Source organism: Triturus cristatus, chromosome 3_2 (genome assembly GCF_964204655.1).
Source record: "Triturus cristatus chromosome 3_2, aTriCri1.1, whole genome shotgun sequence".
NCBI classification, from domain to species: domain Eukaryota; kingdom Metazoa; phylum Chordata; class Amphibia; order Caudata; family Salamandridae; genus Triturus; species Triturus cristatus.
In genome coordinates this window covers 861,821,617-861,965,795 of record NC_140584.1, presented here as the reverse complement: position 1 = coordinate 861,965,795, position 144,179 = coordinate 861,821,617, and positions in this window count along the sequence as shown.

Here is a 144,179-nt window from a genome sequence, read left to right as displayed (position 1 = left end):
CTAAGGGCAGGTATGTGCGCCACATGGCACTTTAAAAAACTGCAAAAAAGTTAATTTTTCAAAGAAATCGCAAATTACCACCAACTTGAAGTTGGTGGTAATTTGCGATTCCTTAAGGCCAAATTGCACTTTTTCTGTGCTTCTTACATTGCATTTAAGGAATCGCAATTTACGATTCCTTAAATGCAGTCGCAAAATAGGAAATCCTTATTTTGCAAGGCTGTTTTTCATTCATACATACCACTAAGCCCAATTGCGATCGCAAACGCCAAAATTCTGCGAATCTCGGGGTTTGCAATCGCAATTTGGAATGATACATATGGCCCATAGACTTTGTCTGCCCGCCATACCCCCGGGAAACGGGACTGCCCGCAATGCTTGCGGCGGTCCCGCACCTACAATTAGGATGCGTCCGCCACACTGGCGGACACATCCTGCATTTGTAACATTGCGAAGGGTGGTGCTGAAAGCACCGCCCGCCGCAATGCCACAGAAGCAAGTTGTGCCTTACAATGCACAACGTGACAGGCACCGCTAGGTGCCTGCCACGTTGTACACTGAAATGCAGTGGTACCCCCCATGTGCACCTCCACCCCCCAAATCCCTAGGGGCCCGCTACGGGCCCCTAATATCGAAGACCGCATGCCTTTCCGTGGCAGCAACAGGCATGTCCCCGCCTGCATACTAATATGGATGGTGGTGTCTAGCAGACACCGCCACCATATTAACAGCTTTTCCACCCGGTAGGCAATCGGGCGGATTGCCTACCGGCGGAAAACCGGCAGACGGTCTTTCTGTCCACCGGTGTTCCCCTCGCCATAGTAATATGGCAGGGGGGGAATTGGCATGTGGGCGGGCACAAATGTCGGGCGGATCGCCACTGCCATGCGTGCGGTGGGGATCCCTCCGACATGCTAATGGTCCCCTTAATTTTGTTTCCTCTTCATCAGGATTGTGTTTATGTGTAACTTGGGGCTCTAAATGCTAGGCAGACCTATTGGCTTTGCAAATACTTGTTCTACTGTGCAGCAGATTTGGTTCTCCCGTATCCCAGCAAACTCTCCTCCTCGTCCAGCTGTGCCGCGCTCCATCCTCGTACATGGGCACACTGGTGGTCAGATTCTGCAGAAAGGATGAATGCGTAAAGCCTTCTGAGTCCTTGACTGGAGACTCTGCAGGTTGTAAATCGCGAAGTTGCAGTTACTAGGGAGGGACGAGCATCAGAAGGCTTCTCGGTGGCCTGGATCGCCCCCGGTGCTGGTTTGTTTGGGATAGAATCGACCCAGTTCAGGGATAATTACGGAGGCAGGATCTGAAGAAGCAGAAATGGTCATCGTGTTTTTTACCAGTGGGAAATCGAAATGTAAATCATGGGGGGAATAAGGGAGATCGTAGCTATGAAGTGCCATGGGTGTGTCATTTCTCGGATCAAGGTACAAGTGACCCTGCTCTTCGGATGAGAGGTGTCTAAACAAAGTCGTTAATTCGCATAATTCACAACTTTATACTTTTGGGGGAAATTCCTCGAACTTTGCAAAACGCGAAGCTCACACAGTTTTACTAAATAAAAATAAAAACTAAAGGAGAATTATCTGGGGCCATTGGCAGATGTGGGGCGTACCTGCTGCAGCAAGGGCCACCCAGGGCAGCTGGTGCACTTGGTCCTCTTGGCAATCGCCCCCAGGCTCTGCTCTGAGCCTCCCCCAGCCCTCAAGTCCAAGTCCTGGCCATTTCCCTTGCTTCCACCTCCGCAAACATTGGTGGGTTCTCTGATGATGCAGACGGGCCACTCTAGGGCAGGAGGCTATAGGCTGTGTGGGCGTCTTACTATTCATCGCGCCGAAGCTGAAACACATCAGTGCCCATTGCGAGGCGGTAGTTCCTGGCCCTGCTCAAATATGCAGGAGCAGCAGAGGTTTAGTCCGAAAGATACATTTTTTATACAACATATGGATTTCCCTAATTTACTAGTGGGACAGTAAGACAGCTGTGTCGAACTTTACTTTGACCAAGTTGCCTGGGAAGACGCAGAAAGAAATGTGGCAGGAAGAGAACATGTATGAAGTATGCAATGTAATGCTCTCCATGACTTTTTAATGAGCATCCACCCTCATCAGATCGGCGCAACACCCCCGACTACGCTAACGTCGCGTAAGATAGTCAAGAAAGGGGTCCAGGGCAGTAGCCGCAGATGATGCGAAGTTTAGAGAAATAGCACATGCTAACTTTTGTGCCTAAAAACACATTTGATTAACTCTCTTCTGCTTTCCTGGGCAGCTAGATGGATTGATTCAATTGTACCCTAGCAAGATGTATATGACACAAAAATGCCTAAGCTATTGTGGAAAAGATGGAAGCATTAAATAAACCCTCCAAGCTCACTAAGAAAACAGTTTTCAATGGAACATTTAACAAACGTATTAGTTTAAATGCGCTCAACTTGACAGAAACAAAGTGATGCTGCAGGTAGCGGAAGCGAGGCTGTCTGAAGCAAGGTCTATCCGAGCTGTAAGGCTGAGCGCACCACTGCGGCGTTCTCCCATTAGAGGGGCTAATACAGATTCAAGGTCCCCCGTGGGAGCCTTGAGGGTCTCCCCGTTAGCCTGCACCCCTCTACTCTTTCCTTTAGCTCTGTGTGCCCTTGTCACAGCCCTTTGACGCCTATGTCTTTTGCTGAGGGTAGGCAGAAACCTAGAAACTGCATCGCCAATCTTACTAGTTGTGAAAGATTAAGTGAACATTGTTTGACCGTTGAGCTATTCGTCTCTCGTAGTGAATAAGAGTGACTATGAAACAGAAGAGAATAATAAAGGGGCCCTTGACCCTGTCACCAGGTAGGTCGCCCCCCCTAGCCACCGTGTGGTCCTCCCAGAGCTGTGCGCTGTAGCTGCGGTGTGACCGCTGTTGTTCCTGCATACTTGGTAACTTGTGCCCTGTCAGTCGTTCCCCCTCCTCGTTCCCCTTTGCATTCTGTATCCCGTGACTGCTTTCCCCCCGTTCCCCTTTGCATTCTGTATCCCGTGTCTGCCTTCCCCCGTTTCCCTTTGCATTCTGTATACCGTGACGGACCTACGACGCCGCAACCCTCAACGCACTCAAACCCGGCCGGAACCCCGTCTGCTACCAAGCCACCCCGAAACGCACGCACGGACTCTTCACCTGCCAAGCCTGCAACTTCACCTGTCTCCGGACCTGCGCCGCACCCACCAAGCCGAACACCAGCTGCAACCACCTCAAGTGCATCCTGCTCAACACCCGCTCCATCCACAGACACGCCGTCGAACTCTGGAGCCTCCTCGACACAACATCGCCAGACGTCGCCTTCCTCACAGAGACCTGGTTGAACGCCTCCTCAGCGCCCGACATCGCCACAGCCATCCCGGACGGATACAAGATCTCCCGGCGGGACCGCGTCAACCAGACTGGAGGAGGCATCGCCATCGTACACAAGAACACCATCCGCATCACGACCAACTCCGACGACACCTTCACGGCCACCGAACACCTTCACTTCCAGATACACTCCGACCCCAAGACGACCCTCAGAGGCACCCTCATCTACAGACCCCCGGGACTGCGCACACAATTCAGCGAAGACATCGCAGACTTCATCAACCCGCACGCCCTCCCCTCCGCTGACTACATCCTCCTAGGGGACCTCAACTTCCACCTGGAGAACAACAAGGACTGCAACACCACCACCCTGCTGGACAACCTCGCCAACCTCGGACTCAAGCAACTGGTGAACACCCCCACCCACTACGCTGGCCACACGCTCGACCCCGTCTTCTCATCCAGCGAACACATCTCCTTCAGCGACTCCACCGGACTTCATTGGACTGACCACAGCTGCGTCCACTTCAGCTTCAGAAAAACCACGACCCACCACCGCCCGCAACAGGTTCCTCGCCGGAGCTGGAGCAAGATCACCGCCGAGCAGCTCACCACCTCCCACAGCCGGAACCCTCCCGCCAGCACAACGGACTCTAACGAAGCAGCCAGCAACCTCACACAGTGGCTGACCACCTGCGCCGACGACCTCGCACCACTGAAGAACCCGCCCAGCAGACCCAAAAGCAAGAAAGCCCCCTGGTTCACCGACAAACTCAAGGACTCCAAGAAGAACTGCCGCACCCTCGAGAAAGCCTGGCGCCACGACCAGACAACAGACAACATGACCGCCCTCAAGCACGCCACCCGCAGGCACCACCAGCTGATCCGCACCACCAAGAAGACAGCATACAAAGAAAGACTGGACAACAACGCCCACAACAGCAAGGAACTATTCAGCATCGTCAAAGAGCTCTCCAACCCCAGTGCCGGAAACAACGACATCACCCCTTCACAAGACCTCTGCAACTCACTCGCCTCGTTCTTCCACCGCAAGATCGCCGACATACACAACAGCTTCAGCGCACAAACCACGCACCCAACCGCCGAAACAACGCCCCCCACCACAACCCTCTGCGCCTGGACCCCGGTCAGCACCGAAGACACCACCCGCACGATGAACACCATCCACTCCGGATCACCTGCCGACCCCTGCCCCACCACGTCTTCAACAAGGCCGACTCCATCATCGCACCCCTACTACGGGACATCATCAACACCTCCTTCCACACCGCCACCTTCCCGGAGAGCAGGAAGCACGCCGAGCTCAGCGCCCTCCTGAAGAAACCAACAGCGGACCCCACCGACCTCAAGAACTTCCGCCCCATCTCGCTCCTCCCTTTTCCTGCCAAAGTCATCGAGAAGACCGTCAACAGACAGCTCGCCGCCTTCCTCGAGACGAACGGTTCCCTCGTCCCCTCGCAATCCGGTTTTAGAGCCATCCACAGCACCGAGACCGCACTAATCGCAGCCACCAATGACATCAGATCCCTGCTTGACAACGGGGAAACAGCGGCCCTCATCCTCCTGGACCTCTCTGCAGCGTTCGACACTGTCTGCCACCGCACCCTAGTACAGTGCCTCAGCAACATCGGGATCCAAGAGAAGGCACTGGAGTGAATCATCTCGTTCCTCGCCGGAAGAACTCAGAGAGTCCGCCTCTCCCCATTCAGATCCGAGGCCTCCGAAGTCATCTGCGTCGTACCACAAGGATCATCCCTCAGCCCAACCCTCTTCAACGTCTACATGAGCCCCCTCGCAGCCATCGCACGCGAACACAAACCTCAACATCATCTCCTACGCCGACGACACCCAGCTGATCCTCTCCCTCACCAATGACCCCGCCACCGCCAGAACCAGCCTCCAGGAAGGGATGAAAGACGTCGCCGAATGGATGAAGAACAGCCGCCTGAAACTGAACTCAGACAAGACGGAAGTCCTCATCCTGTGATCGTCGCCCTCCGCCTGGGACGACTCCCGGTGGCCCCCAGCCCTGGGCGCCACTCCCAAGCCAACGGACCATGCACGCAACCTGGGCTTCATCCTGGAATCCTCCCTCTCGATGACCAGACAAGTCAACGCCATCTCATCATCATGCTTCAACACCCTACGCATGCTCCGTAAGATCTTCCAATGGATCCCCACCGAGACCAGGAAGACGGTCACCCAGGCACTCGTCACCAGCCGACTGGACTACGGGAACACCCTCTACGCCGGAACCACAGCCAAACTTCAGAAAAGACTCCAACGCATCCAGAAAGCCTCCGCACGACTCGTCCTGGACATCCCCCGACACAGCCACATCTCCAGCCACCTGAGAGACCTGCACTGGCTACCCGTCAGCAAGAGGATCACGTTCAGTCCTCACCGACGCACACAAGGCTCTCCACGACCTGGGCCCCAAGTACCTCAACAACCGCCTGACCTTCTACACGCCCACCCGCCAGCTACGATCGACCAGCCTCGCCCTCGCCGCCGTACCACGCATCCGCAGAGCCACCACCGGAGGAAGATCCTTCTCCTACCTGGCAGCCAAGACCTGGAACTCCCTCCCCATCCACCTTCGGCTGACCAAGAACAATCTCTCCTTCAGGAGGCAATTCAAGACCTGGCTCTTCGAGCAGTAACGGACCCCTCTCCCCCAGCGCCTTGAGACCCTCCGGGTGAGTAGCGCGCTATATAAATGCTATGATTGATTGATTGATTGAATAATAAAGGGGCACATGCATCAAGGTAGGCAATTGCGCTTCCATAATTGTGATTATTAAGGAATTGCAATTATGGAATCGCAATTGCCTATGCATGTAGGTTTCGCTAAAATATTAGCGATTCCTACATATTCCTTAATTACGAATAGCAAATTGTGATTTGCAACTAAGGAATAGCTTCCCATTCATTCCTATGGGCCTAGAGACCCATAGGAATGAATGGGAATTGCATGCGCAATTTGCGAGTACCAAATAGGTACTCGCAAATTGCGCATGTAATTTCAAGGGTGCAGGCGGGCCAAGAGGCCACCCTGATGTACCTCCGAAATTGGCATGTGTGCACATGTGGTGCACACACATGCCCTAAGGGCATGTGTGTTCGCCACATGGCACTTTGAAGAATGCACTTTTGTGCATTTTTCAAAGTTTCCTCAAATTACCATCAACTTGCAGTTGATGGTAATTAGCGTTTATTAAATGCGAAGTCGCATTTAGGAAAGGCTTGTTGCATTCCAAATAGGGAATCGCAATTTACGATTCCCTAAATGCATTCGCAATTTAGGTAATCGCAAATTTAGCGATTACCTATTTTACCAGTATTTTGGTTGATGCATATGTCCCAAAATTCCCTATCTCAACATCTTCATCCATCTTCCTGAATCAACCCTGCTATTTGCTCACGTGATATCTACAGAGATCCTCTAAATGAAGAGGAACAGCAATGTCAGATTTCCATAGATACTTTATGGGGTCAGGGTTCCATAGATACTTTATGGGGTCGGGATTCCATAGATACTTTATGTGGGGGGGGGGCGATTTTCAGTACCTCCAGTGGTTCAAATAGGCTATTGACATAGGAAAGTGGAGAGTTTGGAGGAACATCTGAGCATGCACTAATAAAGAGAAGTGATATATTTAAAGAGAACCTATTAATGAATATCTAAATTGATATGCAGGAAGCAACACAACTTGATATCAACTCCAAACCTGAAAAGTCTGAGCATGACTTTCCACAAACACGCTCTTTCATTTCCAGACTGGAAAGCAGCATGTCATAAGTGCATCTGAAAAGCTGTAAGAGTAACAGAATGTATGGCATGGCAGGCTCAAGGAAGCAAATCCGAGACTTCCTAAACGGCAAGTATCAATCTAACCTTGAGTAACTGAGAGTGGGATCAGAGGAAGAATCATGATTTCGGGTGACCTCCAAGTGAACAGAGACCTGAAGAAACAAAGTATCGGCTTGCTCATTGAGAAGTGTGGCTCAATTATTAGAGTGGCAGACCCTGATGCAGAGGTCTAGCCCGGGACCAGGGTTCAATTCCCCGCCTAGGTGGGTCTTGTGCTCAAAAATTCCACGGACCTGATAATTCTTGCCTCGGTGCCATTCCAATCATGGAGTCCCACTCTGCAACTCTGAGCAATAGCTTGCTTAATCTCCACAACGGCCCCCACAACGCTAAGGATGCCTGGCCTCCACCTTGGGGGTGCCCAGGAGTGGATGCCTCACAGGGAAAGCCAGGACGGGTTCCACAGCGGTATTCGTACAAGCGCCTTGAGACCCTTGCGGGTGAGTAGTGTGCTATACAAGTATCAATTTACATATATTGACAAATAGAGCCTCAGAGGGCACACTGAGTCACCCCATCTGGAAACCCGCCTGATTTAAGTGCAGGACAATTTTTAGCACCAACGGCTAAGTTATCGGTAGTAGTGAGAAAATATTGTCGTTGACATTCAAATCTACAGAAGTAGCTTCTATATTGCAGCTAACTCTGAAATCTGCAAGGACACCATGGAGAAGCACTAAAGGCGAACCAAAGTTGCTACATTACCGAGGCCGTAAGGCCATTGAAAACCACATTTTTCCAGCTATACAGGAAGTAATATTTTAGAACAAAATGACAACATTTAGAGCTGTGGATTTAGTTTCTAAAGAGTTAAAACAGATTTAGATGTCGGCTGAAGAAGGAGCCGATGTACATTTGTTCTCTTTCAGTTAATAACTCAGGTTTGTATGTGATATGGGAGACTTGGAATGCAACGCCTCAGACACAATAGTCAGTGGTTATAGTCAAAGGTGCTATGGAACTGGAGACGTGGAAATCTCTTGGGCACATCATTGTTAGTTTGTTGGTCAAGGAGATGGTGGACAGTCAAAATGCAAACCTTAGGCCAAAGTAAGCGAGGATGTGGCAATAACAGCGACTTTGGAGAATGGCCTATATTAAGAATAAACACATGAGCTTCAGGATATACATAATGGAATATAGATAATAGTGACTTTAGTATTTGCATTTCTGCACTCAAATATAAGATTGCAAATGTTCGCTCCTGACCTTTAAGATTGGTACTTGATCTGAGAGGGAAAGTTGAAATTGAAAGCCTCTTTGAGTCTCTCTGATATCCTGGGCAAACAGTCATGGCTTAGTTCAAAGGTGGTGGCATGTAGATTGAGTCAGGATTCAGTGTAACAAACACAGAGATTGCAAAACCTATGCGTATGGAATATCCAGCCAGAGCTGTCTCGTTGTTGAAAGAACAACAATTTAATATCATTTTGTATATATAAGTAAAACGTAAAACAAACAGCACAAATGACACAATGCTATGAAAGAACATCAACAGTAAATACAAAGGCTCAACACTGGGTATTCTGACTGCAATCACAATTCCCATCTTGTTCGTAAAGCATACCGAATGACTCGGTTCCGGAATGCTTTCCAAACGACTCAGATTGGGAGAGTACGACCGAACGAGTATGATGCATTTGTATGCATCCGGATACGATTCAGTCGGGCTCCCATTGGTTTCAAGGGGAGCCTGTGTTCCGAACGAGAACACAGGCTCCCATTGACAAAAGGCGTGGTTGGGGATAATCGTGCACCCTGTGGCAGGCACCTCTTGGTGCCTGTCACTCAATCAATCAATCAATCATGTCAGTATTTAAAGCGCACTACATACCCGTGAGGGTCTCAAGGCGCTGGGGGGGGAGCTGCTACTGGTCGAAGAGCCAGGTCTTGAGGAGTCTCCTGAAGGTTAGAAGGTCTTCCGTATGCTGTAGGCAGATGGGGAGGGTGTTTCATGTCTTGGCGGCGAGGTGGGAGAATGATCTGCCGCCGGTGGTTACTCTTCGGATGCGGGGGACTGTGGCTAGGGCGTGGTCTGCGGAGCAGAGCTGGCGGGTGGGGGTGTAGAGGCTGAGTCAGCTGTTGAGGTACGCTGGTCCAGTGTTGTAGAGAGCCTTGTGTGCGTGGGTGAGGAGTTTGAAGGTTATCCTCTTGTTGATGGGGAGCCAGTGCAGGTCTCTCAGATGGGGAGTGATGTGGCTGCGGCGAGGGACGTCGAGGATCAGACGTGTGGATGCATTCTGGATGCGTTGGAGTCGTTTCAGGAGTTTGGCCGGGGCTCCTGCGCAGAGTGCGTTTCCGTAGTCCAATCTACTGCTGACGAGGGCCTGGGTGACCATCCTTGTTTTGGTTGGGATCCACTTGAAGATCCTGCGGAGCATGCAGAGGGTGTTGAAGCAGGAGGAGGAGACGACGTTGACCTGCTTCTTTATGGAGAGGGTGGAGTCAAGGATGACTTCTAGGTTGCGAGTGTGGTCGGTGGGTGTGGGGGTGCTCCTAGTGCAGTCGGCCACCAGGAGTCGTACCAGGTCGAGGGGGTGGATCCGAGGATGAGGACCTCCGTCTTGTCCGAGTTCAGCTTCAGTTGGCTGTTTCTCATCCAGTCGGCAACGGCCTTTATTCCTTCGTGGAGGTTGGTTTTGGCGGTGCGGGGGTCTTTGGTGAGGGAGAGGATAGGCTGGGTGTCATTGGTGTAGGAGATGATGTTGAGGTCGTGGTGTCGTGCGACGTGGGCTAGAGGTGCCATGTAGACGTTGAACAGCGTTGGGCTGAGGGATGAGCCTTGGGGTACGCCGCAGATGATCTTGGTGGCTTTGGAGCGGAAGGGGGGGGAGGCGGACACTATGTGTTCTGCCGAAGAGGAAGGAGGTGGTCCAGTCCAGGGACTTCTCTTGGATTCCGGTGCCGTAGAGGCGTGTTCATAGTGTGTGGTGGCAGACCGTGTCGAAGGCGGCTGACAGGTCCAGGAGGATGAGGGCCGCGGTTTCTCCTTTGTCGAGCAGGATCCTGATGTTGTCGGTGGCGGCGATGAGGGCAGTTTCCATGCTGAGGTTGCTGCCGAACCCGGACTGGGACGAGTCCAGGATGCTGTTCTCCTCGAGGAAGCTGGTTAGTTGTTTGTTGACGGCTTTTTCGATGACCTTCGCCGGGAACAGGAGCAGGGAGATGGGTCGGAAGTTCTCGAGCTCCTTGGGGTCCACCTTGGGTTTCTTGAGTAGGGCGTTGATCTCTGCATGCTTCGAGCTCTCCGGGAAGGTCACTGTCTCAAAGGAGATGTTGATGGTTTTCCGGAGATAGGGTGCGATGGTGCTGCTTGCTTTGTTGAAGATGTGGTGGGGGCAAGGAACTTCAGGGATCTGGAGTGGATGGTGTTCATGATCTTGATGGTGTCGTCATCGGTGATGTCGGTCCAGACGAGCAGGGGGTTGGTGCGGGTGGTGGTCGTGGGAGTGGGGGTTCCAGCTGTTGCCAGGGTGGTGACGGCGTCAAAGCTATCGTGGATGTCTGCGATCTTGCGATGGAAGAAGGTGGCCAGCGAGATGCACAGATCTTGTGAAGGTGGGATGTCATTGGAGTTGGAGCTGGGGTTGGAGAGTTCCTTCACAGTGTTGAAGAGCTCCTTGCAGTTGTGTGCATTGTTGTCTAGGCGGTCTTTGAAGGAGGTCCTGTTGGCGGATCTGATGAGGTGGTGGTGGTGTCTGCGGGTGGCGTTCTTGTGTGCGGTGTAGCTTTCCGGTGTTCGTTCACGGATCCAGGTTTTCTCGAGTTTTCGGCAGGTTCGCTTGGAGGCCTGGAGGTCTTCAGTGAACCAGCTGGCTCTCTTGCTGGTGTGGGTGTTGGAGGGCTTCTTGAGCGGGCGAGGGTGTTGGCGCAGTCGTCGATCCACTGGCGAAGGCTACGGGCTGCGGCGTCGGGGTTGGTCGGGTCTGGGCGAGGGCGGTGGTTAGCTGGTCCTCAGTGACTTTGCTCCAGTGGCGGCGAGGCATCTGCTGGGTGTGGTGGTGTGTGGTAGGTTTCCGGAAGGTGAAGTGGATGCAGCGGTGGTCAGTCCAGTGGAGTTCGGTGGTGTGGTTGAAGAAGACGTGGGAGCTTGCTGAGAAGATGGGGTCAAGCATGTGGCCAGCGATGTGGGTGGGTGTTGTGACGAGTTGTCTGAGTCCGAGGTTGGCGAGGTTGGCGAGGTTGTCGCAGCGGCGGGAAAAAGAGCGGGAGGAGTGCGGCGGTGAGGCAGGGGAAAAAATAACAATCACAACAAGGGCACAGAATAAAGAAAGGCAGCGGGAAAAAACTGTTAGAATGTCAGGAGGGAGAGGAACAACAATAAAGGCAGTGCGCAGGCAGGAACAACACAGCAGTAATCACAGCGACAGTACAATAGCAACAGCAGTGAGTGCAAGGACAGTCAGACCTGGCCGTGAGGCAGCGTGGGGAGCGGCCTGCCTGCGAGCAGAGTTAGAGGTCGCTCCTTTCACTGCTGCACAGCCTCCATATGAGGGGATGTGGGAGGGAGGAGCAGCTGGGAGGCGGAAGCGGGGCGGCGAATTGGAATGCGGGGGGGGGGCGGGGCTGCAGGGACGTAGCGGCGGGAAAAAGAGTGGGAGGAGTGCGGCTGCGAGGCGGGGGGAAAAAATAACAATCACAGCAAGGGAACAGAATAAAGAAAGGCAGCGGGAAAAAACTGTTCGAATGTCAGGAGGGAAAGGAACAACAATAAAGGCAGTGTGCAGGCAGGAACAACACAGCAGTAATCACAGCGACAGTACAATAGCAACAGCAGTGAGTGCAAGGACAGTCAGACCTGGCCGTGCGGCAGCGTGGGGAGCGGCCTGTCTGCGAGCAGAGTCAGAGGTCGCTCCTTTCACTACTGCGCAGCCTCCATATGAGGGGATGTGGGAGGGAGGAGCAGCTGGGAGGCGGAAGCGGGGCGGTGAATGGGAATGCGGGGGGGCGGGGCCGCAGGGACGCAGCGGCGGGAAAAAGAGCGGGAGGAGTGCGGTGGTGAGGCGGGGAAAAAATAACGATCACAACAAGGGCACAGAATAAAGAAAGGCAGCGGGAAAAAACTGTTTGAATGTCAGGAGGGAGAGGAACAACAATAAAGGCAGTGCGCAGGCAGGAACAACACAGCAGTAATCACAGCGACAGTACAATAGCAACAGCAGTGAGTGCAAGGCCAATCAGACCTGGCCGTGCAGCAGCGTGGGGAGCGACCTGCCTGCGAGCAGGGTCAGAGGTCGCTCCTTTCACTGCTGCGTGGCCTCCATATGAGGGGATGTGGGAGGGAGGAGCAGCTGGGAGGCGGGAGCGGGGCGGCAATTGGGAATGCAGGGGGGCAGGGACGCAGCGGCGGTAAAAAGAGCGGGAGAAGTGCGGCGGTGAGGCGGGGGAAAAAATAACAATCACAACAAGGGCACAGAATAAAGAAAGGCAGCGGGAAAAAACTGTTAGAGTGTCAGGAGGGAGAGGAACAACAATAAAGGCAGTGCGCAGGCAGGAACAACACAGCAGTAATCACAGTGACAGTATAATAGCAACAGCAGTGAGTGCAAGGACAGTCAGACCTGAACGTGCAGCGGCGTGGGGAGCGACCTGCCTGCGAGCAGGGTCAGAGGTCGCTCCTTTCACTGCTGCGCGGCCTCCATATGAGGGGATGTGGGAGGGAGGAGCAGCTGGGAGGCGGGAGCGGGGCAGCAAATGAGAATGCAGGGGGGCGGGGCCGCAGGGACGCAGCGGTGGGACAAAGAGCGGAAGGAGTGCGGCGGTGAGGCAGGGGAAAAAATAACAATCACAACAAGGGCACAGAATAAAGAAAGGCAGCGGGAAAAAACTGTTAGAATGTCAGGAGGGAGAGGAACAACAATAAAGGCAGTGCGCAGGCAGGAACAACACAGCAGTAATCACAGCGACAGTACAATAGCAACAGCAGTGAATGCAAGAACAGTCAGACCTGGCCGTGCGGCAGCGTGGGGAGCGACCTGCCTGCGAGCAGAGTGAGAGGTCGCTCCTTTCACTGCTGCACAGCCTCCATATGAGGGGATGTGGGAGGGAGGAGCAGCTGGGAGGCGGAAGCGGGGCGGCAAATTGGAATGCGGGGGGGTGGGGCCGCAGGGACGCAGCGGCGGGAAAAAGAGTGGGAGGAGTGCGGCAGCGAGGCGGGGGGAAAAATAACAATCACAACAAGGGAACAGAATAAAGAAAGGCAGCGGGAAAAAACTGTTCGAATGTCAGGAGGGAAAGGAACAACAATAAAGGCAGTGCACAGGCAGGAACAACACAGCAGTAATCACAGCGACAGTACAATAGCAACAGCAGTGAGTGCAAGGATAGTCAGACCTGGCCGTGCGGCAGCGTGGGGAGCGACCTGCCTGCGAGCAGAGTCAGAGGTCGCTCCTTTCACTGCTGCGCAGCCTCCATATGAGGGGATGTGGGAGGGAGAAGCAGCTGGGAGGCGGAAGCGGGGCAGCGAATGGGAATGCGGGGGGGTGGGGCCGCAGGGACGCAGCGGCGGGAAAAAGAGTGGGAGGAGTGCGGCAGCGAGGCGGGGGGAAAAAATAACAATCACAACAAGGGAACAGAATAAAGAAAGGCAGCGGGAAAAAACTGTTCGAATGTCAGGAGGGAAAGGAACAACAATAAAGGCAGTGCGCAGGCAGGAACAACACAGCAGTAATCACAGCGACAGTACAATAGCAACAGCAGTGAGTGCAAGGACAATCAGACCTGGCCGTGCAGCAGCGTGGGGAGCGACCTGCCTGCGAGCAGGGTCAGAGGTCGCTCCTTTCACTGCTGCGTGGCCTCCATATGAGGGGATGTGGGAGGGAGGAGCAGCTGGGAGGCGGGAGCGGGGCGGCAATTGGGAATGCAGGGGGGCAGGGACGCAGCGGCGGTAAAAAGAGCGGGAGAAGTGCGGCGGTGAGGCGGGGAAAAAAATAACAATCACAACAAGGGCACAGAATAAAGAAAGGCAGCGGGAAAAAACTGTTAGAGTGTCAGGAGGGAGAGGAACAACAATAAAGGCAGTGCGCAGGCAGGAACAACACAGCAGTAATCACAGTGACAGTACAATAGCAACAGCAGTGAGTGCAAGGACAGTCAGACCTGAACGTGCAGCGGCGTGGGGAGCGACCTGCCTGCGAGCAGGGTCAGAGGTCGCTCCTTTCACTGCTGCGCGGCCTCCATATGAGGGGATGTGGGAGGGAGGAGCAGCTGGGAGGCGGGAGCGGGGCAGCAAATGAGAATGCAGGGGGGCGGGGCCGCAGGGACGCAGCGGTGGGACAAAGAGCGGAAGGAGTGCGGCGGTGAGGCAGGGGAAACAATAACAATCACAACAAGGGCACAGAATAAAGAAAGGCAGCGGGAAAAAACTGTTAGAATGTCAGGAGGGAGAGGAACAACAATAAAGGCAGTGCGCAGGCAGGAACAACACAGCAGTAATCACAGCGACAGTACAATAGCAACAGCAGTGAATGCAAGAACAGTCAGACCTGGCCGTGCGGCAGCGTGGGGAGCGACCTGCCTGCGAGCAGAGTGAGAGGTCGCTCCTTTCACTGCTGCACAGCCTCCATATGAGGGGATGTGGGAGGGAGGAGCAGCTGGGAGGCGGAAGCGGGCGGCAAATTGGAATGCGGGGGGCAGGGCCGCAGGGACGCAGCGGCGGGAAAAAGAGTGGGAGGAGTGCGGCAGCGAGGCGGGGGGAAAAAATAACAATCACAACAAGGGAACAGAATAAAGAAAGGCAGCGGGAAAAAACTGTTCGAATGTCAGGAGGGAAAGGAACAACAATAAAGGCAGTGCACAGGCAGGAACAACACAGCAGTAATCACAGCGACAGTACAATAGCAACAGCAGTGAGTGCAAGGACAGTCAGACCTGGCCGTGCGGCAGCGTGGGGAGCGACCTGCCTGCGAGCAGAGTCAGAGGTCGCTCCTTTCACTGCTGCGCAGCCTCCATATGAGGGGATGTGGGAGGGAGGAGCAGCTGGGAGGCGGAAGCGGGGCAGCGAATGGGAATGCGGGGGGGTGGGGCCGCAGGGACGCAGTGGCGGGAAAAAGAGTGGGAGGAGTGCGGCAGCGAGGCGGGGGGAAAAAATAACAATCACAACAAGGGAACAGAATAAAGAAAGGCAGCGGGAAAAAACTGTTCGAATGTCAGGAGGGAAAGGAACAACAATAAAGGCAGTGCTCAGGCAGGAACAACACAGCAGTAATCACAGCGACAGTACAATAGCAATAGCAGTGAGTGCAAGGACAGTCAGACCTGGCCGTGCGGCAGCGTGGGGAGCGACCTGCCTGCGAGCAGGGTCAGAGGTCGCTCCTATGACTGCTGCATGGCCTCCATATGAGGGGATGTGGGAGGGAGGAGCAGCTGGGAGGTGGAGCGGGGCGGCAAATGGGAATGCAGGGGGGCGGGCCGTAGGGACGCTGCAGCGGGAAAAAGAGCGGGAGGAGTGCGGCAGTGAGGCGGGGAGGAAAATAACAATCACAACAAGGGCACAGAATAAAGAAAGGCAGCGGGAAAAAACTGTTCGAATGTCAGGAGGGAAAGGAACAACAATAAAGGCAGTGCTCAGGCAGGAACAACACAGCAGTAATCACAGCGACAGTACAATAGCAATAGCAGTGAGTGCAAGGACAGTCAGACCTGGCCGTGCGGCAGTGTGGGGAGCAACCTGCCTGCGAGCAGGGTCAGAGGTCGCTCCTTTCACTGCTGCGTGGCCTCCATATGAGGGGATGTGGGAGGGAGGAGTAGCTGGGAGGCGGCAGCGGGGCAGCGAATGGGAATGCGGGGGGGCGGGGCCGCAGGGATGCAGCGGCAGGAAATAGAGCGGAAGGAGTGCGGCGGTGAGGCGGGGGGGAAAATAACAATCACAACAAGGGCACAGAATAAAGAAAGGCAGCGGGAAAAAACTGAGGGAGAGGAACAACTATAAAGGCAGTGCGCAGGCAGGAACAACACAGCAGTAATCACAGCGACAGTACAATAGCAACAGCAGTGAGTGCAAGGACAGTCAGACATGGCCGTGCGGCAGCGCGGGGAGCGACCTGCCTGTCACAATGCATGGTTGGGAAGAGGGGACCATGGGTATCCCCACAGGCCTGATTGGGAGGGCCCCGGATGAAGGGGGGCCTGCTTCGGGCCCCCAAAGACCAATTCTAGTAGCCTTTTTGTTCCGGGCAACCGAATCGAAAGGCTCTCCGAACCATTCATCGTACTTGTTCACTCGGAGTCCAAGTCCATAGAGCTGTACGAATCGGCTCCGGAAAGGCTCTAGCTCTCCAGATGCCTTTTGGAACCGACTCGGTCAGCGCTAAGGGTTTCCAGGCATCGTACTTGGTTGTTCGGAATTGGGAACAAGTCAGTCGGAAACAAGGGCTCTGGATCGGTTTAGGCAAAGCCGAATCTGATTCGGAGCCCTTCCGACCGAGATCGGAATTGACCCCTTAGTGTTTGGATTTGTTACAATGACTATGCTGACTATGCTGTTTGTAATCAGATGATGACATATAATAAGAATCCTGGGGGCATATTATCAAGGACGGCGTTAAAATTATCGCCGCTTTAGCGGCAGAAAACTGCCGCTAAAGCAGCGATAATTGGCTTGATAATATGCCCTTGAGAATTCCAATAGAAGCCCATGTTGACACCAGAACATGGACTTCTATTGGAATTCTCAAGGGCATATTATCAAGCCCATTATCGTCGCTTTAGCTGCAGTTTTCTACCGCTAAACCGGCGATAATTTTTAACGCCGTCCTTGATAATATGCCCCCTGATTCTTTCTCTCACTAAACAAAGGCCACTGTTATCCTGTGAGAGAAGTTTTCACTACTGATTACTGTGGTAATTGTAAAATACTATTCGCAATGCCCAGCCACAATCCTGTTTCACAGGAAGCAAAGAGCTAATGATATTCTTTGGGAAGGGTGGCTGAATACCCTGTTTACTGACCAAAATCTCATTATTCTCTATTTTTTGGCAAAGACTTTATTGAATCATTAGCAATCTTCATCAAAAATACAAAGGGAGTGCATCGTATTGTAAATCAAGAGGACCTAAATCCACCCCATATTAGATCACCAGTAGTCCAGTATCACTCCCTCAATAAAGACAACATCCATTCACACGAGTTGCATACTCAGTCCCAGGCAAATAAGCGTGTAAGCTTAGGACACATCTTTTCAATTAGTGGAAGGCCTCTTGGTCATGCAGGAAAATAAAAAAAAAATCCCCAAACCCTGCAGTACCCACCTCCCTCCTACTTTCCATACGCTGCACTGGACTGAGGCGACCAACTACCTAATCGAGTGGTGGCTCCCTGTAGGGCATTACTCAACCTTACACCATGTGCTGCGGGCACAGGCCAGGTCTGCCGGGTCCAACCTTCATCAGCCGGTGGCCTTCACACCCGTAGATCTCCTTCAGACTGGAGCATAAGGCAACTAATCTGATACACCATCCCCTTCCCGATCCTCTCCGGCCCTCAATACATCTGTCAGAACCTCCCAGGCCAGCTCAAAAACCAGAGGCCTCCTTCCCTAATGAGCCCCACCTTAGCAACACGCCTCCCCCAGCCAGCCCGCCCATTGAAGCAGGTCAGCTCTCCACCCTAGGGCCAGCTGCGGCCTTCCACTGCAGCAGTACCCGCCGCTTGGCCTACCCCAAGGCCAGATAAATGAACGTGGACGTTACTCTGTATTCATCTGGCAGGGGAAATATCCCCAGCAAACATAGGCTAGGGGAGAGGTCCAGTCAGTGCTGGGTGATCTCGGCCAATAAGTGGAACACCTCGGACCAATAAGACTTCAGGTGAACAGAGCTCCACAGCATGTGGTGTAGACCGCTGTCTCCCACATGGCACTGGGGACACTCATGCACTGTAATCTGTAAGTAGGTATTAAGCTTATGGGGGGTAAGATATGCTCAATCGAGAACATAATAGTGAATGAGTTTGAAATGGACACGCTGCTAGGGGCAGCCTCCCACATTTTGAGCCAGTCGCCATCTGTCAAGGGAGACTCCAAATCAGCTTCCCATATCTTTTGCAGGGGAGTGAAAGGCAATACCATGTCCTCTCCTAGTGCTCCTTAAAGCCCTGTCACTAGTCGCTGAGTGGCGGTAACATCACAAAGAAACTGACAACTATGATATTTTGGCAGTTCAGAATCCCATTGCCTCCAGAGTCTCCACACCTCTGCTGTCAGAGTCCCATGCAGCAGAAACTGTCCCGCTGGAAGGTCAAATTCCTCCCGGAGGTCCTCAATACCCCATCTGAATAAAGTGCACCCACTGTATCTACACTCGCTGATACCCAATCTTGCAGGTGACCACATTCAATAACCACAGCTTGCGCAACTAATGCTTGAAGTGGTAGCTCCAGGGAATAGGGAGCACGCGTCTGTGTCCAACCGAGTGCCCACAGCCAAAAGTGGCACAGTACTGTTAGGTCCTGCCGGCCTGCAGTAGGTGCCTTGCTTTAGGTCAAGCCAAAGTGTCCAAAGTAGGGCCTGGTCAGGTGCGTCTGGGAGACGCGGCACCTCCACATGCCCTAGTTCCAGAAACCACCCAATACACCGTTACAGTCGGGCCACCAGGTAATAAGATTCAAAGTCTGGGGCACCCATCCCTCCCCCCATCAGCAGATGCATGCTGCACCTTAGACAATGCCACTCGTCGGCATCCCTGTTCTAAATGAGGTCAATCAGGATAATGTCCATTTCCTGAATGGCACCCGTGGGGCACAAATACCGGAAGTACAGTAAAGAAATAAAGCAGGGAGGGAAAGGCGATTATTTTAGCTATCACTATTCGGCTAGCCACTGAGATCGGAACAAACCACCAGAGTCCTGCCCTACCCCAATTGCCGCCACCGCTGCTCCCACAGTACCCTCTAATAGCTCGGGACAGTTCGATACATGTGGATACTCAGGTATTGCACTCCCCACCGCTCCCAGAACATGCCGAATACATGTGGGGTACTCGAGCTGGGAATAAGCTGGTCTTGCTGTAGTTGACACACAGGTAGTGGGGCGGACGCGCTTGAGGTAGTGGCTTTAGCACTAACGGTTGACGCTTGCTACTGCTGCTATTGTGCTGTTTTTAAACAATTTGTCACTTATTATTGCTTGCAATCTGTTTTTAAAAACAACTATATTGCTCCTAAAATCCCTGAGAATACCTGACTCACGAGGGCTTCTCACGAGGCACACCCCCTGGTTGCTTTCCCCAGTCCACCGCGGGTCCTCATCCCGATCGTGTGGAGGGAAGTCACTTCCGGTTAGAGGGTTGGCGGTCTAGTCCCCTTCCCCATTCCCCACATAAAAGCCAATGCAGAGCAGAACGCGCAGTGGACGCGTGCAGTGGGCGCGCCGGTGGCTCGACGAAGGCGCTGCAAAGGCAAGCCCGCCTGCACCCGTCCGCGGCCGGCAAGGGCCAGGGGCCACAAACTCTGCTCATCTCACATCCCGCAGAAGATTTGATAGCTCCTCTATCCTCCTCAAACTTAGAGGAACAATCCCCGCCAATTGCCACCTTTCCTGGAACCCTGCCGACCCGCACACATTGTGCCCACACTCCGGTTTCCAACCCCATCCGGCCCCTCCAACTAAAAAGACTCAGAAAACCATGTACCTCTTGAACTGCAGGTCATTACCTAAACACTCAAATCTCCTTGCTACTAGAAGAACTTCACCCTGACGTCCTATAACTTACAGAGACCTGACTCAACCCTGATTCAGAGCCCTTGTTCGGGCTCTCCCCCATGGATACCTAATTTCATGAGAAGACCGGAAAATAGGAAAAGGAGGTTGCCTAGCGGTCATTTATAGAGACTGCTATAAGTGCCTCAGCACCTCTAACCCAATACCTGATTGTGAAAGTCCTTCTTTTGCCATTGACTTTTCCCCCACCAGCACGTTCTCCGGTATACTCGTATACCGCCCACCCGGTACGTTAGGACAATTCAACAATAACCTCCCCCCCCATCATAGCCAACCTAGTCTGTAGCCCATCTAATTTTACACTTTTAGGGGATCTCAACATCCACTTCAATAACATCTTGGATCACGCCGCCTCAGAATTAACATCAAGTCTGTCCGCACCACAAATGATACAACTTGTATCTAAACCAACCCACATCAAGGGCCACCTACTAGACCCTGTGTTTAGCAACAGTGAAGACCTCTCTGGAGGAATCCCCTCTCCTCTTCCCTGGTCGGATCACTTCCTGATCTCCCTCTTCTGGGCCACTGCTGACTCCCATCATCCCACCAATACTGACACATGTAGAGATCGCAACTGGTCTAAACTTCCCTTAGAAAACTGGCAGGCAGTCCTGGAAACTTCCAGACCTCCCTACAACTCTGACCCCACCATAGCCAACGAGGACTATAATAAGTGGATTTCGGGAACACTAGACTCTGTGCTCCCCATGAAACGCACCAAAATGAAGCGCAGTACATAAATTGCTCCTTGGTTCTCCTCCGAACTGCGGGACCTGAAAAGCCTATGCAAAAAAATAGAAAGGCAATGGCGGCTGGACTATTCTCCGTCCAGGAAAACTGCCTACAGACAAGCGATCAGAACCTACAAAAACGAGATTAAAAATACCCAATCTACCTTCTTTGAAGAAAAAATTAACGCAGCAGCCTCCCGACCAAAAGAAATCTATCGCATTGCAAAAACCCTTCTCAAACTCCTGGACAAACCTTCTAATGCTATTAATACACAAACTCGTTGTAACGATCTGGCTGAGTTCTTACCAAAAAATTCAAACTATCTATACTTCCTTTTCCCCCACTCTGATCTGCCCAACCCTGCCCATACCTTCCAGGCTAGGAGCCCAATCCCGGCCCACTCTTGATTCTTTCGCCCCTCTTAATCCCACCACATCCAGAACCCTTTTTGCGCCAGGTAAAATCCGGCTCCCCCAATGACCCAGCACCTCCACGCACCTTGCTGACTGCTACTAGCAACGTCCTCCCCACCATACTTAACCTACTTAATGCTTCCCTATCTACTGGCCTCATCCCACTTCCCTGGGAGCGTGCTATGGTCAAGGCACTCCTTAAAAAACCTAATCTAGACCCAGACAACCCCAGTAATTATCGCCCGATAAAATCCTGGAAAAACATGCCAACACAATTCTGGCCAAACTCCTCGAAACTAACCATGTACTCGACCCCTCCCAGATGGGATTCTGGCCCATGCACGGGACCGAAACCCCTCTGGTCGCAGTAACGGAGGAAGCAAGAAAGATCCTGGACCAGGGAGGATCCGCGTCAATCATCCTTCTCGACCTAAGCGCCGCCTTCGACACTGTTAACCATAATATCCTTCTACACCGACTCACCAATGTAGGAGTCTCTGGAATAGCATTGGATTGGCTTGAATCCTTTCTTTCTGATCGCTCCTTCCAGGTCTTCGAGGGCGATTTTACCTCCCCTGATAAGCCCCACGGCTGCGGTGTGCCACAGGGCTCCTCCTTAAGCCCTACCCTGATCAATATATACATGAGCCCCCTAACTGAGATCGTCCGCCCTTTTGGAATTAAAATCATCACTTACGCCGACGACACTCAGCTAGTGGTGGCTCTTAATCAATCTTCCACCCCACGCAACAGCCGGAGGGACTGCCTCGAGGAGGTGACCAAATGGATGACCTCATCGTGCCTCAAACTCAACGGGGACAAAACCGAGGTGATGCTCTTAGGCAACCCCTCCACGCTCCCCATCAACCCATCATGGCCGACCTCTCTTGGCCCTGCCCCCATCCCTAAGGATACAATAAAGAGCCTGGGCATCTGGCTGGACAAGTCCCTCAGTTTCAACCACCAAGCAGCTAAACTGTCATCCACCTGCTTTGGCCTACTCAGGCTCCTGCAGAAGATTCTTCCCTTATTGCATCTCCAAGCACGACAGATAATGGTTCAGGGTCTCATTCTGTCTCAGCTAGATTTTGGAAACGCTCTCTATCTAGGGGCCCCTCAAACCACCCTGCACAAGCTTCAGATCCTATAAAATTGCGCCGCCCGAACTCTGCTTTTGATACCCCGTAGACTCTCTGCCAAACCCGGACTAAGGAACCTCCACTGGCCCCTGGACAGGGAAAGGATCGAATTCAAGGCCCTATGCATCGCTCATCGAGCCTTCTGGAAAACTGGGGCTGTCATCAACTATCCACTGATCACCCCCTACAATCCCACCAGACAGCTTAGATCAGCTTCCTCCTTCCTTGCCACGGTACACAGGATTAAGAGGACCAGGTGTGGAGGCCGGTCCTACTCTTATAACGCGCCCATACTATGATACTCCCTTCCCCTTCGCTCTGAGCCCAACCTTCTGCGGTTCCGTAAGCAATTAAAAACCCTGCTTTTCAACAGATCGGACTACACCCCTAACTCCACTACCTATATGCCTGGTCCGTAGCCCTAGGACACCTCAGGGTAGCTATCGCACTCAATAAATTGTCTTTTCATTTCATTTCATTTCATTTCAGGCTGGAGGCTTCCCTGAACTCCGTTAGGAGTCGCACTGCTCTCTCAGGGTCCGTACGCAAGTCCCTGAGAAAGAGGGCCATATCATCGGCATACAGGGAAATATAATGAGTAACCCCCATGCAAGGGCATACTAGTATAGAGAACTCCAGTAAGAGACCTGCATGCCAGTGGCTACACTGGGTTCACTGACAGAATATCGACCACAAAAATATAGATGTAAAAAATATCGAAGTAAAAATATACAATGCAAAAATATCGACTCCCTATACTGAAACAGGTAAGTACAAAAATATTGAAAGAACAATATTGTTTACAACAATATAGTTGTATTAAATACGCAGTTTAAAATATATATATTTTAAAATATTAAAATAAACAAAAAATAAATACAAATATAATTAAATGTATATTTAAACAAATACAACAAATAAACATATTTTTTTTAAATGTAAACACACACATATATATATATATAATTATACATATATAACAAATATAAACTGAAATTTTAATTGATGATATAATTTCAAAAATCTTAACTAGCATAATATTATCAAAACTATAAGTAAATATATTTAAATATACCACATACTTAACATATTTAAAAAGTGACTCACTGTAATAAAAAAAAAAATAAACAACACACATATTTTACAATTTAATTAAAAAATAAGTTACAATCAAAAAAAATTGCAAATTATAATATTATTATAATAAATCAAACACATAATTATATAAATTACAACATAAAATAAATTACTAATTAAAATAATTACATATACATTTTCCACCACATTAAAAAGAAAACATTTGTCTACTGAATAAATATAAAAATTACTCCCACCTAAAACAATACAACAGTAACAAAACAATTTACACCACACATAAATAAGATTTACTATTCTAACTACATTAACTCTAAATTTACATAAAATGCAACATTACAAAATACTACAATTTACTATTTCCACTACACTTAACATAGCAATAAAATTTATAATTAACAAAAAAAAAAACGATTCCCACTCCAGCCAGTGCAACAGTAGGAAAAGTGTTGGATAGCGAAGGGATAAAAATTACTATTCTCACTCCAATGAGTGCAACAGTAGGGAAAGTGTTGGACAGCACAAGCGTATAAATTACTATTTCCACTCTAGTGAGTGCAACAGTAGGGAAAGTGTTGGATAGCGTAGGGATACAAATTACTAATCCCATTCCAATGAGTGCACCAGTAGGGAAAGTGTTGGATAGCATAGGGTTAAAATGACTATTCCCACTCCAGTTAGTGCAACATTAGGGAAAATGTTGGATAGTGGAGAGATAACATTTACTATTCCCACTCCAGGGAGTGCAACAGTAGGGAAAGTTTTTTATTGCGGAGGGGTAAAATTTACTTTTCTCACTCCAGTCAGTTCAAAATTAAAAACAAACAAAATATCATCAACAAAATAAAAATATTTTGAAAAAAAAGTAAATACAAGAAATTATATAAATATGTAAAAAATAAAAATACATTTAATATTAAAAAAACATTATAATGTTAAATACATATCACAAATACCGACACATATTATATGAAATAAAATATTTTTCAAACAAATACATATTTTTATTTATAAACTATTTATTAACAAAAACATTAATTATTAAATAAATGTAGGCTATTTACTGCCAACCCTATAACACCACAAAACTCACAACCTACATTGAAAGAAAAATGTATTTGCATAATTAACATAATTAATTTTCAATTAAGCAAATAGTATTAATTAAAAAACGAATTAAAGCACATACAATGTAATTAACTTCCTAGCCTTTACACCTATAACCCCATTACCCACACCTAAAATAAACTGTTAAAATTGTTTTTTTCAAATGTTGTCCTCATTTAGCAATATTTTAGATTTGGAGGTGTCCGGGGCCCTTTGTTTCTTCTGTTCCGTCTGTATAGGGCTATCTCCTGGGTAGACACATCGTATGCATGGAGAATTTCCTCTTTCCCTTTTGTTTGGGCCCCTTTTTGTCCAATTCTAGCACAACTCGGGTCTGGGGGAACCAGTCACTCTGACTACTCTTTCAAGTTCCCACTTGAAAGCTTTATTGCATTGCCTAATCATTAGACAGTACAATATGTACTCCTTTCTTTAACTTATTTGGTTATATTTTTCCCAAATGTTCCAAAATGTGTGTCTTTTACCCATGCTCCCATTTCTATCTAGTTTGTTTACTCTTTGTATGGAGGCCAGCCATTAGCTATGTGTTGGAGGGATATTTTTCACCCATTTAATACATATTTCCCTTCTCGCTAAAAGCATCAGTATGAAAAGGATACTTTCTTGATCTTTACTAAACTTTTGGTTATTTGGATTTTGTTGACTTATCCCAAAAATAATAAGGTCAATACTCACCTCCATCCACCCTTTGTTCCAACAGCTTGGCTAAGGTCTTACCCGCCTCTCTCCAAAATTTCTCGAGTTGGGGGCACTGCCAAAACATGTGTAGGTCATCTGCGGCCACTTGCCCGCACTTTGGGCAACTCCTCTCTTTTTGGTTGTTGATCTTAGATAGCCTTTTTGGCGTCCAATATGCTCTGTGAGTAGTGAATAAATGATTTTTTCTCAGAGGTGCAGATTTCACAATTCGCCAACAAGTAGCCATAGATACTTGCCATTTTTGTTGGATGTCCAGCTCCGGCACTTCTTTCCCCCAGATCTCGCTTGGAATTTTGTAGTCTTCCTCCCCTTCTTGGATTAGGGCCCAGTACCAATAGGCTATCTCTTTTTTGATGGTCTTTTTCCCTTGTATCATTTCCTCTATATTCTCTTCTCTGACTTGAATATCCTTCTGGCTCTTGGCCCAGCCAGTAAGTTGATAATACTTGAATCTTGAGATTATATCCCTTGTTAATTCATTTAGGACTTCCCATTCCACTATAGAGTTTTGTTCCAAGAGCTGACCCCATTTTGTAACGTTGTTTTCTCTCAAGGGACTTGCTAGCTTATCTCGAAGGCATTCCGGGGAACCAGGGGAGTTCCAAATTGGGGCGTACTTGCTTTAGTATGGAATTTTCAGCGTTCTTCTCATTTGATACCACAGTTTTGCAGCAGACATAAGGGTCTTAAGTTTTACCTTTTTAAAGTACTTGGGGTGTCTGAATTTGTATAGATAGTGACTTCCTTCCTTTTTTGCTAATGCCTGCAGGTAGAGGGGGTATGAGTCGAAACTGCCCAGCAGCTTTCTAATGTTTTTAAATTGAAAGGCCCTGCAGTATTCCAAGATATCTGGACTAGCGTTGCCTCCTTGTGCCTTGTTCCTCTTTATCTTCTTCCAGGCGATTCTTGCCCAAATGAAGCTGCTTAATTCTCCTTGAAGTTTTTTTAATCTTGTCTTTCTTTAATTCCAATGGGATAGTACTAAACAAATATGTAAACTTTGGGAGTATCACCATTTTGGTTATATTTGATCTCCCCATGAAGATCAGAGGTAGACCCCCCCTATACTTTTAGTAGCTTTCTTACTTCTTTGTGGACCCTGTCGAAATTTAAACTTGCTATGTCCTCTATGTTAGTTGTAAGGTGTATCCCGAGGTATCTTATTTTCTCCTTCACCATTGGGTTTTGAGAATTGTTGTTCCTTTCCAAAATGTCTGATTTTGACTGATTTACTAAGTACCCGGAGGACGGAGACCTTTCGGTATAGGCTGTCAAATTTCCAGTGAACACCATCAGGTCACCTGCAAATAGTGCTACCTTCTTCTCCCACCCCTGGTAATTGAAAGGTATTATGCCCTTTTCCTTCCTTAGTAAACATGCTAGAGGCTCAATATAAAGATTAAAAAGAAGCGGGGATAAAGGGCATCCCTACCTTGTACTTCTCTTTATTGTTATTTTTTCTGTCAGGGTGTCGTTTACTAGAACCTTTGCTGATGGTTCTTTGTATATCTGTTTTTATAGTATTGTGTTGTATTGTATTTCAGACTTGTAAAGTGCACTGTAACCCTACGGGCATCCTGGTGCTGCTGTACAAATACTCTACCACCATACTTCTGGGCTAGCTGGTTGCTAGGCTAAGCCTGTACTCTAGGGAAAAGACATGTTTTAATTTTGCCCTTGAACTTCATCAGATCCTGCATCTGTCTTAGTTCAACTGGCAGGCTATTCCAAAGGCGTGCTGCCGCATAGCTAAAGGCTCTTCCGCCAGATTTAGCTTTCTTAATCTTGGGTATATTCACCAGATTAGTCGAGGACGACCGAAGGCTGCGGGTGGGGTTATACCAGTTGAACTTAAGATTGCAACGGTATTGGTCCCATCCCATGCAGAGCCTTGAAGACAATGCACAGTGATTTAAATTGTATCCTCTGGAATACCGGAATCCAGTGCAGCTCCGCCAACGCCAGGGATGTGGATGACCGTCGTGATCTAGATAGGGCCAGTTTAGCCACCATCGTCTGGACTCTCTGGAGTCTCCCAATCAGGTATCTAGAGGTTTCCAGCAGTAGCGCATTACCACAGTCCAGTCGACTCAGAATGACGCTCCTTACTGCGTGTGCTCGTACCTGATATGGGTGTAGCGGAAGAATCTTCCGGAGAACCCTAATGAGCGAAAAGCTACTTCCCACGATTTTGTTGACTTGGGTTTCAAGGTTCTGCTTATCATTAAAACTGACCACGAGATTGCGTACCGTCGTGACGGGTCGCAAGGGTGTCTCTGTGGGAATGGGCCAGAATCCTGAAGGGAGAGAACAGGGGACTTTACCTGCTGCACAGCAGAGTATCTCAGTTTTTCGCAATTAAACTGTAAGGAGTTGTTTTTCAGCCAGCACACCGTTTCTAGAATACAGGCATGAAATTTTGCCAGCGAAACCACTTGGTCTCCCTCCAATGATACAATGAGCTGTGTATCGTCAGCATAGTTTACCAAGCTGACCCCATATGATTTAATAATCGCAAGCAGGGGGCTCATATAGGTATTAAACAGTATTGGGTTGATTGCTGAGCCCTGGGGAACCCCATACCTAATCTCAGCAAACTCAGAACGATAAGGGGGGAGGGCCACCTCCTGTCGTCTAGTTGTCAGATACGATCGAAACCACTCCAGTGCTTCACCTCCCACCCCAACTGTTTTCAGCCTGGCCATGAGAACTGTGTGGTTGACCGTATCAAATGCGGCAGACAGGTCCAGTAAGATCAATATAGCTGATTGTCCCCTGTCTGCTCGCATTTGAAGTTCTTCCAAAACGGTCACCAGAGCTGTCTCTGTCCCATGACCTGGGCAAAACCCAAACTGCACATCCTCCAGCTTGTTGTTACACTCCAAGAACTGGGAGAGTGCCCTACTAACCACACGTTCTTTGATCTTTACTGCACACTGGAAGGTATCTCCCAGATTGAATTTTTCAAGGGTTGCATTTAAGAATGGCCAGCTAACCCTATCAAACGTTTTTGCGACATCCAAGGTTATGATTGAAAGGGGGACAGAATACTGAGTTGCTATATCTATAGCACTGATATGCTCATGCATAAGTTCCTGTATTTACCTTCCCTTTATAAAGCCTTTTTAATTAGAGTGAACTACATCACCTGCCATTTTCCCTAGTCTTTTTGCTGGAATTTGCGTGTATAGCTTGTAGTTCATGTTTAAGAGTGAAATCGGTCTATAAGACACACATTTCGTAGGATCCTTTTCTGGTTTTAATAAAATGCTGATGATCGCATCATTCCAGGAAGGTGGGAGTTCTCCTTTCTTTAAAAAAACCTAATTTAAAAACTCCGTCAGTTGGGTGGCCAGTACTTCCCTTAAATTTATATACAGCTCATTCGGGAGTGCATTGGGGCCAGCCGCCTTGCCTTTTTTTAAGCTTTTTATAACATCTACCACGTCCTCCCTGATGATTTCCTGATTGAGCTCTCTTCTCTGATCTTGGAATATGGAGGGTATTTTTATCTTATCCAATACTACGTTTATCTGCTCTGTTGTGGCTGTGTTCTCTTCTGTATATAAGTTATCAAATAATTTTTCAAATTCTCTTCTTATCTCGATGTCCTCTTGGCTATATTGCTGATCTTCTTTTTGTATTTTATTAACCCTATTACAAGTTACATCTGTTTTTACCTTCCATGCTAGTAATTTGCCGCAACCTTCGCCATATTCGTGATGTGCGAGCTTACTAGCCTCCCATCTATCTCTGACTATTTTTTCGAGCTATTCTACCAACTCCTCTTTCCTTAGCTTTCTCTTCTCTATAATACTAGATCTCTCCTGTACGGTTATATTCTTGCTTAACTCTAAATCCAAATTTATTATTTCTCCTACCAGCTTTTTTATGAGGCTTCTCTTTTTTTGGTTTCTATGTGCTACAATACTGATTATTCTTCCCCTGATTAAAGTCTTATAGGCTTCCCAAGCAATTTGTTTTGTGGTCCCTTTGTTTACCTGGAAGAATACCTCTGTATCCTTTGTTAGCCCTTCTACCTGCGGTGCTTCTAAAAAGATGACTCTATCTACTGTCCATCTTGGGCTAGTTAAGGTTGTCTTTAGGGTGAGGCGCAAAACCACTGCCGAGTGGTCCGATAAATGAGCTGGCATATGTTCCACCTTTTTCTGTTTATTAAAAAATAGTCAATCCTGGACAAATGCCCCAATCTTTTTTTTTGTAAAGTAAATTTATGTGTCTTTTTCCCTTTCTCCTTCCATATATCCATCAGTCCCAAATCTTTAATACATAAGCTCACCCACTCCCTCATCTGTGGTAAGTTAGGACAGTTCTTCGCTGGGAGTGTATCTTCTTTGGGTCTAATATTATGTTAAAATCACCCCCATTACGATTAGCGATGTTACCGATAAGAGTTGGGAGTATACTTTTTGAAGCGGCTCGGATTCGTCCACATTGGGGCCAGAGTATCCCACTATTGTGTATGGGTTGCTATGTATTTTAATTTTTGCTATCGCCCATCTTCCTTTCCTGCCTACCTCAGCAAATTCGATCTTTGCCTTCAGTGTTTTTTGAAACAGGATTGCTACACCCTTTACATTGCATTCCTGATTTCTACAGACATATGTATACACCCATTTCTGGTTCTTTAGGATCTTTACTCACTCTTCCTTCCGTAGATGAGTCTCTTGTAATATTATTATTTCACACTTTGTTACTTTTAGGTATTCCAAAGATTTTGCCCTTTACTTCCTTATCCTGAGGCCAGTCACATTCCATGACATAATGTTTACTGTCATTTAGTTTTCTTTCTTTGATTTGAGTTTGATTGGAGTTATTATGTTTTCCCTGGGCCCCTTCCTCCCTCATACGTGACTTAGAGGGTCCAAAGCAATTATTGAACACCGGAGGACTGGGCAAGAGAAAAAGTGGTGTCGAGGCTGAAAGCATCAAGGAGACAGAAGCCTCCTTGCTCCCCATGCAAGTAGTACAAAGTGTAGGACAGGCAAAAGAGGACGAGGGAGGCTACTGTTTAAGGAGTAGGAAGCAGCCAGATAAAGAAGCGCAAATATTTGCAAAAATACTGTAGTCCCTAAAAGCACTAAGAAAATAAAGAAACATACTGCAGCTGCAAAATCGCAACCCCCTTTATCCAAAGCAAGTCAAGTCAAACTAAAAACACCAGGACTAAATAGTAAACAGAAGATAACACCCTCGCTAAGGTCTTCCTTTACATTCCAAGACATGCAAAAGGCAGACAACGCGGGGCTGGAAAAGGCCCCAAAAGAAAAAACTGTAGAAAAAGCTAATAAAGTGGCAATGGATGGAAATAAATATAAGGCTCTGTGATCAACAAGAACAAACCATGGAGTTGGCTAAGGAAAAGCGTGCAGATACAGAGGCCAGAATACAGCCCATAGATAAGCCTGATAACCAGCAGAATCTGGTGCAACCAATGCAGAGACAATGGTGGAGATGATGATGAAGGAGATGAGGTCCAACTTCGCAAACTCAGAGAAAAATCAGGCACAAATACAGGAAGCATGCGAAATGCTAGATCAAAAAATCAACATGCTTATAGATAGGTTTCCTGAGGTGGAGCTGGAGGTAGAGGTACTAAATAAAAAGGTTGAAACAAACAAAAAAGAGATTGACCTACTAAAAACTAAGGAGAACGAGATCAGGGACAAAATGGAGTCTCAGGAAAATCATTCCAGAAGGAACAACCTTAGAATTTTAAATGTCCCAGAAGGCCTGGAAGGTGAAGACATCAAAAACGTCACTATTAAGCTCCTGGAAGAAGTAATCCCGTGGACAAAGACGGCAGACTTCACAGGTGACATTCAAAGAATCCATCGGGACCCCTTCGGGAAAGGTAAAACAAGAAAGAACCCAAGGAAAATCCTGTTGAACTTTAAAACATACACACTGAAAGAGAGGATTTTAAGTGAGGGTCTGAAAGCAGGTTCATTTTCAAAAAACGATTGGTCCTGTAGAATTAGATCTGACATCTCCAAACAAACGGAAGACAGGCAATGGGAGCCTAGCCAGCTTATGCAAAAACTAAAAATGTTGGGGGCGATAGTGCAGATGTGTTTCCCAGCATCACTGAGAATAATGCACAATATAAGGGACCACAAGGAAGTTGAGTGCTTAAAAGAACGCATTGAAGCACAACAGAAGGAACACTTGTAGCCGGAATATATTGGAACAAAAAGTAGTAATATAGAGAAATTAAGAGGGTAAGGAGCTCGAAAGGTGCAGAATGATGCACAAAGGAAGAAAAGAGGAGGCGTCTCTAGGGAGGGGATGAAAACAAAGAAATTCACTAAGAAAAAACTCAAAAAGCAAAAAAAAGTGCACAAGGTGGGGAGTTAAAAAATTAATTACACAATTCAATTAAATAACTAATAGTATTTAACAACTAATTATAAAGTAAGTAAAATTAATGTACTACCCACACTTTATTCCTATAAATCCAATACCCACACACACAAAATAATCATACAATTACCCTAATTAATTATCAATTAATATTAATTCTCAACTGATTATTAATTAATTAAAAATAAATTACTTCCCACCCTTTGCTCCTAAAAACCCCACAACCTGCAACAAAAATTATTTACGCAATTTCCGGGGTGGCGTGGCCAGGCCGCCAACCAACATGGCCGCACGGCGCTGAAGATCCGCTGAATACACCCAGCCCATTTGCTCTACCCTCTGATTGCGAGCCGCTGGTCACTTCTACGCCTCTGCCTCTTGCCACAGCGATGGAGTGTACGGGGAAGGCTCCGAAAATGTAGACGTAGTGGCCGTGCGAGGCAAAAATCCATCGGAGGCCGCGGAGGAGCCAGCGCAGGACAGACGCACGACCGACGTGGGCCCTAGCCTCCTGGCGCTGCATCTCCAAGGCACATGCTGAGCGAAGATCGCGGTGAGTATGCCGGGCACGGGCCGCTTGGGTCTCCCTCCCTCCCCCCTCTCACTACCTCCATCGACCGCATTTGGCCTAAAGTGCCCCATGCGCTCCTGCTACTCCTGGAGGCCGCGCGGGGACAGGGCCCGCAGGTGAGCCTGGGAGGCAGCCCGCACGAGCATTTGGGGGGAGGTGAGTGCTGACCTTGCTGAGTGCTGTGCCCGGCTACCCCGCACAGCGATTGCTGAGCCGTCCCCCGCACAGACACGCATCTGCTGGTCCCCACTGTCCCTTCACCCGATGGCTATCTCCACGCCGGACCCAGTGTGCAGCCGCCATCTTGCAGACTCCGACTGGCGATCCACGAATAGGAGACTGTTCCCCATAAATTGATTTGTGCCGCAGCGCACCGGCTGGCACATAACACCACTCCTGCTATACTACTGTGTCCCACTGTGCTACTGGGCCCTCATTGTCACTGCCCCTGTCCCCCTGAGCAGCCGCCCATTGGGCCGTGAAATCAAGGCCCGCCGCAGGGGCCCTCTCGCTCTATTGCCCCGTTAGCTACGCGTCTGTGACAATGCCCCACAAAAGGAGCCATTGACACTGCTATTCATACTACCTCACACAGCGGCATGGGCAGTAAAGAACCTAAGCAAAGGGTTCTGCCATTTGAAAAAGTCACAGACAAAGCGCAAGACGCAGGCCCGACTCCCTGTTGCAAGAAATGTGGGCCGGCTTCAGAGCATTAGATGGCAGATTTGATGCTCTCGACAAACAGCTTGAGGGACTGGGTGCCAAAATAGAGGTGCACGACAAGCGGCTTGATGTGGCAGAAGCCAGAATCTCTGATATTGAAGACAGCTCGGCCCAGTCCCTCAAGTGCCTAGAACGAGTGGAGTGCATCATCAAGGAGATGGCTATTAAAAATGAGGACTTTGGAGGCGCGCAGCCGGCGAAATAAAATACGCATTTTAGGGGTGCCGGAATCCACGAATACTGGCCGCATTGACACCTTCGTTGAAACTATACTCGTAGACCTGTTTGGCAAAGAGGCCTTCATGCCTGGCTTCGTGGTGGAACGGGCGCATTGCACCCAGGGCCCACATCCTAAACCAGGCTGCCCACCCAGACCCATCATTGCCCAAATTATGAACTATCGGGACAGAGACACTGCTCTGTGGCTGGCCAGGGAGTGGGGAGACATGACATGGCAGGGTCCAAGCTAGCCCTGTACCCGGACTTCGCAGTTATGGTGCAGGAGGCTAGATGTAAATACAACAGTGTTAAAGTCACCCTCAGGAACTTAGGTATCAAATATGGCATGTTATAGCCAACACGGCTGCGAGTGGACATTAATGGCAGACCATGCATCTTTGGCTCACCCAAATGAAGCACAGGAATTATGTCAGGCTTATAAAAACAAGGGTGGCCAGCAGAAAGTAGATGGAGTTGGGCCCTCCCCTCCACGATGTGGCTTAAACGCTAGCATGGAGCTCTTCTCCACTGAATGACAAGGCACAGGCAGAATATAAATAACAGTGCCCAATTTCTGGGGTGTATGTTTATTGGGATAGTATCATACATATGTCGTGAATAGTTTCATCATGCTGGGCAACCGTCGGAGTGTTGCCTACCCCCTAGGTGTAGACCACTGGAATGTCAGTTTTGTACCTAGTGAACCGTTGCATCCACTTACTGTACCAATTCAAATGTTTCTGGGATATTTGGTATCGTTATTTGATGGGTTTTGATCCTTGCAACAGGTTACGCGAGGTTGGGTGGGGGTGGGGTTGGAATTATGCTATGGTCATAATTGTTATTGCTTAGTTACTGCTATGTTCACTGTCCAGTTAAACTCCTTTTTTCAGATCGCAAATGATATTTTGGAAACCAAACCACCGAAATGGCTAGGATAGGCAATGTTACTGGTCCCTCGGACCTGGCTCTAATGTCATGGAATGTCAGGGGGCTCAATGACAACAGGAAGCGTAAACATGTTCTACACTATTTACAGCGGCACAACATAGACATCGCATTTTTGCAAGAAACACACTTGCCCAAAGCAGATGTTACACGATTTGCTTCTGGCTGGGGACAGCACCACTACTTCTCCAACTTTAGTACCTATGCTAGTGGTACGGCAATACTAATACATAAACGGGTACCCTTTCACTTGTACACCGTCCTATGCAACAGAGCAGGCCGCTACACAATAGCTACTGGGAAACTATTGGCACACAACCTCACGTTAATCTGCATCTACGCACTTAACACAGACTGCCCTGACTTCTTTCATGTGCTGCTCTCACAGATTATCCGGCTGGACACAGGTAACTTGATAATAGGCGGGTATTTGAATTTGCTTCTCAATCCCACATTAGATTGTTCGAACACTTCCACCACCACTAAACCACAGGCACGATGGACGCTCCTAGAAATCTGTGACTCCCTGACGTTAATTGATATATGGCGGCACCGTAACCCATCCACTACTGACTACACGCACTATGCAGCACCAATATGACACGTGGACTAGAATAGACTATTGGTTACTTATTTATTTATTTAGGTCACTTATATCGTGCACGAATCATCCCCAAGGGGATCTCTCGGCATTAGAGAAAAAGGCAAGCGGTCAGTGAGGGGAAGGCTTAAAAGAGCCATGTTTTAAGCAGTTTTTTAAATTGGGACAGATTCGGAAATTGCCGGATTTGTTCAGGGAGGCCGTTCCATAGTTTTGAGGCCTGATAAGAAAAGGAACGACCCCCCATTTTTACCTTCCTGATTCTTTGGCCACACAGCATCTTACGATTGCTAGATCTAAGCTGACGTGTAGGTTGATACCATTTAAGTTTATTGGTCAGATAAACCGGCCCCAGTCCGTGCAAAGCCCTAAAGACAAAACACAACATTTTGAAGGTGTCCCGTTTCTTGACTGGATGCCAGTGTAATTGACGTAGGAGCGGCAACGAAGGGGTTCGGGCTGGTTTGTCAAGGGTAAGGCGGGCAGCTGTATTTTGCAAAACCTGTAATTTTGATAAAAGGTCCTCCCTAATTCCTACCAATAAGGAATTGCCATAATCCAGGCGGCTTATTAGCAGTGCCTGGATGAGAGTCTTTCTGGCACTGAGCGGGATCCATGGGAAGATCTTACTCAACATCCGCATGGTCCCCATGGTTACTCACACCAGGTATGTGCCAGTGGTATAAGTCCATAACCACGCTCCCCAGAACATATTCAGATCACTCCCCAGTGGTACTTCATCTCCGGGTTCCCAGTCCTGACGGCTATGAGCGCCAAAGGAGGCTCCCAAGCCGGGCCCTGAATGAGGACATCTTTCTCTCTGAGGTGGGGGAGGCAATAGAAGACTATTTCACCATCAACACTGGCTCGGTGGATACCTGGGGGGTGGTATGGGAGGCCTTTAAATACCTATAACACAACAAGGTCTTGGGAAATCCCAATGACTTATGGGGTCAGAGAGGTAGGATTGTATAGAGTATATCCTCCCATACAAACTATATGCACAAAAAATACTCTAACGGATCTGAGAAGAGATCAAACAAAATGAAAGGAGAGGGGGAGAAATGAGAACTCCTCGAAGTGGTTGTGCCTAATACAACCGTGGTCGTGGGGAAACTAAGTGTTTCTTTAAGTTACCCTCACACACCCTAGTGGTGTCATGCTTCATCATCGGGTCACCCAGACCCCTAGAAGTCCGGGTGGGCTCGACCACAGTGTTGGGAGTGCTTTTAATATGTTTACGGCAGAGGGAGTTATCTAGATAAAATACCGCAGGCAGATCCCCAGTATCCCTTTATTCTTGGGTCTGTCCGGGTAATTAAAATAAATAAAAATGGGTCTTGTAGGAGTATTATGGTCCTAGGACCCTAGTGCCGACATGTTTCAGTCCTAAATAGGGGGCCAAAAAATGGTCCAGGACTTTCTTCAGGGCAAAAAAGTAACTCCCCTATGTGAGTGTAATTACTCGTAATGGGGTGTCCCTATCCTATCAGTATGGTGAGGGCAGAGTAGCTGCTCCACGTGATATGGTTAAGAGTGGATGTATGTCAACTGCCAGGCTCCATCTGAAAAGAAAAAATGTCGGGACAGACAACATATAAAAATATATAAATCAGCGGTAAAATTGCCGCGTAGTTCATTTCTCCTTAGACGGTATACTCATAACCGCAAGTGGACATGCATGTATCTGCGTGCGCATGCTTACGTTGGGAGGAGTGTCCTCCAATCGTGCCACTCAAAAATCACTGTAACATATCGTTGTATATGTGACAGGCATACTGTGCGAGTGGCGAAATGGTTCGCATCCTAGCGATAACAGCGTGATGTCTGCCATTGAAAGTAGCGTGCATACGGTGTCTCCAAATATTAGTGCTCACAGGAAGTGTATTTGTTCCAGGTGATTCCAGGATCTGTCTACGAGTGTGTAGTGATACACAAGAGAAACAAGTTAATAAAATAAATTAAATACACAAGCATACACCATACTCATTCATACTGAGTTTACATATATACATTACCCAATTCGGGGAGGTTGACTGAATCTCACAGGACCAGATTGCCAGAATGGGCGGTCCTGGGGGAACCGTGAAGTAAGAATGTGTCACAAGGCAGGCTAAGTGGCACTGCCAGTATTTAAATCCGACAGGGTAGGGCGAAGGAGGTGAGTGCTGTCGCGCCAGAAAAAACTGAGACTTTGCGCTTATCAGTTTACTTACTTAGTTAAGAACGGTCGCCCTGCCTGCTACCTGTTTGGTTCCGGTCCTCGGCTTTCGCAAATGAGTGAAGCCATACTCGCGCATAAGTAACATGGAAAGCGCGCCGGAACAGAGGGCTAATTGGGACCACGCCCCTCGATTACAGGAAGTGACGTAGAGCGTCACGGCGTGTGGCGGTGCCGTGGTCATGGGAGATGTAGTTTGTGTATACTTGATGCAGGATATACCTGACGGGTTCGAGATGGCTAAACCTAGGGAAAATGAAGGTTCTATGTGTACTAATTAAAAAGCTCGTGTATAGGAACCGAGGTGAATGGGGAGGGATGATTAACAATGGTTAGCGAGCACCGTAGTTGATATATAAAAAAAGAGAAAGAAGAAGAAGCTGATTGTGCCACGATGTATAATTTCAATTAATTATAGTATCGGAAAGAGGTCCATTGACACGGGGACAGTCCACAAAAATAACTGTTCAAATATGTTCTCAGAGCCATGGTGGGGAGGCAAGTAGGGGCGAGGATAGTATGATGTTCGTGCAGATTTAAACAGGTGTGACTAATCATATGAACATCGTTTTATTTAGTTGCAAGGGTACAATACTAGTAATATTTTGTTGTTACCCTTGTAGTACTCATCACCAATCCGGCGTCTCGGAGAGGGGTTCACAGAGCTGTAGAGAATCACAAAAGTTATTGGACATTGTGTCTGTAACTCAGTGTTTTGGTGTTAGGTGAAGTAAATAGGGGCAGTTATTTGTTAAGCTGACTCCACGGTATAGAGTCATTAAGTCCCTTTTCATGTGTTCTCAGACGGTACACCCAGCGTTGTTCCCTTTCTAGGAGTCTTTTCTGTAGATTTCTTGTGCCATTGATCTTCTCAATGATTGTCCATCGTATGTCTGTGTCTTTATGTTGTTTTTCCACAAAATGTGTTGTTAGTCTAGTAGCTGTTATCATACGCCTGATGGTACTCCTATGTTCGCATATGCGAATTTTTACTTTACGGCTGGTCATGCCTATGTAAGTCAGATCACAGGGACACTTGATAAGATAGATAACTGCTTCTGAATTGCAGTTTGTATGTGATCGTTGTTCCCAGGGAGTGTTTAGGCCGAGTTCCAGAGTTTTACTGGGTCTGGTGAATTCGCAGGCTACACAAGATCCACAAGGATAATGTCCGGTCATTGGTGGTGTGTTCCATAATGTTCTTTGGAGGTCACCCACAATATCGTAAGTGTCTGTATGTATCAGAGTGTCTCTCAGACTACGATTCTTTTTGAAAGAGAACATGGGTTTGTCATGCGAGAGTTTGTTGGAGGTGAGGATGGGCCACCTTCTATTTATAATCTTCTTTACATCATTAGAGGACGAATTGAATGTGGTAACACAAATCATATTCTGGGGTTGTTGTCTTTCTTGGGTTTCCAACAGGGCCTCTCTGGGAGTGTTCCGTGCTCTTTTTTTGGCTTGTTCAATTATTTTGATTGGATAGCTTCTTTCTTTCAGCTTTTCTGTGAGTATTTCTGCCTCTTTTTTGTAATCTCGGAGTTCAGAACAATTCCTGCGTATACGTAGGAATTGTCCTACAGGGAGATTTTCCCTGAGAGATCGTGGATGGGCGCTGTCGAATCTCAACAGACTGTTTCTGTCAGTCGCTTTTGTGTATAGCGAGCTGCTCAGTGTACCATTCTTTGCAATGATGTTGATGTCCAAAAATGGGATGGTTTCTCGGTCTTTATTGATGGTAAATCGTAAGTGAGGGTTAAGATCGTTAATCCATAGAGTGAAGTTAGAAAGACTCTGAGTATCACCACGCCACACCATAAAGATATCATCGATATAGCGATACCATTTGTAGATGTTATTGGTGTATGGGTTAGCATTCCAAATGTGTTGGTTCTCAAAATGGCTCATGTATAGGCATGCTATACTAGGAGCGAAGGTACTCCCCATAGAAGTTCCATGGATTTGCCAATATAGCTGGGATTCAAATTTGAAGAAATTTTCCGTTAAAGCAAGTCTCATTAACGTAATCACCCATTCTTTTGGTGCAGTCCATTGCCACTCCTCATTCTCCAGGAGTTGTTCAATGACCCCGATGCTTTCAGTCTGGGGTATACTCGTATACAGCGCTTCTACATCCAGACATACTAGAAAGCAATTCGTTGGGTCATATTCAATGTTAGTCAGAAGATTCAGGAGATGTTTTGTATCCTGTACATACGATGTTATCTGTTTCACCAGAGGGCGCAAGAACCAGTCAGTATATTGGGAGAGTGGTTCCAGGATCGAACCAATTCCTGAGACTATAGGTCTCCCTGGAGGAGGTGACTTCCCCTTGTGGATCTTGGGGATGGTATAGAATAGAGGAATTCTAGGTTCTTCTTGGTTCAGAAACCTGTGTTCTTTTATAGTGATCCAATCCTTCCCAAGTGCATCTGATGTCAGGGTTAATATTGTTGTCTTAAGTTTCTTTGTGGGATCTCGATTGATTTTTTTGTAGAATTTTGTGTCTGCCAGTAGAGTAAGACAAGCTGTCTTGTATGCTGATGAACTTTGAATGACTGTAGCGCCTCCTTTATCAGCAGGTTTGATTGTTATTTCTGTACGATTTTTTAATTTTGTCAAAGCCGTACGTTCCTTGTTGCTCAAGTTATTAAAGGTATTAACTCTGGGTTGTAGTTCTTCTACCTCTTTGGCAACTGCTTCTTCAAAAGCTAGTACTTCTGGAGGCATCATGTTTGAGGGTGGGTAGAAGGTCGATTTTAGTCTCAAATCGGTGTACTCTCCATCGCTGATGACTTCTTCTTTGTCTTGGAAGAAGACTTTAAGTCTGATTTTTCTAAAAAATTCTCCAAGTTCACAGCGTAACTGGAATTTGTCTAGGTGGGTAGTAGGAACAAATCCAAGCCCTCTTTCCAAGACTGACATCTCATCTGTAGTAAGGGTTATGTCTGTTAGATTTACTACTAATCCCTCATTGTGCTTGTCCCCGGTTGTGGTTGGTCCCTGGAGTTGCTCCTTGTGTTTGGTCCTGGCCTGTCCTCCTCCCATTGTACTCTTCTGTTGCCACGTCTTCCTCGTTTCCCCCTCCTTCCGCCCTGGCCTAAAAAATGCTGGTTGAATTCAGGTTGGAAGTAGGGTCCCATTGGAAATTGTGGCGGTCCTTGAAAAGGGACGGGACCAAATGGGCCAGACCATGGGTACATTTGTGGGTGTCCAAATCTCTGATTATAGCCTCCGTGTCGGGGTCTTCTTGGTTTGTTTTGCCAGTTCTTATATGAACCATCACTAGACCAACTATCTTGTTCGGAATCGGAGGATCCCGAATGGTCATTGCGTGAGGAGCCTGTGTCGGAATTGTCCTCTCCTTTGTAATCGTCCTTAATGTAAGGGTATACCTTCTCATGGCTAAACTTTTTGAGGTCTTTCTGTAATTTAGAAATCTTTTTTTGCATGAGGTACTCCTTGTGTTCAATGATCTCTTTATTGACTTCTTCGAGTTTCTTTTTATAGAGTGATAGTTTAATTTCTGTAATTAGATGGTCTTCGCTGGTTTTGATTTTAATTAATATGGCATCTGATAGGCGCTTGGCAGTATTTATTATCAGGATAAGCCAATCTCTCGAACAGCACCATGCAATGAGTGACCACTCCTTCTTAAAGAGAGGGTCATCCAGGAAGATCCTGGGTGCATTCGTGACCAACAAGCCTGTTGGTGCTATGTTACCACGGAGATATTCTGTCATGATGGCTCCGTGTAGGAGGGTTCTCATCTGACAGCGCTTGAGTTCTTTCAATTCATCCCAATTCTGTGCCTGGGAGAGGCTCTGACCAATATTGGTATCTGGAAGTAATGATGGTCCCGCTAGGATAGCAGACGCCATCTCATCTGTGTAACCAATCCCTAATTGTTCCGCCATGGCAGGTGTGTGGTGTATGTATGTTAGCTATGAAGGTGAGTATAAAAACTAGTAGAGGAGACAAGGTAAACAGCTACTTCCTTTTTCAAATTCCTGAGAAGACGTTTAAGATCTCAGAAAAAAGGAATTTCAACCCACAGCAATAAGCTGCTCAATTATCTATAACACAACAAGGTCTTGGGAAATCCCAATGACTTATGGGGTCCGAGAGGTAGGATTGTATAGAGTATATCCTCCCATACAAACTATATGCACAAAAAATACTCTAACGGATCTGAGAAGAGATCAAACAAAATGAAAGGAGAGGGGGAGAAATGAGAACTCCTCGAAGTGGTTGTGCCTAATACAACCGTGGTCGTGGGGAAACTAAGTGTTTCTTTAAGTTACCCTCACACACCCTAGTGGTGTCATGCTTCATCATCGGGTCACCCAGACCCCTAGAAGTCCGGGTGGGCTCGACCACAGTGTTGGGAGTGCTTTTAATATGTTTACAGCAGAGGGAGTTATCTAGATAAAATACCGCAGGCAGATCCCCAGTATCCCTTTATTCTTGGGTCTGTCCGGGTAATTAAAATAAATAAAAATGGGTCTTGTAGGAGTATTATGGTCCTAGGACCCTAGTGCCGACATGTTTCAGTCCTAAATAGGGGGCCAAAAAATGGTCCAGGACTTTCTTCAGGGCAAAAAAGTAACTCCCCTATGTGAGTGTAATTACTCGTAATGGGGTGTCCCTATCCTATCAGTATGGTGAGGGCAGAGTAGCTGCTCCACGTGATATGGTTAAGAGTGGATGTATGTCAACTGCCAGGCTCCATCTGAAAAGAAAAAATGTCGGGACAGACAACATATAAAAATATATAAATCAGCGGTAAAATTGCCGCGTAGTTCATTTCTCCTTAGACGGTATACTGATAACCGCAAGTGGACATGCGTGTATCTGCGTGCGCATGCTTACGTTGGGAGGAGTGTCCTCCAATCGTGCCACTCAAAAATCACTGTAACATATCGTTGTATATGTGACAGGCATACTGTGCGAGTGGCGAAATGGTTCGCATCCTAGCGATAACAGCGTGATGTCTGCCATTGAAAGTAGCGTGCATACGGTGTCTCCAAATATTAGTGCTCACAGGAAGTGTATTTGTTCCAGGTGATTCCAGGATCTGTCTACGAGTGTGTAGTGATACTCAAGAGAAACAAGTTAATAAAATAAATTAAATACACAAGCATACACCATACTCATTCATACTGAGTTTACATATATACATTACCCAATTCGGGGAGGTTGACTGAATCTCACAGGACCAGATTGCCAGAATGGGCGGTCCTGGGGGAACCGTGAAGTAAGAATGTGTCACAAGGCAGGCTAAGTGGCACTGCCAGTATTTAAATCCGACAGGGTAGGGCGAAGGAGGTGAGTGCTGTCGCGCCAGAAAAAACTGAGACTTCGCGCTTATCAGTTTACTTACTTAGTTAAGAACGGTCGCCCTGCCTGCTACCTGTTTGGTTCCGGTCCTTTAAATACTACATCGGGGGTCTGTATCGCAAAGCACGCCGGGGTCTTAAAGGATTTGAGGGCTACGTTGTCCCATATAGAGCAGCAGCTGGTGGCGCTAGATAGGGAATGCCTATAAAAGACCAAACGGCGGATCGCATTACTTACTGATTTTAGGGAATCGGCGTATCGGGGTCTCACTTCTTGAGCAAATATGTGACTGCCCATCGCTATGGGGAAGGCGAATGACTGGGCGTCCTCTGGCGCACATGCTGTGGCCCCCATATAGCAAAGCCTACATTAAGGACCTTAGGTCTACTTCGGGACAGCTTATCTGTCTGAGATAGCACTGGTGTATTTGGAAAAGTATATGCAGGACTTCTTGGCTGAACCCTTCTCAAAAGAGAAGATCATTAGCGCTATTGAGGCCCTGAATGGCTCCACTGCGCCAGGCCTGGATGGCTTCACCGGCAATTTTTATAAGTCCTATAAGGAATTGGTGGCTCCTAAGCTGCTAGAGGTGTATGCTGAATCACTTGAGAGGAACATGTTACCCCCTACGCTCAGAGAAGCTGTCATCATCCTTCTCCCCAAGCCGAGCAAGGATCCCTTACTTTGTGCCTCATACAGACCGCTATCCCTCCTCAATTTGGATTATAAGATCCTCGCTAAAATGATTGCCCTCCGCCTGGCCCTTTTGATGGACAAAATTATTGCTCAGGCACAATCATGGTTTGTTCGTCAAAGGTCTACCTTGTTTAATCTCTGAACCCTGTTTGCAGTCCTTCATAGAATAAACCCTGAGGTCCCTGCGGCAGCAATTCTGTTAGACACCGGGAAGGTATTTGACTCCTTGGAGTGGCCTTTTCTTATATCCGTAATGCTAAGGATGGGTATGCCCAAGGGATTTGTGACAAACACGGTGATGCTGTACAGCGGCCCCACTGCAAGACTGCGACTGAATGGCTCCCTGTCTCGCCCCTTCTCACTATCACTATCACGAGGCACCAGGCAGGGTTGCCCCTTGTCGCCGCTTTTATCTATACTTGCAATGGACCCGTTAGTCCAACACTTCCAAGAGAAACATCTACAACTGGACCATTGCTAGTTTCTTTATACGCAGACGATATTATTCTTTACGTCCGAAAACCTCAGGAGAATTTGGCTCCCATGATACGAGAAATCATCAGATTCTGACAATTCTCGGGCCTGGGATTAAACTGGTGTAAATCGGTAATATTCCCCTTAACATCCAGCACAGTACAATGGGAATGTGAGTTCCCACTAGACTGGTGTGCAGACTCGACCAAATATTTGGGCATTCGTATACATCTGGACACCGGTCAATTGCTTAGGCTCAACTATGGCCAAGTGGTTCACAATTTAGAGGTGTAGATCGAAAAATGGATACGCCTTCCCCTCTCTCTCGAGGGACGGGTAGACCTGATTAAAATTATTGTACTTCCAAAATTTCTGTACCTCTTTAATAACATTCCAATCCCATTACCGAATACCTTCTTTTTAACGTAACACTCTAACCTGATCAGACTGACATGGGGAGATAAACAACCTCGAGTGCGGTGGCAGGTGCTGACCCTGCCATACGACATGGAAGGGTTCAGCATCCCAGATCTTCAGCTCTATTATTTGGTGGTCCAGTGCAGTTATGCGTACGCCTGGTTCCATATTGACGCTAGGATTCCATACCTGTGGCCTGAAGCAGACTTGGTTTTACCTAACGCCTTACAAACAGTGTTGCCCAAAGGCCTGGCCAGAGAACCCAAAGACATTCAAACAGTTTCCACCACTAGTTGGGCCTGGGAAAAGCTGCGGCGCATCGCTGGCTCTCCCTTATTATATTCATCGGCTCTTCCGATCCCCAACAATCGCTGGATACCGATAATGGGGGAGACATTAGTACAGCGCACATTGTCCAAATTTGACATCACCACGTTTGGGGACCTGTTTCCGGGAGGGCATATATTCATGTTGACAAATGAGGAGCGTTTCCACTCTGACACTTTTATGGATAGGTTCGTCATGGGCCGGGTATGCTCGGCCTTAAGGGCGACTCTGACTAGTTTCCCCCTGGAACCGGATTTGTTTGCCCCACTCACGGTGACGATAGAGAGTGCAAAGGGGGTGCACCTTATTTTTAAAATATATCATGCTTGCTTAACTATAATCCCTGTTGAAGATGATAAAATCCGTAGGGCCTGGGAGGAAGACCTGGGACATCCCATTCTTGACAAACAGTTTCCCTTAACAGCTGCCATAAACTAATTAATTTCAAATTCTTACGTAGACTGTATGTGACTCCAGCGAAATCACACAGGCTAGACCAGACCACACATCTGCTTAAAATGCGCGGCCCCGCAGGCAGACTTTGCACACCTCACTTGGACTTGCATTAAGATACAAGCTTACTGGGAGGCAGTACACAAGACAATCGGGGATATGGTGGATCTAGACATAGTTCCCACACCGGAGGTGGCTTTATTGGGTTATGTGGCCAATTTTCCTAAAAACGTTTGGAAATTTGTCGCCATCAGTCTTCTGCTGGAGAAGAGAGAAATTGCCATTCATTGGGGACGTAAAGCTGCTCCTACCTATAAGAATTGGCTGAACAGCTTGACACACTGCAACACCAATAGTGATTTATATGCCAGTACTTTGCCACGCTCCTCATGGCCAAAAGACATCTGGTGCCCACTTAAGAGCTATGTGGCCACGGAACGCTTGCCCCCCCTCCACACCGATTGAGCAGGGTAAAGTCCCTACCGGGGTGGGTTAATGACGCTGCTGGACTAGCCAGGATACCTTTGTTAGGACATCTGACGGTGGATCTGCCGCCCTGCGTACCTGCGACATTCTGGTTATGTTGTATGTCGTGTGGGGAATGGGGAGGTGTTGGGACAGCTGCGAGCACCTTCTGGGGTGGATTTCAGTATATATCTGTGATGACTGTACATGCTGGTCAATGTTTTGATCATATTCCATATCCGTTCGGACTACTTTCATGCTGTCATTACTGTGACAGTGAGCACTCATGCTTCTTGATATTGTATGCTGCAAAATGGTAAATAAAGTTTTTTTTAAATGACGTTATTTCCATATTTAGTTGTCAATTAACTAATTCGTAGTAATTACCAACTAATTATTAATTCATTAAAAATAAATTACTTCCCACCCTTTACCCCTATAAACCCCACAACCCGCCCCTAAAATTAATTACACAATGACCATAATTAATTGTCAATTAATAAATTATTATTAACAACTAATTATTAATTAATTCAAATAAATTATTTCCCACTCTTTACCCCTATAAACCCCACAACACGCACCCAAAATGTACCCAAAAAAAATGAAAAACACAATTAACATTATAACATCTCAATTAAATAAATATTAATAAATAACAAATATTAATTAGAGTATTATAATAAATTACTTCCCACCCTATCCCCTTATAAACCCACAACCCGCTATGGAACTAAAAAACACAATATTTAATTAAACTAAAATTAATAACTACTAAAAATACAACACATAAATAAAAAAAACATAAACAATACTTATACAAAAAATACATCACATACATTTAAAATATATATTAAAATACATAACAGTAATTCTTTTTTTTATTCCTTACCTTAAAGTCGATATTCTTCACCACGATATTCTTGCTGTCGATATTTCTGTGTCACGATATTTAAAACTCGATATTAGTTTAAGTTCACATTTTCAACTCGATATTTTGACTGGATACCACTCTACCGCTATGGCAAAGAGCAGTGGGGAATGCAGGCAACCTTGCCGAGTGCCCCTCTCCACTTTATATTGCTCTAAGATAGCCCTCCCGTGCGGTCCCATGCCATAAGAGAAATATAACGCAAGCTACTCCACTCCACGAAAAGGCACCACAATCCCAGCTGGAGCATGTTGGCCCCAAGATATTCACATTCCAGGCTATCAAACGCTTTTTTGATGTCAACGAGCATACAGCCAGCTCACTTCGGGAGGAGGGGGCCATCCCTCAAAATAACCAGCAATCTCCAGATCTTAGCATCCATTTTATGGCCAGGATCTTGTAATCAACATTTAACATCGATAATGGTGTATACACTGTCACACTAGTAGCCGGATTCCCAGATTTAACCAGGGGGACAATGAGGGCCTCTCGCAAAGTTTGGGGCAGTACCTGAGTCGCTGATGACTCCTGGAACAAGGTAGCGAGTCAGGGGAGCAAGTTTGTCTATATAGGCCATATAAAACGCCACTGGGAGCCCATCTTTTTCCGAAACCTTGTCCAAGCCAATCGTCGTATCTCTGCACCAAACTCCTCCACTGATATCTCCCTACCCAGGCCTTTGGTCTCCTCTGATGGAAGTCGGTGTATCTGGATGTTCTCCAGACAACTCCGAATACAGGGTCCTGGCACCCTGCCATTGTTGGTATACAACCTAGCATAATAGGCAGTTAAGGCTCGATTAAAGACATCTTGCCTACAGAGCCGATCCTCCACAGCTGTATCTAGCACCAGGATCGGAGCCTTGCTCCTGGCAGGGTTGGCTAGCCATACCAATAATAGAGCAGTCTTTTCCCTCTTATCCTATACTCTCTATAGTTAAAACAGCAGATACGCTCCACATATTCCGCCACCTCCTCTTTGGCATTCAGTAAGGCCTGCTGGAGATCTGGGCACTCAGGTTGTAGTCGCTCCAACTCTCAGAGCGATTGATCATTTGTTGCAATCTCAGGCAGCAGGGCCTGGTGGACTCCAGCCAACTCCAATATGCACTGGCCTGGATAACAACCTTAAAGGCTTCCCATTCCCTGAAGACGTAGAAACCATATTTCCTGCAAAATAATGTTGGATACTCTCCGTGATGGGTTCCTGGAAATCTGGGGCTTCCAAACTAACAGCCTTCAGCTGCCAACTCAGGAGACACGTATGCATGCCTCCCCATTGCAGGGATAAAAGAAGGGGGTTATGATCGGAGATGGTTCTAGACAAGTACGTCACACTCTAGATCGCACCTAGTATATCGGGCGAGCACAGGAAAGTATCCAGTCGAGCATGCAGTGCGTGAACACAGAATTGTAGGAGTAATCCCACTCTTGTGCTTGGTAATGATGCCACCCAGCCATCAGCCCCCAACAGGTCAGTCTGAGAATTTCCCGCCTAGCCGAAAAAGCAGAGGAGTCCTGCAGCAGAGGATGAGATCTATCCCAGTCCACATGGGCCACACAATTAAAGTCACGACAGATGATAAGGGTCTGGGCCATTAGAGGAGGTAGCGTATGGGACAAAGCCTCAAAAAACGGAGCCTGATCTATATTAGGGACATAGATATTGACGATATAGATATCGCAACCCACCAATCGGTTACAATAGAATACCTCCCTTGCACATCCTTCTTCTCACTGGTGACCTGAAAGGGAACACCCGGCTTCACCCAGATGACTGCCCCCTAGGAAAGGCTGAGAATGTTGTACTGATGCTATGGCCCCACCACCTTTTAGATTAGGCAGTTCCCTCCCGTGCAGTTAAATGAGTTTCATGTAATAATGCCAAATGCCACATGGCATATCAAATGCCTAAGTCACAAAGCTAATGCTTGGCCTCCATAAACAAGGCTGTCTGCCAGGGTAAAGTCAGGGAAAATCATAATTGTATTATTTTCAGTGCTCAACTTACCAATCTCCTTAGCACATTTCAGGATGTGACCGCGATCCCGAATATGGAGAAGGCATGCAACTGTTGGTCTGAGCACCTCGCCCAGTAGCAGAGGGTGCACTGGCACTCAATGCACCCTCTCCATGGCAAAGAAAGGGAACAGGCTCTCCGAGGCCACCACTCGCCTGAGGCAGTCTTCCAGGAATGCCACCATGTCTGTCCTCTACACAAGCTCAGGGAGTCCCACCACCCGAATATTATTACTGCGGACACGCCCCTCAGTGTCTTATGCCTTGACATCCATGACCCGGATATGGTTTAGTATCTTCGCCAGTTCTTTAAATTTCCTGTTGCTGGGACAACCTCCTGCAGCGTGAACTCTCTGGTCGCGCGCCACTGAGTCAGTTTACGTTGGATGGCGTGAAGAAGGCCCAAATCCGCCAATACAATATCCATCGTCTGCTCGAGTGTCTCCTTCTTGTCCCTGATGGCCAGGAGTATGGAGCCCAAGTTGTCCTATGGGGCTGTTAGCGTATCCCGAGAGGGGCCCATGTCCCCATCATCTAAGGAAGCCGCCGCTGCTGCCGGTTACAGGTGCACTTCTTTCCAGCTGCACTGGCCCCGCACGGTCACATCGAGATGGTGCACAGTGGGTACACCGAATCACTGCTCTTGGAATCAGGAGGACAAATACAGTACAGCAAAGTCCTATGGGCAAAAACTCCACAGAGTCTGATCACTGCCTCCGCCAAAGATGAAGCCCTAGACTCCTCCACCAGAGAGGCAAGAGCTCCCAAGAAGAAAACAGTAGGAAGCAGCGGCAGGAACCAAGTGAACAAGGTCCCAGTACCTAGTCCCCATCGCAGCCCTCATAATATGGCAGGTGGAAGCACTAACTGAAATGTAAAAGATGGCCCAGTGGTCCTTAGGGACAGAGAAGCCTCAGGCAGGTCACAATAAGCCACAGACCTCAGTCCCTGACACCAGTCAGGCAGTACAGTGCCCTCACCAGTTGCCCAGTAGCTCAACTTCAGTACTCTCTAGGGTCGTCTCTTTCAGAACTCACCCGGCAGGCCACCAATGGGGCAGCAAGGGACCCTCAAACCGCACAGGCCTCCCCTCGTTAACCAGCACTCAGGCTGCAGGCCATTGCTGCACCATCTGGCTCCTATACTTGCTCTGCCGCTCTCGCAAAGTGCCCCATAAACCTCACCACCATGGTCGGGGTCTGAGGAAAGTTCCAGTTGGTGCCGGCTCTTCGGGCCCCGCGTGCAAGCCCCGTCAGGCTCATCAGGGGATCACAGCTGCCCTCGACCACTCCAGCTCAGCCCGCCAGGTTCCTCCTCTGAATGACATCTGCAGATTCCGCCATCTTGTGTGCGGCATGGAATTGGGACCAGGGCTGGTTAGCAGCATGGGTAATGCTTCACGGTATCGGACCATATGTGTACTTCAGGGGGTGCAGGCAAGGGTACCAAGGGCTGCCTCAACCCCCCCCAAGTGATAGGGGCTCCAATTGTCGTCAGGATGTACACATCAGTTACGTACTTCGTGTAACATAAGAGACTCCGTTTATTTGTGCTAATAAAGAATTCAAAAACCCTCTTCATTGGACACCCAAGGAGTTTCCCGTCAAAGCTAAATTACTTCATGCATGCGCTAGTAAGTGTGATAAGTCATGTCCCTGCACATAATGCCCTCAGACGTCCTCATTCCCAGCATCATGAGAATTTTCAACAGTGTCGGGGGACACTCTGGGTAACTTTGGCACAGGAGCCCCTCATCTGGCCACAAAATCTGACGCCACTGCATTCTCAATCACACTGGCGTAACGAAAGTTGAGGGGGCCCCCCTTCAAGGAACATGAAGGGGCCCCGACTCAGTATTTAAGAAGGAGCTTTCAGGCCTGAGTATGGTGCTGAGGGGGCCCCCTGCAGCTCGGGGCCCCCCCGCACCACGGAGGCTGCGGAGGCCTGTGTTACGCCCCTGCTCAATCATCTTTTGAATTGCAGGTAATCAGAGTGTCTTGCTCCCTAGTCCAGGGCTCGGCTTTCCCTATTCCTGGGAAGAAGTCTCAGCATGATTTCCCTTTGAGGCTACTTTCCCCATCATTGTCACATTTAAGAAAGCTTAAGTACTGACTTCTTAAAATAGTGGTTGCCTACCAACCTAATCTCGTCTAGAACGAGATTTCACACATTAAAAAAAACAACAGTAAGAAGCCCTGAGCACGTGTGCATGCTGCACACCCCCTCAGCACTTAAGGTACCCCTACCTCAGTGCACCAAAACTCACCGTCCCGTGGCGGTAGGCCCGTGCTAGCCGCAGTGTATCCGGTGCCACCAAGTCTGTGCAACGCAAGTCATGGACCCTCTATGATTGAGTCTCGTGATATGCCAGGCGGACGCAGCCATGTCACCTCCGGGAGTGGGGAAGAACTGGGACTCGTAGCATCGTCGTCCCCCCCCTTTATACGTAAGCCGAGTGGGCTGGGTCGGTGTACACCAGGCCAGCGTAGGGGTGTGAATAATTATCCCTGGGCTCTGGACGTGATTGATTTCTGGGCTGGACAGGAAACCAACTGATGCGTGTGCCTGTGTCAGTGTCGGCGCCACACAGCCCGCAATCGACAATGTTGCAATGTTGCATGCACCCGGAGGGCGGCTGCGCATGAAGGGATTGTACAAGGAGCGCAAGATCGCTCAGGTTCTTGGTTCATACATGCCAACTGTTATGTGTGTATCGCTATTGGTGCACCATAAGCCTCAATTGTAGCGCGAAAGCCACATCACATTTCCAGAATGCAAGCGTAGTCAGACTAACATTAGGGATAAAAGCACCTTTGTCTCAATGCATAAGGCGGAAGGACATCTGCACCTCCGACCTTGGTCTTGCATGCGGCAGACACCCCCTGAGAGAGATACCATAGCAGATGATGACGACTCCCACACTACGCACAGCGCTAATGTAGGACCAATGTATCCACACCTCACACACAGAAGTCCTTGCTCGAGGTACTCTTGCATGGAATACCCTTGACAATTACGGACACAACAACCCATACATACAAATGTTGCACACACATACGACTCATTGCTCCGAGCTGTGGCCTATCATCCACATAACTGCCGCAGGTCAGAAATGTGCCGGTTCTACGAGAGCCACCAACGCAATGGCAGAACATCCCGGGCACATGCACAATGCCTGTCACTTGGGACAGTACCGTGACCGAATGATGCCTGTTAGTGTCTGATGCATTGGCCTGTGTGTTGTGGCCCTTGTCTTGCCCGTACTGACACGCACATGCTGATTAAGTCTACGCAACTTCACTAGTGTTCAACTGTGATGAGTGTTGATTAGAATGACAAATAGTGTGCCCCAATGAGCATTGTCCGTACACAGTGAGGGACTGACTGACGCATTTCACTTAGGTGAGTCCCTATTGCCAGTTCCACCTCTGTGAGCTAGACACTGTGGTTAGGATAGTTGCTGATAGACCTGTGCTCTTACGTGTCTTCAGCAATGTAAGTCTGGTGTCCAAATTCTTGCCATGTGGATCAATGTGATCCATCACTACAGGCTGTGTCCACCCAGTTGAGTGTGAGTAGGTATGCGAAGAGATGTTTTGTTGTCAAATGTGATGGGGGACACTACATTTAGGCCTGCCAACAACTTTGACATTTCACACACAGCCCTATTTCTAACATTGCGTGGGGCAAAGTTGTGAAATTGCACGATTGTTGTTTCAGAGCAATGAGGGCACAGCTAGTGCACACATTCCAGGTCATCTCACTGCCTATGTGTGTCACGGTCACACATGCGCATTGCTTTCATTTCTCAGGGTGTACCTTTTTGTGCAACCAATGTCCTTACATTCATCCATAATTTTTATACTTGATCGATTATAGACATGACACATCTGTGTGAATTTGAATGATTTATACACATTCGGTGGAGTGTCGGAGCTGGAGCAGTACATGGCCATGTAAACCCCACATTATATTGTAGCCCAGTGGAGGGCCAGCCAGAGTCATTTAGGGATAGACAAGTACATCGGAAGAGGAAGAGTACAGTCCGCAGTCTGATTGCTGTGTCATTGTTAAGCAGACAAAATATGGCAGTCCATGTCATGGTCCAAGGTGAGTGTCGCAGAGTGTTTCGGGGGACAGTGGGAGGTGTTGTTACAGGGCATGTTGCAGATGGCAGAACCAAGCTGAAACAGAGCATATGGCGCAGAAGATTGCTACTGGCTCCTTCTCAATACACAGGTGGAATCACCCGCATCTTCGTCCTCTATGTCATCTGTCTTACATGTGGGTGCTGATGTTTGGTCTGCAGCACTGTGTGCCACTGACACATCAGAGGCCGGAGATGTGTGTGTGGAACTACCAGGAGCAATCATCAGCGACTGCCTTAGTGGCAGCAATTCGATGATGAGGATCTGCAGGGCTTTGACGATACCAACAACTTTTCACTGGTGTGCATCCTTGGCAGACAATCTTTCCAAATGCATCCGTTCCATATTCTCCATTATACTCAGCATCTGTGCCAACTCTCGGCTGACATCGCTGAGGCCACTCTGACTAGACAGTTGTTCTCGTCTCAGAGGCATGACTCCAGTGGTGCCGGGCATGGATTGTTGGACATCAGGGAGCGAACTGTGGGTGTCTGTTAGGGAGTGTAAATGGTCCCTGATGTGATTTAGAAACCCACATATGTCATCTAGTTTGGCTGCCATGTGGCCGAACCCCACCAGCACCTGTTCAGCCACCTCCTTCTGGCAGTCCAACATCTGACCTTGGAATGCAATGTGTTCTTCGGTGAGGTGCTGTGAGCCAGCCGTGGTGGTGGGTGCTTCCTGCTGTGTGGTCTGTGCAGGGGGTGAGGTCTTCTCAATGCAGCTGGGTTGCCCTGCTCCTGGAGATGGGTTGCCGGAGCTGTCCATGAGCTGTTGAAGGGTGTCGGTGTCGAAGGTGGGGAGGTCCTCTTCATCATCAGTAAAGAGTTGCTGGGTCTGTTCTGCAGGAGCTGTTGATTGTCCCTCTGCAATGTGAATGGGAGATGCAGTTTAACATTGTGTTGACATGTATGTTGATGCATTGTTCAAGTTTACATAGAGACTGCATGATAATGTACATTGTGACTGTTTGGGAGGACATGACTATTTGATGCGGGACAGTGGACATTTGCACTACATCACGGATGTGAGTTTGTACACGTACATTATCATCTCACATTTTCCTGCTATGCCAGATGTGATTGGCCATTTTCTTCGCACAAGTGGAACCAGTTGTGTACTCTGTTCTGTGGTGAAAGTATTGCACCTTGTGCCACATTGTCTTCAATATTGATGTGCTGTTATTGCTATGTGTGTGTGCTGCATTGTGGGGGAGTTGCCCATGCAGCTGTGATTTTACTACCCCTTATCCGTTTGAGGCGGTGTGCTTTTGACTTCTGTGCTTCTACAGTGCTGAGATGTTGCAGACTTGGCTAATTTTGGCTCTTTTGCAGATTTTGGACTCTTGGGCATAGTTTATCTGCAGATGTGTTGTTGACATCAGGAGTTGTTTGTTCACGTGGATGTGTCAAAGTGTGACCTGCTCATTTCCAGATGTCGTGGAGTGCACCATGTCATGGTAATTGGACTGCAGCCATGCTAGTCATCATGCAGTGTTACCTGCATTGTCAGTGTGGCTCACAGACGCGCAGTTTTGCTGGTTTTCACAAGTGTGCATGGGTTGGTTGTGAGATTGGTGCTGTGTGGGGAGGGACCCCTTTGTGCCCATAGTGGACGGGGGCCTACTTGCTGTTTGTATGTGTGCTGCAGTGTGCCATGGGGATGAGGGACATGATCCAGAGTCATTTTGGGTGTGCAGTGTGCTCTACTCAATTGTGCATATGTGCCATTGTGCCCATCTCCCCCATCCCCCAGTCCCTGTTCGGTACTCACCCTGGTGCTGTTGTGTCAGGTCATGTCGAGCAGTGTCCCCCCCAAGTCCTGCCACCATCTCCCCACTGCTGACTGTGGACACCATTTCCTCCATCTCATCCAGCTCCTGGTGTTCCGCTGGACTGCCACCTCCAGTCTGCATTGCTGCCTGATGGTTTTCAGCGAGTTTCTTCTTGGTGTTGCGCTTCACATCATTCCAGCGCCTCTTGACCTCTCCAATTGTTTTCTTCCTCACTCCGACTGCATTCACCTTGTCCAGGATGGATTGCCATATTGCATCTTTATTTGCCAATGACACGTTGGAGGTTGTCGTGTCGTGATACGATCTCAATAACGACAGACACCGTGTTCTATCTCGTCAATCCTTTATTCTCAACCTTCCACTTCCCCGTCCCTACTCTAACTGCCGTCCTCCCACATGCTCCTCCTTTTCCTCCCTTCCCGGATACTCCGCCCCTTCAACCACTAGACACACACACGACTGTACATCTCCCCCTTTGTTAACAAAAGAAAGAACACGAGTTTATATTTCTTCAATTAGCCACTTGGGTTGTCGAATTTCGTGCCGTGGTCTGAGGGACCGGCCTTCTGCCACCGCTCCAAGGTTGTCCCCATCTTCCTGTACCTGACTAGCGGTACGCTCAGCTCGTTTCTCAGTTCGTTCAGTTCTCGGCGTTGTTAGCTGCAGCTCAAGGGCGTCCTGCAGGGCAGGACTGCATTTTTGAAAATGCGACACATTCCGCGTGATGCGTCTGCTGTCCGATTCCGCAGTCAACATGGTGCCCTTTTGTCGAGTGATTGTCAAAGGTTCTGATCTGAACCGACTGTCCGTCTTCTTGCTCTGCTCCTGCTTGACTACTACACAGTCCCCTTCATGAAAAGAGAGAGACCGGGCTCGTCTCCTGCGGTCCGCATACTCTTTGATGTTCTCTTTTCTGGTTCTATCTGCCACCATCACTTCTTGATGCGTGCGGCCTGGAGATACAGGTCGGAGTGCTCCCTCCCATGTAGGTATCCGTGTTCGAACAGGGCGTCCCAGCATGAGTGTTGCCGGACACTTGCCCGTGGTGGCATGAGGCGTTGTTCGGTAGGATCGGAGCACATCGTTGAGGGCTGTTTGTGGGTCTCTTTTGTCAAGCATGGCCTGCTGGAATGTCTTTTTGAGGGTGGCCATGAACCTTTCGGCAGCGCCATTGGCCTGTGGCCATAACGGTGTTATCCGCCGGTGTTGCACGTCCATTAGCTTCATGAAGTCACTGAACTCCAGCCCGGTGAAAGGAGGACCATTGTCAGTTTTCAGTTCCTTGGGTACACCCCAGGCTGCGAAGACTTCGTCCAGCACAGCGATGGTAGTAGCTGCACTGGTCGACGGCACGAACTGAGCAATGGGGAATCGGGAATATTCATCGATGATTACCAGAACGTATTTGCCCGACTGCATCGGGCCGTAGAAATCCATGGCCAACTCATGCCACACTCCAGGGGGCAATGGCGTCATTTGCAAGGGGGCCGGGGGGTCACCATGCCCCACTACCTGACACTGGGGGCAGTCCTTCAGGGTGTGTTCCACCATCGTGTCTAGGAACGGGAACCAGACGCGCTCACGGAGAGCCCTCTTGGTCGCAACTACCCCTCGGTGGCTTTCGTGAGCCAGGTTGATTACTCCTTGACGCAATTGTCGGGGAATTACAATCCTGTGGTCTCTTAGTAGCAGACCCTCAGCAGTGATGGACAGCTCCTCGCTCACATTCCTGAATGCCTGCAGTTCCTGGTGCATTGTCGGGTCGCTCTCTTCATGAGGTTCTTCATGCCGCCATCGGTGTGTCTGCACCCTGCGGATCACTCTTTGCAGCATCTCATCCTGCGAGGTGGCTTGTTGGATGACCTCTAGGGGGACCGCCGGTGGCCGCGCCTGGTCCACCACAAAGTGAATGTATTCATCAGCGACAGACGGTGTGGAGAGTTGGGATGCCTCGGGGTGCCGCGACATATAGTCTGCGGGGTTGGCTGATTTCCCCGGCTTGTGGACAATGGTGAACGTGTATTCCTGTAGTCGCAACCCCCAGCGTTCAATGCGGGGCGGCATTTTCGAGCGTGGATTCCCGAAGATAGTGACGAGCGCTTGGTGATCTGTCACCATGGTGAAGTGCTTTCCATAAATAAACACGTGAAAGTGCTCACAGGCCCATACTACTGCAAGGCTCTCCTTTTCAGGTTGGGAGTAGGCTTTTTCCGTGTCGGAGAGACTTCGGCTGGCATGTGCTATTATGTGACGCTGGTCCGAGTCATTGTCATATTGGGCCAGGATAGCACCTAGGCCGACTGGGCTTGCGTCGACTGTAATTTCTGTCTTGCGGTCCGGGTTAAAGTATGCCAGGCTTTCAGCTGCTCCCACGGCGTGTTTAATTTCCTGGAAAGCTCGCTCACACTCGGAAGTCCACTCAAAGGTCAGCCCTTGCTTTGTCAGTGCTCGGAGTGGGTGGCTGATCGTGGCATAGTCTCTAATGTATCTCGAGCAGTAACTCGCCATACCCAGGAATGATCGCACATCGCTGACATCTCGTGGGCTCTTGGTGTCGTGTAGAGTGCTCACTTTATCAGGGTCAGGCTTCATCCCGGCCCCCGAGAAGATGTGCCCGAAGTATTTCAGCTTCGACTGGTGAAATTCGCATTTCTCTTTGTTGAGTGTCAAATTTGCTTCCAGAAGCGCGTGGCAGACTCGGTCCAAGGCCGTATCATGCTCCTGGACGTTCGCCCCATACACCAGAATGTCATCACTGTAATTCAGTGTGTGAGGGATGTGATGGATAGTTTGGCGAATGGCTTCTTGAAATATCTCAGCGGCTGATGAGATGCCGAAATTCAACCTCTTATACCTGAATAGCCCCAGGTGAGTCGCGAAGGTTGTGATATATCGAGAGCTCTCATGGAGTTCCAGCTGGTGGTACCCTTTGTTAAGGTCTAGCTTGGAGAACACTCGCGCACCGTTGAGTGCCGCTATCATGTCGCTCAGGTGGGGTCCTGGATGACGCTCTCTCTCGATAGCGGTGTTGGGCATCCGCATGTCCACACACAACCGGACCTTTCCGGGAGTTCCTTTCTTTGGGATGATTACCACTAGCGACACCCACGGGGTGGGACCCTCTGTGCGTTCGATGATATCAGCCGTCAGCAACTCTTGCAGTTCGTCTTCCACAGCCTGTTGGAGGTGGAATGGCACTTTCCGAGGGTGCTGGGCAACCGGCTGGACCTGTTCATTGATGTGGAGGCGGATCCGGGTTCTGATCATCTTGCCAAGTCCCATGAATAACTTCGGGAATTTGTGAATGATGTCGCTGTTATTGCTGACACGGTATAGGATTTCCACCAGCCTGAGTCGTTCGGCCGTCGGCAGACTAAGGAGACAGTCCGCCTCTGGTCCTTCTATGACATGAATCACGGCGGGGACGGACGTTGTCTGGTGTCTCAGCGTCGTTGAAAACTTCCCAAGGCAGGGAAGTGGCTTCCTGGACATCCAGGTGTAAACACGGACATATGCCGGGCTCAGTTGGGGGCGAGGGTTCATTTTGTTATATTCCGTCACTGGTATGTAGTTTAGCAACGCCCCACTGTCCATTACAAATTTTGTATTGTGCTCACCGACACTGATGTCTAGCCGGGGGTATTTCTTTAGCTGATCAGGATCAGCAATCATGTTCGCATACTCCACCGAGTATTCACGTTCGTCTGAAGTTGATCTCGAGTCTCGAGAGGGTGATCTCCTCGACCATCGCGATGTTCGCGACTCCCTGTTGGAATGCGATGACCTGGATGATGATTTTGGGCGATCACGCACCGCTCGCGCGTGATGCCGGCGAGTGTCGCTCCGCGCCGCCGCAGGCAAATTCTTTTCTTTCTCGCGTCGATACTCTCCGCACATGGCTTCAAAGTGGTTGCTCCGACCGCACTTGCGGCACTGCTGTCCCATGGCTGGGCACGCACCGGAGTGTGGGAAGTCATACTCGCATCTGTAGCATCTCCGTGCTGCCGCCTTCTTCACGTGATCATGTCGTCTGCTCTTCCTTTCTGAGTCCGGTCGCCGATGCCCAGAGTTGCGCCGGCGCGATGGTGGCCGAACGTACCGCCCTCGCTCCCTGGATCCTCGACGAGAGCGGCCGGTTCGCACCTGACATATCTGTTCTCGGCGTTCCGTGCGCCCAGCTTCCATGGCCTTAACCTGCTCTTCGGTCTGGTCATGTACTCTCGTCAGCTCTTCGATTTCGTCTAAGGTGTGGCTTTTTTTTAGCAATTTTCTCCGGAGAGTCTCAGATTGACAGCCGTCAATGACGCGCAGCCGTATGGCGTCATCCGTAGAGAATGCTTCAAAATTGCAGTGGCGTGCCAACCTTCTTAGGCGAGTAATGTATGTGCCCATTGCTTCATCTTTTTCTTGGTGCGCCCGCTGGAACACATACCGCTCGTAGTCTACGTTCTTTTTGTGTACGAACTTTTTGTCCAACGCTTCCCGTACCTTGGCATACGTCCCTGCATCCGCAGCTGGGATTTCCTTGATCATTTTGCTGATGTCCTTCCCCACGAGGTTTCGAAGCGCAATCAGTTGATCCTCATCCCCCAGTACTTTGGAGCCTTTGATGTAGTCTTCAAAGTCTTCGAACCACTCTTCCCAACGGGGGCCCATGCTGCCTCCGACCACAAGCGCCAACGGCTCTGGGGGACGCAGGTGCGACAGTCCCATGACGATGGGTTTTGCCTCTTGGCGTACGGGTGATCCCTGATTTGACATTGCGCCTCACGTGGATTTGTCTCCGCTTGATGGTCTTTGCTAAGGCTTGTTGCACGGTTATCCTGCTTTTGCTCGTGTTTGTTTATTTCTGTGCACGTGGACTTGCCTCCGCTCACTTGTCCTTGCTTGTGCTTGTTGCGAGGTTATTCTGCATTTGCTCGTGCTTGTTTGTTTCCGTGCACGTGGACTTGTCTCCGCTCACTTGTCTTTGCTCGGGCTTGTTTGATGTGTTTGCCGCCCTTGCTCACGCTCATTCACCTCTTTTACTTGTCTTTGCTCGTGTTTGTTATAATGTTATCCTGCTTTTGCCCGTGCTTATTTATTTATTTATTTATTTATTTTTGCCCTTGCTTGTGCTTGTTCAATGCCCTTTAATGGCTCCTGGGCGCCTGACTTCAAGATGGCCGCCTATCCGATTTAATGGGGGTGTCCTTATAGCACCGCCTGGTTTCAAGATGGCCGCCGGGCCGGCTCCACACACCGGGCTTCACACGTGTCTCAGCCTCGTTCACTCGCTGCTCATCAAGCTCTGGGAGCCTCACTCACCAGCTCTGCGAGGCCTCAGTCGGTGTCAGGCAGGTGAGCTGCGCTGCCGCTTTCACCGGATCCACTCGTCTTCCGCTTCTTGCCGGGGGGGGGGCTCTCACACGGCGGGTCACTCGCTCGGAAGGGACCAACAGGGGGCCAGGGTCTCACTTTCACCCCGCGCTCCCCAGACAGACGCTGAACACGGTTGCACGCGTAGCGCTGCTTCCGACGTCTTCTTCTGCGTTTCGCGCTCGGGCAGATGAGGTCACACGTTGGGGTTTAGGAGAGCACACTGCTCATCCCACCTTCGTCGCCAGCTGTCGTGTCGTGATACGATCTCAATAACGACAGACACCGTGTTCTATCTCGTCAATCCTTTATTCTCAACCTTCCACTTCCCCGTCCCTACTCTAACTGCCGTACTCCCACACGCTCCTCCTTTTCCTCCCTTCCCGGATACTCCGCCCCTTCAACCACTAGACACACACACGACAGTACAGAGGTGACGAACAGTTTTTGGTGTTCTATCACCTTCGTGATGATGATCTTGTTTTCCTGCGGACTGAACCTCATCCTCCTCGTCTTCTTCTCCTTGCCCTTCCGTGACCGCGAGGTCCCAGGCTGGTCCTCCTGGGGGCTTGAGGGGTTCTGGTCGTCCTCTGTACTTGCTCCGGCTTCCTCCATGGTGCTACGCAGTTAAAATTATTTAGTTTGTGTTTTTCGGTGCTTTTTTAGTGCATTTTCCCACATGACGCATGGGAATTGCAGGCCTGTCGCTGGTTATCACTGAGTTTTTGTATCGCGATTGGCCACATCGCAACATTTTTCGCTTTCGTGTTTCGCGTTTTTTCGGCATCATTTTAATTTTAACGCGGTCATTTGGCATGTTATCGAGAGACTATCGCATGGTGCCGCCGGGTTGAGAATACAACATTAACACTGTGTTATTTTCCCGCGATAGACTGCGATATGCAAAGTTGCTTTAAGCTAATTTTGTGATAATTATCACACGTTCTTGAGAATATCCCCCAGTGAGTGCAGGCAATATTTACAATATATATATTCAAAGGAATCGCCAAAAAATAGGACAAAAAGGAAAAAAGATATTATTAATATTCAGATTTGAATAGTCCATCAATACATAATGTGGGTAGAACCATTATAAGTCGACGTTTCAGCCACTTACAAGTAATCACATGGAATCTTCATCAGAACAAACAAAAGATGGTAGTAACCTGAATAACAAAACTCTGTTCTTTGTTTGATAATATTCTTAGATCCTTGTCAGTCAAGATCTTTGAACAGTTTCAGTCTCGAATCTCTGTGTTTTAGACTCACTCTAGTGTGTCGGATCTCAGCTTGAGAAACACAGGGACCCTGACACGCTACAGTGAATTTCAGAAATTAGAGGCTTAAACTGTTTTAAGATCATGACTGCCAAGTATCTATGGTTGTTATTCATTCACTACCTTAAATGTTATAGGTTCAAGACGTATAACAGAGTACTAACAATGGCTGTGCATTTACTCTTTCCTAGGGTTCATTCTAGTTGTCCCTGTTGCATTCCTTCACCAGCCACTTCTATTTCAATTTTAAAACACTGAGCATTTTTTTTATTTCTATTATTTATATGTGCATGTTTATAGCAGTTCATCCAAGTGAAGTACAACGTTTATATTCCTTTCAAAGCTTATAGGAAGTTAAACGAGTGGCTAATTCATAAATATGTGACCTTGTTTAAGTATGAGACAGGGTACATAGGAAATGTTTCATTTGATGGAGGAGGTTGTGAAGAGTGGGAATAGAAAGAATATTAAACCAATGGAACGTTGAGAACACTGTTGAAGACAGTGAAATGGCAGAGGACCAATAATGGCTTTTAGAGACTGTCAGCTCCAACATTCCAATTCTTGTTTTACTGTTTCTCATCTTTGAAAGGGACCATCCTGTGAATAATGTCACAGATGGTCTCAATCCCCAAGCAGATATCATCAATAAAGGAACATCCTTGAATGCCTATTGCTGGTGACTGCTAGAGATGAAAGACTGAATAAAGAGAGAATTATTTTTCTCTTCACTGGATGGCCCCTTTAATTTAGAACATTCTAACTTCAGTGGACAGAATGTTCTAATACCATTGAAGATCTTCTCTCTCATGTTCGTGGTCGTTAAGAGTCATCTACTCTCGTTATAGTTCCAAACCACGCCCTCTCCCTCATTAGGCTGCAGGTATGTGTCTGTAACTCAGGAAGAGGGCCGTTGGCATTTAATACATACTTCTTTATAGTGGGTCTCTGACGAAGGGTCTTTAGTGGCCAGGGAGAGATAGGCGCTCTGCTGGTTAACGCACGTGTACATAGAAAAAAATATTTGTATGGTGCTGTTAAGTGAGGGGATAAGCCTTATAGCCCCTCTATTTCGTGTGGGAAGATCCCTCACAGTTACAGATTTCTGCCAAAACCTAGGCACACATGAGAGCAAACAAACAGTGTGCATATATCTACAGGATCTTAATCATGATAGAAACAATGAAACATATTCTTGTAGGTAGGATGTTGCTTTGTCTTTAATTCAGTTTTCATTGGGCCAAAACTGAAACCAGCCGACACGTGTTTCGTCGCATGTGGAAATTAATTCTGCGACTTCCTCAGGGGTGTATGAAGGAGTAAGAGTCCTTGTAGTCGCTCAGCCGGTGATAATTCCAACCCAGCTGGGCTAAACAATTTCAGCAGTAGATACTGTCTCTAAAAATGCCACTCTGCCGGTGATAATATTCACCCGGCTAGCCCAAACAAAGTCCTGGAGTGCTGGACAAAAATGATAAGTAACCGTGTTAATGGTTATTCTCAGCATTGGAACACAGTTATCGGCCGTGAGGAGCTCTAGCGTACACGCTTCAGATCGGAAATTGAATAAACGACCGCCCGAATATACGGATTTCCCTCACGGCACTCCAGGACTTCCTTTAGGCTAGCTGGGTTGGAATTATCACTGGCTGAGCGACTACAAGGACTCTTACTCCTTCATACAGCCCTGAGGAAGTCGCGGAATTAATTTCCACATGCGACAAAACACGTGCCGGCTGGTTTCTGTTTTGACTCAATGAAAACTGAATTGAAGACAAAGCAACATCCTACCTACAAGAATATGTTTCATTGTTTCTATCATGATGAAGATCCTGTAGATATATACATACTGTTTGATTACTCTTATGTGTGCCTAGGTTTTGTCAAAAACACACTTCTTTATAGATTGGTGTTATAAGAAAGCATTTTAATCCATTATACATAGCTATCCTGCAGCAGGTGACTGCATATTCTCAGGGCTAGCATATCATCATTGGAAAAGCCCTTTGCAGAAGAAGTGCTATAATTCTATTAAAACACTCTATATATGAAAGCTCTAATTAAGAGAGGAAGAGTCAGAGGAAACCATGACAGTGGTAGGGAACACCTCCCATTATGAGCCCTACAACACTCCACTATCTTGCATCAGTCTCCCAAAGTTACACTATCCCTTTATGAAATGCGACTTTCAGAAATTGGGAATGTTGAAAAGGTACCTGAACCATCCACGGGCATTTTATAGCTGAAAGGATGGCAAAAAAAACGAATTGTGATGCAGAAACATGAAAAGAAGTAAAGAATAATGAAAGCGATAGGCTAGAGCAAAACTGTGAATGCATTTGTATGCCAAACAAAGCCAGCAAAAACTGTGGAAAGTCAATTAAAAGATGCAAGATAGGGGGTTGTGTGATGCAGGCGAGTGGCAAAGATTGCACTTCTCTGTAAGGGAGAAACCGAGCATCGAAGGACCACGAAGATGAATGAACATTAGCCCAGGCGTGAAAAGATTCATGTTTGAACGAGTAGTTTAGTAGATGAGAATGTAGAAAAAGGTGGCATTTGATGGAGATTACAGAGCAGGTGATGACAGACAGAGGAAATTTGAGTGATGTGCACTAAAAAATGAGAGCGAGGAATCAAAGTAAATTGCACAATTGGGTGCGGAGGGAGATGAGGCGATGACAGATGATGGAAAGCAAAGAGAAGAGGGAGGGCAGAAGGAGGTGTACTTTAGATGAGTCTTGAAAGAAAGAACTGTTGTTATGTTGCGGTTCTTATGAAGAAATTTAGCAAGCCTCCATCTTGTGGGAAGCAAACCATATGTACAGAGACACAGCAAGAATGGACTCCACTGTACAACAGAGCAAGGGAGTAGCCAGAAAAATAAAATGCCCCCCCAACTTTGAGCCACATGATACTAAATATGTGAGTAAAGTGAGAAATCCTGACCATTTCTCCGCAGGCCTATGAGAATTGTTCCACCTTCTCACGTGGAGAAAATAGCGCAAAATTAAGCTTTTAGAGAACATTTTTTAAAGAATTTGGCCAGACAGCTGCATGTTTTCAGTCTTTCAGTTTTCCTTCCCAAGCCTTCTTACAATTACGCTATCATTTCTTCTATGGTCTTTCTTTCCGTTTATTCTTCATTCATTATTTCCATATTTCTCTCTCACTTCTATTTATACCTTCTATCTATTTACCTTTCTTTCCTTCTTTATATAATTCTTTCTTTTCTACTTTCTAGTATTCTTTCTTTCCTTTTTTCCACTATCTTTTAATTCCTTCTTTCCATCTTGCTTTCCTTCTGTCCATTATTATTTCCTTCCATCTTGCCTTCTTGCTACCTTTTTGCCCTTCTCTAATTTCCTTTGCTTCTCTCCCTCTTAGATTCTTTCTTCTGTTTCCTCATTCATTCATTGTATTACTTACTTATCATCTTCCTGCCCTTTCTTCCTTCCCCCCTTATTTTCATTATGACTTTCTTCTTTAATGCTTTCCTTATCTTCCTCTTTCCTTTCTTTCATTGCCCTTGCTTCCTTTTTCCTCTGTCTCTCATTCCTCTTTTTTAGATTTGTTTTTTTTAATATTTCATTTTGTTTTCCTGCTTTCCTTCTTTCTTTACATACTTATATTTTTCTTTTATGATTTTTAAGTTACTTAATTTCTGCCACATTTCTTTATTTTACTTATTTTGTTTCCCTCTATTTTGATCTTTTCACCCTTTCTTTTCTATTTTTTCTTTCCTCCCTCTCACCCTTCCACCTTCATTTCTTCGTTTGTGCCTTCTTTCAACTGCCCTTCCTTTCTCACTGACCATTTTTCTTTCTATGCAGCCTTATTTTTCTTTCTTTTCCTGTTCTCTCACTCTATTAAACTCAAACATATTTCTTGTGATTGCCGCTGTTTCTTTTTCTTTCTGGACCCCTTCGACTGACCCCTCAACTTTGCTATATATCTTCCATCCTTCAGTATGTATTAGCCTTGGACTTTATGTTGTGACCTACATATCACAGATAAAAGACAATAAAAACACAGCTATTCTGACACCCGCTGTAGCTAGTATAGTGGGGGTTTCCCTACGCCCCTGGCATAGAGCACAGGGGCATGGACTAATTGCTGCGGTAGATAGTTTACATAGTCTCTAATGGCGCTACTCCCCAGTGACAAGTTTACATTTCTTTTCATGTTGCATAGTGACGTGAAAAAAGATACAAGTGAAAGAAAAATACCCCATTATTTTTCAGGATATAATATGAAGCAATCCAATGAGTTTGGTTTACACTATGTAGTGGCGTTGAAATGTAGGGTGCAGTAGAATAAACAACAAAGGGCCATTGAAATATTTTCTTCTGGTAGAATTCGCGGTGTTCGCACTCGACCTGGGAGTAGCCACCATTTGCTTCTCACTTTAAGAGGTGAACGCATTGCGCATGCGCACTAGTGACACCCTCATGGCACCGAGGCGCAGCCCTCTGTTTTCGCCCGTCCCTGCCTCAGTTCAGGAACACTCATTATTTCTGAGATGTGCGCCTCGCTCTCCTCCTGGTGTGTGTTCCCCAGCCGCCTATGACGCCGTCAGTCAAACAGTAATATTTCCAGGCCTGTCCCTCGCGCCCCTGCCCGAAGAGCAGGAAACAAGTGCTGACAAATAAGCCCAGCGGTGCGGAACACAGGGTTTATTTTTGGCCATCATTCATTTGCAGAACCAGTCTCCGGCCTCCTTCCAGCCGGGAGGGTTAAGCGCTCTGGGCCACCAGACAAATGTTCCTTTAAAATGAAAACACTTTAAAAGGGGGATTAAACAGGACGTGCACCACTCATCCGTTTGCTTTTAAAAGCTGCATTAAAATCGTTACAATTTTGTGCCAAAAACCATAATTGAGGCCCAACCAAAACAGCACGTTTCTCTGCAGTCAGTAGTTAGCAAGGATGCCATGGGGTCTGGTGCAAGCAAGGGAAATGGCCCCTTTGACTGCTGTTTATAGCAGTTATCAGGGTTCAATGGGCCCCTCAGGGTTCTGGGCCCTGGTGCCAGTGTGCCTGCTGCACTAAAAATAGCTACGCCCATTTGCAGTTACATTGCCCTCCTGTTGTATCGTGCGTCTGTCGTTTGGACAAATTCTTGTCCTCTGGTATTGTGTGTGATATCATATGGTTCTAAGGACGAGACGTGTCAGCTGGAAGCAGGAGAAGCTACCCAGGGGCTGAGATTATGATGTCATGCTCCTGGTGGGGCATTCCCCCTCCCTTTTTTACAAGGCTCGTTCCTCATGGACAAAATGAGTTCAGAACACAGAACAGGAAGGAAGAAGTGAATGTTAGTGAGTTAGATTGGAACAGGTTCTGCAAAACACTCTTTGCAATAACAGCTGCCACTGCCATGAACACTGATAAACTAGATATAGAGATATCAGTCTCACAAACCTTAGCGTCAATTGACATCAAACTGGAAAGGCTGAACTCTTCGATAACAAGAGCCCCACACACAGTGGAGGAGGGAGCGGAGCCCTGGCTGCAGCTGTAAACCTATAGTGGAAAACATTTGTTGAATTACCAGATATCATGAAAAGTATGATTGATGAAATAAAATAAGCAGTTTCATTCCGTGAAAAATAAGAACCGAAGCCAAATGTATAGCCCACCTCACAAGCAAAGAACATAATGTTAAAAACATAAAACAACCACCCAGTCAAATAGAGTCAGTAGCCTCTCTACCCCAGGAATTACCAATGCAGCCACAAGTAAAAGTAACAGAAAAAACAACTTAAATGGGGCCAACTGTAAATTTAACAGGAAACCCAATTCAAAAAGCGCCATTTGGCAATTTAGTAGAAACCGACCTAGAAAAAAAAAAACCTCCCTGTGAGAATGTGATTTCAAAACACCGGTTCCAACCTTCACTCTTAAGGAAAAGTAAAAAAAGGCTGAGAAAACTCAACAAGTAACACTCTAAAACAGGACACTTGATACCAAAACACTTGAGGCGCTGGAAGGACCTCAAATGTATCCACTCTCCAAGCAAGCTCAAAATATCAAAGCTCATGGGCAACTCCGCAAGCAAATAGAGACACCTACAAAACACAATGCTTCTAGCAATGTAGGCAAATGTATGACTGAAAATGTCCCGCACTCATTAATGCATGGATTCTTGAGCAATGCATTACTATGAGCTTGCAGTGTACCCTTGACCAGGATTCGCAAGCAAGTAACACAGTAAGCGGCCTCAAAGACCCCAGTGCAGAGCCACCCACCATGAGGTTCAAAGAGTGTGCACATAGAATTTTGGAAAATATGGGCAGGCAAAACAATGTCCGGCTTGCCCTACCTACTCTGGAAAGAGGCTAATTCGGTGGCATAGCACCTGAGTAGGGGGTGTGTGAGCAGGAAAGGGGAGCAGCAAACTGGTCTATAGCAACACGCGATCTGAACAATGGAGTAACTCAATGGGAAACTCTGGGGAACAATCCCAACACATTTATAACCAACGAAGAAAGCCTATAGGAAAGTCAAAACCAAAACAATCAAATAAATATGAGCTAACCCGTCAACTGTGTTCGTCCAGCCAAATGGCTAAAATAAACACCCAAATATTGCCGGAGCACACATGCCTCAAGAAAGAAGGCCCTGATGAGTGCCCCACACAAGTGCAAATGCCAATCTTGCCTCACATCGCAAACCCCTCTGCTCCGAGCACTAACCATGGACAAATGATTAACAACCTGAGACTACAGCCCTTCTTTTGCCCTCAGACACTTTAGTTTTCTGCCACACCTACAACGCTCGTGTTCCTTGGAAAATAGGTCAAACATTCTCAAAATCTGTACAGCCTTTCCAGGCCTCGACAAAATAAACAGTTGGGACTATGTGGCATTCTTGGTGCCAGGACCAGGCGAGAAAAGGGAGTCCACTGAAATATGGTTTCATGGCGCAAGTATCATGGGTCTCATATTCCGGCACAGTGCCCTGCTGGAAGAATGGAGCATCACCTTTGATGCCTGAGAAATATCCTCACCTGCTGAATTCGCAGCTAATTGCCCATCTTCAGGATGATTGTGTGCCTCAGGCAAAAAGGTAATTGGTGCTAATAGATGCAAAAGATGCTTCAGATGACTTACAGCAAACCTGACATAATTCGAAAATGACCACACCATCAGTGCACAGAACCAGATGTTTTGTCCAATAATGCCCTGCAACTTAAACACTGATTGGTTAGCGGGAGCTCTTCATCAGCAACCCTAGCACCCACTTACTAATAAGAGGTCCTACTGTATGCCCCCAGAGCCAGATTGCTCTGATATCATGGAACATTGCAGGAGCAGGCCAAATGGCATTAGATAATGATCTAGAAACCCATCAAAGATCATTTGATATAATATGTCTCCAGGGGACCAGGAGCCTCGGAGAAACACCACTTACGGGGCACTTAGAATTTTATAACCCTGCTGTTAAAAGTAGAGCCAAGGGCATACCAAAAGGTGGGCTGTGCATCTGTGTGTCTCTGAATAAAGACTTAAATACAACTGTGTAGAAAACAGGCTCCTCATTCATGCAAGCAGAAAAGATCAGTGATTGGAAATCTGACATTCAATTGAAAATGGTCTTAATAGTGAATTATCTACACGAATCCAAAGGAGACATGAAAGCAATAGTCAATTGCATCTCTGGAACATGCATTGCTTGAGTTCAATGATCGCCATCCGAGAGCCAAATGGATATTGGCTGACAATTTAAATTTTAATTTCCGAGGCATATCCGGGCAGGAGTCAAAATATGCCAAGATAGACATTTTTGATCATCAGTTTCTGTCCACGATTGAGGCCATGGGTCTAAGAGCATTACATGGGAGGATTATTATGGCCCGCCAAATGGCAGCGACATGGAAAACCAAGTCAGCGGAGTCAGTGCTGGACTATGTTTTTATCTCCTACCACGCGTTCCACAGGGTTATAACATTCAAAGTGGAAAATGGTTGCAAAAGTTATCATCAGCTCCTGACAGCAGAGATCATAAATGCCACTGAACATGTTGCCCAGAGGAATAACATAGGTCTTCAGGACCCAGGAGCAACTTGGAGCCATGTAAAGTGGTCGGAACATGCCCAGGAAAAATATGAATGCTCGAAACCGACCGACCCACAAACTAGATAGGATCTGCTCAAACCACAAGCCACTTGGGAAGAAATGCAAAAAGAGATCAAAAGCTTTCTGGGAGCAAACAAATAGCAACGGCTGATTTATCAATGCTTGGCCAAAAATAAGTGGTTCAACAGCGCACTTCAACATCAGAAACGTGCATTAAAAGCAGAGAAGACAATGCAACATGCACAAGTATCCGGACCTCATTTGCCCGCATTCAGAGAGTTGAAGAAAGAGTACAAAAAAGCAATTTGTGAGGTAAAGGGTGCAAAGAGCAAGCAAGACTGGATTGTTGTCATATATGCCTGAAAATCAAAAAGCAACACACTCTTGTGGGCCCTGATCAACCAGCAAGAGCAAGGGCCGATTTTTTCAGCCGGCAACCACATCCCCTAACAAGCCTGGCTAATTCTCATCAGCTCTTTGTATCACTCTGGGGAATTAACAACACAGCACACAGATAATAAGAGTGAATCTCTAACTCTTTTCTTCTCTTAAACTACAAAGAAAGCTCAAATAAAGAAAGTTGGACAAAGTGCGGCGCTGGGCCCGAATGGAATACCAGCATCGATCTCCAAGCACGACCTGGGCTTCTGGGGCAAACAACTCCTCCAGCTGTACAACTTCTGCCTCCAAGAAAGCAACATCCCAGTGTCTTGATATGGGTCTATTTTTCACCCTATTCATAAAGAACTGGTAGGTTGGGCAGAAGGTGCAGGCCTTATTCTACTAAAAGGCTTCCTGTCCAAGTCAAGTACGACTGATAATCCTGCGGCTGTTTCCAGGCTCATAGAGAAATACACCCAGAAAAAACAACTGCTCTACACAAGATTCTTTGATTTCTCAAAAGTTTTCGATCACGTGGACAAAGAATCTGGCATAAGCTGGAATCATGGAAAATCCAAGTAAATCTTTTATGAGGTGTGCAGCTTTTATATTCAGAAACCTGGGCAAAGGTGAGCCTTGATGCCAACAAGGGCTCATGCTCAGTAATAAGAACTGGGCAAGGTCTCAAACAAGGATGTGCACTAGCCCCAATTTTGTTAAGGCTTTTTATCTGTGATATGAGCAAATCGTTGCACGAGGTGCACTCACATCCCCCAAAATTGGGGCAATTGCTGACATCACTGAAATACGCAGATTACATTGTACTTATGAATTTATCCCATTTGGTATGCAAAACGCTGAATGCGCTGGCTCTTTACTGCATAAAAAAACGTGTGGCAGTGAATTTAGAAAAAAACAAAACAGTAAGCTTTGTAGGCGGTTTACGAAGATGGTAAAATGGTACTTGAGAGGCACATTGGTGGGAACAAAGTTCCCATTATAAATATTTAGGGGTATGACTCCAAGATCGCCATTACACAGACTCCACCTAAATACATTAAAGCCTCACTTGGCTTCACTCATCGCTGCTTTTCAAAAATTACTCAGTAAAGTACCCACGCCATCCTAGAAACCAATCTTGGTGGCAATCAAAATTAAGCTGCTTCCAATGTTGGCCTATGGGTCAGAAGCCTTCCCTGGGAAGCTGAATTTGTTTTTGCATAACTCACAGTGAAAGGTTTTTTGCTTTATATTCCATCTTCCACAGGACACCTCACCTGCACAGATCCATTGAGAGGTGGGTCTACAAAACCAAGAGCTAGTACAGCCAGGCATCCTCCTCATGGATATGTCATCATTAAGAGAGGCCATGCCAGACACATTAAGATCCTTTACCTGGAAAGAGATTCAAGAAGGCAGTAAAACTAACCACTGAGTCAATGCCAGAAGTGAGGCTTTGGAGATGCTGGAAGGATATCACGTCTGTGAAACAAACATTTCTCACAAAGCTTTTAAATTCGCAATAAATAGACAAATAAAATTACTGACGAAAGTGAGAGACGAGGAACGCTTCAAAAAGCGTGAACACTCGTGGACGTGTATAAACATGTATAATTTCCCGAACCCACAGAATGATATGCTTGAAATAAATCAAAGGCTTTCATAAATCCAGATTTCTAGTGTTGAGGTTTGTTTATCATCAGCAAGCGACACACTGCCAAAGTGGGTCCCAAAACCTAGCTCGACTATATGCAGGCAGTGTCAGGGGCATGAAGAACATCTCTTGCACATACGGTGATTATGCCCAGTCCTACAAGCTGAACGCAGAAAGTACCTCTGCAACATATTCAATATTCATGGAATTAGAACTTATCTCCAACCCCCATTTTTTGCTTACAAGGCTCAAGCACTTAGGTAATAGTCTGCCTGGTAAAATGTATCCCCATCGCTGAGAAATTGCTCAAAGCTGGGTCCACGATGATTTGAATACGGTTCTAGCACACACAGTCGTCTCGAGCAAAAGCCAAGATGAGCCTTCAAAGTCCCACTAAATACGGCAGCTGAACAAAAACTAAGAACAAGGGAACTAAATGGAAGCTTTAGTGCTCAACACGTCGCCCTACAGTCTGGGGTGGACATAATATTGCAAAATGATGTCCCATTATGGATAAAAGATGAAATACTTTGAAGGAACATGAGCACACTTTATGAACTGAGCCAAGAGCCACAGTAGTGGTCACTAGGCATGCACTATTGCACAGTCTAGGCACTGACCACTCACACATTCTCCTCACGCGTCATTGTATTACTATGGACAAATGTCGAAGCGGACTCATGGTATTAGAGTCCACTATTTGAACTAACAATCTGCCGGACAGGCAGTCATTACCAGCTTACTATTTCACCTTTTAACTAAGCCCATCATCCTAAACTTCTGCACAATTTGAAGAGAAATGGGATTTATCGGGCCACGTTGACGGTTAACTACTACTATTACTGAGAATTTCACATCATAGAAAGATTTGAATTAGATCGCTTGCTTGAAAAATAGACGCGCAAAAATAACAGATTAAATAGATGAAACTCCTCTAAGAGTACTAGCACACTCAAAATTAGATTCATGCGGTGCATTTGAACTTTTTAACGAGGAGATTCACCTCAAATTACTAAGCCCTGATGATGTCTTTTTAAGATGAAACGTGTTGGCTGAGTTAAATATCGCAACAAAGAATGATCTGATTCGTTCTGCAGGAGGCAAAATATGCAGAAATAACAGTAAGTCAGAGCTAATACCGGAGAGCAGCAGCAGCTGAGCCGCGGAGCCACGGAGCGAATCTGAGAGAATGCCGCCACCCAAAAGGAACGCCGACTGGGGGATGTATGTCGTTACAACGCACACTTTTACAACGCATGCACTTACAACGCATTTTTTACAACGCACAATCCATTACAACACATGACATTACAACGCAGGACACTACAACGCATTTTTAAAAACTACCTTTACAACGCATTTCCATTACAACGCATACTACCTTTACAATGCATACCATTACAACGCATAATATTAAATTGCATTTAAGGTAAGTATTAGATAGTATAGGGGTAAAAATTACTATTCTAACTCCAGGGGGTGCAACAGTAGGGTAAGTGTTGGATAGTATAGGGTTAAAAATTACTATTCTAACTCCAGGGGGTGCAACAGTAGGGTAAATGTTGGATAGTATAGGGGTAAAAATTACTATTCTAACTCCAGGGGGTGCAACAGTAGGGAAAGTGTTGGATAGTATAGGGGTAAATATTACTATTCTAACTCCAGGGGGTGCAACAGTAGGGTAAGTGTTGGATAGTATAGGGGTAAAAATTACTATTCTAACTCCAGGGGGTGCAACAGTAGGGTAAGTGTTGGATAGTATAGGGGTAAAAATTACTATTCTAACTCCAGGGGGTGCAACAGTAGGGTAAGTGTTGGATAGTATAGGGGTAAAAATTACTATTCTAACTCCAGGGGGTGCAACAGTAGAGTAAGTGTTGGATAGTATAGGGGTAAAAATTACTATTCTAACTCCAGGGGGTGCAACAGTAGGGTAAGTGTTGGATAGTATAGGGGTAAAAATTACTATTCTAACTCCAGGGGGTGCAACAGTAGGGTAAGTGTTGGATAGTATAGGGGTAAAAATTACTATTCTAACTCCAGGGGGTGCAACAGTAGGGTAAGTGTTGGATACTATAGGGGTAAAAATTACTATTCTAACTCCAGGGGGTGCAACAGTAGGGAAAGTGTTGGATAGTATAGGGGTAAAAATTACTATTCTAACTCCAGGGGGTGCAACAGTAGGGTAAGTGTTGGATAGTATAGGGGTAAAAATTACTATTCTAACTCCAGGGGGTGCAACAGTAGGGTAAGTGCTGGATAGTATAGGGGTAAAAATTACTATATTATGCGTTGTAATGGTATGCGTTGTAATGGTAGTATGCGTTGTAATGGAATGCGTTGTAAAGGTAGTTTTTAAAAATGCGTTGTAGTGTCATGCGTTGTAATGTCATGCGTTGTAATGGATTGTGCGTTGTAAAAAATGCGTTGTAAGTGTAGTGCGTTGTAAAAGATGCGTTGTAAAGGTTGTTCCCCCCGACTGGGTGCTGCCGGATTATTTCAACAGTCACCAAGGGGGCGTGCAGCGACTGCCTGGGTGCCTGGTCGCTGTTAGTGGCTATTTGGCAGATTTGAGCTCCCACGGACTTTCACCGGACTTGTGGATTGTGGCTGCGGCTTGGTGCGAGGCGCGCGAGGGAGCCAGCATCGAAGCTCACCCCACCCGCGCCCGCCTGAGCCTGCGAGCTGTCCGCGATTGTGGAAAACAGTTTGTTGGTTGCGGCAGCTGCAGCTGAGAGTCGTGAGACGCTTTGCGGGAGCCTTTGCCTCGAGATCCTCTGTACGGTAGGGGGCAGGGGGCTGGGTGCCTCAGTGCTGCAGGGGGACGCATTGATTTCGGAGAAGTGGTGCTGGTGATGCGATAGTGGCAGGACACAGGAGACAGGAGGCACAAGGACGCACTGCTAAACCACTGCTAAAACGCGGTTGAGAGTGGAAATCCTTTTAAGAAGAAAGGGGGCCGTAACTTACTTATCTAATGTGACAGTGGGAGCTGGGAACTACGTAAAAATGCATTGCTGAAAACTGTTGGAGAATTGTTTGGACTGCCCACGAGACCCCTTCAACATACAGCGGTCATTAATTAATTGTTTTCTAGATGATGTGAAAATTACTCCAACACGGAAAAATCATCTGTGGCAAGTATAAGTGGAAGCAAGTAACAACCTATGCCACTTAATTAGTTCCCATCTTTTTTTTTTTCTTTTTCAAGCCACTGAGGGAGTTAAAGCATTGGACTATACTGCCCTCACAGAAGCGGCTTGGTTGTCCTCCATTTGAGTTTGAAATGGAATGCAACTTGTAGTGCGGCTCATGGTGTGGCCCGGGGGGTGTGGGGTAAATTGAGTGCCAGACGCACCACATTGACTCGTACTGCCATGAGGTGAACGGCCAACACTTACCTGAATCTTTCCTCTGCATCGTTTCCTGCTGGGAAGACTGGTGGCACGGGCACTAGCTGCACCGCCATATCGCCGTGAGGGGAATGGCCAGGCGGAAACTACATCCCCCAGAAGTCCCAGAAGTACCTGTGCGATGCCGGTAATCAGCATCAGCGTCATCGGAGGGCGCCCAGGGCCATAATAGCCGCATCTACTACACAAGGTACTGAGCTGGGGCTGGGGCTGGGGCGTATCGTTTATTATCTACTAATACCCATTGGCCATACATACAATGAGCAAACGCAAGGCTACAGGCCCTTCAGTGGGAGGGGGGGTTGCTGGGACTTTGGATGCTTTACTGACAAGAGCAGAGTCACTACTGACCCACCGGATTCAGCTGACAGAGAAAAGACTCCCGCTTGACACCCTCTCAGCATATTAAATGTCCTCAATGGGAGGCATAGCCGTGGCTAAATCCCCCATGGGTACCCTGGAGACTGTGGAGAACCCATGTATCGCCACCTTGTACCATGGCACTAATGGAAGTGCGGCACCTTTGTTAGTAGGATCAAGTTTGACCATGGTTGCACAGATTCATAATGCCAGCTCTGCCCAGAAGCCCCCTGGGGACTGTAACTCGGATTATCCTTCTTTATTGAGTGATGAAAGAGTAGACCTGTCTACGGTGGATACTGAACCTATATATGCTAGCAACGAGGCTATTACCCGATCAAAAAGAATCAGCAGGGGTGATGTGACAAGCCTATCGAAACCTCTGATAGCAAGCTCTGATGAGCCACCTGCAAAGCGCAGAAGGGGGGGAGTTGCACAAAAACAGAAGACTAAACCTAAATCTAGATCTAAATATCAAGGCAATAGGTCTTCAGATAAGTTGACACCAAAGCCTAACACTGGACTGGCCGGTATCTATGTACCAGACGGCGAAAACAGTACAGAAGTGGAGGCCAGGGTTGAGCCTGAGTTTTGGACACGGTTGGAGACTATGATGGCTACTTTTTTGGGACCCCTCTTAAGCAAATTAGAGGCAATAGAAACAAGGCTGTCACTTTTTCAGAGCTCTGACAATGTATTAACCACTGTAGGGGCTTGCAGATGTTTTTGTGTTGCTGGGGGGGGGAGCAGAAATTATTAACGCGAAAGTCCCACCTCTTATCAATGAAACGGCGCAGGGGGCAAAGGGGGCCAACGATAAGGGTTCAGTGGATGTTAGGGGGGTCAATAGCAACCAACTTGAGTGTCCTGACATAATGAGACCAAACCCAATTCCCGTGAATAGGGGGCCAAGGGAGCCTAGGCCAGTGAATTTAGGCAATCCCCCAAGACAGTTAGTGGACACATCTGCACAAGGAAGGGGAGATAATGTGACGCAACAAGAAAAACAGATGGTTTCTCACCTGGCGCAGAGTACCCCTGGTTTACCTGTTTTAGATCTTCCTCCTGCTTCAAGCAAGCTTACAGTTGTTTTAACAGGTGTCCCAGCTTATACTAACCAAAGGGAGGAACCCACGACACAATTGATTAATAAGGTGGCGCACTGGATGTGTAGAAATGTGGGGTTCAACATCAAAGACTACAGACATATTTTAATGGCAAGGAGAGTATCTTGGGTCGGTGGTACAAGAAAAGTTTTTTCAGGGGACTGTGTGATTGTGACACTTAGGTTCCCCGAACTCGTGCGTAAGACCCTTGCCCAGAGTAGAAGGCCTTATTTACACAACGCGGACTCAAGCATTAAAATACTTCCGCTGGGTTATTTTTATAGACAATCGGTTAATCCGAATGTGCCCTATGGATAAGAGGGCCAACAGGAGGGTGAGCCTCGGCAGGCTAATATGGTGCCGATAAGTAACATCTTTTCACCGTTCAGAGGTCTGGATGATATTGACTGACTAATTGGGGCGGAGGACGCAGGTAGCGCTTTTAACAATGGGGTGCTTAGTATAGATCATAGATGGAGGGGTGGGGAGCCTAGCCTGGGGACAGATGAAGTTCAAGACAATTGCAATACCCAGGTGGCAAATGACCCTGAGATTATGGGTATAAGTAAGCCAATTGACAGGCCGCATAATTCTCAGGTGACTGTTAACAGAGAGATCTAAATGAGAAAGATATAAAAATAGTCTCCTGGAATATAGCAGGCCTGTCCTCTAAATTCAAGGACCATCAATGGCTGCTCTATATTCGGGAGTTTCAGATCATTGGCCTACAAGAAACCTGGGAATCAGTTAATAACGACCTCTTTCTAGAAGGATATAAAACCTTCTTTTGTCCAGCACAAAAGGCCTCATCAGGTAGGGCTAAGGGAGGGTTGGTTATCTATGTAGATCTTACACTACAGGGAGGATGGCTGGACCTAGCATGGGGAGCGGAAGTTGCGCAGGGTTTAAAACATTTTATTAACTGTTACAGGTTACTTTTTATTAATTTTTATAATGCTAACCAAAATGGTCAGGGCTCCGTAAGCCTGCATGAATTATACACAAAAATTAACCAAACACAGGCGCAAGGGCAGTTGTCTCTCCGGCTGGTTTTAGCAGGTGACTTTAACTGTCACCTGTGTCCAAATTTGGGAGCTGTGAGAAAGTGCCATCTTTCTTGCATGGTAAGCCCCCACTTTTTGCTAAATTGCTGAATGTACTTTGATTGAGTGTACCCTGGGTTCCTGCCAATCAGGTGCCAGGGCCTATGTTCCTTCCTTAAACCACACAAACTCCAAATTGGCAAACCCTAGCCACATGTCAGCCCCTAGTAAATGGTACCCTAGGTACCCAGGGCCTTGTGGCCAGGGAAGGCCTTTAAGGGCTGCAGCACTCATTGTGCCACCCTCAGAGGCCCTGTACCCTTACACACACACTGCCCTTGCAGGCTGAGTGTCTGGGTGCAGGACAAAACAAAGAGTCGACATGGCACACATCACTGTGTACCATGCCCATCACCTACACTGCCAAGGCATATGTCAGCCACCCCTCTAGCTGGGTGCATTACGCCTATGGTGTGGGCACAGGAGCAGGAGCCCTGTGCCCCTACAGTACCCGGGTCCATTCCTGGGCACTGTAAGTGCAGTGCTGTCATTTAAGAGTACATGGTGCTGAGAGCTTGTCAAACACGAACTCCACAGCACCATATTGGCAACACTGAAGCCTGGGAAGTTTGGTATCAAACTTCTCAGCACATTGAACCCACACTGATGCCAGTGTAGGATTTAATGTACTAAGCACCCCAGAGGGCATCTTAGAGATGCCCCCTTACAGCTAACTTACAATCCACGTCTGCTCTGAGGCTGCCCAGGCTACCACACAGCAGACACGTTGCTGGACCCCTGGGTGGGAGAGCCCCTGCTCTCCCGGGCCTGCAACAATGCACATCCTGGGTGAGGTGAGAAATCTCCTCCCCCAGGATGAGCAAAGGGAAGCTTCAAAGGCAGGCCGCCATTTGGAGTTTCCCCAGGCCACTGCAACCCCCCACTCTGGCGGGAAGCTTGGCCGGAAACCCCATACAAGGACAGGGGATGTGCCAGCCTGCCCACCCCACCCCTCAGGTGGGGGAGGCGAGGTGAAGCACATCTCCGGGCTCTCGCCATCTTGAAGATGGGAGGCCCTACCCTATCAGGATTAGGCTACTGCCCCCCTCCCACAGGAGAGAGGCAGGATAGGGGGTGTACCCACCCCAGGACAGGGACCCATTGGTCCCTGGCCTTCACCTACCTGTAACGCCCCTAAATCTAGTATTTAGGGGCACCCTGAACCTTCCTTCCTTAGATTCCAGATAGAAAATTACAAGAAGAGCAAGAAGAACAAAGACCTGCCCTGCAGCTGCTAAAAAGAGAAGAAGACACCAACTGCTTAGGCCCCAGCCCTACCGGCCTGTCGACTCTCGAACCTGCACCAGCACGGCATCTCTCGTGGCCAGCAACCTCACCAACCCCGGAGGACCTGGCTACCTTTTGGCTCTAAGCCCCTGGGACTCCCATGAGTAGAGGCTCTACTCAAGAAACCTATTTTTAACCCCTGGCAGCAGCCCGGAACCGCGGACCCAACACACTCTGCACCAGCCAAGCCTGGCCAGTGCCGGAGTGGACAAAGACCCTGAGGACGACCCCACGGCGACTGTGACCCTGAGTCCGGCACCCAAGGACCCCCCTCGACATCCCGGAGGAAGCCTGCAGCCTCAGAACCAAGTGCCACCCCAACCGCGATCAACCAGAGGGTAAGATTCCCGACGTCAAAAGGCACCCCTGCACCCGGCACCCTGCGGCCCCCTGTGCCCAATCCCGGGGTACCCACCTAACCTACAACTACCCAACTTACCTCTCGAAGTGGTGGTGGCACCTGAAACATCCTCGTCCCCGAGCCTGCAGCCTTTTTCCAAACCGGAACATTCCCATTGATTTCCATTGAGCGCCCGAAGGCTCAAAAGCACCCTGCACCCAGCCGCCCGAGTGGCCCTGGCAGTGCCCTCTCTACACTAACCTACTTCCCCACTTGCCCTGAGTAAGTGACCAGGAGCCCAGCTCCCACAGCCGCGTGGCTTGCCAGACAGCAGCCACCAACCAAGGCCCCCCTGTCCCTCATAGGATAACATTGGGCCTAACTCTCTCTGCACCCGGCCGTCCTGAAACCGCTGAGGGTGAACCAACTGTACCTACCTGACACTGGGGGACCCCTGAGTCCATGCCCGGAATTTCAACTCTGCCAGTCGAGTACTTACCCTTAAACCGCTAACTTCATTTTCCTCATAGGGTAACATTGACTGGCTTTTTCTTCAAAAATCTTCAAGTGTGAACTTTTCAAAACTGCAAAAATTCACCAAAAATCAGCCAAGTGACAAAAACGAATTTACTCACCTGCTCCTAGGTGAGCTCCCAGTGCTGGATCTTGGTGCCCAGCCCTGACCCTGAAAAGTGTTCACAACTATACTTACCTCTAACTCATTTTTCTCCCATAGGAAACCATTGTCTGCTTTTCTGTGAAATTTCTTCTAAGTGTCTATTTTTGCAAATTTGAAATATTCTTTTAAAATCGTACCATTTCTGCAAACGAAATTACTTACCTGTTTTTGATAAGGACCCCAGTCCTGGGTCTAGGTACCCAGTCCTGGATTACTAAAGTAACGATAAAGTACTCTACCTGCAAATTGAATTTCTTGCCATAGAGATCCATTGAATGTTTTCTTTGAAATATTTTCTAAGTGCTAACTTTTGAAATAGCTAAATATTATTTAAAAATCATTACAGTTATTAAGTCGACTTTCATCACTTGATTCTGAATACTGACCCAGGGCTGGTTCTAGGAGCCAGACCTGGAATTCCAAAAGTAATCTGAAAAGTAATTTATTACAAATAACCTGAATTTACCATTGAGCTCAATGCATTGTTATGTTTAGGAAATAGGATTGTTTATTACAACCAACTGTGACTGTTTACACAAATTTATTGCTTAAGACAAAAGTATTTATATTCAACCTCTCATTCTGAGAAAGTATATTTTACCCCCTTTGTGGTTCTAAAAATAAAACAAGCATATATTTTATATATATAAACCATTGGCCTAGAGTTCAGTTATTGAGTGTGTGAAACCATTTGCTGACTGAGTGTGTACAATAAATGCTTTACACTGTCCTCTGGTACTGCCTTACTGCTCGACCAAGCTACCACTTTTGAGAGTAAGGTCATACCTAACTTTGACCTCTATCAGCCTCTGGGGGACTGTGGACTCTGTGCACCCTGTAGCTATTAGGGAACAGTATATACAGAGCCACTTTCTCACATTGGTGGATCAGCGGTGGGATACAAACTTGCATTTGTTGGACTACTTGGTTACCATCTGATCACACGACAGAACTCTTAAAAATTGCCTTTAGAATTCTGATTGGTTTTTCCAAAATTACTAAAAGTCTTGCTAGGGCCTTGCTTAAGTCCCATTAGAATTTTAGAAAAATAAAAGTCACTATAGTCAGGGTAGAGGGTTAGAACTGTCAGGTTAGAATGTCTCAAACAAACCCAGCTATTAGTGATAATAATAACATGGACCTGGTGGAGGAGCTCGACCTCACACCTTACTTACACTTGTCTTTCAAGGAATTGAGGTCCTTATGTAAACTCAAAAATTTACAAATGGGTCAGCATCCAACCAAACAAGGGCTCCAGGAGCTCCTGGCTGAGTATGCTAAAGACCACCCATCTGAACATGGTGATGGCCAGTCAGATGAGGAAAGGGAAACAGGGGAGGTGGACAGCAACCTCCCCATACTATTCCCTAGGGAGGAGATGGCACCCATACCCTCCAACTCAAGACATAGCATCTGGGCACCTAGAGACCACACAGGTGGCTCTGGTCCCAGAGACAACACTGGGGGACCCCCCAGTGAAGAGGACAGCCTTGTGAGGCTGGCCAGAAGAATAGATCTAGAGTCAAGACTCCTGGCCCTAGAAAAGGAAAGGAGAGAGATGGGTTTAGCACCCATCAATAGTGGCAGCAATAATAAAAACAAGGATAGGGAGGAAACTTCTGACCCTAAAATCCCCAAAGGGATTGTCCCTAAATTTGAGGAAGGTGATGATATCACCAAATGGTTCACAGCCTTTGAGAGGGCTTGTGATATCAGGAAAGTAAAGAAACCTCTCTGGGGGGCACTCCTGTGGGAACTGTTCTCTGGTAACTGCAGGGACAGGCTTCTGACTCTCTCTGGGCCAGAAGCAGGATCCTATGACCTCATGAAGAAAGCTCTGATTGAGGGATTTGGATTCACCACTGAGGAGTATAGAATTAGATTCAGGGGGGCTCACAAAACCCAGACCCAGTCCTGGATTGATTTTGTAGATTTCTCAGTGAAGACACTGGATGGTTGGTTAGCTGGACATGGTGTGCAGGATTTTACTGGATTGTACAATTTATTCATGAAGGAACATATTTTGAGTAACTGCACAAATGAAAAGTTGCATCAGCATTTGGTAGACCTAGGTCTAATTTCTCCCCAAGAATTGGGAAAGAAGGCGGACCACTGGGTCAAGACTAGGGTGACCAAGACAACCACTGGGGGTGACCAAAAGAAGGTGGTCACAAAACCTCCCCAGGGGAAAGGTGGTGAGAATCCCCAAGATAAAAAGTCTGAGTCTTCCAAAGGGCCCCAAAAACCTGTTCAGGTGGGTGGGACCCAAACTACTCCCTATGTGCCCCAACCATATAGGGGGAAGAACTTTGATCCCTTAAAGGCCTGGTGTAATACCTGTAAGAAGCAGGGACACCTAACTGTAACTTGCCCCCAAAACAAAGCCCCTAAGGCACCCAGTACAGCCACTCCTGGGGCAGCAAGTATACAAATGGGATCAGAGGTGTACCCTGAGCAAATCTGGGAACACACTGAAGCAAGTTTAGTCTCCTTGGGAGAAGTGGAGTTTGCCACTGTGGCTGTGTGGCCCCCCAACTTACAGAAATACTTACAGTACCCCTGGGTAAATGGAACTAGGGTAGAAGCTCTGAGGGATACAGGTGCCAGTGTCACTATGGTGAAAGACACACTGGTTTCCCCTGAGCAATACTTGATTGGGAAGTCTTACCCAGTCACCAACGCTGACAGTGTCACTACTAGTCATCCCATGGCCATGGTAACATTAGGCTGGGGGGGGGGTTACTGGCCTGAAACAGGTAGTGGTCTCTCCAAAGTTGCCAGCTGCATGTCTGCTTGGAAATGATCTGGAAACCTCAGCCTGGGCTGAGGTTGAGTTAAAGGCCCATGCAGCCATGCTGCCATGCTGGGCATCCCTGAATTGGTGTGTGTGCAAACCAGAGCACAGAGCAAGAGGAAGGGTGAAAAAGTAGGTTTGGAGCCTGGAATAATGGCCCAACCAACCAAGAGGAAGGGCAAGAAGACTGGGGGACCAGCTTCTGTACAGCCAAACACTCCGAACCCCTCTCCCCCTGGAGAGGATGTAGATACCCCTGAGGGAACTGAGTCCATGGAGCTTGACCCTTACCAGGTTGAACTCTTGGGCCCAGGGGGACCCTCTAGGGAAGAGCTGTGCCAGGGTCAGCGAGACTGTCCCACTCTTGAAAGCCTGAGACAACAAGCTGCTTCAGAAGCCAGGGGAGATGTCAGTGGTACCCACAGAGCTTATTGGGAAGAGGGATTACTGTATGCTGAGGCAAGAGACCCCACTCCTGGAGCCACCAGGAGGGTGGTAGTGCCACAGAAGTACAGGGAGTTCCTCCTAACTTTGGCTCATGACATCCCCCTAGCTGGACATCTGGGGCAATCCAAAACTTGGGAAAGGTTAGTGAGCCACTTTTACTGGCCCCAGATGCACCAAAAGGTGAAGGAGTTTGTCAGCTCCTGTGTTACCTGTCAGGCCAGTGGCAAGACAGGTGGCCACCCAAAGGCCCCCCTCATTCCACTACCAGTGGTGGGGGTCCCCTTTGAAAGGGTAGGTGTGGACATTGTGGGTCCACTTGAACCTCCCACAGCCTCAGGGAACAAATTCATTCTAGTAGTAGTGGATCATGCTACTAGGTACCCTGAAGCAATTCCACTTAGGACTACTACAGCTCCTGCAGTAGCCAAGGCCCTCCTGGGTGTATTCACCAGGGTGGGTTTTCCTAAGGAGGTGGTTTCAGACAGAGGTTCCAACTTCATGTCTGCTTACCTAACACACATGTGGAAAGAGTGTGGAGTGCAGTACAAGTTTACTACACCCTACCACCCACAAACCAATGGCCTTGTTGAGAGGTTCAACAAGACATTGAAAGGTATGATCATGGGACTCCCTGAGAAACTCAAAAGGAGGTGGGATGTCCTGTTACCATGCTTGCTTTTCGCTTACAGGGAAGTGCCACAGAAGGGAGTAGGTTTCTCACCCTTTGAACTTCTGTTTGGTCATCCTGTAAGGGGACCACTGTGTCTTGTAAAGGAGGGCTGGGAGAGGCCTCTTCAAGAACCCAAACAGGACATAGTGGACTATGTGCTTGGCCTAAGGTCCAGAATGGCTGAGTATATGGAAAAGGCATCCAAGAACCTTGAGGCCAGCCAGGAGCTCCAGAAGCACTGGTATGACCAAAAAGCTGCACTGGTTGAATTTCAACCAGGGCAACAGGTGTGGGTTTTGGAGCCAGTGGCACCAAGGGCTCTCCAAGACAAATGGAGTGGCCCTTACCCTATCCTAGAGAGAAAGAGTGAGGTCACCTATCTAGTTGACCTGGGCACTAGCAGGACACCCAAAAGGGTCATCCATGTGAACCGCCTCAAACTCTACAATGATAGGGCTGACATCACCATGCTGATGGTGACTGATGAAGAACAGGAAGCAGAGAGTGAGCCACTCCCTGACCTCCTATCCTACAGCCCAAAAGATGGGTCAGTAGATGGTGTGATTTTTTCAGACACCCTCTCTGCCCAACAGCAGACTGACTGCAAGCAAGTCTTGCAACAATATGCTAGCCTCTTTTCCCTGACCCCTGGTCTGACAAGCTGGTGTACCCATGATGTGGACACTGGTGACAGTGCACCTGTCAAGAACAAAATCTATCGACAGTCAGATCAAGTCAAGGAAAGCATCAAAGCTGAGGTCAGCAAGATGCTGGAGTTAGGGGTCATTGAGCCTTCAGAGAGCCCCTGGGCTAGCCCAGTGGTTCTGGTCCCCAAACCTCATCAACAGGGTGAAAAGAGAGAGATGAGGTTCTGTGTGGACTATAGAGGGCTCAACTCTGTCACCAAGACAGATGCTCACCCTATCCCAAGAGCAGATGAACTGATAGACAAATTGGGGGCTGCCAAATTTCTCAGTACCTTTGACTTAACTGCAGGGTACTGGCAGATTGGCATGGCCCCAGGAGCAAAAGAAAAGACAGCATTCTCCACCCCTGATGGGCATTACCAGTTTACTGCGATGCCCTTTGGGTTAAAGAATGCCCCTGCCACCTTCCAGAGGTTGGTGAACCATGTCCTGGCTGGGTTGGAGTCCTTTAGTGCAGCTTATCTTGATGATATTGCTGTCTTTAGCTCCACCTGGCAGGATCACCTGATCCACCTTGGGAAGGTTTTAGAGGCTCTGCAGAGTGCAGGTCTCACTATCAAGGCATCCAAATGCCAGATAGGGCAGGGCACTGTGGTGTACTTGGGCCACCTTGTAGGTGGAGGCCAGGTACAGCCCTTACAACCCAAAATCCAGGCCATCATGGACTGGATAGCTCCAACAACCCAGACCCAAGTCAGGGCATTCCTTGGCTTGACTGGGTACTACAGGAGGTTTGTGAAGGGGTATGGGTCCATTGTGACCCCCCTCACAGAACTCACCTCCAAGAAAATGCCCAAGAAAGTTAACTGGACAGTTAGTTGTCAAAAGGCTTTTGACACCCTAAAAGAAGCAATGTGCTCAGCACCAATTCTAAAAGCTCCAGATTATGCCAAGCAGTTCATAGTGCAGACTGATGCCTCTGAGCTAGGGATAGGAGCGGTCCTATCCCAGACCAATGATGAAGGCCAAGACCAACCTGTTGCTTTTATAAGCAGAAGACTACTCCCTAGAGAGCAGCATTGGAGTGCCATTGAGAGGGAGGCCTTTGCTGTGGTTTGGTCCCTGAAGAAGCTGAGGCCATACTTGTTTGGCACTCACTTCCTAGTTCAAACTGACCACAGACCTCTCAGATGGCTAATGCAGATGAAAGGGGAAAATCCAAAACTACTGAGGTGGTCCATCTCCCTACAGGGAATGGACTTTGAAGTGGAACACAGACCAGGGACTGCCCATGCCAATGCAGATGGACTTTCCAGGTTCTTCCACTTAGACAATGAAGACTCCATAGGACAAGGTTAGTCTCATCACCTTTCGTTTGGGGGGGGGTTGTGTGAGAAAGTGCCATCTTTCTTGCATGGTATGCCCCCACATTTTGCTAAATTGCTGAATGTACTTTGATTGAGTGTACCCTGGGTTCCTGCCAATCAGGTGCCCAGGGCCTATGTTCCTTCCTTAAACCACACAAACTCCAAATTGGCCAACCCTAGCCACATGTCAGCCCCTAGTAAATGGTACCCTAGGTACCCAGGGCCTTGTGGCCAGGGAAGGCCTCTAAGGGCTGCAGCACTCATTGTGCCACCCTCAGAGGCCCTGTACCCTTACACACACACTGCCCTTGCAGGCTGAGTGTCTGGGTGCAGGACAAAACAAAGAGTCGACATGGCACACATCACTGTGTACCATGCCCATCACCTACACTGCCAAGGCATATGTCAGCCACCCCTCTAGCTGGGTGCATTACGCCTATGGTGTGGGCACAGGAGCAGGAGCCCTGTGCCCCTACAGTACCCGGGTCCATTCCTGGGCACTGTAAGTGCAGTGCTGTCATTTAAGAGTACATGGTGCTGAGAGCTTGTCAAACACGAGCTCCACAGCACCATATTGGCAACACTGAAGCCTGGGAAGTTTGGTATCAAACTTCTCAGCACATTGAACCCACACTGATGCCAGTGTAGGATTTAATGTACTAAGCACCCCAGAGGGCATCTTAGAGATGCCCCCTTACAGCTAACTTACAATCCACGTCTGCTCTGAGGCTGCCCAGGCTACCACACAGCAGACACGTTGCTGGACCCCTGGGTGGGAGAGCCCCTGCTCTCCCGGGCCTGCAACAATGCACATCCTGGGTGAGGTGAGAAATCTCCTCCCCCAGGATGAGCAAAGGGAAGCTTCAAAGGCAGGCCGCCATTTGGAGTTTCCCCAGGCCACTGCAACCCCCCACTCTGGCGGGAAGCTTGGCCGGAAACCCCATACAAGGACAGGGGATGTGCCAGCCTGCCCACCCCACCCCTCAGGTGGGGGAGGCGAGGTGAAGCACATCTCCGGGCTCTCGCCATCTTGAAGATGGGAGGCCCTACCCTATCAGGATTAGGCTACTGCCCCCCTCCCACAGGAGAGAGGCAGGATAGGGGGTGTACCCACCCCAGGACAGGGACCCATTGGTCCCTGGCCTTCACCTACCTGTAACGCCCCTAAATCTAGTATTTAGGGGCACCCTGAACCTTCCTTCCTTAGATTCCAGATAGAAAATTACAAGAAGAGCAAGAAGAACAAAGACCTGCCCTGCAGCTGCTAAAAAGAGAAGAAGACACCAACTGCTTAGGCCCCAGCCCTACCGGCCTGTCGACTCTCGAACCTGCACCAGCGCGGCATCTCTCGTGGCCAGCAACCTCACCAACCCCGGAGGACCTGGCTACCTTTTGGCTCTAAGCCCCTGGGACTCCCATGAGTAGAGGCTCTACTCAAGAAACCTATTTTTAACCCCTGGCAGCAGCCCGGAACCGCGGACCCAACACACTCTGCACCAGCCAAGCCTGGCCAGTGCCGGAGTGGACAAAGACCCTGAGGACGACCCCACGGCGACTGTGACCCTGAGTCCGGCACCCAAGGACCCCCCTCAACATCCCGGAGGAAGCCTGCAGCCTCAGAACCAAGTGCCACCCCAACTGCGATCAACCAGAGGGTAAGATTCCCGACGTCAAAAGGCACCCCTGCACCCGGCGCCCTGCGGCCCCCTGTGCCCAATCCCGGGGTACCCACCTAACCTACAACTACCCAACTTACCTCTCGAAGTAGTGGTGGCACCTGAAACATCCTCGTCCCCGAGCCTGCAGCCTTTTTCCAAACCGGAACATTCCCATTGATTTCCATTGAGCGCCCGAAGGCTCAAAAGCACCCTGCACCCAGCCGCCCGAGTGGCCCTGGCAGTGCCCTCTCTACACTAACCTACTTCCCCACTTGCCCTGAGTAATGTAAAACGTAAATGTGCAGGAATTTATATAGCACAAATCACCAAGCGGTCTCTAAGCGCTTGCTTAGGGAACCCGTCCTGGTATTCCCCTGTGAGATAACCCGGCAGGGCATCCGCAAGGTGAAAGCCAGGCATCCCGCCGCGAGGGGCCCATGTGGAGATTAAGCAAGCTATTGCCCAGAGTCGCAGAGTGTGAACCCATGAGTTGAGTATGCACTGGAGCGAGAATTATCGGGTCCATGGACATTTATGGACTCAAGACCCAGCCGAGCCAGGAATTGAACCCTGGTCCTGGGCTGACTTCTGCTCCCAGGTCTGCCTCCTCTAACCAGTGAGCCACACTTCTCCACTTCTGACCAGGAGCCCAGCTCCCACAGCCGCGTGGCTTGCCAGACAGCAGCCACCAACCAAGGCCCCCCTGTCCCTCATAGGATAACATTGGGCCTAACTCTCTCTGCACTCGGCCGTCCTGAAACCGCTGAAGGTGAACCAACTGTACCTACCTGACACTGGGGGACCCCTGAGTCCATGGCCGGAATTTCAACTCTGCCATTTGAGTACTTACCCTTAAACCGCTAACTTCATTTTCCTCATAGGGTAACATTGACTGGCTTTTTCTTCAAAAATCTTCTAAGTGTGAACTTTTCAAAACTGCAAAAATTCACCAAAAATCAGCCAAGTGACAAAAACGAATTTACTCACCTGCTCCTAGGTGAGCTCCCAGTGCTGGATCTTGGTGCCCAGCCCTGACCCTGAAAAGTGTTCACAACTATACTTACCTCTAACTCATTTTTCTCCCATAGGAAACCATTGTCTGCTTTTCTGTGAAATTTCTTCTAAGTGTCTATTTTTGCAAATTTGAAATATTCTTTTAAAATCGTACCATTTCTGCAAACGAAATTACTTACCTGTTTTTGATAAGGACTCCAGTCCTGGGTCTAGGTACCCAGTCCTGGATTACTAAAGTAACGATAAAGTACTCTACCTGCAAATTGAGTTTCTTGCCATAGAGATCCATTGAATGTTTTCTTTGAAATATTTTCTAAGTGCTAACTTTTGAAATAGCTAAATATTATTTAAAAATCATTACAGTTATTAAGTCGACTTTCATCACTTGATTCTGAATACTGACCCAAGGCTGGTTCTAGGAGCCAGACCTGGAATTCCAAAAGTAATCTGAAAAGTAATTTATTACAAATAACCTGAATTTACCATTGAGCTCAATGCATTGTTATGTTTAGGAAATAGGATTGTTTATTACAACCAACTGTGACTGTTTACACAAATTTATTGCTTAAGACAAAAGTATTTATATTCAACCTCTCATTCTGAGAAAGTATATTTTTACCCCCTTTGTGGTTCTAAAAATAAAACAAGCATATATTTTATATATATAAACCATTGGCCTAGAGTTCAGTTATTGAGTGTGTGAAACCATTTGCTGACTGAGTGTGTACAATAAATGCTTTACACTGTCCTCTGGTACTGCCTTACTGCTCGACCAAGCTACCACTTTTGAGAGTAAGGTCATACCTAACTTTGACCTCTATCAGCCTCTGGGGGACTGTGGACTCTGTGCACCCTGTACCTATTAGGGAACAGTATATACAGAGCCACTTTCTCACAGGAGCCTCATCTGGGGATTGGACAACATGCATGTTACAGGATGGCCCACACCTGGAACATACAAAGGAGGGAAAGGAACTTAGCGACCTTCTTGATACATATGCATTAGCACACACAATGGATTTGGGTCCCGCTAAGCATGATAATACAGTCCACCCCACATTTAAAGGCAGAGGCTGTGCCTCCTTTATTGATTATATTTTTGTCTCCACATCACTCAAAAACTCTGTGACCCGGTTCAGCATTGTTTGCAGCGTATTCAGTGACCATAATCCCCTCGCCTTATCACTTGTTAATGGAAGCCAGGCACAGATTCCACCTGGAATGGGGGGGAGGGGTGACCAGGGCCACTGATCAAGGAAGGAGGTTGCGTTGGACACAGGTTGATGGAGAGGCTTTTTATGAAGTATTTTTAAGGGAGGGCTTTCTTGCTGTACAGAGGTGCTTAGATCCGGAAATGGAAGGGGTAGAATTAGTGAATGCTTTTAAAGACGTTGCCCAATTATTCGACAGTCTGTTGAAAGTCCCAGTCTGCAAGGCTAACTTGGATAGCCCAAGATGGTTCGACCATCAATGTTCACGTGCTCTAAGAGACCTAAAAAATGCCTTAAAAATGTCCCCCAGGGATAGGGAGAGGGTGACTTTATGCCAGAAAAACTATAAGCTGGTGGTTAAGGGACGTAAAAATCAATTACAGATACAAGCCTGGGAAGATTTATCAGAGGCGGTGGTACTAAGGGATTCCAACGCCTTCTGGAGAATTATAAATAATCCATCCTTCCAAGAGGCTGATAAGCCAGGATTGAGCTGCAACATTTTACCAGAGCAATGGTGTGAGCATTTTCAGAGACTCTATAACCATACCTCATGCACGAATCAGCTGTTGGAAGACCACTGGGAACAGGCCACACCCTCTTTAAGATCCTCATTGGGAGAGATAAAAACTGGAATTGGAGGCCTAACTAGGAATAAGGCCCTGGGCCCAGATGGGATTCCACCAGACCTTTTTATTAGCAAAGTAGATCTTTGGGCGCCAATTTTGACTAGGGTCATAAATGCAGCGGTGGACACGGTTATGCCAGTGCCCTGGACCACCGCTACAATTGTCCCCATTTTTAAAAAAGGCAATAGGAACAGCCCGCAGTGTTATCGCCCGATTTCCCTCATTGATGTGTCAGCGAAGGTGTTAGGACGGGTGGTTTTAAATCGATTGATCGATTGGTCAGACGAACAACGGGTTATAAGCGACCTACAATTTGGTTTTAGACCTGGAAAATCTACCACCGATCAATGTCTCAATCTGTATCTGATCTCAGCCAAATACACACTAGTAAAGCAAGGAACGATGTACTTGGCATTTATGGACCTGACCGCGGCCTTCGAGAGAGTTAATCGAGGGAAATTGTGGGCGATCATGGGTGGGCTGGGTGTGGATCCAGGGATTATTAACATTTTAAAATTACATTCACACACCACGGCAGTGGTCAGATATAGTCAGGCGGGGAACACAACAGAACCCTTCCCGTGTTCCAGTGGGGTCAGACAGGGTTGCATATTAGCTCCCTTTTTGTTCACACTATATATAAACGGTTTGGACCGTGAATTAAGAATGCTACAGGTGGATTCCCCTAGGATAGGTACCCGGGGAGTCCCGGTTCTGCTTTATGCAGATGACGCTCGTACCCCTAAAGGTTTGCAGGTTTTAATTGATGGGTTTGTGTCATTTATGGAGAATTTGGACTTATCGCCCAACCTGGCAAAGTCATATGTAATGGAGGTGGGGAAAAAACAAGCAAATCTTATAAGTATACAATTGGATCGCATCAGCTAGGAAAGGTACAGTCCTTTTCATATCTGGGGACTTTATTTGATCATCAATTCAATTTTAAACATCTAATTGAGGATAAGCATCGGGTAATGACCAGCTGTACTGGATCCATAATGAGCTTTGCGCACAGGTTAGGTCGCTGGTCCCCTGAGCAGATATTAAGATTATACAGTGCTATGTGTTGTGCTAAAGCTCTGTATGGAAGCGAGGTGTGGGGCTTTACCCAGGCTACACAGATGCAAATCGAAGAAAACACATATCTTAGGCGTCTGTTAAAAGTACACCAGCCCACATTGTGCATGAAGAACTGGGTGTCTGATACATCACCGACAGTATGGCAGTTAAACCTTTAGTCTGTGTGATAAAGATCTGGGCAAACGAGGAGGCTGTTTTTAGTAGGCAGGTTATAGAAGATTGCCTTTCCCTGGACCACGGGCTAAAAATTCCCTGGCTTAACCCCTTCAGCGCGGCGGGAATTCCCCCGCAGTGCTGAAGGGTTCGAGCGCGGGCGGGGCCATGACGGAACGGTTCCGTCATGAGCACAGCGCAACCGATGCTCATGACGGAACCGTTCCGTCATGGGCATGGAAGGGGTTAAATATGTGAAGGAGACTCTGGAAAAAATTGGTTCTGCAGACCTATTTTGCCAACCCTTCTAAAGTGGGTATGAAAGACAAGGCTTTGGTTAAGGACCAGTTTTTTAAACATGCACTAATGCTCCGAGAAAACACAGAGCTGGCCAAGCAGTCGGTCAGGGAACACCTAGTAGTTAGGTCTGTCAGAGGCATTGAACCATACCTGTCTTGTATAAACAGTGCACACGACAGATTTTTAATGACTCGTTTCAGGTTGAATCTCTTGCATCATGTGTTGGCGAAACCGGCAGGGTTTACGGCCTCCATAGAAATGATGGGGCCCTGTAGCTGCGATCATAGATCTCCTCAGTCATAAACAACAGGGGTATACCCAAATCACCCTATGATACCTGGGTATAAGGGACAATATATATATCAAAGAGAAAAAAGGTATCAAGGAAATAATACATCAATCATTCATGAAGAGAGCACATTTAATTTCCCCTTCAAGAGTATCAAATATTTATTTTGAGTACATCTGACATCATTTTCAAAATATCACAACAACAGGCGCTTATTCAAAGAAAGACACAATGACATATATCACACAACATCAATTCTATACATAACACACAAAATCTACTACACATGACAATTAACCCAAATACAAATTATTAACATCAGTGTCCCCTTCTGAATTGCAGGCGGACCACTGGGAGGTAGTCGAACACAGGAGGAAACACAGGAAAAAAGGGGCAAAAATGGCCCGAAATTTTACAGGTGTCCCAACAACAGTCAGTGAGTCACTAAGGCTCTGGTGACTCCTCCATCCAATGTCTGTCGACGTGACCACGTTTCAGCCAGAATTAGCTTATGGCCTCTTCAGGACAGGGGTTGAACGATGTGTAACAACCCTGGGAGCGTGTGTGGAGTGGCGTTGTAGCGAGGATTGCGTGTGGAGACTGACCCGACTTCGATCTAAAATGTAGTGGAGAACCGGTGGTCGGATCTCATGGATAGTATCTGTTTACAAGCGCGCAGAGCGGTTCAAAGAACTTTGTTGTGTATCGTTTGAGCAGCCACGCAAGATAGAAATAAGGAAGATACATTTATCGTTCAACCCCTGTCCTGAAGAGGCCATAATTCGAGGGGGGCATCTTGGAAGCTGCCGTGAGAGCAGGAACACAGCTGCCAAACGAGCAAGCGGGGGCTGGGATATCAAGCCGACTTGTGGGATCAGAAAGGCGCCGTTTTCAGCAATTAATAAGACATGCTATGTGCATGGTGGCTTACACTGGCGAAGCCCGCCTCTACTTTTCACACTCATTACAGCAGCCATTGCCAGACACTTGTTATCTCTCACCTTGTCAATGACAATGCGTTAGACTCATCATCAACCTCCCAGGCTCTGCATGGCGCCCCTGAAACTGCTCCAGCACACTGCAGCCAGTATCACTCGTCACCTCCCCCCGACCTCGCCAGTGGATACCACTTCCCCATCGCCCAGTACCCCTCAATCAGCCGCGAGCCTCTCTGCGTCCTCAGATAGCCTGTTACCCATCGCTCGTCATTAAAAATACCAATTAAATGTAACTGCTTCCCTCCTTTCCCCTTGGTTCAGTCTCACCCAGGGCCTGTCCTTTGCCCAGATAGAAACCACATTGGGCGCCCTCCTTTCATGCAGAAGTACTCCACCCATCCTCAGCTTGTGACGTTACTCTTCACTCCACCTCTTACCTGAATCACCCATACCTAAGCTCCTGCTGGGCGCCTAACTGGAGGCCACTGACCTTCAAGTCGCTTCCTTTGCATCAGACTCATGGCGGAGAGCCTTCTTTCCACTTATTTGCTCTTATGCTTGCGAAGGGAGCTGATACATAGAAGAGGAGAAAAATAAGGAGATTTAGACACATGAAGAACACAACAAGCGGCCCAAAGAAACAACGATTAAACACACTTTTCTAGCCAGCTAGGTTGGAGGGAGGCTGCTTTGTGGTCTGTATTCAGAGAGCTTCTTGCATCCCTCTGAATGTTGGCCAGGGCCCAGCTCTGATCTCATCTGTGTGGTGATGCCTACCTCAGTCCCGCTACCACCTACCTAATGTACATGTCCACTTCCTGTCTGACAGACACATTCACTGACTTTTTATCAATTCCATGGCCCATGAGGTCTTTAATAATCCAGACCCCTCCTTTCCCTTTGTGGTCACCACCACTTTCCCGCCCTTCCCTGCTTCTTACATTGCTCTGCCATCTTCCCTGGCAACCACTCGCTTCTCAGTCTTTGCAATTTCCTCCACATACTATAATTCCTTTGTAAGCCTTTACCACATCTCCTCAATGTGCTATCTCAGACATTGCTCTGTCCACTGCCAACCATAGCACTGCCCAGTGCTACCACAAGCAGTGCACTCCGCATTCGTCTATCATTGTTGTCTATTCATTCTGTATACTTTCAATCCTGCCCTTAATTCAGGACTGCATTCCCTCAATGCCTTTTTAACATTCAATTTTCATGTCCAAACTACTTGTAAAAAGTCTAACTCCCAACAAACTCTTTCTTATTAAAACAAGCACCATTCTTTCCTTGGCCAATCACTTCCCCGCCCTTTACTACCTCTAGAAGTAGCCTCCGCCATTTTAATACAATTTCATTCTCAGCCCCACTGTTTCTCTGCTATTGGAAACCCTCCCGCCTGTGCACCATGTCGCTGATTGCTGGTCATTGGGATGACCTGATGTTTTTTAAGCTGAGGATCACCCACAAGACACTCAGGGCTGATTTACAAGCCCCTTGCGTCACTTTTGCATCACATCTAACAAGGGAAAAGTGACGCAAAAGTGGTGCAAGGGGCTTGTAAATCTGCTCCTCGGTATTTAATGGTCACCCATGACAAACAGGCCTTGAGAGACCACCCACACAAACCCACAGTTCTAGTCACCCACCCTATCCCTGGATAAGACTCACCCTCCATCGTCGTAACTCTAGCAGACCAGCAATGAAGACAAACCTCGGGAAACTTGCTAATAAAAATATACACTTTATATCCAAAAGCCAAGGAAGATTCCAAGACCTAGAAATATTTACCAGAAGGGTGCCTATTAATTAGCTCTCAACAGAAAATACGACGAATACCACAGTTTGACAGAACTATCTTTTTTAAAGCTGAGAGACAATGCAAGGACTGGAGCAGGAACAGTCTTAAAGCTCCTCATGAGCCACATTAGAGGTCAGTCCTCTACAGAGAACCCACTTATTCTAATCACTAACAAAGTAATCCCCTTTACTTCTTCACACTTTAAACCTATGCAGTGGGGGCTAAGGGAGTTGAGAGTCTAGTTAGGAAGTTGGTACTTAGAAAGTTATATAAGCAGTGGCGTATATTTGTCACCATGTGGCTAATGTACCCTCCACTAAGAAACATGGCCAATGCAATATGACCCTCTCTTCCATGTGCAGCATCCATCTTGTGATGCAAAGTCAGGGTGGGCCTTGTTATAAGATGGAAGTTGAGCATATGCTGCACTATAAACCTGCTGGATAGAAGCCACTTCGACAACGTCCTTCCTATTCGGCATGCATTCCGAACAAGCAGAAAAGGATCACTGTGTTGTATGCAAAAATGCAACATTATCTACAGTCTAGGCACTTTTCAACTCGTGGAGTAGCTATATGAGGGCAGCATCAACCCCACCACTCGAAAGGTACCAGGAGTTGGGCAGACTCACTAGACGAGGAGGCCCAAGAAGGGAAAAGGGCACACCAGCCCTACAAGAGAGAATGAGTATGGGTAAGTAAGTAAAATTAATTTGAAGAATGCACACTACCCAACAGTGGCATGGTGCTTGCAAAACCCAGAAGCTGCGACAGAGGCAGGGACAGTGAATGAAAAAGATGAGACAACAGTAACCACCACTATCAAATAGAAAAGTGCCACATCTTTAAATGCCTTCCAAACAGATGTTGGTCTTCAAGTCCTGCACTATGGCAGAGCACAATATTCCACAGTCTAGCTGTGACTTTAGAAAACATCTGCCACCTCATCTGGCTCTGCGAGCTTTAGGCACTGCTATTGGCCCTTTGTGGGCAGATCGCAGCACCCTTCTAGGTACATACCAGTGAATGTTTGCTATAAGGAAATGGGGGCCTAGATTGTAAAGCGCCTTGTGAGCTATGCAAAAGGCTTTGAACATAATTCTTTTTCTGATGGGAAGCCAGAGCGGGCCCCTCAGCCTCTGCAATACTGACTGAAATTTTGAAATGTCCATAATAAGTCGGGCTGCCACGTTCTGGGTCAGCTGTAATCTATTAAGGGAAGCCTGATTGATGCTAAGGTACAGCGAGTTGTAATAATCCAACCACAAGGTACCAGAGCAAGAACAACTACCTTACACAGATCCACCAGAATGGGAGGAAACACCTTTTTTAAAGATCTAATAATATGAAAACAAGAACTGGTAGTCCAGCAAACTTGTTTGTCAAAGACAAGCCGATCATCGAAGATGACCCCACGATTCTATGCTGAGTTGATTAGAGATGAAAGATGACCAAGGTCTTCCAGCCACCACATAAAAGATGTTTAGCCTGAGGGGTGGGTGCCAAAAACGGGAACCTCGGTTTTATCTGCGTTCAGTTTAAGGCTGTGGTCCTTCATCCACCTGCTGATTTCTATCAAACAAGTCTTCAACCTGGTGGCGACTGAGGAGACATCATCCATGATGGTAGCAATAAATTGTGTGTCATCAGTTTAAGAACACTTGAAAGCCAAAAGATTAAATCAATTTGGCTAGTGCTGAAACATACAGATTAAAGATGGTGGACCTTAATGAAAAACCCTGAGGAGCCCCACAGAGGAGGTGAAAAGGTTAAACAGTAAACTGGCCACACCTGACCGTCTGATGTCTACAAACCAAAAAGGACTTCAGCAGACTGATCGCTTTAGCCTTGAAGCCCAACCAGGACAGGTGAGATACTAGAAGAGTAGTGGAGAGATTGTCAAAAGCAGCAGACAGGTCAAGCATAAACAAAAGTGCCGCCTCCCAACCATCAACCACAGATCTTATGTCATCCACTGCTGAAACCAAAGCAGCTTCCATACTGTGCTCACTTCTGAAAACTGCCTGAGAGGGACCTAAAAGCTCCTGTCTCTTAATGTACACCATGAGATGATGATTCAAATATTTTTCTAGATGAGTACTTTGTCATTTCTCTCGGGAAACTATCTGGGCGCTCGCCATGTAAGTGATTTTCTTTCTTTACATATTTTGCTTTGTAATGCCTTGATGAATACAGTTTGTGGTGAGGTTGATATAGTGCACGAAGAGAAGTCTGAGCAGTGGAAAGGAGTCATGATTTGAGAGGGGCAGGGTCTAACAGTGATTATCGTGTCTGGAGGGAGGGCTCAGCACTCCAGTATGGCATGAAGTACGAAGAACTGACCTAGCAATACTGTGCATTGTGTTGTCTTAAGTTGTATGCTTTCCTGTGCATTGGCAATATGTAGGGTCAGGGCAAAACTTGGTGGGGTTGAGGGGTATGTGGGGAGGGGTGACCCCAATCAATGTATAAGGTATGCTAATAATTTAATTGAGCGCTGTTGCTCACTTTTCAGTCTTGTTTGGGTGGAATAGTATGACAATGGTCCAAGCTTTCATTCTTGCAAATCAAGATCAAAATATAAATTGCTTTAAAGACAAAGGGTCTGATTTTGTTTGACCGACAGGGTCCTTTGTTGCAAATGCAAAGGAGCATCCTGCCCACCATTCCTTCTGTACGCCTGCCTCATTTAGAGATGGGCAGACCTTAAGTGTTAGCTGAGTACTCATTGTCTCCATTGATGGAATACTTCCTCCAACGGCTCAAAAGAGTAGGCATTATATTGTTGGCCCTGTCTAAGGTACATGGAGTAGTGTCTTTTTTTCCCCTGTCCATCACTGCCAGGAAAGATTTAGTGGAGAGGTACAGGAAAAATGTCATAATGACCCCTACACCCTTGGGAGGGGTTGCAATAGGTATGGGAGTCATTAGTTGTTTGTTTCTCAAAAACAAACTCCTTCTTTGGAGGTTTTTTTGGGAAAGCAAAAAATGGTAAAGGTTTGGTGGATGGCTATCAAAACAGAAGGCAGCTGTCCTCAAGTGTTTTTACATTGAAAGTAACTGCTTTGATGGTGGTTTTTTTCAATGGACAGAGATGACTGCTGGATAGCTGTTATCTCTAGATTTGGCACACGGTAGTTCATCAGGGTAGTGGAACTAATTGCTTCCACCACCCTGACAGACTGTGATCCATCCACCAAACATTAAATATGGCCTAAAGTCCATAGGCATGCTTCGTAAACATTAAATGTGCAGGAAGACACCCTGGGTTACGATCACAGCTGGCTTATTTAGTGTGATTTATTGCTGAACTTTTGATCATGGATTGTGTGAACTGAAATAAAGTTAAAACAAGCATTGAAAATGCAATAGGTCTCGCCTTTGATTAAGTTAAAGCCATTTGCTTTGCTAATGGTATTGTATAGCAAAGCAAATGGCTTTACCTTAATGAAAGGCGAGACCTATTGCATTTTAAATGCTTGTTATTAATTCCTATCATCAAATTAAGAGAGGTTGTGGCGTTACTGGCGACTTAGGAACTGGGCAACCAGGTTCTAATCCCAGCGTCGGCTCTACATCCTATGATTCTGGGCAAATCAATTACTCTTCCTAAAAAGCAAATGTGACCGTAACTAGTTCTCAAGTAAAGCACCACACCGCCCCAGGGACGAGTTCTCGCTACATAAAAATGCAAAATAAATATATAAGGGTAAGGACCGGCTTGCTGCATTTTAATGAGGAGATCGTATCAAGTATCCGGTTGAGTAACGAACTGAGCTAAAAGAGGGCAGTGGACTTTTTACTGCACACTCTCCCCCCTTAATGCACTGAGCCAGAAAGATGTGTATTGCGAATGCTGAGCAGGTGTACCTTTGGAGTGGGTTCGGGGTCCAGCAAGCAGTAACCCAGAGGCAAGATCAAACCAGCAGCCACGGGCTGAGTCGGAACGCAGAATGAGTACCAGCATGTGCAGAAGGGAGGTTCTGGCAAAACATCTTATATAATACAAAAAAAGATGTTGAATGTTCTAATTGTGAAGAGTTTGATTTGTGGTACACCCCGGACACGCATACCACACCTCGCCGTTGTGTAATTTAAGTACTGCTGTTTACCCCGTTATGTTTATTTAAACCGTGTTTGTCAAAACCTAATACCATGGAAATCCAAACAAGAACCGTAGTAAATGTCCCATTCTGCCTCGGTGCCGTGCGGGTTGCCACTGACTGGATAATCAGTCGTTTCGTGTGATCTTCAGCCCTTCTCTCGTTTGAGTTATTCTTGACGCAGCCATCAAGTTCGTTAATGTTGGACTTTGCTTACATTTTCTGTGCTTCAAAATTGGAAAGTATCCCTCATAAAATTAATATATGATGTATTTGTAGTTTTAACAATGAGGTGTACGTCATTTTGTTATAAGTACCTCCACTGCACACCCCATGGTCCTTGTAACGGGAAGGGAGGGGGCAGGCAGAAGCTCCCAGATCAGGGTGGGGGCTGGCATTTTTATGGGGTGCACCTTGTACTACCTCGTCCACACACGGGGTGTCCGCTGAACCCCACGGTGTACACAGTAAGCAGCCAGGTGCGCGACCAGCCGTCGGGAAAAGCAAAATAGAAAAAGCTTCGCAAGATTGTGGCGGACTGTCCATGGCAAGCTGCATATGTAAAGCGGTATTTTCGTTGCTATGACAACAAGATGGCATCGGACTGTCCACAGTCCGTACGGACATGCGCATGCTGTTTGCTTTGGACAAATGGCGAGAGCAGCCATCTTTGTCCATGCCGACGCGTGCATGTATGCCTTTGGGAGAATTGATTGCAAAAGGTACTCGCATGGCGAGCACAGCGCTTTCGCTGCTATCGCCAGGCGAGACCTAAAAAGAAATACTGATGTCGTCCTTAGAACCAGCTTGAGATGGTTCTCTTTCAGGTGGCCTTCTCAGGCTGCTCTCCAGACACAGCCTTTGTGTAGAGTTATAATTCTTACATCAGGCAGCACCAAGGCTGTCTCCAGACTGGAGCACCCAAAAATGTGGACATAATGAAATGTAATTTCTGCACCTGTCAGTCATCATCCACTCTGACACATTATTCAGGGAAAGGCCAACGGACAGACTTGACCCTGAAACTTCCTCACCTTGAATAATAGAAACTGCAGGCTGACCCCTTTCCCCTACTGTCAACCAATTGGCAGTGCTCAAGAAGTACTAATCAGCTGCCCTACGCTTGCAAAGTCTTCATGGGATTTTAATGGTAGCCTTGTCTCTATTTTCCTCTCTTCAGTGTCAGTAGAGGGGGTCAGCAGGCCACACTCTGAATGGCAGAGAAAAAGATCTGGTCAACTGTAAGATCACAAAACATGATTTATTGCCGCCACCACCACCTTAAGTGCTAACCTGAGGCAGAGACAGTAGTCTCCTCTCCAGTATGAAGGCACGCCTGGTTCAGCCTTCCAGGTCACAGGGCAGGCTCTGGACTTTGCAATATTAGGCATAAGCCTCAGGGCACAAGCTATATTAGTGTGGTGACAGGGCCAAAATAAAAAGACAAAAAGTTCCAACCTCAAGGGCAAGGAAGGAGGTTGTCACCTGCCACTAGATATTTCAAGAGCGTAATAACGTCTCAGAAGGATAAAAGAGGGGCAGATCATGAAGTTTAGGGGAGAGCTAATTACATAACAAAACTGAACCATGCACACAAATACATTTATCATATGAATTTTAATTAAAGATAATAATTACACAGTAATCAATGTTTCTGGGATTAGATCACGGATCAAACAAAGACACAATAAATACTTGCATGAAAAAAACAATTTTTTGACATACCAAATAAATCACAAATGATATGGGTTTTAGGACTAATTAATACATTCTTTCTACTCCACCAAAGAGCTCAAGACAGTGAATTAAGCTAAAATGACAAACACTTGAAAACATGTATCAACCAATCTATCCATTCATACAACACACTCACTACTTTACATAGGACAAATTCAATATGTACAATATATACACAGGGCAGGGAACCACAAATAATGAAGGGCAGAAGAGCACCAGGTTGGTGTAGTTGGTGGTTTATCGCCCAGGGGTCTCTGACTTGCATGGTGCCGACGCGCGTTTCGGTGCTGAGCTACACAGTAGCTATCACCTTCCTCAGGGCACTGAAGATAAAGATTCTGAAGAGAGCACTAGGGTGTGGAATGCCAGGCAGGAGGGGACAGAGGAGGGGTTTGAAAAGCCAGCTCCACCTGGATGTCACATGTGCATTTCTAATAGCCAACAGCTCCGTAAACGCGGTGAAAAAATGAACAAACAGTTATGGGCATTCTCCCCTAAACAAGGATAAATATGATGGATTAAGAACGGTTTTCAAAACAACTTCACCCAAAGACCGATGTGCAAGAATAAAAATATAAAAAACTGGTGTAGAAAGACCCAAAAATTTAGAAGAGAAAAGAGTGTCGCAGTGTAGAGATGAGTAGCATCAAGAAGTTGACCACAACCATAAGATATACAGAGAGGGAGTTTCCTATATGTCTGTAAAGACGAGGATGGTAGCCTAAAAGATGTGTCTGGAGAAATACAAAGTGGTGACAAGTGAGACTACCCAAGTAGCTAGAAGAGTAGTGCAGGTCTATTATAGAAATAGGACAGCCATGAGTTAACACTAAAAGGTGCTAGCCAACTTACTAAGCCACGATCAACTCTGCTGCGAGACTTATCACGGGTTCAAAGAGAAACTTCCACATTTCCCCAGACATGAGAGCCCTCAACTGGCTTCCGTTTAAGGCCAGAATACATCTGAAAATCGCGTGTATGACACACAAGGCCCTCTACCCCAATGCCCCCCACTACCTAGCTCAGAAATTGGTGCTTTCATCGGGCAGCAGAGCCTCCAGGAGTGCCAAGACTCTTCTTCTGAAACCACAAAGATTTGCCAAAAAAAATAAAACTATAACCAAACCTTTTCGGGTATGGCTCCTAGGATCTGGAATGCCTTGCCCAGTGAAACAAGAATGAACCCTTCCTCTGCCACATTCAAAAAAGAAGTGAAAGCGATCCTCATGGCTAAATTCACATGAACTCTTTAACTGTTTACTGTATTTTGTGCTTGACGTAGGCTGTCTTTACGCTCCTCAGTTGTCCTCTGTTAGCTTAATCTTTATGACTTTCAGATCTGTATAACTCTTTCACTTAGATCTCGTTATGTTTAGCTCTGGATTTGCTCTTATGACTTGTAAAGCGCTCTGTTACTCGCAAGAGTCTTGTTCGCGCTATATAAAACCTTCAAATAAATACTATAGGTCCGGTAGAAGATCAATCCTAGAGGGAATTCCGGTCCACACAGAATCAGCACCACTGCCAGTAAATGCAAAATAAATCAACGTTCCAATGGGGGCAGTGTCAGAGATGACAGCGTCAGGATGAGAAAAGGTCTAAAAAACATGTAGACCCAACCGTGAAGAAATGACAAAAGAAGCAGAGAGGTACAAGAACAAGTAATGGTGATTAAAGGAAGCTTGGGGTCTAACATATGAATCGGTAGAAGGTATTTACCTTTAAAGAGAAAGTCTCTCTCAGTAATAAGGGAAAATCCGGTAGAAGCGTGGGCTTGTCGCAAGGGTCGCTCTCATTATGTCGCAGAATACCGAGTAGGAGAGGTCATATGTCTGTAACCAACATAGTAGAACAAAAATGAAATGATCAATATAGCGAGGAAGTGCTTGAGACCATACGGGGGGGGAGGGGGTCGTCTGGTGAGAATGAAAGCCTAAGTAACTACATGCATTAAAGGCAAAATGGGAATCAAAAAGGAAATATTGAGTGCGGTGGAAATGGGAGGGTCGTGGCGAAGGATAAAGTCTCTATAGGTAATGGACACCCTCTTAAAGAAGGGGGCTTACAAAAGGCAGCAGAGGAAAGAATGGTAATCTCTAAAGCCCGGACTAGAGGAAGAAAATATACAAGGGCCGAGACTCTTACCTAGTATTGCGGCGATGGGCGCCGAGCCTCCGTTCAAATGCAGCACTTATGGAAATATTGATCAGCGTGCTGATGTGCTATTTTTTTTATTGTATTAAAAATCCTTTTTAATTCATATTGATTTTTTTTATAGATACCACGTATTGTTCATTTAACAGCCAACAAGTGTTTCGCCACCTCTGCTTCGTGGTTTAGGGCTTTTTCAAGGCTGAATATATTTATAATACAAAATACTATTTTAATTTCTAAAGAAATACGTTTATAAGTTTGTGGGCATTCACGATAATGTGTCGCAGCAACAATGAGCACACTGCAGTCGTGTGACAGGGCAAGAGGTGAAAAGAGTGTCGTGGTGTGTAAAGAGAGTAAGGGTTAATATGTGGAGTTAAGAAAAAGCGTGATATATACATATAGTTTAGTTAACATAAGAAAACTGCGGCATAAAACATTTAGTTTTGTTACCTTAGAAAACGTCAATTATTTAAGCCACAAAAAAAATATTAGTGTCAAGTAAATGTAGTGAAACAACTCTAGTCGTGTCCAAGGTCCCCCCTGTGTTTAGTGGGGAGACGGCATGCTTCTGTGTTAATGTACAGTGAGGGCGTAGTAAATAAGCAGTAGTCCCGGGAAAAGGGTCTCCTACAGTCCTGGATGTGGATGGGGCTCATGGGGTCTGAGAAACACTCTGCTCTCTGGTCCCCTGATCGGCGTCTACTGTGGGATCATGCATGCACGGAATACAGAGGAAGGATAGCTCGGCTTATGAAGGAAGGGTCCTCGGCTGAAACAAAAAAAATGTAAGTCATTATTCATTGTAACTTTATCTGTTCAAGACATTGGAGAGGAGTTTGACAGACTGGAGGAGTTTGGATAAACAGTTTTAGTCGTTATGTTATGTTATGCTGTTTAGATTTGTAAGGCACCGAACTCACACCAGGAGGAGTATCCAGGTGCACTGGAACTCTACAGAGAGAAGCTGGAAACAGGAAGGAACGGCAGTGGGGGCTGTCAGAACAGCTAGGAATTCACATTTCTTTTTGGGAAACAATAAATGCTGGTAAGATGGAATGCGGGAGGAAGGAGGTTCCAATTGTGAACTACTTTGTGAGAAAAGGAACGTCCTTCAGTTTACAAGGGACGGATGCGCGAGGCAAGTGTGAGATGAGGTTTCCTGGAGTGGAGAGCATTCCTCGGGTTGTAGATAGGATCCTGCTACTCAATCAGTGTGCGCCAATGCCATTAAGTGCTTTGGGGCAGATTTATGAGCCCCTTGCGCCACTTTTGCGTCACTTTTAACATGGGAAAAGTGACGCAAGAGTGGCGCAAGGGGCTCATAAATCTGCCCCTTTGTGTCTATGAGAGAGCAACTTAAAAGCGGCACATTTGTGAATAGCCAATGTAGGGTCTTGAAGTTGAGAGCCATTGAGGTGCATGCAGGGAGATTGAGGAACCATATGTGAGGCTGCATTCTCTGCACCCCGCAATCGTCTTCTGAGGTACTCAGGAATGGCTGCATTGATTGCATTGCCGTAATCATGATGGTTGGTGATCATGGCTTGAGTAATAGTCTCGCAGGTGCTGATGGGATGCCACTTGATCATTTTGTGAAGCATTCCGAGGTGCTGCAACAAGTAGAGGAGACAGGGGTGATCTGCTCCCTCATGGAGAGATTGTTATCCAGAATGATCCCTAGATTCCAGGCTGAGTTAGTAGGCACGGTTAGTTTACTTAGCTCTTTGGGCCATCATACCTCACACAAAACTGGGTTCAACTTTACAAAGATCAGCTCTGTCTTATCCCCAGTGACCTCAAGACAGCTTTCCTTCATCCAACCTGCTCCTTGGGACATACAGGCTGTGGGTTTGACCATATGTTCTGAGACGTTTTCAGTGATTGAAACAATGAGCTGTAAAGAAAGATTGCAACTGAAAGATTTGATAATCACAGCCAGGGAGATCATATAGACATTAAAAAGTGTGAGATTCAGGGATGCGACCTGAGGAACACCGCAGATGGTTCTGGTGGTCTCAGAAGAAAATGAAGATAGACTGACAGTGTGGATTCAAGGATTTGAACCAATTCAGATCTTCAGAGCAGATGCCAAGATTTTGTACATGGGAGACTGTTTTGAAGGTGGCTGTGGAGCCTAAAAGTATCAGCACTGCTGATACACCCCAATCCAGCAGGTGGGTACCATCGTCCATGGCCAATAGAAATTCAATCTCAGTCCTGTGAGCTGCTCTAACACTTGCTTGTGAACTGTAAGGATGAGGCTTAGCTTTAAGATATTGAGTGAGTTGGGAATTCATTAGTTTTTCCGACACTGTGGCAAATTGCAAAATTGCAGACCAACAGAGCTCTTTATCATCGAGTCTGGGCGCCATGTGCGGCCCCTGGGAAGCAGTGCTTCCAGGGGCCCATGTCCTTAAGAAAATAGGCATAAAAGACTACAATGGCCCAGACTCCTGGGCTATGCATAAATCACTATTTAATTTTGTAAAAGAGATTACTAATTGGCATAGGAATGTGCAATGATGTAACATCATCACAAACACATTAAAAGCTATCTAACAATATGTCCACTAATCATGGACCATATTTGAGTGTAATGCAAATCCAAATAGTATTAATTCTTTAATTAAACATACCATCCACTGAATTGTAACAGTTGTGTTACTGATGTGATCTGATGAGTGGAAGTGATATCACAGCACTGACATACACTTCACTTTAATATGGCTTTATTTTCTGGTCAAAGCAGAAGTGTAAACCTTGCTCAAGGTACCAGGCATATAAATCTATTTTTAATATGCAACTTTCCTTATCATACAAAATCCACACATTTATGCCTATCAACTAGTTTTTATTACCAAAAAGCAGCTATGAATGTAAGTATATGTGATAAAACAGGACATTAAGGAATACAAAGACTACCTTAACGAACTATGCAACCATATGCTATTGTCCTTTAGATACGGAATTAATCAGCTTTATATCAGTGATGATGTCTAATATCAAATACATGTATCTGCGCTATATTACATTACAGAAAGTGTGTTATGGGACATGATGCAGTTTTTAGGTCTCACCAGCAGGTTGCGCACATTCGCTAGGCGAAAATCTTTTGTGATAAAATAACCTCTAAAAAGCGGCTTGTAGCCTGCCCATTATTAACGATTTGTCTGCATCATTATCACTCTTCTTTGTTGCCTACTAATTCAGCAGCACATGCGAGGCATCACTTCCTTTTCTTTGTGTGGAGCATCAATGAAGTACAGATTGATTTATATTAATAAGTGACTGTCCAGTGCTCGCACTGTGATTGAAGTACTATTTTTTGAGGCCATATTAGGAATCAATTATTTTTATTATCGGAAGACATAGCTAGCAGACACAGCTTCCTGCCTACATAGTCACGCCGGTAGAGCGAGCATATAGTAAAGTACACAGCAGTTAAGACCAACAACCCGGAGGCAGGCCGCGTATTGAGCAGGGCTGCTTCTTAATCATGTGGTATCTTCCGGATTTTCAAACAAAAGGAAAAACACCTCCTGACAACAGAACAGATGGATAAATAAGATCCCTCCCAACCCACCCGACCCACCCTCCACCCTCTCCGCACCAGCCGTTGACTCTTGAGAAAATATGGACTTGAAACAGAGTTGCATGAAGTGTTTAACAGGTTACGCTTCCGAAGATTGGTCCGTTGACATCAGGTCCAGTGGTATTAATTGAAGAATTGGCAAATACTTGGGACAAGTAACTTCCCTCATGTCTCTCGTCATTAAGTCCAACAAGCATTGGCATTGCCAATAGGTCTCGCCTTTGGGACCTTATAAGTGTTTAGCCATGCAACAGTTACATAACTAAATACTTATAAGGTCCCAAAAGCGAGACCTATTGGCTATGCCAAGCGGCCGTGCGGCCGCGAAAGTGATCACGATCGCGATCAAATATCAAAGCGGCCGTGCTGCCGCGAAAGTGAAGGTAATCGCGGTAAAGCGTGGTGCGCGCTCCCGCGCACGTGCACTGTAGCTCTAGGCTGGCCTGGTAGCACTTTTTGGAGCCCTCTCAATAAGTCTCGCCAGACCAGCGCATGCGCTGGGTCAGGCGAGACCTAAAAAGGGCGCCCACAGTTTAGCATAGTCCTTGCCTTCGCCCACCACTCTCATAGACATGCGTTCCATTGCTAAGAGGTGCCATAATCTATGTACCCAGGACAACAGGCCAGGATCTGAGGCTGGTCCCCACAGAGCTAGTATCACCTGCCTAGCTGCCAATAGCGCTAGGGGTATCTGTCTACCCCGCAAGGATTTTAATGGGAAAGTTTTGGGATCAGAAAGGCCAAGGAGTGTGTACTCTGGTGCTCTGGGCAGTGCGATGCCGAATACCGTATCAATGTTATCGAGGACCTCAGACCAGTAGCGCTGTAGTTTCGGACAATGCCACAGCAAGTGTGCTAAAGTACCCGACATCCCACATCCCCTCCAACAGAGGTCTGTCTTGCTCTTATCCCAACTCTGGATGCGGACGGGTGTATAATACCAGTAGGAAAAAAGCTTAAAGGCAGATTCCACTCCCGCTGTGTTGTGTGCTGTATGGTGAGTGCAGTATAAGTTGTGCTCCCATTCCTTGAATGATAGAGGCCTACCCAGTTCCATCTCCCATCGCCCCTGTGCCTTTGTGCGCTTGGGGGTCGGGTCCGATACTATCATAGTATACAATTCAGAGATATGGCGTCGGTCATCGGTTTTACGGACCAACCATCTTTCAAATGTGGTAAGGGGTCTGGACATTTGGGCGTAGTTAAAGGGCATCATAACCAAGTGAGAAAGTTGCCGATAGGAGAAATCGTCAGTAGATAAAAGGCCATAATCCTGTCGGAGGTGCGCAAACGGAATCAACCCCTCCGTGTCAAATAGGGATCCAACTCTTTTACAGCCGGCTTCCCGCCATCGGTGAAAGATCGCTGAGCCCTGACCCGGAGGGAAATCAGGATCATCGACAATGGGCGAGGGGAAAGAGGTCCAGCCCCTCTTAAGTGCCACTTTGTCCCAGGTCCGTAATGTCGGCGCTGTGACTGGCGAGGAATAAAGGCCCCAAGCCCTATGTTTGCGGGATAACCATAGTTCCCTCCAAATATTAATTCCTGCAACCGACTGGTCCTTAAAGCTCCAGTGCTTACTGGACATGGACCTGTTCCACTCCACTATGTAGCGAAGGATGGAAGCTTGATAGTAGCCCCTAATCAGAGGCAAGCCCACCCCCCCTTGTGCTTTCGAACAAACCATCTGGGCAAATGGAAGTCGCTGCTTCTTCCCACTCCATATAAACTTATTGATGAGAACCTGCAATTGTTTGATCGTTTAAGGCAGGGGAGATATCGGAAGCAATTGAAAAATATAGAGAATGAGAGGAAGAATGGTCATTTTCACAGCCGCAATCCACCCAAACCATGCTAGGAGCAGGCAAGACCAAGCATTCAGTGCTTTGGTCATCTGCTCTAGAAGCCCTGTGTAGTTAAGTGTGACCGTGCGGGCAATAGTAGGAGCCAGCCGAATGCCAAGGTATAATATGTCCTGGTTCGTCCACTGTAACGAGAATTGTAGTTGCATCGCCATCATATCGGCGGGAGGAATTTCTAGATTTAAGATAACCGATTTCGCCAGGTTGACCTTAAAGCCTGATACATCCCCGAAAGAAGTAAGCTCCGCCAACAGCGCCGGCAGGGTGGTCTGCGGATGCATAAGAGAGAGAATCACATCATCTGCGTAAAGACTAATGTTATGTATATCCGCGCCTAATTTCATCCCGACTATGCGAGTATCCGCCCTAATTCGCTGAGCCAGAGGCTCCATATAGAGCGCAAATAAAAGTGGGGATAAGGGGCACCCCTGTCGGGTCCCCCTGGCAACTGGAAAGGAGTGAGACCTACTGCCATTGACTCGCACATAGGCAGCGGGGGCGTAATAGATGCAGCGAATCCAATTGATAAAGTTCTCTCCAAACCCAAAGCGACGCAAAGTTTCAAAGAGGTAGACTCATCCTACTCTGTCAAACGCCTTCTCTGCGTCAATGGCTAACAAGAAGGCCTGTCTCTTTGACTGCTGAGTACTGTCTAGGAGGTGAAGGAGTTGTTTTGTATTATCACCGCCCTGCTTAGGAGGGATAAAACCAGATTGGTCGGGCTCGATGAGATCTGGCATGAGGGGAGTGAGGCAAGCTGCCAGTATACCAGCAAAAATCTTCACGTCGACGTCAAGAAGGGAAATGGGTCTGTAAGAACCACACTCCAGCGCATCTTTACCAGGCTTCAGAATGACCGAGATCGCCACCTCTGACATGGAGGGTGTCACCCTACCCGTCTCCAAGAAAGAGTTGAACAATTTTGTTAAAAAGGGAGCCAGCTCCGCACAAAAAGCCTTATAAAAAGTAGCAGAAAATCCATCGGGGCCCGGGGACTTGGCAACCTTCAACTTGGAAATTGCTGAGATTACCTCCTCTATGCCAATAGCCATATCAAGCCTAGCAGCCGAAGCAGGAAGAGGTGTGATCCCGCTGTGACTTATTCACTCGGGTCTAGCGCCGGAGGGTCCTGCTCAGAGTAAAGAGCACTATAAAATGAACGGAAGGCATCCAGAATGTGATTATCCGAAACCTGCTCTTCCCCCCTTTGGTCACGAATTGACTGTATGAGCGAATTTTGCGTTTGAACTCTCAGTCTATGCGCCAGCATCCTGCCACATATGTCACTACTAAGGAAGAACTTATGATGAAGTCTTAAAAGGGCATTTTCAGCCCGGTCTAGATCTAGATGCTTAAGCATACGTCGGCGTCTTTCCAGTTCCCTCCAGACCCTTGGAGACCCCGTTAGTTTATGGATAGACTCAAGCTCAAGGACCTCTTTTTCTAACGTCCCACGCTTCTCTTTGCGGAGAGTGCTATGAGCAGTCGAGATGGCAATGAATTCCCCTCTGGCCACTAACTTTAGTGCTTCCCAGACAGAAGCCAAGGAGGAGGAGTCCACATCATTAAGCACTAGATAATCCTTTATTCCCCGTCTGAGGCGTTGCACAGTCTCCTCCGAGTGTAGCAGGGACTCACGGAGGCGCTAACTAGGGGGAAACTCCTGTGAACGCTGCGCTGGGAGGTGTGTAGCGATGAGAGCGTGATCTGAGAGAGAGCGAGGTTCTATCGTGGTAGTGTGGAGGTAAGGAAAGAGGGAAGTCGAAGAGAGAAAGTGGTTCGATCGCGCATTGGTTTTGTGTGCTGCGGAGTAATACGTGTAGTCCTGTTCTCCAGGGTGTTGCATGCACCATACATCAATTAACCCCTTATCCCTCAACCATTCAGTGCCCTGAGTAGAAAGTGCCCCTGCTTGTTGTGTGCACTGCCCCGACCTATCGAGTGATAAGTCCATAACAAGATTCAGATCCCCCATATCAAGAGCCCTGCATCTAGAGAGATAAGGATAACCGCAAGGGCGGAGAGAAGGAATGACTCCTGCTGTGTGTTCGGAGCATAGAGGGAAGCTACAGTAAGATTAATTTCCCCCCAATGTATTCTAATGGCTAATAGACGACCCTTTATTTCCTCCACAGGTGCTAGAACGTTGCCCGAGAAGAGGGCCCCAAACAGGACAGCTACACAATTCCGTTTAGATGGGCCAGCAGACCAATACTGCTGAGGGAAGCGTCTATCACGCATCCACACTGTATCTTTAGAAAGGAGATGAGTATCCTGCAGGAGACATATGTCCCTCTTGACACTCTCCAGAGTGACAAGACAGCACCCCTCTTCACCGGGTTGTTCAAACCCCTGACATTGAGGCTTACGATTTTAAGATCTCTTCCCATACCAAGTGTGTAACCCCGGTTGTAGGTGATGCATAGTCATAATGATGTCACTTCGAACTGCAATTGCAGAGGTATCTAGCACAGTCCTTAAACTACACTTGTACATTAGCAGATGAGGAGTCCCCAAAAGAAAACCCCAAACAAACCCCCCCATAAAGAGTAACAAATTTGCCATCCAAAAAACGTACCAAAAAATTGACAAATGTCCGTCAGACCAAGATAATCTCGAGAGGACATGGCACGAGGCAGCTGCCCAGCCCACAGCGGGCTGAGTTCATGCCCACCCGCCATCGGAGAGGTCCTTAACAACAACGGACCAGGACAGCCCTCCGGTCCCTCTGGCACCCAGTAAGGTGTCCCCCCCCCCAGTGTCTGTTACAAAATACCTCATGGCGTGTCCGGTCGCTCTGTCACTTGCGTCAACGATGTGAGGACTGCCCCACGCTCCTTGTCCTGCGTGGCTTGATCAGGTTTCTGCGCCGCGGTCCCCTTTCCCACCTTCTGCCAACCTGTCGTACGACGGCGATTCGGAGTTCTTGGCTGCTCATCTGGTGGTGTTGCAGTGACACCCTCCAATCCGAGAATCTCAGTGGCCTCTGCCAGGGAGCGGAGCTGAAGTAGTTTTCCTTAATGCTTAAATATGATGCAGAAGGGATGACCCCACGTGTAGGGGATCTCCCGCTCTCTGAGATGCGTCGTCACTGCCTTGAATTCACGTTGTTTAATAGGCGTGGAGGCCGCCAAGTCCTGGAAAATAGCCGGAGAGTGTCCTCTGAAGTGTAGGAGCTGTGTGTCCCTTGCCTTTCGCACGATACGCTCCTTCAGCTGGAAGTCATGGATACAGGTGAGGATGTCCGGTGGCGGGGAGTTGGCTTCACGCAGGAGACCCACTCTGTGCACACGATCCATTTGGATGTCCGTAGTTTCCGGCTCCTACAAAACCTGACGAAACAGTGCCTCCACATAGCCCCACAGGTCATCCCCTTCCTCCTTCCATGGCACACCCTGGATCCTCACGTTGTTTCGCCGAGTCCGGTTCTCGAGGTCCTAGGCGCGCGCCTGCAAGTCCAGGTGCTGTTCCCTAAGTCGCAGCATGTCTTGCTGTAGGTGATGGAGGGCCGTCCACATCCCTCCGCACTTCACGCAGATCCGCGGCGAGCTGGTCCTTAAGGTCTTGTATGTCCTCTTTAATGGCCGCAAACAGCTCTAACATGAACGCTTTAGTGGCCGGGGCGTCTTCACCATCACCCAGCCTTTGCATTTTCTCACCGGCCGTGGAGGATGCTGCTGTTTGCTTTAAGAGCATGTCTTTCATGGATTTCTCTTTCCTGTGGCAGGCCATTGCCATGCTCTACTAGTCCCACGGGCTGCAATGCCCCAGTAGAATCTCCACATGGCAGCCGAGGGAAGGGCACCAGAGAAGGGGGCCACTGCGCTGAATGCACCGACGCCCAGCCCACCAGACAAGCGTGACGCCTCACAAGCAAAGGCGCACCGGGAGGGCCAGCAGCGACTAGTCACGTCCACCAGGGCTGTGGACAGGTACAAGATCCAGGCTCCTCTGCGCCACGCTGAGACCCCAATAAGGGCGCTTTCAGTGGTAAGCGGCCTCTCAAGCGTATCAGGAAGGCCTACGCAGAAGGAGCGCAGCACTCAACAGACTCCAGGCCGCAGTATCCTCTCACCCCAATCGCGAATCCTGTGTTCTACTAGGTACCAGAGCCCCACTCTGCCCGTGATCCAGGGGCAAGGATCACCGCTCCACTGGAGACACGGGCTCCTAGGCGTGGCGCTGCCGTGCACACGCGTCCTCCCGGCGCCCTGTAAAATGGCAGCCGACAGATCAGGACAGGGTAAATAGGACTGACCCTGCGCCGTGGATTCCTCAGTCCAGGGCTTCACGAGGGAGGCAGAGTATCCTGGACTGTTCGCTTCCCAGCAGGCTCCCTCTCAATGCCCTCCTCACACCGCCGCGGGAGGCGCGAGCTCCGTGCACCGCTCCTAGAACTCCCAGCCACGTAGCTGCTTAATGGCGGCCGACCGCCGGCGGCACCCTCAGCGGCTCCCCGCAGCGCATATCTTAGCGGACGTCACAAGCAGGAGGATAGACGCCACAGCTGTCGCTCACTCAGCGCCCCCACACTTCTTCAATCGCCGAAATCAGTTCCCACTGCCGCCAACTCCCAGAGGGCCACCTCGGACAAGGACACGCGGGCCCGCAGCGCTGCAAGGCCCCAGACGTCGGGAAGTTGCTTCCAAGCGATTCACGAAGCTGTAACTTTCCCTGCTGGTGCGGGGCGACTCCCTGGTGCGAATCGGACCCAGCTCACTGCTCGAGACTGCAGGAGAGAGGTGCGAGAACAATGCTTTTGTGTGGCGGTGCCGGAGGGACACAAAACTGCTCCCTACCAAGCCGCCATCTTGGCCACGCCCAAACTCGGGCCATATTAGTACCAGCTCGATCCGAGGGTATTGGAGTGTATTACATGAGTACAAGGTACATTACACAAGTTCAAATTAATTGTTTTTAGGCAGGGGAGATTAAGTGATGTGGCCAGAATCACCTGATGTTTAGCTGACATGATACTTGAGCCTGGTTCCCCAATCCTGATGTCAGAAGCTCTGGCCATAACGCCACATTCTTCTTCGTATGTGAAACGCCGCTGCTTTTTAGCTTGAGCCGAGACAGCACATGCGCTGTCTGGAAGACATGCTGTATTCAGTAAGTGGGCTTTCATTCCACCCCCCCTTCGCAGCTGATAGGTTAAGAAGAGCGTCGCTCCTAAAAGCTTGCTTCCATCTGGTTTCTTTGAGTTCTATGTCACACCTTCTTGTGTCTTGCTCCTCCCCTGGAGTATTGGCCTATTACGGGTATCCTTTCACATAAGGCTTTTTCCCTGTGTTCCCACACTTTTATAGTTATCTTGCAGAGTGCATGGGTTTTTCTGGCTCGCTTCATGGACACTGTGCTTTATCGTTTACACAAACTCGCTCACGTCGCCATTATTTAAAGGACTACAACAAACAAATGATGGACGGAATGCTGACAATGCAGACATTCTCCCCCAGTCAAGAGATCTGGGTTAAATCCATCGTTCTTTTGCCCACTACGCCACCCCAGTTTAGACATGGCCATATGCAAATCAGTCTTGACCCTGTGCCTCATGGGAACAGTCCAGCCCGAACTGCCAAGCCATGTCTTCACTGGACCGGAATCAAGCATCCTAGGACCGGTTTCTGGCTATCAGCCGTCATCAGCCAGGATAGGTTGACTCCAGTGGCGTAGTGAGCACGGGTCCCACGTCTGGGAATACCCATCCCACTTAGGGCGAAAAGCGTTACAACAAACAAATGATGGACGGAATGCTGACAATGCAGACATTCTCCCCCAGTCAAGAGATCTGGGTTAAATCCATCGTTCTTTTGCCCACTACACCACCCCAGTTTAGACATGGCCATATGCAAATCAGTCTTGACCATGTGCCTCATGGGAACAGTCCAGCCCGAACAGCCAAGCCATGTCTTCACTGGACCGGAATCAAGCATCCTAGGACCGGTTTCTGGCTATCAGCCGTCATCAGCCAGGATAGCTTGACTCCAGTGGCGTAGTGAGCACGGGTCCCACGTCTGGGAATACCCATCCCACTTAGGGCGAAAAGCGTTACAACAAACAAATGATGGACGGAATGCTGACAATGCAGACATTCTCCCCCAGTCAAGAGATCTGGGTTAAATCCATCGTTCTTTTGCCCACTACACCACCCCAGTTTAGACATGGCCATATGCAAATCAGTCTTGACCCTGTGCCTCATGGGAACAGTCCAGCCCGAACTGCCAAGCCATGTCTTCACTGGACCGGAATCAAGCATCCTAGGACCGGTTTCTGGCTATCAGCCGTCATCAGCCAGGATAGCTTGACTCCAGTGGCGTAGTGAGCACGGGTCCCACGTCTGGGAATACCCATCCCACTTAGGGCGAAAAATGTTACAACAAACAAATGATGGACGGAATGCTGACAATGCAGACATTCTCCCCCAGTCAAGAGATCTGGGTTAAATCCATCGTTCTTTTGCCCACTACACCACCCCAGTTTAGACATGGCCATATGCAAATCAGTCTTGACCCTGTGCCTCATGGGAACAGTCCAGCCCGAACTGCCAAGCCATGTCTTCACTGGACCGGAATCAAGCATCCTAGGACCGGTTTCTGGCTATCAGCCGTCATCAGCCAGGATAGCTTGACTCCAGTGGCGTAGTGAGCACGGGTCCCACGTCTGGGAATACCCATCCCACTTAGGGCGAAAAGCGTTACAACAAACAAATGATGGACGGAATGCTGACAATGCAGACATTCTCCCCCAGTCAAGAGATCTGGGTTAAATCCATCGTTCTTTTGCCCACTACACCACCCCAGTTTAGACATGGCCATATGCAAATCAGTCTTGACCCTGTGCCTCATGGGAACAGTCCAGCCCGAACTGCCAAGCCATGTCTTCACTGGACCGGAATCAAGCATCCTAGGACCGGTTTCTGGCTATCAGCCGTCATCAGCCAGGATAGCTTGACTCCAGTGGCGTAGTGAGCACGGGTCCCACGTCTGGGAATACCCATCCCACTTAGGGCGAAAAAAGTTACAACAAACAAATGATGGACGGAATGCTGACAATGCAGACATTCTCCCCCAGTCAAGAGATCTGGGTTAAATCCATCGTTCTTTTGCCCACTACACCACCCCAGTTTAGACATGGCCATATGCAAATCAGTCTTGACCCTGTGCCTCATGGGAACAGTCCAGCCCGAACTGCCAAGCCATGTCTTCACTGGGGGAGAATGTTTGCATTGTCAGCATTCCGTCCATCAATTGTTTGTTGTAACGCTTTTCGCCCTAAGTGGGATGGGTATTCCCAGACGTGGGACCCGTGCTCACTACGCCACTGGAGTCAAGCTATCCTGGCTGATGACGGCTGATAGCCAGAAACCGGTCCTAGGATGCTTGATTCCGTCCAGGGAAGACATGGCTTGGCAGTTCGGGCTGGACTGTTCCCATGAGGCACAGGGTCAAGACTGATTTGCATATGGCCATGTCTAAACTGGGGTGGTGTAGTGGGCAAAAGAACGATGGATTTAACCCAGATCTCTTGACTGGGGGAGAATGTTTGCATTGTCAGCATTCCGTCCATCAATTGTTTGTTGTAACGCATTATTTAAAGGACAGCAGCACTTCACGGTTTTATGTTTCGTGAAGCGGGTGCCATGTTCATGAAAAAAAAAAACGCCTGCCGCTTACTCCAACGCACCATTGCTTCCCCCAACATCCATACTCTCTCGTGTTGCTTGCCCTCGTATTTTATTTTTCATTTATTTTATTTAACTGGCTTGTCGTCAGGAAAGCAGCACTTCATGGCCGCCGTGCTTCATGTTGTGTGAAGCGCGTGCCGTGCCAATGAGCCATTGTTCCCCTCCCCCCAACATCCATACCCTTCATGTTGCTTGCCCTCATATTTTTTATTTAACAGGCTAGTCATCTGGGATTTGCTAAGGACTGCTAGCTAGGACTTCAATTCCCAGAGTCTCATGGTGATGAGGCAATTTAGCGCCTCTGTGGGCTCTTTTTCAAAAACAGTTGAAACACAGACATGCCCGCTCCTCGCTACTCACAAACCGATCGGGTCGGCAGAGGACTTGTGCAAAGGTACGTGGTTTGTATCTTGCCCCACACTATTTTAGTTAATTTTCTTCCAGACATCCAGTGCTCAGATAGACTTCCTCCCAAACGCGTTGCTGTACATACTGTGCAGATCCACCCAGAGCCCAGCCAGCTTCCTCCCCACTCTATAGTGAGTACGGATGTAATGCCTAGTTCCTCCGCTGGGGAATTAGGTTTATAAGTGCAAAATAACAGAACCACTTGGCATGGTGGAAAGGCTCACAATGTGGGGCCAGTGGGTTGGGATAGCAGCAGAAATGCATTGTTTTCTCTTCATTACTTTGCTTCCAATGACACCTGCTGCTTATCTCTCTATACCACACAGATACACGCCGCACAATTCAAAACCACACAAGTTTCTATCTATTCTATACAACTCTCACCCCTATCTATTCACCATGCCACATCATTCCACTACACTAATACAGTACGTGCCACACAATTCTACAACTCACAATTTCAAATCAAACCACTTAATTCCACTCTTAACATACATCCACTCCACTACAAAATAAAAACATAATTAAAAAAACATTGTCAATTACAACACCAAAAGCTCTAACTTTGAAAAATGCTAGACCAATTGCATTGAAAATGCTTGTTGGATGGCACTTCTCCTCTGACCTGAAAGCATGCCTCCTTGGCAGGTACAAAACACTGAATGAGTCTACACTCTCATCTGTCCCATCAAGCACATGGCAGAACACACACAAGTGCTAATAGTGCAAGGCTATGCTCTGCTGACTGTGCCAGTGTCTCTGCCACTTCACCCATCTCTCCAGGCTGACACATTAACATTTACAATTAAAGCTATCAGAAGTGTCGCCCCTCCAACAGGCACAATATCAAGAAAGCAAATTAAAAGAATGGGGTACTAAAAAGAAGACTGGTGAAGCAGCTAGTGATAAAAAGACCTTGAGCCTTGGTGGACAAGCACCTTCTGAACTCGAGGGGAGCCCTGGCACCGTCGCCCCCAGCACTGCTAGACGGGGTAACGAAGCCTGGTCCAACCTATCCAGAACTAATGATATCTGGCAGGCTCCGCGATCGATAACGCGCTTAATACTCCCAGCGATGAGAGCCGCCAAAAGAGGAGGCGCAAATCACATAAATGTGGACAATAAATGTTAATCATATCTACTTAAATTTGAGTTTTTTCCTTTTATGAATGATGGGACATTATTATGGTTAGAGTCGTAAAAAAGAGGTTGACAAGAGATGTTCCAAAACTAAAAATAAACAAGCCTTGGCAAGGTCAATAGGTCTTACCTATGCAAGATGTATTGGCTTTGTACATTTTTTTTAGCCATGTTGTACAGCAGCACCACTTTATTTTTTCATTTGATCTAACCAGACATTCCGGTGTTTGACAGAATAGCTACCAAATAGTGAGTTGAGGAATGCCATCAGAGACATGAATCCTCCTTGCTGTTCATAGAATCAGAGACAATCCCTGGTTGGCTCATACTATCCTGCTGGACAGATTGGTCAATTACTTATTAGCTTATGTCTGACAGCTGCTATGACCTGTAAGCCCTGTGTTTGTTTGCCTGCTGTGTTTATTCAGCAGTCTGAGAACTATAAACTGAGTGCTGTAACATTTAGTAATAGTAACATCTATTACTTTAAAATGTTAGAAGCACTACAAGTCTGGTATCAAGCACTACACAAAAACGCAGCATTTCTGCATTTCATTTTAGGTGCTGCATCATCGTGGTTCTAGGCAATGGCGAGAAGCCATTTAGAACCAATCTAAACAAGCGCTAGCAAAGCCAGCGGGTTTTCTTTGCAAGTTGAGCCCCAGTAAAGTATTTTAAGAGTCTGCTGCAACAAAAAAAAACACACAAGATTGATTTTTGCATACAGTGTGCATAAGAGATGAATAGTTTTAACATCTGCTGATTAAATATACTTTTGCGATGTAGAATCGTCCCTCGTGCATTGCAATGCAAGCACTCTTCCAGAGGCGGAATAATATAGGAAACTGCCAACAACAAAAGGTGAGAGAAAATACTCCTCTGAGAGCAGCCAAAGATAGCTCTATGTCCATTTTAAATCACTGGTGACAGTATGCCATGAAGACAGATGCACTGTCAAACCTTACCCAAAAACATTTTCCCCTATTCTCCACTGCACCACAGTGGTCCAGGATATAAACTGAATTAAGCATGTTTGTACCCATGCCCCCTGTTTACCGACCTGGATTAGTTAGAGGGAACCTGACTGGCTCCATCTATTTTGTTGTCTTTTCAGCCATCAGTAGTACTTTCTCCAAGGATGCCTCATGTCATTATCATTTCATTGTATTTATTTTTTTAAACTCTTAAGACATCCTGATGGGAGTCTGAAAGTGCTATTACCATGCCAACAGAGCATACACAATATAAATAGACAATGTACCATAAAACAACCTCATACATATTTCCACACATAAATAATCAATGCGGAGCCTTATAGTTCAAACAAGCGGCTTCGGCACAAGTCCTTTATTTGAATTCTGAAGTGATGGTGCTTTTGTGTTCCTCTGACAACCGCCTGAAGATTGCTTCAGAGTTAAACTTCCTTCAATGAAATGTTGTTTCATTTATGTATTTTTTCTATTGCGCATAATAACGCCATTCAGGGTATTTCTTGGAACTCCCATCTTTTTTAAGCATTCTGACTGCAGCTGTAGTCTCAGTGTTTGCACGGACGGTTCTCGATTCCAGGTTTTTTTGAACAGGCAGATTGCTCTTGATAACACTTGAGGAATTAGCCAAGAAAAAAAGTGTCCAAAGGGGATTACCGGGTGGTATTACAGGTCGCAAAACCATTATCGCACCTTGGGGCATATCAGCAACCACCGGCGATAATTATCGCTAAGCGCACTTAGCGCTAGGATAATTATCGCCGGATAGCGTGGATTTTTATTGCTGAGATAGCATGCTATTAGCAACACTTATCTCAAAAGCGATAAAAATCCTAACGCTAACTGCCTAACGTGAGAATATCGCTGGAAACCCAGCGATAATCTCACGCAATGTGGCGTTAGCTTGTTGATAGGGCCCCACAAACTTAGCAATGATATCAACCTTCCATAGGATATCATGCCTAAGTCAGTCCTGAAGCAGGCATAAGGAAAGTAGCGATAACAGGGGTTATCGCTACTTTTCTTGCCGCTATGCTTCATAGCGTGGGGCTTGATGATAGGAGAAATGTCGCTTAGCGACATTTCTCCTGTCATGTCTGGTCAGGAAAGCCCACTTTGCATCTCATTAGAGATGCAAAGCTGGGCGTTAGGAATTCCTACGCTAATGCAAGTTTTCACACGTTAGCGTGAGCTTGCTAATTAGGCGATAAAATTATCGCCGCTTTTCGGTCGAAAACGGCCGCAAAAGCGGCGATAATTCTATCGCCTCGCCTTGCTGATATGCCCCCTTACTCCCCGTTGCATAGGGAAAACTTGAGAATTGCAGGCATAAATCACCCGGATAATAAACATCGTTATGGTAGCAGTGTTTCTACAAGACAAAGTTGGCATCCACTGTTTTTCCGTGCCTCCAACTGAGGCTGGTTGAACGCTGGTCTTCTAACTCCACAGTGAACAGCACAGGCACTAACTAGATCACATCTTCAGCCCACTCTTCAGTAGCATTTTGTAGGCACCAGATACGTCACATGCACGTGGAAGTTGGAAATATAGCCTGGAAATGAGACCAGACTTTGCTAACACCGTCAGTCCATCCCATATTAGGCACCATTATGTTTCAAACGGACAGCAGCTCTGTGTGCTCTTGATTCACTGCCGCCCTAAGCTGCTCCTAGATACCAACAGAAGGTGGCAGCGATCTCCACATCTCCATTCCACACCATCTACACAGATGACCAACCTTCACCCTGAATGGAACCCTCATCTTCTGCCCACCCAGTCCAAGAGCTAGTTACACCAACAACATTGTAGACTTTGTTGCTTCTCTCACTAATGACACAAAAGTCTCCATATTACTGGGAGACCTAAATTTCCACCTGGAAAACTGGAACAACCCCAGCTTCATCATAGTCCTTGAATGCAGTGGCGGCCGACACTGATAAAGAGTGGTGAGGAGGGTGGAAGGGGGGCACGGGGTGGTGCGGGGGAGCACGTGGGGGGGTTAATAATTTTAAAAAACGTACTTGGTGCTGCCGGCTACCTCGTGCTCCTCTGCTTCCAGTTCCGAGTCCTAGCAGTCCCTGGGTCAGCATCACGGACTCCCCATCCAATCTCTGCGCTGCTCTCAACCATGAGAGCAGTGTGGGGAATGGCCTCAGCAGTCTAGATTAACACTCACTCAGGCAAGTCTGTGCTGTTTCTCCAACTTGGCTTTCCAATACAGCTGGGTTGGAGAAACCTAAGTGCGCATGTCAGTTTGGCCAGCCTAAGATGGCCAGCCAAACTGACATGTGCACTTAAAAGTGCACCTACCGCTCGTCCTCACCACTGCCATGGCTCGGCCCAGACCTTTCTGCACATGCTGGCTCAGCCAGCAGCTGAAACATAAGACAAAAACTCATCTCGACAAACTCTCAACTCTGTCTCTTATACCTTCAAGGTATCAAAATCGCAACAAGCATGCCTCTCACCGGGACCAACTATGCCATCATCCACTTCCAAATCAACCTCCCACACAATGCATAATCTGCTACGTCTAGCCTGGCCAGACGCAGCTGGAACAGCATCACGGAATCAAATTGCTCCCTCACCCTGTGCAAGAACAAGCCCAAAACCACCAGTAACCAAAACTGTGATGTCAAACAACTCAACAAACTGATACAGACTGCGCCGACACTCTGGCACCCTGCAAACTCAACAATGAAAAGAGAACCCAGAAGCAAGCGAGTTGGTACATCGATGACCTCCGAGCAACCAAACAACACTTCAAACAACTGAAGAGAGGGTGGAGAGCAAACCACAAAGAAACTGACAAGGACACTTCAAAGCGGGATTGAGAAACTACCACCATCAGGGTTCCCTGATAGAATATCGATTCCCAAAATAACCCCATACACAAATATCGATACAAAGATATAGATGTCAAAAGTACCGACATCCTATAATTAAAATTGTAAGTACAAAAATATTGAAACAAAAATATCGATGTAAGAAATATAGATGTACAAAATATCTATTTTTTTAATCAAATAACAAATAATGTTAAATATATGAAATAAAATGTACTTTTAATTTTTTTTTAGATTTAATATACATTTTCAAAAATATAATAAAATTAATTGAATTTTAAAATATTTTAACGTACATATATAAAATGTAATATATATATATAATTCTTTTAAAACAATTAATAAACTATTAGTTTTAATGTATTTGTAAATATATAAAAAATTACAAATAAATATGTATATATATTTACATATACTTATAACATAAAGGTGCTGATTCCGATCCATTAAAAAAAAATTACGTGCGCCTCGTATCCGTATATTTTTACGTACGAATCGTACAAGTGCCCTACAACCGGCGAAGTACGATTCGTACGTTAAAAATACATACGAATAGCGTCGGGAAAAGTGTACGAGAGGGAGCCGGACATTTTTACGTGCAAATCATAAAACAGAAGTCTGAGCGCGCAAGTACGATCCGTACCGCCCGTCCGAATACACAACCGCATGTAAAAGGCCCCGTATGGAGCGAACTCAGTAGCACACATGTACACGGGTAAACTTGTGCCCGGATATGAGTTGTACAGCCCTCCCTCCCCCCTCATATGTCAGCACCGTACCCCTGTATGTCAGCACTGTACCCCCGTATGTCAGCACCGTACCCCCCCGTCCGCACCGTACCCCAGGCCCGTACCCCAGCTCCGCACCTGTGCGCGCCACACCCCAGGCGCGTACCCCAGCCCCGTACCTGTACGCACCGTACCCCAGGACAGTACCCCAGCCCCCCACCTGTACGCGCCGCACCCCAGGCGCGTACCCCAGCCCCGTACCTGTACGCACTGTACCCCAGGACCGTACCCCAGCCCCGCACCTGTACGCGCCGCACCCCAGGCCCGTCTCCCAGCCCCGTACCTGTACGCACCATACCCCAGGCCCGTACCCCAGCCCCCCACCTGAACGCGCCGCACCCCAGGCGCGTACCCCAGCCCCGTACCCCCCCGTCCGCACCGTACCCCAGGCCCGTATCCCAGCCCCCCACCTGTACGCGCCGCACCCCAGGCGCGTACCCTAGCCCCGTACCTGTACGCACCGTACCCCAGGACCGTACCCCAGCCCCGCACCTGTAGGCGCCGCACCCCAGGCCCGTCTCCCGGCCCCATACCTGTACGCAGCATACACCAGGCCCGTACCCCAGCCCCGCACCTGTACACGCCGCACCCCAGGCGCATACCCCAGCCCCGTACCTGTACGCACCGTACCCCAGGACCGTACCCCAGCCCCGCACCTGTACGCGCCGCACCCCAGGCCCGTCTCCCAGCCCCGTACCTGTACGCACCGTACCCCAGGCCCATACCCCATCCGCCCACCAGTACGCGCTGCACCCCAGGCGCGTACCCCAGCCCCGTACCTGTACGCACCGTACCCCAGGACCGTAGTGCCTGTATGCGCCGCACCCCAGGCCCGTACCCCAGCCCCGTACCTTTACACACCATACCCCAACACCGTACCCCAGCACCCTCACCCAGCATCGCGTATGTACGGACCTTACATACGCGAAAAAGACTCGTACAGAACCAGGACACTGTAAAACAGCCCAAGGAGGGTCAATTCCACTCGCACAACACCACAAAACACGTCTACATGACAAAATACATCTCAATGACTGACCTGGCACATCCAAACAGGCAAACAGAGGCCCAAAATCACAACCACCTCTTATAACACACCCACCAAAAATTCAAACCCAGCCACACCCCCAAATAGACCAATAAAAAGGGCCCACACACACAACTCATGAGCCTTTGCAACAGACCCACTGCTGCCAGACCCCACAGAGAAACAACTGCACCTTACTTACACCTTAACTACACCTTAACTTACACACCTTCACCCAACCTCCTTCACAAACACCCCCTCTTCACATTCACACACACACCGTCACATTCACACCCACACACCCACAACCATCCACACCCACACCCCACACCATGCCCACAGACAAGAATCCAAAGTTCACAAGGGTGGAGCTGGACCTCCTTGTCAACGAAGTCATCAGAGTCGAGCCACAGCTGTTCGGAACATTGGTCAGACAGACCAGCATAGCCCAAAAAACTAGCCTGTGGCAGAGGATCGTCGATAAGGTGAATGCTGTTGCGCCCATCCAAAGGACCAGGCATGAATGCCAAGCCAGGTGGTACGATCTGCGCAGGGCAGTCAAGCGGAAAATGAATGAGGAATACGCCCAGAGCAACATCACTGGAGGTGGGCTGCCCCGCAGACCCGTACATTACCATCCCTGGGAGGAGTAGGTGATGGCCCTGCTTCTGCTGGTGGGAGTACACGGAGTCGGAGGAGTCGCAGAGCCTGGTGAGTACACAAACTACTTACGTAACATGGGGGCAATGGCATCCACACCCCAAATACACCAAATGCATGCAACTACTCCCAAGCCCTCACCGGACACAACCACACTCAAAAAGCACGCTCATGCCACTAACATGCCCATGCCCCATTCACAAAGCAAGGCCATGCCATGTCCCAGGCTACACGAACCACAAACCCCAGACTGGATGTCCGGGATGCTGGGAGGGTGGGCCTCACAAAACACATTGTGACACTCAGAAGCAGACACCAATGCCCTCAGCCCATATGGCCTAGTTACATACCCATGCACCATGCCCAAGGTACAGGGACTGGCAAAGTACTGTCAAGGTAGCTGACACTTGGCCCTGCTGTATGCAGCACAAGGCCCTCCTATGACCACTGTACTCTCAAACACCAACTCCACTAGCTCAGATATCTAGCACAGGAACTCACACTCACTGTCATGCCAGCATGCACCATGAGGGGACAGACACATCAACTGGGAGACCCAATGACAAATCACACTACACACAACAGCAGGCCCGGTCACAACCCCCCCCTTACACAAGCACACACCCCTGGGGCAGGCAACGGATTCATCCACTCTCATAATGGACATGTGACACAAGAAGATCAATCCATAGCCAAATAAGCATCCTAGCCACAATTCTACAGGTCAAACACTCAGGAGAGCATATCAATCTGTCCCCCGCAACATACCCATCCACAAGTGGACATTGAGAGGAATGCTAGGCACATCCAACTACCTGGAGGAACTGTGCCAACTTGAATATGTATGAAACATGGATGTCGCATGAAACAGCATTGACATTGTCTCTCTCTCACACACAGGGCAACGTCATGGCTCTCCCCCCAACAATGAGGGGGAACAATCACAGTCCCAGGCTCGGCGTGAAGATGATCCCACCGGCAGCGACGACTCTCACCACTCCGTGGATGACCCCGACCAACCTGGACCCTCTGGTGCCCAAGCCCCTGCAGCACCTGCTTCAGGTACATCTGTGCCAACCACCACCACCATTCCTGTCACATCCCAGGAGACACCCAGGAGCCCTGCTCGCACTGAACAACACAGCCAGTCTGACCAGGAGGGACAAGGTTCTCCAGGCACCCAGGAGGAGGCAGGCAACCCCGCAAATGCCATCCCTCAGGGGTCCCGTAGACCCAATGTGCCCACAACGGCAGGCCAGGCTCATGTGGGCAGGGGTGATGGGAGTGGAGGCAGGCGGAGGCGCGAACCTGACCAGCCAGCTGAGGGAACCGGTAGGTCACACATACGCCACATCCTGGACACATACCGGCGTGACACCAGGGGCATCAGCCAGGTAGTGGGGAGCCTCACAGAGATGAAGGAGACCCTCGACGAGATGAAGAACCTGCAGGCCGAGCAACATGCCAGTCAACAACAACACCAAGGATGGATGGAGGCAAGACTGGGTGAGCTCCTGGCGGTACAAAGGGACATAAGTCATTCACTCCGTCGGATCGCCGACAACATGGTCAACCCTCCCTGTGACACCAGGCGCAAACCAGCACCAGCCACAGGGAGGGAGGAGGAGGAGGAGGATTCGTCCGACGGAGCGTCCCAAACATCGTCAAGGCCTGCATCTGAGGGTTCCCGGAGGAAGGTGGGTCATCCACGGAAAAGACCGTGAGAGGCAGCGGACCATCCACATCTCCCTGGTCCCCTGGCCTGGCACCTGGCCCTCTGGCGCAACAGCAGCACCACATCCAATGACATTCTCTGCCACATGGACTTGCTGGTCACAGTCTGACCAATGATGACCAACACTGTGGTCTGGACTCTGATGACTTCAAATGCCAAGGATACCATCTCCCCCTGTGAACTTTGGATTCCATGCACCCGGTAGAGCACCTTATTTTATCTACCAAAACATGTACCCCACCGCAAATAAAAATATATATTTTGTATTATGAGATGTTGCAGTCATTTTGCATTAGTCCACAACATATGTGTGTGTAAATGTCAAACTATGCCTGAGTGTTGAACTACCTCCAGCCATCCATACCCTTGGATCTGAGTCTGGTACAGGACACACATGGGTCACAATGTATCATTCAATGCAGACATGGAGCACAATACTCACCTGTGATGGCCTCAAGCTGCTGAGGGTGGGCTTGCAATACTGTGCGGACAGACCTATTTGGAAGAGTATCATTAAGACGTAGAGGTCATGGCTCATGTGGAGGTTCTCGGGGAGGGAGTCCCAGGTATGTTTTCCCAGGTGGGAGAACTATGTCCTGCATGCTGGAGTATGGTGGATGTGAAGAATGGTGGCCAGGGCAAGGTTGGATGCACGGAGATGGCCCAACGGGGTCTCGGATGACAGTGGTACAAGGTTGGTTTTGGGTCGGGGTTGTGGCCTGCCTCCTGAGTGTGGGTGGGGATTCTGAAGGTCATCCTGCAGCACACAGTGATCCATTGCAGCTATCTCTGCTGGACGGTGATGTGGCTGGGGCGCGGGATGTTGAAGCTGAGGTGTGCAGATGCACCCTGGATGTGTACTAGTTTCCTGGGAGTTTGGATGTACTTGCTCTGTAGAGGGCAGGGCAGTATTTGACACGGATGTTGTCGTGGAACTGGGGGATGGTCTGTCTTTCCTTGGAGTGGATCTATCTGTGGATCATGTGCATAATGCAGAGGGTGCTGCAGCCTGAGGTATAGATGCTGGTGATTACCATGGCAAATGTGAGCGAGCAATACATGATGCACACCATCTTGTGTGCGTGCCCACTGGGTGCTTGTGCAGGGCTCTTGCGGGTGGGACACAAGCAGTTGACCCAGCTGTAAGGGGACAATCCGCAGATGATTACCTCAGTCCTGTACAAGTCCAGCCTCAGGTGGCTGATGTTCAGCCATTCATCAATGGATCTCATGCATTCTTGAATATTGGAACTGGCAATGTCGGCGTCTTTGGTGAGGGTGAGGAGCACCTGGCTGTCAATGGCATACGAGCTGATGATGAGGTGCTGTGCGCATGTGATGGTGGTGAGGGGGGTCCTGGACACATTGTAGATTGTCACGCTGAGAGATGATACCTGAGCCATGTGCCAGACGACGACACTATACTACATGCAGAACCCTTGAGTCCCACTCCCATGGCCTTGCTGGGGTACAGAGCCGGTGGGGAGTAGGAGGGACATGACCTGGTTGGTGTGACAGGGCCTGGAAGGCGTGGCAGCACTGTGTAGGCAGTCGGAGTTGCACACTCATCATGCAAAGGTGTTGTGTGTGCGCTTAGTGTATGCCTGAGAGCAGGCGGTAGATATGCAGATGGACATTGCATGGAGGGTGGCTGCAACATCAGACTGTAGTGTGATGTGGGTCATGCAAGGACATGAGGGTCGTGCAATGTGCACGTTGCATGTGCAGACGGTCCAGTCTTTGGCACCGCGTGGCCGCAACAGTGGCACAGACAAGCTGATGACAGCCAAATGAATGGGTGGAGGGAGGAAGGGAGGAGCATCTTTGAGGCGTGTGTGTTGCCAAATCCGGAAACTCTGTGTGCCCTAGCTGCAGGGGCTGCAGCAGCAGGCGGCATGGCCTGGAAAATATGCCACAAGTTGCACACAAAGACAAGGATGTCAGAAAGGCCAACTGCAACAGGCGTATGTAAAGGAAGGAGTGTCCGTTTTTCCATGGCACACCCAGAGACAATGGATGCACAATCACCAAAGATGACTGACACCGGATCATGAAACTGAAGGACGAGCTGCGCACAGGAAACACACCCTCAGCAGGTGTTGAGGGCCCGTTGTGGGAACCAACATGCCCAAATACATACACAACCATGGACTTCATGCACAATAGAGATTCTAATCCATGAAGAACAGCATGCATGTTGCTAATCTACACATAGACTCATATGCACAATCTTTGACAACGATGCCAGAGATGCCGCATGCACAGTGGCAAGAGACCTGCATTGACAGAGATGAGGCAGCTTGGAGGGTGAGGAACCCCTTTATTACTCAGGCCCACACTAAGGGAAATGCATCAATATGAACAGACTCACAAGTCATTTGGCTGAACATGTGGGACCTACACTTCACAACACAGATGAATCCATTGAACTGGCACACAAGTGAAGGGGGTGAGCCAAACAACCCCTGCTGCACACAGAGAGGCTGCAATTCCCCATTGAGCCTTTTATGGGGATGTCCCACACTATGTCCACCCGTAGTCTCCCGTATGTTTCAGAGGGAAGTTTGACACACATTGATGCCTTCCTCACAATCCACAATCCCATTACAGATGACTGTCACGTAGGGTGACTATCAATTCATGGGAGTTAAATTTACTGTCTCAGCTACAATGTGTGGAATGACATCATCACTCGAGTGACACATCAGAACACACCTCTAAGTCACTTAGCATACAGTCAGCTGGACACACACAACGCAACACATGCCACACAAGGCTCAAAGCGTGCACACTCAGACCCAGGGACTCACCATTATGAGAAGAAGTTGCGTATGAGCTGCCTCCGGATGTCCTCCTCCTCCTCCTCCTCACTTGCCTCGTGACCAAGCCCTTCATCCTCCACGGGTGGATGTTCCTGCTCATCCGGATCCAGGATGAGTGGCACAGCTTTCTCCACTGCCATGTTGTGCAGCATGCAGCACACAATGAAGATTTTGCAGACCTTCACCGGTGCATATGGGAGGGATCCGCCTGTCTTGTGAAGGCACCGGAATCGGCTCTTCAGGAGACCAAACGTCCTCTCAATCACTCGCCTGGTCTGCCCATGGGTGTTGTTGTAACGGTGATCTGCAGCTGTTTTGGGGTTGCGGAGAGGCGTCATCAGCCATGGTATGTTGGGATAGCCAGAGTCCCCTACATGGAAACATCATGTAAAGAAGTGGGTCAGGAGATGCAGTAAGATACAAAGATACCGCTAAATACAGGACAAACAGAGTATACCCACCAACAAGACATGCTCGTTCGTTGTGCAGTCGCAGCATCATTTCTGGCACCCTGCTACGCCTCATGATGTAGGCATCGTGTGCTGACCCTGGAAAACGTGCACAGACATGGGAAATCAGCATGTTAGGTAGACACACCACAAGGGCATTAATGGAATGATAATGTTTTCGGTTTCGATAGGCTAGCTTCTGTGCCTGTGGTGGTACCAAAGCCACATGTGTCCCATCAATGGACCCAATTATATGGGGCATCCCTCCCAGGGCATATAACTCACCCTTGACACCTGTCAACTGCTCACGAGTCGGAAAATGGATGAATTTATCCAGGTGCTCCAACATGGCTTCTAAAACATCATGCAGGAAACCGTTTAACATGGTCTGGGACATGCCACCCACATCAGCTATGGTGAGTTGAAACGTACCGGTGGCAAAAAAATGTAGGGCTGCCATCACCTTCATCTTGGGGGTCAGCGCAGTAGGATACCTGTGTAGCGGTTGGAGGTGTGGTTCCAGCCGGGCAGTCAAGTGCTCAATCAACTCTTGTGAGAAGCGGTAGCAACTTATGAAGTCACGTTCCCTCATGGCACCCAAGTCTGGCATTGGTCGGGGGAGAGGCGGTGCCCTGCAGAAATTTGGAAGGAATAACGAAGAGTGAGTACATCACAACACCAATGTCAATAAACTGAGCACATGTTCAACAGCTAATACACATCTGCGAAATACAGAGTCTGGTCTGTGCAATACATCCAGGACACGTATGCCAGCCAGATGAGACTCCTACGAAGAGCCAGCTACAACCGTTGATTGTCAAGTTCTATATTACATGCCCTGAAACAAGCTGTGGGCCACTGTAAGTGAACAGCCAGAGACATCACAGGAGTGACATACATCCACATATCTGCATTTGAAGGATGTCATCTCATACAGACAGCTGGCGGCAAGCTAGACGCACAGGGCACATGTCATTAAAAATTAGCAGCTCACACACATTGCGATGATGGGGTACAGGTGAAAAAAGAAAACACAGACATGGAGACGACGCAGATATGTCCTCATGTCAAAAGAACATGTTCGAAGCATCCAGACACACGTAACGTGTGAATCCACATGTGGCATGGTGTGCGTATATGTGTATAAAACAAAGGAGGGAGAGAGATGCAGTCGAAAAAGATTCAATCGAAAAGAAGGGGGAGAGATAGAGAAAGGAATAAGTCAGGGCAAAAGAATTTCCTATTTGGAAAAAGACCCATCACTCACCAACCTGGTTGGTGACATGCTTCATCATCTGGGTCCCACCCTCACTGCCGAATGCCGTCAGGGTGTGCTTCGACGCCTGGAATTGCAGCGGAGTGGGTCTTCGTGTGTGTAGGTGAGTGAAAACGTGAATGATGAAAAATAAAAGTGATATATTAAAAGTGTCAGCGGTGTGCTTCCTAATAATTTAATATGAAGCCACTTGGCACGATTAAAACCTGTGAATAGATATCGTAAATGGTATTAATGGCCAGTGATATCAGTGTTGGTATTAATACCAGTTACGATATCTATTCACAGGTTTTTTCACTCACCTACACACACGAAAACCCGCTCCGCTGGAATTCCAGGCGTCGAAGCACACCCTGACGGCATTCGGCAGTCAGGGTGGGACCCAGATGATGAAGCATGTCACCAACCAGGTTGGTGAGTGATGGGTCTTTTTCCAAATAGGAAATTCTTTTGCCCTGAATTATTCCTTTCTCTATCTCTCCCCCTTCTTTTCGATTGAATCTTTTTCGACTGCATCTCTCTCCCTCCTTTGTTTTATACTCATATCCAGACCGGGGGTTCGGGATCCTCATTACCCTCACTCTCTCTATTGTGTTTTTTTGGGTGCGTATATGTGTGCCATGGCCATCTACGCACAGACACATGTTGGATGCAGCAACAGCAGATGCAGTTGACGGAACACCAACAGCAAGCTCATGGGAACACATGACACACACGACATAGTCACATCGGGCCACGCTGGTAGTGAGAGGTCAGGTGTTAGTGTCCCTGTCCCTGGCATCAGGGGACAGTTGCAGGTGTTGGTGACTGCCATACCAGTGATGTAGTGCTTGACACGTTTGTACTACATGCACACATGTGCAAAATGTGAAGGGGAAGTGTGCCACATAGTGCCCCATCACACATGCCATGTGTACACAGGTCATCACACATCTATTGTGCAAAAACATAAGGAGACATGTGCCATATCACTGCCTAACACACATAGGCCCTGCACAAGAAGGACTGCACTGACAATGACTTGATTTACAGCCTTGTGCGAGTCTGGGACCTCCATTCCTTTCCTGTGCCCCTCCTATCACCAGTGGAAGATGTGAAACACACCGTACACACGCTCTGAGGGCGTGTGTACGGTACGTATCACTATATTGGTGTTGGCGTAGGAGTACGCGTCTGTGTACGGACCGTACACACGTACGTGTACGACCAGTGTGTACATGTACGTGTACAACGGTAGTACACGGACGTGTACTACGGTAGTACATGGACGTGTACACACCGGTGGTACACGTACGTGTACACACCGGTGGTACACGTACGTGTACGACCAGTGTGTACACGTATGTGTACAACGGTAGTACACGGACGTGTACTACGGTAGTACACGTACGTGTACACACTGGTCATACACGTACGTGTACACACTGGTGGTAAATGCGTGTACACACTGGTCGTACACATATGTGTACACACTGGTGGTACACATAAGTGTACGACCAGTGTGTACACGTACGTGTACTACGGTAGTACACGTACGGGTACACACTGGTCGAACACGTACTTGTACACACTAGTCGTACACGTACGTTTACACACTGGTCATACACGTACGTGTACGACCAGTGTGTACACGTACGTGTACTGTGGTAGTACACGTACGTGTACACACTGGTCGTACACGTACTTGTACACACTGGTCGTACACGTACGTGTACACACTGGTCGTACACGTACATGTACGACCAGTGTGTACACGTATGTGTACGACCAATGTGTACACGTACCTGTACTACGGTAGTACGGGTACGTGTACACACTGGTCGTACACGTACGTGTACGACCAGTGTGTACACGTACATGTGAAACGCACTATGCAACTGGTGCCGTAGGGGTACGTGTGAAACGCACCGTACCTGTGTGTGGATTGTAAAATTACATAGGGGACACATGAGGGACAAGTATTATGGCCTAAATGCATGCTGGTTGTCATGGAGACTGAGTTTCCAGTTCAAATTTTTCCATCAGGTGGCCAGCAAACGTCGGTTGGAGACAATATACAATGTTGCAAAGTGGTTGTTGACTTGACATGATGCTCAAATTTTGAACCATGCAAAGGCACTCACTGGTGTATGTTTAAAGGGATTGGAGGAAACGTAGGATGCAAATGAGTCTGACCAATCACTCTGTACTCCTGTAAATGAAACAGCCTGGCAAGGCAGATATAAGGCAGCCAGAACCCATGAGAGGGCACTTGCCTGCACAACACGTCATTGGACACCACTGCTGCTGTCATTGCTTCCTCTATCACCATGTCCAGGTCTGTGGAGAGGGCCCAGCCATTCACCCGGGAGGAGAATGAGGCGTTGCTGGACGTCATCCTCCCACAGTACCCCAGCCTGTATGGGAGACCAGGGGAGCAGGTGAGTGCTGACTCCACTAGCTTTGACTGTGCACCTTTTTTGTGACTGTCACTTCTGGCATTGTGTCCAGGTGTGTCAGACATGCAATGTTGTTTAGAGTGGGTCCCGGGGGGGGAATGCCTTATGTCTCTCATGCAGAGCATGATGTAGTTCATGTTTGCACTCCTCACTTGCATTGTGCTTACTGTGACAATCACTGCATGGTGCATGGCACATTCAGCCTGGCTAATCCTCTTGGGCATTTTTGTTCTATAGTCCTGATGTGATTCAGTGGTCCCCCCGGTGTGACAGGTGACTGTACCCACAGATGTGTGTGAGTTGAGTGGAGCTGTGGTGAGAGTGTCCAAATGATGTGTATGCCCCCTGGACATTGATGTGTGTGAAAGTTCCTTGTCATGTGGATGAGTGTCTATGTGGAGTGTTGCACCACACCTGCATGGAGGAGGCAAATGCTCTACCCATCTGATGTGAGAAGGAAGCCGTGCTGTGTGTCTGACATGCTGAGCTAGCCCCACACCTGTGACACCCCCCAGGCAATTGGCACATGTGCAGAGTGAGGTTTGTATCCACTGTTGCCAATGGCAGGTGATTGATCTGTGCCTGTGTGTGTCTGAGGTTGCATCAGGGGCCTGGGGCATGTGACTGCTTTGAGGTGCTGTCCATCAGCCTTGTGTTGCTTGTGATGCACAGTGTGAGCCATGATCAGGGAGTGTGTCGCACCCGTCATGCCACCTGTGTACTTTCAATGCCATGTAGTGCATTGGGGCTTCCCCAGAGGCTAATGTCCCTATGACAAAGGTGCTATTAGTTGGCAGCATACTATGCCCTGTTCAAAAAAGCAAAGATGTTCATATGTGTGTCTCTGTGACATGGAGCAGGTGTAGTGATGTTGTCTCACTTTGTCAACCTCACAGGTAACCGCCTACGAGAAGGGGAGAATTTGGAAGCGGGCCGTCAGGGCCGTGATGTCGGTGGAGGGTGAGGAAACGCTGGCAGGACATCCGGTGCTGGACCAGGAGGATCGCCCGGGTCCTGCTAGGGGACTCACCTCCACGCCCCCACGGCAGGCGTCGACGACTGACCCACCAGATGAAGCGTGTCCTGGCGGTGGTCTTCCCTGACATGGATAGGCGGTTACAGGAGGGACAGCAGCAAGGAGGGGGTAGGTACATGTGTGTTTGTTGTGTGTCACCAGCTTTAGGAAGTGCTCAGTCGCATGGATACACTGCCAGGGTTTATATGTGCAGTGCATATCCTGTTGCCCCAAGTCAACCGGGGCAGTTCTTCCTCCCTTCTGTAATTTGGGGGTCCATAATTTTTGGCACTGATGCTGAGTCTCAATATAGGAGTGTGAGGTTTAAAATGCACAGACTTGCAGCTTGCATGACCGATGTTGTGGCCTCAGACATGATGTGCATGAGTGGGAGATATGCATAGTGCCGGGATGGTTGCTCCTGTTACAGTCAGATCATTCCAGGACCATGGAGCAGTGTGCCCACTACAGTCCCCTGAGACACCTTTTCCTAGGAATCATGTGTGTCATCCAACACTGTGGCCATTCTCGGTGTGTTCAGCATAAGTTGGCCTCTGTGGCATTGTTCCCTGGCCTCATTTGTATTTACGTAAAGTGTGCTACATGTGTCCACTGTACAGGGTGACCCCATTTGGCTTGTGCATACTCACACTGGCCAGTGCCTGTGTGTCTATGTACAACTATCTGATGATGGTTGTTTGTCACTAATATGTGTGGTCAGCCTCACGAGGTGATGTTGAGTACATTTAGGCGTTCTTGATGCACATTTTAGTAAACCCAGATTAAGAGGTGTAAGTACTTGCTCTGTCTCAATCACATTGTCTCAGGTAGGGGGGGTTTGTGCGGGCAAGGCCTACATGTCCAAAACGTATGTCTCCTTGCCAGGTCTGACCTGTGTGTGATAATTGTCTGGACAGACACTCAACATGCAGTGACCCAGTCATGTTGTGCAGGGTTTAATGTTTGTGCTTTGCAGCATGTGTCAAAAGTTAAAAGACATGGTTCCTGCTCATCCATTTTTGGCAACGGTGTGTGGTCCAGATGCTACGTAGTTTGGTCTGTTTGTGCTGACATCTGTGTGGACAATCTTGGTTCCCATGAGGGTGTCTCCTCAGTGCAGGTGCTCCTTATTCCGACACAATTGCAGGGCCATTAGCTAATGCATTGTCCTGTGTTTGGACATGTGTGCCACTCCACATGACAGGTAGTGGGTCAGATGTGTTGCCAAATGTGTCATGATGGTACGGATGGCCATGTGACAGGTGGCATGATTCAAGTTGTTAGTCAAGAAGTCTTGTACGTTGGCACTCACTACACTTGTCAACATGTCTCAATAGTTGATATGCATGACTTTGATGTTTTGTGGTGAATGACAATAATGTGCCTGCATGACAGATGTCTCCCAAGGAAGTGCACAAGACACCACCTTTACACTTTTCTGGGACACGCTGGCACATTAAAAACAAAGGCACAGTTTGGAAAAATATTTGTTTAGAGATTATACATATACATGTTCCCACTGTGTGGTTGCATTTGGGTAAGTCCTTGGTTGTTGATGATACCAACTTACGAGTGTCAAGTCATCCAGACCACCGTGGTGCCATGTATATGTACTTACTGATACCCCATTTCTTCTTTACAGTGGCTTATTTGATTTAGGCTGCCAGCTCATTCAATGACTGTGTAAATGTAGTTTTGTGTGCACCTCCTTGTGTGACTTCTGTTATACAGGCACATGTGTGTTCTGATCAAAAAGTGGCACATTCACACATTCCAAACACGTCGATTGTGTAAAGTGTTGGGATTCCCAAGGGTTCACAATGTATTTCTTTTGGCTTTCCAAATTATTCACAGGTCTCTGAGTGTGGGGACACCTTCAGCATTGGCGTCTGTTATTTGCCTTTGGGTGCACCAATACTGTTTCTTTCACAGTGAACAAGAGGTGGCATGCATTCATAGCCTGGCTGTGCTCAACAATTCCCAGACACCATATCCTCTGTCTAATTGGATATCGAGTTATTTGCTGTTGTGTCCTAAATTTCATTGTTTCCAAGTGGCATGATGGGTCAACCAACTGGGGAGTGCAGGGCTTACATATGTGCGGAGTATTCTAGATGTTACTCATGATGCATTTCATGATATGCACTGTGACCTATTTTGTTTGGACTCATGTGTCATATGTATACAGGTGTCTGATTATTTTCTCTCTCTTCACCTTGCCCACAGCATCATCGGGGGACACCGAGGGAGACACCTGCACGGACGTGGAGGAGGGATCCAGCACCGGTGCCACCAGTGCTGGCGAGTCTGGCGCAGCAAGTGGCACGGAGGGCAAGGCGAGTCAGGCGGAGGATCTGTCTAGTACCAACACCGACTACGACGCTGACGGGTCCGAGGCTGAACTCCCAGAGGGGGTGGAGGCTGCTCCAACAGCTGGCAGCAGCACTACATCTGTCACCGCCCCCTCCATTCCCATCACCGCCCTCCCAGTTGCTCCGGTCCCTTCTGTCCGTGTAGGGCAACAACATGTCTCCTTCGTGCCAGGCACCGCGCCCCTTGCCCCTGTCTGCCCTGCTGCCCTCACTGCCGAGTCTGTGGACATTCAGCGGCAGTTGCAGGTTGGCCAGACATCGCTGCTGAGTGCCCTCCATGGCCACACCAGACTGCTGACACAGATGGTGTCGTACATGGAGGGCATGTCATCAGCGATGTCTGACCAACGGATGTTGCTGAGGTCCATGGACTCGTCACTGATGGCAGCAGTGAGTCCCCTGCAGCGCTTCCTCCCCCCTACCCCTGCACCATCCACACTTCCCACTCCCATGCCTGTCCCAAGCACACCCAGACATTCCCAGGCACGCACCCCACCAGACACAGGCAGCACACCAACACGGAAGGGCAAACGCACAACTCGTGTCACGCACACTCAGGGGGAAGAAGGCACACCCACTGGGTCTGGGGCACACAGGCAGACACGCAGCCACAGTCGGAGTCCGCATTCCTCACTCCCCAGTCCCTCCAATGTCACTCCCCTCGGCTCCCCTGCCCCACAATCTGAGAAGGAGACCTACTTGGCTGTGCTGGGCCTCAGCCCCACTGGTTCACCAGCCCACAAACGGGCAAGGCACTCCACGGGTTGGGGAGTTGAGTCCCCCCCCTGTCCACCACCTCCCCCAGTAGCGCTGCAACCCATCCCTCCGACCTCCCCCCCCTCCATGGGGCCTGTGGTTTCTTCGGGTGCAGGGGAAACGCTGGACAAGCTTGCGGAAGTGTTCAGCGCCCTGCTAACCACCACCTTTGGCGCTGCCCCACCCCCTGTGGTGGAGTTGTCCGTCCCTGCACCCACAACACCTACCCTTCCCCCTCCTGTCCCTGCGGTGCCTGGTCCTTCCCCACATGATGCCCCCCCCCCCAGTCGATGAATATGAAGTGTCTAATGTGCAGGCAAGCTAGGGGAGACGCGTGGCCATGTGTCCCCTCCCAGGATTTCGCATCTGGACTGGCCTATGGCCTTTGTAAATAGTGTCCTTTTATACGTTTTAATTTAATGCTGAATAAAGCATTTTGTTTTTCCTTTGAACACTATTGCTTTTCTGGTATTGACGTTGGTGCTGATGCTCCATGAGTTGTGGTGGTGATAATGTGTTAGGTGTCTGGGAAATGTTGTAGTCTGCTGCTCATGGGGTGGACCCTGGTATCTGCGTGCCATCACAAGGTCTCTGCAAAGATTCTTTGGTCGTGTATGCTCTTTGTGTTTGGAGACATTGTCCCAAGGAGTGTTCCTTCCTCTGCGGCACCTGACATCTTCCCTGCAGGGAGTTGCACAATTGTTGTGCTGACCTGTGTCTACATTTCCTTGGTGGGTGACGGATCCCTTCAACTATGGCCATGCCTGCTGAGCAATGTCTCCGCCTGCATCGTCTGTGCCATCCTTGGTAGTCACTGTACTTGTGTATAGAGTATGTTGCCATGCCTTCATGTAGAAATGATCCCTTTTACGCACTATGCATGTGTGTACTCCCAGCCTAGCACACATATGTTACTTGTTCTGCAGGGTATTTGGGCACCTGACTCACAATTGTGGGCATTGTATCTGTGGGAACTCCACCCTATTCCTTCCATGGGAGACAACAACTTGGTGGCTGTCCCAGCATCTGTACATTCCTATCAGTCCTGGAATGTGCGTGACAGTGTGTGTTCCCTTTGGCTCTCTTAGTTTAGTAGGCTTTAACATGACTATACAGTCTTGTGGCATGATCTCAGTGTGTGTATTGTGCTGCATACACCAGGGGTGGGTATGCATGTGTCATTTGTCATCACACACACATGTGGTGTGTCATGCAGTGGGGGAAGGACATCCATCCTCATGGGAGTGGGACACTGCTGTCAGTGATGTGTTGTTATGGCACTCTCAACATAGTCGTACATTGGGGATGCGTTCATACACCCATGGAGTTGTGGTCATCTGAGGATGATGTACACACCCCCATGTCTCTGTCCACTGCTGGTATTCCTCTGCATCCACCCCCATGTCTCTGTCCACTGCTGGGAGTGATAGGCACCCACCCCTCACATGTCTCTGTCCACTGCTGGGAGTGATGGGCACCCACCCCCATGTCTCTGTCCACTGCTGGGAGTCCTCTGCACCCACCCCATGTCTCTGTCCACTGCTGGGAGTCCTCTGCACCCACCCCTCATATGTCTGGGCACTGCTGGGAGTCCTCTGCACCCACCCCTCATATGTCTGGGCACTGCTGGGAGTGATATGCACCCACCCCTCATGTGTATGTCCACTGCTGGTAGTCCACTGCACCCACCCCTCATATGTCTGGGCACTGCTGGGAGTCCTCTGCACCAACCCCTCATATGTCTGGGCACTGCTGGGAGTGATATGCACCCACCCCTCATATGTCTGGGCACTGCTGGGAGTGATATGCACCCACCCCCATGTCTCTGTCCTCTGCTGGGAGTGATAGGCACCCACCCCTCACATGTCTCTGTCCACTGCTGGGAGTGATGGGCACCCACCCCTCACATGTCTCTGTCCACTGCTGGGAGTGATGGGCACCCACCCCCATGTCTCTGTCCACTGCTGGGATTGATATGCACCCACCCCTCATACGTCTGGGCACTGCTGGGAGTGATATGCACCCACCCCTCACATGTCTCTGTCCACTGCTGGGAGTGATGGGCACCCACCCCTCACATGTCTCTGTCCACTGCTGGGAGTGATAGGCACCCACCCCTCACATGTCTCTGTCCACTGCTGGGAGTGATAGGCACCCACCCCTCACATGTCTCTGTCCACTGCTGGGAGTGATGGGCACCCACCCCTCACATGTCTCTGTCCACTGCTGGGAGTGATAGGCACCCACCCCTCACATGTCTCTGTCCACTGCTGGGAGTGATGGGCACCCACCCCTCACATGTCTCTGTCCACTGCTGGGAGTGATAGGCACCCACCCCTCACATGTCTCTGTCCACTGCTGGGAGTGATGGGCACCCACCCCTCACATGTCTCTGTCCACTGCTGGGAGTGATAGGCACCCACCCCTCATATGTCTGGGCACTGCTGTGAGTGATATGCACCCACCCCTCATATGTCTGGGCACTGCTGGGAGTCCTCTGCACCCACCCCTCATATGTCTGGGCACTGCTGGGAGTGATATGCACCCACCCCTCATATGTCTGGGCACTGCTGGGAGTCCTCTGCACCCACCCTTCATATGTCTGGGCACTGCTGGGAGTGATATGCACCCACCCCTCATATGTCTGGGCACTGCTGGGAGTCCTCTGCACCCACCCCTCATATGTCTGGGCACTGCTGGGAGTCCTCTGCACCCACCCCTCATATGTCTGGGCACTGCTGGGAGTCCTCTGCACCCACCCCTCATATGTCTGGGCACTGCTGGGAGTGAAAGGCACCCACCCCTCACATGTCTCTGTCCACTGCTGGGAGTGATGGGCACCCACCCCTCACATGTCTCTGTCCACTGCTGGGAGTGATAGGCACCCACCCCTCATATGTCTGGGCACTGCTGTGAGTGATATGCACCCACCCCTCATATGTCTGGGCACTGCTGGGAGTCCTCTGCACCCACCCCTCATATGTCTGGGCACTGCTGGGAGTGATATGCACCCACCCCTCATATGTCTGGGCACTGCTGGGAGTCCTCTGCACCCACCCTTCATATGTCTGGGCACTGCTGGGAGTGATATGCACCCACCCCTCATATGTCTGGGCACTGCTGGGAGTCCTCTGCACCCACCCCTCATATGTCTGGGCACTGCTGGGAGTGATATGCACCCACCCCTCATATGTCTGGGCACTGCTGGGAGTGATATGCACCCACCCCTCATATGTCTGGGCACTGCTGGGAGTCCTCTGCACCCACCCCTCATATGTCTGGGCACTGCTGGGAGTGATATGCACCCACCCCTCATATGTCTGGGCACTGCTGGGAGTCCTCTGCACCCACCCCTCATATGTCTGGGCACTGCTGGGAGTGATATGCACCCACCCCTCATATGTCTGGGCACTGCTGGGAGTCCTCTGCACCCACCCCTCATATGTCTGGGCACTGCTGGGAGTCCTCTGCACCCACCCCTCATATGTCTGGGCACTGCTGGGAGTGATATGCACCCACCCCTCATATGTCTGGGCACTGCTGGGAGTCCTCTGCACCCACCCCCATGTCTCTGTCCACTGCTGGGAGTTCTCTGCACCCGCCCCCATGTCTCTGTCCACTGCTGGGAGTGATAGGCACCCACCCCTCACATGTTTATGTCCACTTCTGGGAGTGATAGGCACCCACCCCTCACATGTCTCTGTCCACTGATGTGAATCCTAGGCAGACACCCACCCACTCGCCTGCACCCTTGGTGCAGTACACTGCTCTCCTAGGCATACACCCCCCCTAATATACTGGTTAGATGCTGCACCAGGCCCTATGACAACATTTGTGGCGTGTGTACGCCTTGTATCACTAATGTACTGGTGCCCTAGGGGTACGCGTGATGCGGTCCGTACGCACGCTCTCAGAGCGTGGGTACAGCCCGTACCCCTACATCACCACAACTATGGTGGTACGGACCGTACACACGCTCTGAGGGCGTGGGTACGGGCCGTACCCCTACATCACCACAACAATGGTGGTATGGCCCGTACCACCATTGTTGTGGTGACGTAGGGGTACGGCCCGTACCCACGCTCTGAGGGCGTGGGTACAGGCCGTACCACCATTGTTGGGGTGACGTAGGGGTACGGCCTGTACCCACACTCTGAGGGCGTGGGGACGGGCCGTACCACCATTGTTGTGGTGACGTAGGGGTACGGCCCGTACCCACGCTCTGAGGGCGTGGGTACGGGTCGTACCACCATTGTTGGGGTGATGTAGGGGTACGGCCCGTACCCACGCTCTGAGGGCGTGGGTACGGGCCGTACCACCATTGTTGTGGTGACGTAGGGGTACGGCCCGTACCCACGCTCTGAGGGCGTGGGTACGGGCCGTACCACCATTGCTGTGGTGACATAGGGGTACGGCCCGCACCCACGCTCTGAGGGCATGGATATGGGCCGTACCACCATTGTTGGGGTGATGTAGGGGTACGCGTGGCATACCACCATTGTTGTTGTGGTGACGTAGGGGTACGGCCCGTACCCACGCTCTGAGGGCGTGGGTACAGGCCGTACCACCATTGTTGGGGTGATGTAGGGGTACGCGGTGTACGACCCGTACCCACGCCCTCAGAGCGTGGGTATGGGCCGTACCCCTACGTCACCACAACAACAATGGTTTTATGCCACACGTACCCATACATCACCCCAACAATGGTGGTACGGCCCGTACCCACGCCCTCAGAGCGTGGGTACGGGCTGTACCCCTATGTCACCACAACAAGGGTGGTACAACCCGTACCCACGCCCTCAGAGCGTGGGTATGGGCCATACCCCTACATCACCACAACAATGGTGGTACGGCCCGTACCCACGCCCTCAGAGCGTGGGTACGGGTCGTACCACGCGTACCCCTACCTCACCCCAACAATGGTGGTACAGCCCGTACCCACGCCCTCAGAGCGTGGGTACGGGACGTACCACCATTATTGTGGTGATGTAGGGGTACGCGTGGTACGGCCCGTACCCACGCTCTGAGGGCGTGGGTATGGGCCGTACCACCATTGTTGTGGTGACGGGACGCGTCCACGTCCACTTCCGTTGTGGCGAGATGCAGGACTTGGTGGACACGCCCCCCGAAGTGACCAGACCCTGGAGGTACTGTATGTACATGATATATGTGGTATAATTTGAGTAGGGGTTAAGTTTCATGCCCCTCGCCCCACCCCCTTTGACCATGGGTGTTGTTCTGACCTTCTGCGGCGTCTGCGGCGATTTCTGTGCACCAGGTCGTAGGCTAGGAGGGCCGGGATTACACGCAGGATGGGGTCCATGGCTATCCATCGCGTACAGGTGCTCCTTCTTCGCGTCGTCCTCAGTTTCCCGGGAGTTTTTGGCTGCCGTAAAAAATGAGCCGTGCGGAGTGACGTAGGCACGAATCGTACTTGCTGGTCCGTAAAACGCTGCCTGACTCCGTCTGGACGTCACATACGCGATGTCCCGGATCGAATTTGTGGGTATTTTTTAGCCGCACGTAGTTTTGTACGAATCGTACAGAAATTGTATTTCTGTACGAATCTTACTTGCTGGCTTGTAAGGAGGATTTCCCGGGTACGAGTCGTATGGAGAAAACGCTCCATACGACCATTCGTACCCGAGTTTTACAGGATCGGAATCGGCACCAAAATCTAATATAACATTATATTATAAATTAAAATATTACAATATTTAATAGTCTTTAATATTAAATTTTGAACTCCATCAGTGCTACAATAGGGAAAGTGTTGGATAGCAGAGGGGTAAAAATTACTATTCCCACTCCAGTGAGTGCAACAGAAGGGAAAGTGTTGGATAGCAAAGGAGTAAAAACCTACTATTCCCACTCCAGTGGGTGCAACAGTAGGGAAAGTGTTGCATAGCGGAATGGTAAAACTTCATATTCCCACTCCAGTCAGTACAATAGTAAAAGAAATGTTGGATTGTGGAGGGGTAAAAATGACTATTCCCACTCCAGTAAGTGCTACAGTAGGGAAAGTGTTGGATAGCGGAGGGGTAAATCTTGATAATCCCACTCCAATGAGTGCAACAGTAGGTAAATGTTGCATAGTGGAGGGGTAAAAAATACTATTCCCACTCCAGTGGGTGCAACAGTAGGGAAAGCGTTGGATAGCGGAGGGGTAAAAATTACTATTCCCACTCCAGTGAGTGCAACAGTAGGGAAAATGTTGCATAGTGGAGGAGGAAAAACTACTATTCCCACTCCAGTGAGTGCAACAGTAGAGAAAGTGTTGGATAGCGGAGGGGTAAAACTAAATATTCCCACTCCAGTAAGTACAATAGCAAAGAAAATGTTGGATAGCGGAGGGGTAAAAATTACCATTCCCACCCCAGTGAGTGCAACAGTAGGGAAAGTGTTGGATAGTGGAGGGGTAAAACTTAATATTCCCACTCCAGCGAGTGCAACAGTAGGGAAAATGTTGGATAGCAGAGGGGTAAAAAGTACTATTCCCACTCCAGTGGGTTCAACAGTACGGAAAGTGTTTGTTAGCGGAGGGGTAAAAATTACTATTCCCAATCCAGTGAGTGCAACAGTAGGGAAATTGTTGCATAGCGGAGGGGTAAAACTTAATATACCCACTCCCGGAGTACAATAGTAAAGAAAATGTTGGATAGCATAGGGGTAAACATTACTATTCCCACTCCAGTGAGTGCAGCAGTAGGGAAAGTGTTGGATAGCGGAGGGGTAAAACTTAATATTACCACTCCAATGGGTGCAACAGTAGGAAAAATGTTGGAGAGCGGAGGGGTAAAAATGACTATTCGAACACCCGTGAGTGCAACAGTAGGGAAAGTGTTGGATAGCAGAGAGAGAAAATTAATATTTCCACTTGAATCAGTTCAAAATGAAAAACAAACAAATTAACAATAACAACACAAAAGATTTAAAAAACAAAAAAATAAAACATATATAAAAGTTTTAAATATTACAAAAGATAGAAACAGATTAGAATGATAAAAAGATCTAACAAGTACCTGGAAAGATTATTTTAAAAAATTTTAAATAATTTTAAAACAAAAAACTATTTTTAATGGACATTTTTTATAAATAAAAACACTTTATTTATCACATAAATGTAATATTTTTTATTTCCTACCCTATAATACCACACAATTCACAACCGACATTTAAAGTTTTTTCTTTTTAAATGTACCTCCATTATTAACAAAAACTAATTATCAATTAAACAACTATTATTAATTTAATTTTTGTAAACAAATAAAAATGTATTTACTCCCCAAACGTTCCCCCTATAAAAACAAAACACACACACAAAATAACAATAAACACTTACCATAAATATTTTTCAATTGATACATTAATATTAATAATCAACTAATTATTAATTAATTAAACATAAATTGCTTTCCACCGCAACCCAAACCTAAAAATCATTACAACATTTCCATGACTAATTTTACATTAGTAAATTAATATCAATTAACAACAACTTATTAATTAATTTAAAATAATTTAATTCCCACCATTCACCACTATAAACCCCTCAACTTACATCAAAGATTAATTACACAATTGCCATATTTTAATTTTAATTAATCAATTAGCATTTATTAACAATTATTAATTAATTATAAATAAATTACTTCTCACCCAATTCTCCTACAAACCCCACCACCCACTCCTAAAGAAATGACACAATTAACATCATTAATTACAAATTAATTAACTAATGAGAATTAACAACCAATTAAAAAATATTTAATAATAAAATAACTCCCACATTTAACACTATAAAATATAAATTAAAGAAATACGAATACATAAAAAAACTATAATTAATTTATTAAAATTAAATTTCTTCCCACCCTATTCCCCTAAAAACCCACAACCCGCTACTAAAAAAAATGACACAATTAACATAATTGCCAATTAGTTCATTAAAAATAATTAACAACAAACCCACAACCCACTACAGAACGTAAAAACGCAAAATTTAATTAAGATAAAATTAATAACTACAAAAATGTAACACATATGTTAAAAAACAAAACAATTCTTATGCAAAAAAATAGATCACATATTTTTAAAATACATGTTAAAATACATAACACTAATTAAAACATTGATATTTTAAACAACCTAGTATTGGGTATCAGAGCACTTTACATAGCACCAGTTGCGTTACATGAGGACACATTCATCATTTTGTTAGGCACGGGGAGATTAAGTGATTTGCCCAGAATCACAGGATGTTTAGCATCATTGCCGAGACTCGAACCCAGTTCCCCAGATTCGAGGTCGACCACCCTAGCCATTAGGCCAACTCCTCTCCCCACGATGTTCTTGACCACGATATTCTTCCTGTCGATATTTCTGTATCACAATATTTTA